The 115,427-nt window shown below is 39.2% G+C and overlaps 7 protein-coding genes across 15 annotated transcripts in view; 4 read left to right on the top strand and 3 right to left on the bottom strand.

The window, feature by feature from the left end:
- Window positions 1-556, bottom strand: part of rcan3 (regulator of calcineurin 3) — a 30,942-nt gene extending 30,386 nt beyond the window's left edge. The window contains exon 1 of the mRNA XM_067479961.1: window positions 404-556. The gene's annotated coding sequence lies outside the window, so the exon portion shown is untranslated. The remainder of the gene's footprint in view (window positions 1-403) is intronic.
- Window positions 557-1,105: 549 nt separating this feature from the next.
- nipal3 (NIPA like domain containing 3) lies at window positions 1,106-7,435 on the bottom strand. Its single transcript, XM_067480418.1, has 11 exons — window positions 7,210-7,435; window positions 6,827-6,895; window positions 6,411-6,582; window positions 6,196-6,255; window positions 5,726-5,871; window positions 4,640-4,736; window positions 4,324-4,459; window positions 4,103-4,191; window positions 3,946-4,009; window positions 3,595-3,689; window positions 1,106-3,089 (listed from the first exon to the last, which is right to left on the bottom strand). The coding sequence occupies exons 1-11, from the start codon at window positions 7,243-7,245 to the stop codon at window positions 2,902-2,904; spliced, it is 1,152 nt and encodes a 383-aa protein (XP_067336519.1). The 5' UTR covers window positions 7,246-7,435; the 3' UTR covers window positions 1,106-2,901.
- Window positions 7,436-22,627: 15,192 nt separating this feature from the next.
- Window positions 22,628-31,894, top strand: grhl3 (grainyhead-like transcription factor 3). The gene is made up of 15 exons (XM_067480556.1): window positions 22,628-22,796; window positions 24,193-24,361; window positions 24,476-24,537; window positions 25,182-25,446; window positions 25,554-25,781; window positions 26,420-26,531; window positions 26,822-26,916; window positions 27,515-27,673; window positions 27,778-27,850; window positions 27,954-28,078; window positions 28,913-28,938; window positions 29,063-29,148; window positions 29,261-29,346; window positions 29,546-29,610; window positions 30,917-31,894. Exons 1-15 carry the CDS (start codon window positions 22,780-22,782, stop codon window positions 31,032-31,034), a joined length of 1,686 nt encoding a protein of 561 aa, XP_067336657.1. The 5' UTR covers window positions 22,628-22,779; the 3' UTR covers window positions 31,035-31,894.
- Window positions 31,895-32,418: 524 nt separating this feature from the next.
- cldn23l (claudin 23-like) lies at window positions 32,419-37,021 on the top strand. Its single transcript, XM_067480896.1, has 3 exons — window positions 32,419-32,745; window positions 34,963-35,007; window positions 35,248-37,021. The coding sequence occupies exon 3, from the start codon at window positions 35,420-35,422 to the stop codon at window positions 36,170-36,172; it is 753 nt and encodes a 250-aa protein (XP_067336997.1). The 5' UTR covers window positions 32,419-32,745; window positions 34,963-35,007; window positions 35,248-35,419; the 3' UTR covers window positions 36,173-37,021.
- Window positions 37,022-39,118: 2,097 nt separating this feature from the next.
- Window positions 39,119-60,978, bottom strand: cnksr1 (connector enhancer of kinase suppressor of Ras 1). Of its 3 annotated transcripts, XM_067480435.1 has the most exons (22): window positions 60,840-60,977; window positions 60,623-60,766; window positions 59,785-59,942; window positions 57,862-58,064; window positions 57,366-57,450; window positions 51,318-51,362; window positions 51,038-51,157; window positions 48,471-48,530; window positions 46,856-46,924; window positions 46,513-46,641; window positions 45,569-45,684; window positions 44,140-44,279; window positions 43,547-43,722; window positions 43,423-43,456; window positions 42,923-43,098; window positions 42,597-42,670; window positions 42,200-42,271; window positions 41,755-41,825; window positions 41,148-41,209; window positions 40,971-41,061; window positions 40,481-40,662; window positions 39,119-40,072 (listed from the first exon to the last, which is right to left on the bottom strand). In XM_067480435.1, exons 3-22 carry the CDS (start codon window positions 59,812-59,814, stop codon window positions 39,635-39,637), a joined length of 2,373 nt encoding a protein of 790 aa, XP_067336536.1. In that variant the 5' UTR covers window positions 59,815-59,942; window positions 60,623-60,766; window positions 60,840-60,977; the 3' UTR covers window positions 39,119-39,634. The 3 variants fall into 3 exon arrangements, with proteins under 3 accessions (XP_067336536.1, XP_067336534.1, XP_067336535.1); XM_067480433.1 differs by lacking the exon at window positions 60,623-60,766 and having other exon boundaries at window positions 60,840-60,978; XM_067480434.1 differs by lacking the exons at window positions 48,471-48,530; window positions 60,623-60,766 and having other exon boundaries at window positions 60,840-60,978.
- Window positions 60,890-106,053, top strand: rps6ka1 (ribosomal protein S6 kinase a, polypeptide 1). 7 transcript variants are annotated; one of them, XM_067480436.1, is made up of 23 exons: window positions 60,890-61,033; window positions 73,653-73,697; window positions 93,262-93,315; window positions 96,817-96,933; window positions 97,061-97,142; window positions 99,058-99,138; window positions 99,305-99,384; window positions 99,513-99,619; window positions 99,746-99,783; window positions 100,297-100,439; window positions 100,533-100,603; window positions 100,739-100,827; window positions 100,960-101,024; window positions 101,103-101,205; window positions 101,403-101,533; window positions 101,898-102,023; window positions 102,210-102,299; window positions 102,421-102,579; window positions 103,047-103,208; window positions 103,350-103,426; window positions 103,522-103,639; window positions 103,739-103,876; window positions 104,097-106,053. In XM_067480436.1, exons 1-23 carry the CDS (start codon window positions 60,890-60,892, stop codon window positions 104,217-104,219), a joined length of 2,343 nt encoding a protein of 780 aa, XP_067336537.1. In that variant the 3' UTR covers window positions 104,220-106,053. The 7 variants fall into 7 exon arrangements, with proteins under 7 accessions (XP_067336537.1, XP_067336538.1, XP_067336539.1 ...); XM_067480437.1 differs by having other exon boundaries at window positions 101,901-102,023; XM_067480441.1 differs by lacking the exon at window positions 60,890-61,033 and adding an exon at window positions 66,344-67,003.
- A 3,972-nt stretch (window positions 106,054-110,025) lies between these two features.
- LOC137101705 (TMF-regulated nuclear protein 1-like) lies at window positions 110,026-114,583 on the top strand. Its single transcript, XM_067480444.1, has one exon. It carries the CDS (start codon window positions 110,498-110,500, stop codon window positions 111,122-111,124), a length of 627 nt encoding a protein of 208 aa, XP_067336545.1. The 5' UTR covers window positions 110,026-110,497; the 3' UTR covers window positions 111,125-114,583.
- Window positions 114,584-115,427: the final 844 nt, after the last annotated feature.

A 115,427-nucleotide genomic window follows, 5' to 3' on the forward strand; every position in this document is an offset into this window, starting at 1 on the left:
AATATTAATAGTTAGGATAAATTCAGCATGGATTGCGTCGCGTGATTATTCATCTAAATGTGTATATTACTATAATTTACTATCTGCAGAATGTGACCATCACATGTCTACAGATGGCCTTGGAGGATGGTGACATCAAAATGTGCATTGCGTGGACGCCTAGGTAACCCCGGGATTTATTACGTAAAGAGCTCGTGCAAAATTGCGGCACCAGCTTTTATAATAACAGCAACAGAACCTCCTGGGAAGACACTGTTTCCAAGAGCAAATACGGTTTTATAAGCGACAAAACGAAGAAAATCTGAGGGAAAGTTACCAAAGAGCTGTAGCAGCGCCCACACGGCTGAAGTTACTGTGTTAATCCTCATTTTTTATGGTTTTAAAAGCAAACATTATGACTCACCTCACCAATGTCAGTAAAAGCGGACAAATAGACTCATCCCAAGCCACTAAAAACGGGATTTTCAATCGATTTTATTTAATCGGACAAATTGAAGCTACTCTGATATTTTTGTACTGCTGTCAGATGCGACTGTTTATTAGGGGATTATTGGACGCTGGGTGTCTCAGCCTACAGCAGCGTCAAAGCCGCAGGTGAGACCAATGAAACGGCTGCACAGGCTCGCAGCGACCAATTGGGCTGCAGCAAAGGGGAGGATGCTCCGTTTCAAGATAGGTGGCGATCCGAAGGTCTTCAAACTGTGGATTTGTTTCATAACCGACGGAAGGAGAGAGGCTAATCAGTCAATTCCAGGGCCCATAAGCTGCTAAAGCTACTGCGTACAGATATTAAAGTAGTAACCCTTTAAATCTACAAATGTTATTTTTTCCCATTACTGGACGATTCTCCACCTGTTGCACATAAGGTGATTCTTCCATCTTTGCTATGGTTTCGTTTTGGACTTTAATTCCTCTATTTAAAACATTTTTTGATTTAGCTATCGCAAAGCCTATTTTTAGCAATTGCTCAACGAGATTTTAAAATCATGCTGGGTAAACTGGTTGCATACAGGAATAAAACCATAACTACTTAATAAAGTCAAATAGCAGTCATCATACTTTCAGATCCCCAAGCTGGTGAGATAGATTAAGTCAACTGGCTGTATTCCACTTTACTTTGCCACATTTATTGTTTAAAAAGTGTTAAATCAAGTTTTCTGTGATATAAGACCAAACAAAAATAACACTCTTTGCTCCAAGTACACCAAAAACTGGATTACAGTACATCAAATCACACAAGATTGTGTAAAATTTACAATGCAAAATATTGACTTTGATATCATCAGTGAACTGTTTTGAAATCTGTTCTTGGTGACTGTGGTCGATGTTGAGCTTATATACACATTATTACTTATATTTCTGTACACCCCTGTATCAGAAAAATAACCATGCACTGAATACTGCACTAAGGCATCTTGCACTGCTGTTGCTCTCTGTTTTATTAACACTGTAGAAATGCAGAGGAGTGGAGATCATTAACAAATCTAAACATACTTGATATATGTAGTTATTCATGTAAAATATTACTTTGCTTTTTGCAGCATCATTTATTTTTATTTTATCTTGTAAGACCTTTAATGAGGTTATATTTAAAGTCCATTGCAACAATAGAAACATGATAAACAGGCAGCATTAACTACACGGTTGGACTTTTTTTAAGGTTTGTAATTAGAAACTCTAAGGCATACATTTAAAAGGAAACTGTGTAAATATAATGTTTACCTGCTCTCTTATTAAGTTATTCAAAAACTGTATTATCACTGATGTTTTCAGAGTTTATTTATTTTTACTTAGACACGCACTGACAGAACCCAGTGGCCTTTTAATAATCCATCCATCCTGCTTATTCTGTTCAGTGTCACGGGCAATGCTGCGGCCTATCCTAGTTGCCATTGGGTTTAGAGGCTCATCTCAGGGCCAACACAGAAAGACACACACAGACGGACAACCACTCACACATACAGGCAATTCAGAGTCACAAATTAACCTAACATGCATGTCTTTGGACTGTGGGTACCCAGAGGAAACACGCAAGCACAGGGAGAATATGCAAAATCCACACAGAGACCATGCAGGCGGCTGGGGATTCAAACTGTGGACCTTCTAGCTCTTATGCAGTAATGACCACTCCACCACTGCTACCTGCATTCAATCTGTCAATTGATTTATCGCTCACCTACCTAGGTTATATAATGCCTTACAGTATTGAACCAGTGCAAAGCTAGTTTTCAAGGCACATTTAAAGCAAACTTAAAAATTATTAAATACATTACAATAAATTAAAACACTTGGACGCATTGTTTGGTCACATTAGGAAAACCATTAAAACAGTGAAATCCCTAGAATAAGAGGCAAAAAATTGTGGAGTGAAAACCACACATAAGTTAGAGGCAGATGTTTTAAGTCATAATGTTCATTGGCAAGTATTCTGCAAATGTCTGAGGCTACATCGTTGGTAACATCCTGGAAGCGAGGAGTAACTTCACAATCCTCAGTGGAAGAACAGATTACTGTTTGTTCCCATTAATGAGAGAATGAGAACCAGGTTGCTTAACAGTCATGGAAGTAAGTTCTTACTGTACATATCAAAGCTAACACAGAGTACAAGACTTAGCTTCAAGGCACAACACTCAACTTATATTTTATATTTATGAAGCCACAGTGTCCAAAGCTTCTCCAGGTTATTTTTTGGTTTAGAAATACCAAAAATAAAAGGATGTGGGGAGTAGCACAAGGGAGAGGTAAGAAAACTTCTAAAACACACCTAGTGGACACCTCTACTGAACTGGAGGAAGAACTTGTGTATACACAGAAAGAACAGAACATACCCATCTTGGCCTTTTACAGTCCTTGACTGTTGTTGTTTACAGTTGAAAATAAGAATAAAATTATTGTTTGGTCCTAATCTTTCTTTAGCTCAGGCAAGCTATGAGTTGCATCAGTGTGTCTAGAGTGGACTGGGGGTTGTTCCAATTTGACGGGTAGAGTCGCAGGAGCCACTCCATCGTTGTTGACCAGAGCCCCATAGGAGAATGACCCATTGAAATCCGGCTGAACCACAAGGCCCTTGTCATGAATTGTTGGGATGCCTAAAGATGAAGCAGACAGGAAATTCAAGGTTCCTAAAATAAGAACTGAAGAAATTTAATATTTTACTGTCCATGTATTTTGTGTTTAAGGGTACACCGGGTAGGTCATGTGAGAAGTAAAGCATTTAATGGTTTTAATTGCATTGAATTTCTTTTTCACTCTTCAGACTTGCTGAATATTTCCTGTAGCAGCTAATCTTTGTGATAAGTATGGATAAGACAGAAGTAATTGCTGCTCCTGTAGCTCAGTTGATAGAGCACATGACACATAGCCAACAGTTGTCTTGGCTACGTGTAAAAGACAGGGCAAGACACTGAACCCCAAGTTCCTTCAATTTGGTTAGGCAAGCACCTTGCATTACAGCTGCTGTCGTCTGTGTGTGTGTTTATGAGAGAGAGAACAGGTGAATGTGAAACAACACTGTTAAGTCCTTTGTTTAAAAGCAGCATATAAGCAGACCATTTACCCTGCGTAGCTTTAAATCTTAACAAATTTTATACAAACCATTAGTCATATCCATTGTGACATATGGCTCAAAGGCCTTGGTTTTCTTCCTGTTTTTGGTGATGAGAAAGACCCCCAGAAAACACAATGCAGACCTGTAAAAAGTGCAAAATAATAAGTGTAAGTCATCAAAAATTCCAAACTAATTATTTTCTCTTTGTTTATTATTGTTTGTAATAATTTAATAGGTTTTTGTTCACAGGAGACATTTTGACTTGTCATAGAGGGGGAATCACAGGTGTTACTGATATCAACGAAATAGAAGCATCATTCGTTTTATTATTTATCTGTTATTTTCTCACTGTGATTAGTCAAAATGTCTTCTGAGAAAACCGACAGATGAATACTCACCCCAACAAAAACATGCAGATATGAAGGGTGTCTTCATTGTTAAACTCAAAATAAAACACAGCTCCTGAAAACCAGAATAGAGACAAACATTCTATAGAGATTCTTTTTCTGGCTTCAAGAGCATTGCTTCTTTTTTTTTTTTCTCCTCCAAACTCACCTGCTACCACAGCGGAGGAGGTGGACAGTATGTAGTTGACACCGGCAATCAGAGAGGAGTCATACAGCTTACAAGCTTGGGAGAGAAATCTAAGAAGACAGTAACAATCACAAATGGGCAGAAAAACAATTGAAACAATTGAAACAATTGAATAATGATTTCTTTTATTTAGCCATAAGAAGGTTAGAAAATGCTTTGTATTTGAACGTCTTTTATTTTACCTGGCTTGGAAAACAACTGAAGCCACCATGCACACAAACATGACACTGAAGATCGGATAGTAGAGCTGCATGATGCCCTCAGCAGTGAGAACTAACATGCCCGACACTGCCTTCACTGAAATCCCTGTCACAGAGCCTGTAAAACAAAGCCAAAAGCAAGTTAAACACAAAACAATCAATCCAATAAAAATGGCTTCACTATGTTGTAGGTACTGTTTTACCATTTAAAACATGGCAATGCATTCCGTTAAATTATAGTAATAGCTAATCTTTATAGAAGGTAGAAAATTGACCAGCTTTATTGACGCAGACTCACCCAGGAGAGCAACCAGCAGCAGAATAATAACAAGGTAGTTAGCACCGCGCTGTTTATAGAAGTATAAAAGCGAGCAGAATGTGATGATCTCCAGGAGCTGTCAATACAGATGATATTAACAATAAAAACTAAATTAATATCATGTAAACAGAACAGAGGGTACTTGAACGTTGAAAAACAGCACAATTAATGTTAACAGGCAGGGACGATGCTGAATTCTAAAGCAGCTCAAGAAAGCTTGAATATTTGTTGTAGTCAGTGCAAGTCTGTGGCTAAACATGAAAAAACAAATAATTAAATAACAGACACAGAGATTTAATACCAACCCTGAAGTAGCAAAAAGGCTTTTAAAATGTGTAGTGTTTGATTCTGGCTGCTGTTGTCATAGGAGTTAAATCAACCTGATGGTCATTTTTATGGCTTTGCAGTTGTTTGGTGTATTGCATGACTTCATTCTCGAGAGAATTTTACTCCTTGCTACAATAAAGATAGAAAGTTTGTGAGCCATGCAGTAACCTTTTAGGGAGTGGAATCAATAAACTACCTAATATGACTCACTTGCACCATTGCAATTATATTCAGTGTCCACCCTTGGAATCTCTTGTGTATCAGTTATAACTCGCAGTAACTGCAAAGTGAATAGACACAGCCACTGGATTCAACTGCTTTCAAAAAACAATGTATAGTAACAGGCTTACATTAACACTGCCTTGGTGACAAGGGATGCTTTTTGTTTTAACCAACATGACCAAAAACAGCCTCATAAATAACAGCTTGACTGATTTAACACCTGTGGCAGAATCACCAAACCTGTACTGCATAGGTGTTGTTGCTCTTAAAGCTGGAAGAATTATCAAATTGTGGGTGGTATAGGTGTCGAAAACTGTGTTTGGTAGGTCCACAGGAGAGAAAGAAGAATGTATCTAATAACTCTAGAACTGCCTTACAGGAAATACAATATATCTACACTGATACATTCACAATAGCCTCCTACACCTGAATTATTTTATAGCCAGTTACTCGGGGTGGGAATTAAACATACTAGATGACAAAAAACATAGATGTTTACACAGCCTTCTTCCTTACCAGATACAGGAGAACAGGCCATCCCACAATGTGCTTCACAATGTTTTCTGCTTTGAGATTTTCATGAGAGTTTGGTCCAAATGCTACAAAGATGTATGTTCCTGCAGTGGTGAGAATACAGCCCAGGAAGGACAGCCCATAGCGCTCTGAAATAACAGCACGCAATAAATTAAAAGCAAAAATTGTTATATTTAATTCAATTCAAGAGAGTAAAAACGTCAACGGCACCATCTACAAACATTGGTGTTTTTAAGCCATTTTACACATATTGCCTACACAAATATCCTTAATGTACATCAACACCGTCTTTAACTGTGTAAATTCAAATAAGAGCTAATGAGGGTAGTATGTAAAGCCTCAAGGCTGACTAAACATTTGCATACCAAGGTTTGAGTTATTCTCATATTAGTGTTAGGGCAATTGGGATCTCCAGTCACATGTGTATGCTTATGTAGGTATGCTTAACTTACTTGCAAATTCCTTTGGCTTAAATTTCTCACGTAGAAAAATAAGACCCAAAATTGAACTCGCTGGAAACAAACAGAAAAGCATAAAATGAGTTTAACGTGTTCCATGTAGAAATGTGTGTGCAGCTGCTTGTTTTTTGTGCTAAAACATACAAAATTATTACGATGATAATTTGGCCAAACGTATATGGGAATACTAGAACCTAAAATATACTCACTCAGGATTGACACAGCGTTTAGAGGTGCTACAATCGCAAGGGGGGCAAAAGCATAAGAGACAAAGTTTGCTCCTTCCCCAAGACAGGCCAGCACAAAACCACACCACCAGGTTTTAGTGTGGTAGAAGGCACGTGGGTCTTTTGCCCCAAGTAATGCCACATGACTGTATTTCTGTGCAAAAGAAACAGACTGCATCATAGAAGGTAAACAAGAAATGTACTTCTACACATGGTTTAAGGCAAATTTTAATAATATGCTTAAACCAACCTAAGAGGGTTGGTTTTGTACACTAGTTTATGTATTGTAAATTGGAAGTAAAAAGGGGTAGGGAAAGGGTGGCAGTAGGAAGAAAAACATAGTGAGAGAAAATAAGTGAATCAATATAATTTTTTTACCAGCCCATATAGATCTGTACCTGAAGACTTAGGGAGATGCTTACGAGTACATTTCCAAAAATGGCAAGTAAAGTCCCAATGAGGTTATCCTAAACAAGAAATACACATTGTTGAATTCAGCTGGGTTAAAGGAAAATTAAGTGTCTAAATAATTTTTTACTTAGCACAAAAGGGATGATTCCACATCATTATCTATTGTAACTCAATAATGACTGCTGTTATTTAAACGTTACGGTTATTTCACTTACAGTAATGGCAACTGTACTCTGCCATGTTATCTTCCAATTTTTACTATGATTTTTTACGATACATGAAATATGCAGAAATAGACTAAAACTAAAGTGTTAATGTCTTTAAAAAAGTAGCTTAACGTTACCGCTAAACTATTGAGTGAATGTCTCACCGTGTAAGAGCCTCCGTCGGCTCTGCTGATGTTCATCCTGTTCACCTTCAAAGGCACTTTATTAATTGTCAGCAGTAGACAGACATTTAAATAAAATATATTACAACTCGCTTTGACATTATGTATTTTTCCCCACTTTTCTGCTCGCTCTGTGCTGTCGAGAACACCGTCTTCAGTACGAGAATCATCTTACTTCCTGATTTCACTAGTTTCAGGAGTGCGTGTTGACGCAAGACGGATGTTACGTTTGTATCATGTGACTGCGAAAAGTCGGTTTCTCGCCGCAACAACGTACATTTATGTTTTCGGCTGGAGATTACAAATGTGATAATTCAGAAAACAGGGGACGCTCACAGTTTTTTTCATTAAAAAAATGAATCACCGAAATTACTTATGCAAGTGTTTGTAGTCTAGTCTGTATGACCATTTGATCTGTATGGACAGTAGGCTGTGCCATTGAGGTACTATTATTTACAGCTGAGACAAACATTCATCAACTTAATTGACACTCAAATATTAGTAAATTCTTTGTTGTGCATGAAAGCAATGCTCTGGTGTCATTAAAGCCTAATTATTTTAAAGTGCTTCATAAATTTATCACAAACGAGTACACAGATCAATATGTCTACAACTGCTTTCTATATTTAACTAAATATAGAAAGCCCATCTTTATCTTAGTATGGTGATCATGACTAATGGCAATGTGATATGATCATTATTAACAATGATGGTACGTTTTCTCCTTTCTGTGTGTCATTGCAGCAGTGACGGAGGAGCATGAGAGTTTAGAATACGTCAGCATCGGTGTTTCTATTACAGGAGCAGCGGAAAAACAAAGGTAGGTCAATGAAGGGCGTGAGCTAGTGTTCCAAGAAACAGCAGAGTTTGTTTTGTTTTCTTTAAATCAAAAGCAAATCAGAAACGTGAGCAACTGCTGAGTCACAGCTTCCACATGAAATTTTTACCAAGGTAAAATGTAAAAGTTTGTTACATGTCAAAGAACTGGGGTAATACAGGTGGCCATTGATTAAGCAGTTTTCCGTGTGTTACATACATACATGTTTAAATTAAACAAAAGTGGCCAATGAATGTAAAAGACAATGTTTTTTATTACTCAACAGTCCTGTGATGCCAAAATGAGGCAAAATTCAAAAAGGTGATCTTTAAGTCTTGACAGAGCCTCTAAAACCACCTTCGCTCTTCATATTTCCTTTGCCAACCAGCAGAGGGAGTGAAACACCACAGCCATTTGATGTTTGCTTGGCATATAATTTCTCAGTTTAGCTATATTTTTTAAAAACTGCACAGTGAATAGCTTAAATTATAAAAAAAATTATGTGAGAAATTAAGATTGCACTTTTGGCAAACTTTTCCCTTTCCATTGGCACATTGCAGGAGCATGTGTTTGCTTGGAGCTGTGGTATACTGTAAATTGCATTTTTATCAAAGGATGCAGCTGAATGTGTTTTTATTTGAAATCGATGCATTCTTTTTCCTCAAAATCCTAAAGCCCTAAACATGTTTATAATATCAGGTGACAGTTGCAATGTTACCCAAAAAAGAGTTTTTCTTTAAACAGATCACAGTTTGGTTTTGCATGTATGTTTGGCACAGCATATAATTCAGGCCCTATAAGTAGTGGTGACTGTGATATTAATATATAGTATACACAATTTTAAAATGGATATTAGAAGCTGGTTTAATTGTGTAGGTTAAAACTAAGAAGATCTCCCTCCAAACTACTACAGTGTATAATTCCTTTAGAATGAGATATAGATATGTATCACACACGCTGCAGCTCACATACTGTGTGAGTGGGGAGTTAGATGGTAAGCAGGTGCTTCTTCCTCAGGTTGTTAACAGGTGTGTGGAGGTATGCAGGTGAAGAACCTTTTCCACTGTCTCATTAAAAGCATTTGATCCAAGGTGAATAGACCTTATAATAACTGCACAATCAAGGTGTCAAGCTTTGAATGTTGCAGATTCTAAAAGAGAGATAACAATTGTTTTCATAAGAAATTCTTTGATAATACTTGGTTATCTTTTGTTTTGCTAAGTTTATTTCTAAATAGTATTTTTACTGAAATGTAGTTTATTCAGCTGTAATACGATAATTATTTGTAATTACCGTAATTTGTTTCTGCACTTCAATTAATTACAGATATTAAATATTTTGATACCCAGACAGGAGAAAAAGAAATTGCTAAGACAAAAATAAATAAATTAAAAGACAAAAATCTGAACTTATCTAAAAAATGTCCAGACGTGGTTTATGTGTTGTGCAAACACAACACATAAAGCATCAACTTTTATTTTAACCTCACTTTTATCTGTAATTTTGCATATTGTAATGTTTATGGTTTATTGTCAACAAAAGTGCTTAGCATTACAATTAGAAACATCCTTTTATACAATTCATAGACAAACATCATCACAGAAGCATCATAAAATTGCATCAATGGGCTTTATGTTATTAAATATGCAAATGCTCCACAGAATCTATCTCAGTAATCATCATGTCCTCTTTGTCCAAACAAAGCAATTCTGATAAAAATTAAAAGTGAACAGATTTTTAGTTTGCAGTTTGCAGGAGTTCGCCATCTTCTCAAAGCTTTGCAGGGTCAGACGTCCTGGCAGGCAAAGGCGTATCCATTCCTCACAACCTTAGGTCATCCTGCATAGTGGACAGACCTGTTCACTGCCACCTGTGTTTTAGTGTTCCCGTGACACAACTTTGAAGCCCTTTGGAAGAATGAATGGATTAACAGGCTCATGTGTAGGTGGAAGAAGTAAATCTAAAAAAAATTTTAAAACCCTACATAGGACTGCAGCAAACACTTATTTTACGTTTGTCATTTTACTAATTAATCAGTCAGGTAATTAATTCAGCTCCACTAATTTTAGTAAACAAATTTGCACCAATCTGGTGGTTAATGGTTACAAAGATGGTCACTTTATGTTTCAAAATAATCAACCATTTTTTTGGTTAATCAATGTTAACAAATGCATGATTCAAATGCATCCTATAATCTCAGGTTAAAAATATTTCGTTTTTCATAGAGGAGTTACAAAACCATGCAGGGAATATTCACACCTAACAAGATGCAACCAATTAATTGTTGCCATTTTGCATAAAATATGTAAAAGGTGTATCAGTTATCAAACTTGGTGTTGGTAAATGTTCTATTGACAGACTAATAAGTGAATCAAATAATTGCTTCGGTTTTAAGAACCCAGTGCATCCAACCATCCCTTTTTAGTTTTTTTTTTTTACCTTAAGTTGCAAAATGGTTTCCAGTGACATTGTTTGGGTTTGTTGAACTTTTACACTTTTTGCTCAAAGTTTTGGCGCATTTTTAAAATTCTTTTCTAACATCTAATATACATCAGAGGCCTTTTTCACTGAAACATGATAGATTTTATAATTACTTTGTTTACTGTCAACAAATACATTTTGTTTCTTAGACTTGTGCCAGTTCCTTGTGGTGCGTGGGCGCCATCCACTATCTGTACAGGAATGCACGAACGTTAGCGACAAGCATGGCAGTGTGTATTTAATAACTGCCAGGCCTGTTTTAAAAACCAAACAGACCAGCATCCATTTGTAATCACAGAAGAATGTGTGTACGTTAGATAGGAGAAGAGAATGAAGCGGACGTGTTCATTACTATACGGTAACATGCAACAGGAAGTCATTATTACATGAGGTGATACTTCATTTTGTCAAAGAATGATAACACGTGAAGTGGTGGTGGAAGAGCAGGCTTTTCCTAAATCCTCTGCGTGTCCAGGCTTGTCGGGAACATTTCTAGCAATGAGTCTGGAGTGACAGTGACAATAATATAAAGAATGCTGGATTTAATTTTTTTGTGCAATTGTGCTAAACCTATGACTGTGGGTGTCTCCTTGTGTTAACTTTCAATTTACTGTTGTGATTTTTGGGCATCCCTCCAGAATACTAGTTTCGGTGACACTGTGCGCCCTTTTAACATCAGCCAAAGAGGATGAAGAAATGTCTGTGTGTGTGTGCGTGTGTGTGTGACAAATGACTCAGAATATGTTCTTAGTTACAATAATAATTTCTCTTTGAAATAAACAACAACAACAATCAAGAAAAAATACATTTCCAAAAATGAGAAAAGATTCACACACGTCCTGTCTTGAAGGACTTACAGGTAAGGATTAGGGTTTGCCATCATGAGTGTCTGGACTCGCATCTGTGTTGGGCTGGATGCAGGGAAACCAATTTAATAAATTTCATTAGAAAATGTCATACTTATTATAAATTGTTTTTATGGGTTTCTGTAATTGTTAATCTCTAAAACAGTTTTTCACGTCAAATTTTGCCTGTAATCTGCTTACAATCATTAAAAGATTAACTGAAAGACAAATCCTCTTTCACGCCAGCCCCTATCAACTTTCAACTTCAGAAACATTAATGAGGTACACGTGCGACAAAACATCTGGCTATTGAGATAAGAATCAAAACTGTTTCCATCTTACCTCCTAGTCATTCTGTGTATGTTCTGCTTAGTCAGGTTTAGATGTGTGTATCATTCCAGGTTATTGTGTGTGAGTGAAGAACTACAGTGCACTAATCTCTGCAATTAGACATTTCTTCTGCGTAAACACAGATGAGAGGCTGCAACGACTGGAAATGATGTTTCTGCTTTGACCACATTAAAGACTTTAGACAGGGAGCATATCAGATGGAGGCTGTTAGAGGTCATATGTATACATAATATAATATAAAAGCCCTATTCTAAAATGAGCACATATTAATATTGAATAAAAATAAATTCAAGTAAAATTTAGAAATATTTTAAATGAATTAAAATTCAGATTGCCACACGAGCTATTTCAGTATATTGAAAATGGATCCTTAGGCATTTCCAGTTTTGGCAGCGCCTGGGAATCATTGTTCTTGTTAGATTTACACTTGGATTTCATTTTTCTTCAACCCTTTGCCATTTAGTGTAATGTTAGTCTATACTAAAGTATAGTTAATAGTTTTCTTCAGGCTTCTGGGCAGTCTGGACAGTATACATAAAGCTGATTAATATTGCCTAATTCAAATGTTTAATAATCACATCATCATTCACTGCACATTACCTCTGACTCTACAAAGCTTTAGAGTCATTTTCAAATTATTCATGACTACTAGTATTACGAATTTCTGCTTCAGTTTTAGATACGTAATTCCTCAAAGGGTCCTAAAACTTTCTCATATGTTGCACAATGTGTTCCTCTGAGGGCTACGCAGTGACACATGATTGAGTAACATTCAAACTGACATTTTAGCTGGCTTTTTTTTGTACCTTTTGCTTATTTAGAATTGTTTCCGTGACCAACCTCTTTTATATGAACAGCCTGAAGCTGCCCAGTATGTCTTTTTTCCTGATTAGTTCCACTGAAGCAGCTGGGAATTGAACTGGTAACTATTCAGTCACACTTGGTCACTTGTGTTTTTTTCAAGACTAGATTTTGTATGTAAGTGTAAAATCACTGTACATACTTTCGGTTTTTAGTTAATACTCAGTAAACCCTGTGAACTGGATACTGGAACACTGGATACCTTGTTCATGTAACATAAAGACATTGTTACGAGAACCCACATACAACACAGTTCATAGTTTGTAGCCTTTCCTCTCTTTCACCCGCAGTTATGACTAATGTAAATTGACACTTTGTGTCAACTCTTGAACAAGACGTGCTCCATTTGTTGCACACCTCAGTGTTGCAGCTCCTTGGTGGGCACTAATTATGTGTGCATGTGTATGTAGAGAAGATGAGGTAATGACTCTTTTCTGGCATTTTTTTTTTTATTTTTTTGGCGCTATCAGGAAACATAAGAAGCATAGAACACAGGGAAAATGCAGAAATAAAATGATAGATTTGTTACAGAACTAGAATGTGGTTGCCCACTATATATATCTTATAAAAGTAAATCTATTTAAAAACCAAAAACAAAAAACTTCCTTTCTGTTTATTCTTGCACTTGCATCTCGTGAAATGTAAACACTTTTCTCATAGGACTTTGAATTGATGTTTTTCTCCTTGACTTAGATTTCTGCTTGCCTTGTACCTCATGTGTAAGTCGCAGGGCTTTAGCAGCTTGTATAATGTGGTATTGGTACTTCTGCTCAAAAAGATCGTTTGCTGTCCATCATTACTCAGCAGCATACCCCAGTGGTGCAGCATGTTTTTAAACCTGTTTTAATTGAAATGTACACACTGATTTTCCAAATTCTGCCTACATGCTTCCTGATTTCCTCCCTGTGCAGCATGGTATGTGTTGCAGCTGTGTGCACAGAACTTTATCCTCTCTTTCCAGGCCAAAACAAACCTGCTGTTATTTGAAAGTGATGTTTGTCTATTTGTGTGCGTGTGTGTGTGTGTGTGTGTGTGTGTGTGTGTGTGTGTGTGTGTATGTTGGTGACAGAGACACAAACAGACAGAGAAAGAGAAACCTGAGGAGAGAGACAAGAGCACAGTGAACAAAAGCCTGTGTTTAATTTTCTTTTTTCTGTTGTCTTTGGTTGTTCCTTCATATTTTCAGCACCCTGCAATCACGACATCTTGTTAGCTTTGGATTCAGGTTAAACTTGTTGCAGTAGACGACAACTCCCTCCCTCCCCCCACATCCTCCTATGTCCCCCATTTTCTGTCTCCTCCACCCTCCTCATCTCCTCCTCCTCCTCCTCCTCCTCCACCTCACATCTTTTTCAGTCTTCCATTTACACTTCTGCCTTGTTTTGCAATTTCTTTTAAAGAAGCTGCATTTGTCGAGAAGGCATGATTGTCTTTCTCCCTGTCTCCTCTGTTCTTCCTGTCCTTTCCTTTATCTGTCCTTCCCTCATCTCCTCCCCCTTTGCAATAGCAGGTGAATTCTCTTTCAGGAGAGACTTAAGTCATACAATAGCAGGTGCATGTTTTCTGGAACTAACTCAAAAGCAATGTGTTCATGTATCCCACTTTTTATTAATTATAATCAAAAAAGTATTTCATGTCAGCTGCTTGCTGACTAAATACAATATATACATATACATTTTAGCATTTCACTGTGATTTTGTTCTGCAATATATTCCACCTTAGGCCTTATTGTTTTTTCTTTTTTATTTGACTTAAGGTATTTGTGGCTCAGTGGAAGAGTACTGAGTTGGCCCCACCCAGCCACCTTGGGAGGGCTCTGGCAGGAAGGGCATCCGGCGTAAAAAACTCATCCCAAATCAACGTGCAGACCACGTTCCGCTGTTGCGACCCCTAAAGGGACAAGCCAAAAGCCTTTTTATTTGACTTAATGTACACGGTAATTGCTTATTCAGTTATTGTCCTGGGTCAGTTGATGAGAAGATCATGTCCCTTGCTTTTGGCTTCTGCTGCATAAAACAGTGTACTTGTGCAATAGAATTTCTCTGAATATTTAGTATTTGGTCAGTCATTTTATTTGTGTCATACATCAAGCGCAATAATGATTTCTTGCTTTTTAAACTTTCTGATCTTTCCCTGATTGTTGCTGCAAATATTTTTAAGTTTCGGGTTTGTGTTACATACAATTCAAAACAGTTCATTTTCAAGCAAATGTTTTGGAACTATCTGCTACATTTAATTATCCAAATATTATAAACATCTCTACTCCTGAGGCCCAAAGACTTGCAGTTAAATAATGAGAACCCAAAAAGATGGAAAGGAGTTTAAGAGACATCCATTCTCAGACACAGCTCACATAAATTTCTCCTTTAGTATTACTCAGACAGTGGTATAGTATCAGTATAACACATACTATCATCTTGTCGAAGCCTTTTTAACCCTAACTTGTCTGGTTCCCACCCAAAGTCCAAAGACATGCAATTATATTCATTGGTGACTTTAAGTGACTTTTATTGATTTTTTTTGTTTTAGTTTTAGTTTTGTTTCTTTTGGTTTTTGTTTTGTTTTTGTACACTAGTTTAGTCCTGAGAGTCCTGAGATAGAGTCCTGAGATAAAATAACACATAAGCTGGTAGCTTATTTTAAGCAAAACAGATTAATTTATTGCTATGGTAACAGACTCTGGCTATGCACCAACCTTAAAAGGTCACAAGGATAGTGCACCAGTACGTCAATCTTCCCTGTTCCCCAGTCGACGGTGGGGCGCACCCTGCTGCAACCCATGAGCAGGGCAGTGTTGTGATTGTTCCAAAAGTCTGAGGAGAAAAGGAGTGCGTGTTTCCTCTAATTCTCCAACGAGCCAAGACATGTAGACTGAAACTGGGCGCGAGACGAAGAAAGGAAAAGGGAGGGATAGAAAGAGAAATAGATTATGGGGAAATATCACAGGTGAGCTTTTTTTCCCTCCATTGACACAAGAACATTACATATAAGTCAGTATAAAGTTTATGCAGAATGTAGTGTTTGATTAGTGGGTTTTCTTTCTTTGAAAAACAATAATAATACATGCTTTAAAAGGTAATGAATTTATCCAGATGTTTAATGTTGTAAATTAAAGCACAAGTTGATTTAAGAAGAGGCAGAGGCACAAAAAATGCACAAACAAATGTGACATAAAAAAAATACGTGATTGATGCAAGGAGAACAGCAGTGAGCATGTTTGATACATCATTATAAACAGAGGGAATGTGTGCACGAGGAAGCATGCCATAGTTTCTGTCAGAGGGTTTTCTCTGTGAACCCAGGGTGAGGTGGTCCAAACATGTTCCCTCTTTATTTGAGAAGGTGAAGCAACAGGTCCTGGAAAGCTCTCCTCCTCCACTATCCCACGGGAATATCACCACTCATCCATACAGGAAGAGGGACAGAGAGGGATGATGGGTGGATGAGGCTAAAAAGGAGGAGGAGGGAAGAAAAAGAAAAGGGTGATGGGAGTGCATTAATGAGAGCAATGTTTGTTGTTAGGGAACGGAAAGATGAGTAGACAAGTGGTTCCTGCTTCGTTTAAGAATGATAAGTGATAACTGCGCACATATGGCTCTTTAAATATCAGTTCCCACAAAAAAAAACTCAGTGCAACCCTCACCTTCTTCAGTTTCCTCATGATTTTGAAACATAAGTGAACATCCATGCATGGCATGTAACAGACTGTATATAAACACACAACTACTGTAGAGGAACACACCAAAACAATCACGCGCCCACAGTTGACTCATACAAACAGTTGAAAGCCAAAGGCACTTTTTGTCTCTTTTAATTGCAGCAGTATCCCTTTCTGTAGTAGATAGCTGGCTATATCATGTCACCTTGTGATGAATCTGAGCTGTACTGTATCTGATGTGAACTCACGCTGTCTGCGTGTATAATTACTGCCAGCAGGAAGTTTTAACCAAAATATCAGGCTCAGCTTTTTTCCATGGCTTTAAAGCCTTCAGGCTACCATGGTGGAGGAACCTGGCAGATACTCATTTTGCTTTAAAATGACTAAAGATAGTATTTGTAATGCTTTGCTTAATCTTTTAGGCCAATTCACTTTTTACTCATAATGCTGCTTGAGCTGTCAGGTGTACAGCTGAGAAATGCACTAATTGTAAGATCTTTCTATTCATGGAGCGGATCCAGTAGTTTAAAATGCATTAGCAAATGCAAAATGTTACACTGTAACTATTCTCCATAGCATACTATTTCTTAACTTAATAGGAAAATTAATGGGTAGAAACTTGAAACACGCCTCAGATAATGCAATTAATGTGCAAACTATGATATATTGTACGGAATAGAAAATTGAAACTTTAATTTTGCAGTACAAACCTTGAGTCTTCACCAAAGGAAGTGGATCTGTTTGTCAATGATAAAGCCACAGCCAGCACATAGTTGTCTTAGTTAAGCTCAAAGACTGGATACAGCTAAACTTCCAAGAGTCTGCACTGATTGATGACCTGTGCTGACAAGACTACAAGAGGCCACTGCACCTGGCTAAGAAATACTTCAGCACATATTCTCTGATATAGCCACAATTTGTTGTCTTTGAAAACTAGTTTCTCTATAGGTTAAACCAGGAAAACATACAGCCGTGAGTACATGGACAAAATCCTGACTGTGGCTCACGGGGTAGAACAGAACAGGAGTAGAAAAATGCTGCATAAGTGCAGACTATTTACCATTTACTGGATCAGTGGTTTGATTCCTAGTTGATTCCCAGTTCCCTACCCTCAAAGACACTGAATCCCTAAGTAGCACCTGAAATATACCAACTGTCCACAACTATTTTCCCAGAAATGAAAAAGGTACAGCAAATAAAAAAATAAAAATTACTGAAACAATTTGGTGGTTTTGAAGTTATGGTGAGCAGAGGTCAGCATGAACACTCCTTCAGAGTGGACCTTCAGACATGCTGCCAGGAAGGTTATGTCCATTTAGATGTTGGGCATATTAACACATTTCTAAAAAGTTGCTGCAGATAAGAGGGTCATCTAGCACCAAACTACTGTATAAAGTCAGGTTATATACCGGTGGCCTAAGGGGTCAGGAACAAAACCTGATATGGAGATGAGCCACACACCTTCTTTATGTCTGGATAGAACAACAATCAGTGGCTGAAACATCATAAATTTGTCGTAAATGTGTATGAGTAGCAATCTCCTGCCTTCTGTTGTCTGTAACTTCAAAACCTAAACACATCTTAAACAAAATTATGGCCAAATCTGTTTTGTACTGTATGTGTGTTTATGTGTCTGAGTTTTTAACAGCTTACCTCTGGAATTAGGTGTGAGCTGCATCTCACATCAACCTGCTGCAGTCTAAAAATAAATACATACACTCACACGGCTCTAAGATTCCTGTTGAGCTATTATCCATTTCCATATATCAGGTGGTGACAGTTTAAATTACTAAATCAATATTGTAACAGAGATAATATGGACCCTTTTCTCTTCATAAACAAGGCATAAAGATGCTTTGTGAAATTGTGCATAGTTATTGAAATTGCTGAAAGTTACGCTCTGTTTTTTGTTCCCTTTAACACTGTTGCCACCAAGCAGAGCTCAAAAAAATTTATTTACAGTATATTGGGCAATGCAACCATTGTATACTTGTCTGTAGCTTCCCCTGCCCCAAACGTGTTGTGTCCTAACCTTCAATAGCCAGCATGAGAGTGTCGAAGTGCTAAAGCTTTAAAGTATCTGCAGAGCTCCGAAACTCTGCAGTTCCCTCCTAACAGCTTCCCCTCTCTAGTTCCAACATTACTCTTTATCTGCTTTTCCATATACTTTCTGACACCTCCTAACCCCTTAATTTTACCCTCATCTCCCCCATTCTTTCACGCAACCCCCCTCATTTCCTCCCTCCTGCCTGACCCCTCTCTTGGGGCAATGTGCAGTTTCAGGGAGTGGCTGCCCCTGGCTGGTGGGTGGAATAGTAGAGAGGAGTGGGACCGATGAGGTGGGGGCTGGAGAATCTTTCCAGACTCTTGGAGCCACACTAGTCCAGGCCAAACAAAGTGCTAATTCGTTCTCCCCATTCACCTCAGTATTACAGGTTCTTAGGAGGTCAGGACTCTAGCAGAGGTCACCAAATGAATTGCACATAGTTGTAAACTAGCTGCATACAAACACACACACAGAGACACACACACTCACACTTTTATGTGAAGTAATAGATAATAATTGGACACCATGCCTTGAAAGCATCGGTACTTGAAACAGTCAAATTGACTTCAAAATTATCAGAAATCTCAACATAATAATAAAAAAATGTGCAAATGTGTAACCTGGAAATGTACTTACAGTATCAGAAATAATAGTACTTATTCTCATTAGTTAAATTATACTTTAGGATAGTTATTGCTGATACATGAATGTGTAAATGGATGATGTGCAAAATCTTCAATCTTTTAAAAAATAACTATATATTTTATATACATTTTACATTTACAGTTGCAGTAAGATTATAAGATGTGAACTGACATAAAATGTTCTAGAAGCTTCTGAAGTAACTTGACTTTCTAATTCCAATTGCATATTGTTCTCTTATAACATCACGATTTAGAATAACTAAGTTGTGTTACACACACATTGTAATGATGGATACCCCAAATAAGTGCTCCTGTGGTTCCTGAAGGCAAAAAAGTTGAAGCGGTGCTGCTGATGAAACGTCTCAGGGCTTTACGGTAACAGGTGCACTTCTCAACTTTCCCAGTTTAAGGAACAGATCAACAAGCCCCGGGCTCCTTATATCTCTGTCAACCCTCAGCACACATTCCTCCATGACAAACCAGGCGTTAGAGCTGATGGAGAGATACAGGACAAGTATAGTGTGTAGGAGTTGATTTGAAGGATAAGCAACAGAACAAAAGTGTTTTCTTCTATTTTCATTAGTTACTTAACCTAACATTCTTGATTCAATGTAGTCTAAGTGAATTTGGAGGATCTTAAGGCTTAGGGTTTAAACCTCGTGTTGAAAAAGCCTGCTCTAGGAGCAGGAGTTTTTGCTCAAATAGTCATAGGAGAAGAAAGGAGAAGAAAAAGTAGGTGAAAGGAAAAGTAAGTGGGAGACAGGAAATATAAAGTGGGAGGAGAGGGGTGATAGGAGAGCCCTCTCTCAGCAGCAGTCGTGCGTGGAACCAGAGCTGATGACTGTTTGTGGGCCACCATGCATGACTGCAGACACAAACAGTCACAGCAGCAAACTAAAGCTCCGTAGTTTCTTTCCATGGTTGAATTTGAAGGCATGAAAAGCAGTTGTTTGAACATCTTGTGACATCCATCCATCTTCCTAGTTGTTCCCTGCTTGTCAGTTTGGGCCAGAGGTCTGTAATCCACTTTTACACAATCAAGCATAAAAGCTGAACAGATTTTGTAAAAAAAAAAAAAAAGAAAAGTTACATGTTACAATTACTGCAGATTGTTTTCTTTTTTTATAATTTTTGGTAAGAGACTCAACATAAACTTGACTTCCCCCTTGGAACTCTCACATTTAAGATTATCCTACAATTATAAAGTTAGACATCTTGCATCATCGTACTCATGTAATGTTTGTTACATTGCAATTTCATAATTTTTTTACTTCTCATTTTTTGTGCATGTGTTTATATTTTTGAAAATCAAGAGTCACTAAACGTGGCCGCCTTGTTTTTATACGATGCAACTTACATATAATTTCATATCTTTCTAAAACTTAAGAAAAGTATTACCTGCCATATAAATCATTTATTAGTAAAAGTTTTATTTTGTGTTTAGTTTTAATGTTGCTTAACTAAATCTTCTATTGTTTATTAGCCATGCATTGACATGAATGTATTGAAAATGTAGCAACTAAACTAACTTTCACAATAATTAATACCAAGTTGCACTGACAGAGAGAGATACTAAATTGAGGATAGTTGAGAAGAACCAGGATTCATCCACTATTGTCTTATTGATCAAGAGTTTATATGGTACAGAATGTCTGAATGAAATATTTAGTAAAGCATATTCTGTAGCTCAGGTGTGTAGGAGGAAGCTTTTTCTTTAATTTCTTTAATTAAATTATTCATCGTTAATTGTAGATTCGTTTTTAGGACACAAAACCTATAAAGGTGTGTCATATAGTGAATACTTCCTTCTTTCTTGTTCTTTCTTGATTCCATGCCAATTTGCTCTTGGGGCTTTTTGTATGTGTGTGTTTGTGTGTGTGTGCGTGTGTGTGTGTGTTACTCTGTTAGGGTTTGTGGGCAAGCTGCACGGCACGCACCCTTGAGTGTTACCACACCAGATTCCCTCAGGTGTCAGCTGCAAGAGGTGCTCTCACACACACATGCGCACACACACACAAACACACACACAGACATCTACATACAATTATACATGCACATTAAACTAAATATAGGCGTGTTTTTCAGTATGGGTAGAAGACAATATCTCTGACAGACAAAAATGTGATGGACCTCTTTGCTCTTGCATTCCTGGTACAAGCTGTGGTTTTAGGAGTAAGTTGTTGGAAGAGTGTGTGGTTTATTGCTGAGCCATTGTGAAAGGGAACATTTCTTCTCGTAACGATTGACATAGTTTGTAGTGAGTACTGAAAACCTGTCTCCAGCAATTTCCTTCAGCCTGAATTAGATCCAGAACTTCAATCAAACTTGTAGATTTTAGCCATTGCCTTACTTATTAATGACAACAGATATATAGTATTCATTGAAAAATATTTTGGCATAAAGTTAAATAATTTAGGTGCCCCAGAACAGACTTAATATCTTCTTTCTTATAGTATTATTTTTTATTTATCTAAAATAAAAAAAAAAACAGTTACTTTACCCTTAGGATTCTTGAGCTGTTTTAATTGTACTTTAAAATACCACTTCTAATTACTAGAGTATATCCAATTCACAGTATTGTACATGTCACATTGAAATGTGAAAAAAATCTTTATACCAAACATATTGTATTTTATATATAATAATATTATATAGTATATTGCTATAGAGTTGCCACAATGTTAAAGTAGTTAAACTTTTCTCAAGGTTAAATGTTACTAACTGTATACGTGAGTGTGTCAATAAGAATAATCATGTAATAAGACTGTTCTTTATAACGTTTTTACTTTAATACTTTTGGTTTATTTTAATAGTAGATAATCTACTATGAAACTATGTATGCACTTTTACTTTATTTTAAATGTATCATAATATTTTACAAACTACTTTTACTTTTACTTATACCAGATAAACTGAGTAGTAATTGGACTGGGCAGTGGTTTGTATTTAAATTATTAAATGTAAAAAAAATCTTACTTAATACATGCATTTTAAAAAGTATAATGAACTGGAATGAGTATTTAATTTATTGAGAAAGTTGAATGTTTACTGCTTGCTGCTTTCTTATTGTCAGAATTTAAAAGTATTGCTTTTACACAGGACACTGTGGCCATTATTTTGCATTTAAATAACAAGATGCAGTTTTTAAATTCCAAAACTTTAATACCTTAGAACATCCACTTTAATTTGCTTCAAATTAAAGCTCAAAAAATCTACATTTTAAAACATTTTAATCTACATTTTCCTTCAGCGCTTCTCTTCTTAACCGTTTTGACCAAATCCAGTAAAGCATCGGTTTTTGCATCTCTGATCTTCGGAAAATGAAGAAACCAAAACCTGAGTATGAGATGCAAATAAAGGGGAGTGAAAAATGATACTGACAAACAATTAACATATTAAAGCCAAGTTCCAGATCTCTCTCCTGTTTTCACAGTCGTTCTAAAGGCTTTCACACCACTGGGTAATCCCTAATCTCACTCTTTTATTCACTATGATAATGAGATGCAAAACTCCCCCTGCCTTGGATTGTCTTGCAAAATGGTGTCTCTCTACACTCATACCCATGTAAGCAAGTTTCTCTCCAGCCAGGAAAGAGTTAATGATCCTACACCTGTCCTATCAGACACCTGTTTCAGAGTTTCTAGCCAATCAGATGGGAGAGGCAAACTCTGCCCTGGCATGAAATAAATCTGGGCCCGTTCAGAGGGAATCACAACACTTGACTCACCTGTGTCTCAGTGCTCTTCTCTACTAGACTGATAGACGTGCTGACACAGAGAGACAAGCACATACAAAAAGCAAAGAGGTGAAGTTAAAGGAACCTACCCCTGCTAATTTGGATTGGAGACATGACCAAGGAGACTGAGTAAGTTTTGTGAGGATTTATTTATTTTTTTTGTCTCTCTGCCTAAAGTGTATGCTTTCGGTCGAGACTTTTGTAGTAAAATAAGTGATCAGATTAGATTGCAGTTTGGGGGACAGCCCCCTTTTCTTTTTGTTTTCTGCAATGAGACCCCTATGTGAAAAATCCAAGTTTTAAGAAAGGGGTGTTTAGGAAGGGAAACTGATATGGAGAGTTTGAATTCTAACACACAGACACACACACACTCAGCTTGAATCTATCAGTGTAATAGGTCTTTTTCTGTGTGTGTTGTCACTCACCTTGAGGCCACAGAGCACAAAGGTGAGGCGAGGGGTTGGACAGAGACAGAGGTCAGTGACAGCATGTATTGCACTGAATTACATAATAGTGAAACCTTAGATCCGCTCTGTGAAACAGCTTTGTTTTACAGAGAGTAATTGATGTTCTGTAGTGTTTAAAGTTGTTGTTGTTTTTTTGTTGCTTCTGCTGAATGTGAGTAGAAGAGACGGGTACATCTCACAGCAGGTGGATAAGTGTTTCGTTTTTGGATTATAGTAAATGTATTAAGGAAATATGCATGTGATGTTACAAAATGTATTTAATTCTATGAAGTCGTTTTTCAGATGGTGTGACGAAATGCAAAATTTAGGACTTTGATGAAGTTTGGTGAGAAATTGTTGAATTTGACTTTAGGTTTGGTTCTGCTATGGTTGTGAACAGCTGTGGTGTTTTTCTCCTGTCAGCACATTTATTTGAGCTGTTTATCCAGAGTAAACTGCCTTTATTTGTTCATTGCCTCCTTCAGGGGGCTTATCCTGGTAGGCAGGGTATATAATCTAAGTCTCTTCAAACAAATCCAATCCTCAGAACCTTTTTATTGTATTTTATAATTGAAATGAAAAACCAGATCTCACCTTAGTGACATGTGCGGCTTCCATTTGCTTGGTTAGAAAATCTTGTCATCTCTCTTAAGGTCTATGCAAATAATAGTTTATGCAGAATTTGGGAATAGTTTGTTTTCTTTTCACAACCCTGAAAACCACAGGAAGCCAGATGTGTGCGTGTGTGTTGGAGGGTGGTCCTTGGTCTTCTGACACCACTGCTCTTGATAGATGTTACTCAGCTTTGTGGTTTTGCAATCGAAACCTTTCCACACTCAAGGACAAGTATGTGCAGTGCTCCAAGGCTCAGACACTGCTGCTAAACTCCAGCTTACTCTTGGCCTGTCATATTATGTGTTAAAGAGGCATAAAAGCTTTTTTATTTTTTTGACCACTAGATAATTCAACCTTTTACTTTTTTTTTTTTTTTTTTTTTTTTTTTGTATATATGTTTATTGATCATACCATCAAAAAACTACAATACTAATCAGTCACTCTCAACTTTCTCCTCACTCCAGGACCCTGGGACTGGTATTTCAGAGCGAAAACTTTAACCGTTACACAAACTACATCATGGACTCCTGGTCCTACTTAGAAAGCCCTGTTCCTGAGCTGAACCACTCCAAACATAGACTTCACCCAGGAGATGACCTGTCAGCCTTAACAAAGTTTTATGAACACTGCAAGGTAGCTATTGTAGAATAGAATTAGTTTTATTTTTTTATTCTACAATAACTTGATGACTAAGGTTTTGCATTTCCTTTTTGACAACTTTTTGATTGATTTTATTTCTTTTTTCAGAACCAGAAAGAGCAGAAGATCACTTCCTGCAACCGCATCGCCAATGTCTGCAAAACAGAAAGGTAAGAGCTCACAGACACGTGATCTAGCTGCTCAAATTGTTACTGTTTAATAACTTTGTCATTTTTTTCATGTGCTTTGCATATTTTTAGAACAATTTAACGTCAAAATTATTCACAAAATTCAGGGAATTGTTTGTGAAATCAGTAATATTCAATTCATTCATTTATATGACTTGTATTAATAATATACAGAGTGAAAGGAAGGGCTAAACACCTAAGATGCTAATTCTCCAGTCAAACATCAATCAGAGGGATTATTATTCATCCATCCATCCTCTATCATCATCGCTCATTGCTTAGGGAGTTTCACAACAGGTGGAGAGGCAGTTGTTTTTCCTCACTCTGTCTTCACTGAGCTCACAGATTCTACTATCTGTTCAGTTAAGTAGAAATGACCAGTGTCAGGGCAAAGTGTTATCCCCTGAAACATTTTTGACAAAGAAGCTTATACAAAGAAGGGGGAAAAAAGCTGAATTAAGTGACCGACAGTTCCACCTAGACTCAAACCCTGTCTCTCAGTGAGAACAGCTCCTGAAATGTTAAATACATCCTACACTTAGTCACTTTGTCAGGTTGTTTCCCATTTTGCTCTTAGTGTCAGTATCATGCTGACTCATGTCTCCTCTTGTTCCCCACCCTTTCAGGACTCAAGCCAATGCCAATGATTCTGTTCCATTGGAGACGCTTGCCAATGTCATGAAGATTCCCAATGACAGCATCCACACGAGCAATCACAATCTCAATTTGGGATCCAAGCAGAACAACTCCCAGCCGACCACCTCAGACACCTTCACCACCCTGACCAGTGTGATGGTTGACTCTTACGACAAGCAGGAGCTCAATAATATCTTTGATACTTTGCTACAGAAGTGGCCAGAAGCTGGTGCTTTCCCAGACCCCAGCACTGAGGTAAGCAGAGTGTCATTGTTTGAATGTCGAGTGCTGTTTCCTTTGCAGATTGTACATCTCTAGACTTCTTGCCTTTTTATTAATATATGATTTCGTGTGCATGTCAGCCTCTTCCCTACAGTGACCCCTTTACTGAGTCCAGCCCCATATGCTCAAACACAAACTCCCCACCAGAAGTATTCAGGAGCGAATTCCAGTTTTTCCTGGGCGCTCCACCAGCTTCTCATTACAAATCCACTGAGCTGCCCATGGTCTACCTGAACAAGGGCCAGTTCTACCCCATCACTCTTCAGGGAGTGGACAGCAGTGCCTGTCTCACTGCCACCAAAGTCAGGGTGAGTCACGGTGACATACCAGAAAGAAAAAATTTATTTCTTTTAATGTATTAATCAGAATTGTTACATTAAAAGATAGACCATTGTTCCAACTGGCATCTTTTCCATCAGACTTTTTTTTTTTAACCGGTGCACGATACATAAATTCTTTGCGTGCCACCAAGCCAACCCTTCCCAAATATCTGTCCCTCCCTTGGAGACAGCTCCTTTGTGACTAATTCCTTGTTGACACCCTGCACATTGGGCAGGTACATTTAAAAATGACATTGTCCTGCCCTGTATAATTCATTCCTGCGGGGTGTTATGAGGCCAGAGTTCAGCAAAGTTAAATTCAGATCTGTTTCTCTAATCTGGCATATTGAGAGGGGGGGGGAAGGAGTGCACAAGGAGGGTAGGGAGGTGTGGTGACAACCCTTTTTTCTTTGTAAAGCTAATCAGAGGATAAGAAAATATACAAGCTCACTGCAAACAACAGGTGACAATGTGAGGAGAAAAGGCGGATTTGGAGTGATGAATGAAACATGGTGTCCTTTTTAAATTAAATCTTGTCTTACTTGGCAATGTAGGCAGGTGTAAAGAATTACATTCAGCAAGAGAATTTGTCCTAATTCTTTTCTGCCATGTTTCTTTCTCTTCAGACCGTAGTAATGGCTGTGTTTGAGAATGACAAGAGCCCAGAAATGCAGCTCCGCTTTTGGAATCACTGGCACGCTCGCCAGCCCACTGTCAAGCAGAGGGTCATTGACATTGGTATGTGCTTCATGCATGTCAATAAACATGCACTATAGTCACTGAATATGCACTTGCATATAGAAACATATGCTAATGAAAGTGAAAGAATCCTAATTCACGACTGGAAACACCTATGTTCTGTTTACATGCTTAGAAATTATTTTGTTAAAATTTTAAAACCTGGAACTATCTAGTTGTGTGTGCTGCTGTGTTGAGATCCTAAATAAAAAGTAACATTTAAAAATGTGAGAAAATTCAGTTGTTTTCTTTCGAAAAAGAAGATAAATTAAAACTGTTTTCCTTTTTAGCGGACTACAAAGAAGTGTTCAATGGCATTAGCAACATTGAGGAGGTGGCCTTCAACGCACTCTCGTTTGTGTGGAACCCCAGAGAAGAAGCTAAGGTAAACACAGAGCAAACAAGCATGCAAAGGTGTTTTTCTATAACACTGCTCTGTGAAACCAGTTCTATAATTTAGAGGAAAAGACAGGAAAGTTAGAGAGCAAGAGAGGAGTGGCGGTGGAGGGAGGGGAGGAATCCCAGATATGTGTTTGGCCCTGAGGCTCCTGTCACTACATCAGGTGAGAACCATGAGCTTCTCTGTGGTCCAAAAAGCTCTGGGGTGGGGCCACTAAACCTGCTGGAACTGAGAAAAAAATGAGAGGGTAGAGACAATTAGAAGAGGATAGAGGGTCTAAGATTTTACTTTTAATAATTAGTAAGAAACAAAAGGCGATAGATCAAGTAAAATAAATATGTCACAAGGTCACACTTTCATAATTGAATAAACAGCATCAACAGCAGGTGTTCACAGTTTTTAAACCAACAATCGTTTTGTGTTTTTGTATCAGAGGCTGGTGCTGTGACTGTCACAATTTGTTTTCATGGGCATACATCTCTTAAAACCTGCCATTATGTCTCTACAATAATGGAGTTGCATAAAGAAAGCATCTGACTAATGCCAACACGATGTACTAACACCTTCTTTTCTCACTATCCAGGTGTACATTGGCATCAACTCCCTGAGCACTGACTTCTCCTCGCAGAAAGGAGTAAAAGGCCTGCCCCTAAACCTACAGATCGACACATATGACTTCAGCTCAGGGGCCAATCAGCTCATACACAGAGCTGCTTGCCAGGTCAAGATTTTCTGTGATAAGGTATGTCACAGGTGTCACTTTGCTCTGTTCGCATTATTGACACACATTTGGCATCCATGAAGTTAAAGTCAATATTCTAACCATGTGAGTTTGTGTGTCCTCAGGGTGCAGAGAGGAAGATGCGTGACGAGGAGAGGAAGAGAAGCAAGAGGAGGGGAAAAAATCTTGATGCCAACAGTGAGTATTGCAAATAAACAATTTTTTTTTTTTAATTTAAAGGTAATTGAACCATCCAAAAGGATTCTTTTTAACATTATGCAACTTCCTGCTTCATTTTCAGCCAACAAGTCTTTAGTGACCAGCTCCATGGGCAGTGACTGTACCTTCTTCCAGACCCTGGATGACCATGTCACCCAGCCAGTTCTCTTTATTCCAGAAACACACCTGTCCAGCTTACAGCGCGTGGTAAGTACCCCGCTCACCATACAGGCCCATATACTCTCCTCTCCCATCTGTGCTGAGTGAATCATGCCCTGGACCATCATATCCCTCTAGGCAACAGGACATACACAAGAGAGTCAGGGGAAAAAAAACTGTGGGAAAGTATGTAGTGGGAAAAGTGTGCTGGGGAAAAAGGAAGGAGGGAATGGTGTCAGTGAAAGCAAAGCGAAACCCCGACTTGAGATTAGAGGAGTTGATTGGAGTCGAAACCAGGCAGAAGTACAAGTGCTGACACTGAGATTAAGCTATGGGGGCTTACACACAGACACACACACACTGTTGGAACAGCACTCAGACACCTGACACACAGTATACAACCACAGACACTTGCAAGAACAAGTAAGTGTGCTGTTCAGACAGGCCAGTTTTCCCACACTAGTCTGGAGGGATGTGTATGTTTGTGTGTGGAGGCAAAGAGATGATGGTCAAAATAAATTATTGCTACTGTTAATTTAGATGCAGCATTACAGTTAGTTACACAAATAAATAAAATGGCACCAATTACAACTTTACTCGTTAACAAAAAGTGTCCTGCAGTCTGACTAAGGTTTGATGAGTCAGTGTGATAAAGCATAGCTTGGTCCTATCTGTGTCTCTTCATCAGTGTCCACGCTTATGTGGTTCTGTTAGAGGTTATGGGAAATGCTTGAAGTTTTGAACTAATGATAAAATTCCTTTTTTGAATGTGTTATGCACAGACAATAGTAGGAAGGGGGGCATTAAGCAATGCTTTAACTAGTGGAGTTGTGTCTAATCAGATCTTTGGCCTCCTCTCTCCCTTTCCCTCTGTTTCTCTAGGCCGCTCCAATGGACGAGACTGAAAGGTAAGCCCAGAGTAAAAAACGAGGCAGTGCTAGCAGCTGTCTGTCATGATTAGTCATATATAAGAAGACACAGAGAGGGGCTGCTTTTGTTTATTGTGAATGTTTCTTTGTTTTGCGTTGCCAGGAGTTCTATGAAGAGGTTGTATCCAGACAGAGAACAGAGCAACTCTCCACCCAGCAAGCAGACCCGCAGAGAAGACTCACGGAGAGGTACATAAACTAAAACTGAAAGTCTAATATTAAAAGTAAAAGGGGATATGAGTGGCAAGGCCTTTGTTGTCTTTGATTTTAAATATGTCTTTCTGTTCTCATTTTCCATTAGTTTTGCTGTACGTGAGGACAGGTGCAGAAGAGGTGTTTGATGCTCTCATGCTCAGCACACCAACACTGTCAGGCCTCCAAGAAGCTGTAAGTGTCACATGATTGTTCCACGCTGAATATATCTGACCTGATTTCTGTAGTTGTGTTGTTGCCTTCCTACAATTGCACTCTTATACGTCACGCTCACATAGCATTATTTTCACTGTATCCAATTGCTCAAGAATATCATCTTTCTTTCGGTGAGAGATCATGCCAACTGTCATCTCATATTCCTTTCCTTCCTCAGATTTCAGAAAAGTACGGAATGCAAAAAGACACCATTGGGAAAATCTACAAAAAATGCAAGAGGGGGTGAGTATCCTATTGTTTGTTGGGTATGTCTGAAGTACTGCTGTTCTACAACACAAAAGTTGATTTAAAGGCGTCCATTTGACACAGACTACCGACATAAACTCAGGGCTTACCTTGTGGTTTTAATCTCATCATCCTTCAAGGAAGCTCACGTTGACAGACCGGGTAGGTAGGTTAGTTGGCTTGTCCTGCTGGAATGTGTTAATTGCAGCTCCTCTAAAAAAAAAAAAGAGAGAGAGACAGATGACTAAAAAAGCCTTCAAAGGTCCTGCCGATGAGTCATGACCGATTGTCGTTCTTATTTATGTTTTCATAACCTCATCTCAATGGAACATCAGGAGGTATCAGTGTTGAAAGAGATATCTGATATCATCTGATAAAGCCTCTCTGACAGAACGTCTGAAATCCAGTCACTATAGCTGAAGGTTTTCCATTAGGTTGCAAACTGTCGAATCACAGTTATACTAGCAAAACCCCGTAGCAAGATCAGATGAGTTTGTAGGAGCCTTTGTTGCGTTGAAGTTGGGTGCTTTGGATTGTATAACCTGCGTCAGAAACAATCTTATTGTGTTTAATTCCCTCAAAAGGCATTAGGAAAATAGATGTCACTCCACTTGTGATGAAAAGGTCACCTCCTCTTTTGATGACTGATGACTCAGAGAGAGCTACCTGCAATCACTCCCATAATAGCAAGGGAGTGTTAACTGGCTTTGAGAGGACACAGCTCATTTGCTAAATTTACAAAAGGTCATAAAGCACATCATGTATCTCACTCAGTCAAAAGCTGTCGTGGCGGTGACAGTCTGGGACACATCACACGAGTAAAACTGATAAGAGGGAATTTCTTGACGTTAATAAGACCTCCCGATAGAGCCTTTGGGTTATTTTTCTGCTGTTCGCTGGAAGCTATGACTGCAGGGGAAGCAGCTAAGCTAACAGGTTAGGTTACATTCTCGGTGCCGTTCCCTCCCTCCTCTTCTGCCCTGGCCTTCAGTCAGCCTTGTCCCTGCAGGCAGAGTGCATGAGCCAGGGTTAGTGTTCAGTAGGAGGAAGCCCTGATTTATTAGATCTACAGATGCAGGAAACATGCCAGCCCTTTTTAAATAGTTTTCAACACCTAAAATTAAAACAAATTTAGCCCTTAACCTGAAGAAGTCCTGTTGTTTATGTCTTGTCTATCTTAGAGCTAATTTGCATTTTGGTTAGAGTTTTGGAATTTCATCCTTTGTTTTCGTTTAAAACACTTTCTGAATACCTCTGATTTCCTCATAACGTAACCTTTCATGTTTGTTCGTCTCTTCTTCAGGATTTTCGTCAACATGGACGATAACATTATTGAACACTACACCAACCATTCAGCCTTCCTCATTGAGATGTCCGAGGTGGCCGCCGGTCAGTTCCAGGTCACACTCATTGAAGTATGAGGACAGGTCAGCTGCCTGCATGATTGAAGGATGGGGAAAAAAAAAAGAAAAAGAATCACAGCTGCCAGTTTAAACGATCACATAAAGCACTGCCCTGTCAGAGACAATATAAGCTGTGGACCGTTGAGACTAATGAGAGAACGGGACTGAACGGACCTCTACAGTTCTCGATTTTTGTTTTTTTAAATTTGAATATATTATTGTAATGTAAAAGCAATTATGATGAACAAGCTGTGTATATATATATATATATATATATAATGTAAATAGATTTTTAAAGACAGTGTTTTATGGACTAGCCATGTGCATGTTGTAAAACATTTTCCACAAACTGCAACGTATTTCAATGTTTTTTTTTTCTTTTTTTTCATCGTACATGAATTGTGCGCAGCATGTTTTTAGCATTTTTACAGGTTGCTATTCTTGCTGCTTTCAGTGTGCTCATCATTTCTTCTAGAAGAGCCAATGGTGCGTTTTCTTATCCACAGCTGGCTAATAATATTTTTCACTTCAAGTATCTCTTTCACAACAAAAATGGCCTGACACACATTTCCAACTGTAAAACCACACAAGCGTTAGTATTGGCCGTCATTTAGCCCAAAGCTGTGGACATTTCTTGACCGTTCAGTGTAACCACAGATTTTTCTAAAACAGTTTAAACCCCCAAAACCTGAGGCCTGCTAAAGGGCTTTCATAGTATGTGTATGAATTTGTGTGTTTGTTTTTTGTTCTTATACTTTATGCATCATTTCAAAGTAAACATATAACCCTGTAATATTTCATTATTATACCTTGGTAATTCTGGATGTTTTCATCATATCTTGACCTCTTTTGTAAGAAAATAAAGAGAATGCATTATATACTTGGTGTTTTTCATTTACTATATTTGAAAACCAGCCATTCATAGCTTCTGATCACCATTTCTTTTGTGTTCGTGGGAATTCCATTTTTGTTTCGGGAAATTTTCCATCTTTTTTGGTTTCACACTTTGTAGTCATTTTTGTCATACAACTGAGATCTTACAAACAAGGAATATGATGACCCTGTTGAGTAATCCATCAATACCAACAGAACCAAGAAAAAGGTGTGTGCACAGTTAGCTGTTGAGGCGAAATGCATATTTAAAATGTAAGACCAGTTAATTGCTCTATAGGCCTATCAGCTCTCTCTGCAGATCAAACTAAAGCACAAAAGCCATATGGTATACATAGGAGCGGTCTTATGTTCTGGATATTTTGTGTGTGTATGTCTGAATGTGTATTGTTAGTGTGCAATCATATTTGAGTTTTCTTGCAGCTCTGTGTTTTCTAAAACCACACACGCATAAGTTGGCATATGCTGAAACATACTCTGCTTTTCCCTATTTGGTGACGCTGACAGAGAAAAGCAGGGGAGCACTCTGTCCCAGATACAACACAGACATCTTTTAGCTGGCCAAACAGAAACACAGACACACACACGCACAGGGAGCTGACAGAAGGAGAGGCAGCAGACAAACACAGGCATGAGAGAAATAACTGTGAAAATTAGGAGCCAGAGACAGGTGGGGAGACACTCAAAGCAATGATAGATGAGAAGGAGAAGAGAACAAGAATAATGAGGAGGTGGCCGCACCATCTGCTTCCAGGGAGACAATCATGCTAGCCATTCAGACGAGAGCAAAGAGGCAGCCAGCGATCTGCAGTGAGATACACACATCCCCTCCTGAGTGGTAAGTGACAGTGATTTCATATGTCTCCATGCGTGTGTGCATGTGTTTGCATTCACTCACAATGTGTCTGTGTGAGGGAAAGTGTCTGGGCTATTAATAACATCCAGTATGTTGATGATTTCTAATTCATGACCAGCCGCTCCAGTGTTGTGCTCTCTGCAGATATTTACGTGTCTGTTCTGCATTGAAAGGATTCAGGCACTGAAAGTCTCTGCATTCATATCATAGCAGCATCACACCATACTAAAAGGACTCTGCTGGTCCCTGTTATTACAGAAGCAGCAATACTTCTTCCAAAAGCTCTGATTTTAATGTAATTTAAAAACAAAACACAAACAAAGACAACTACTATTGCATAGTGAATAACAAGTGCCCTTGTGTCTAAAAAAAAACTACAACAATTAACCAAATAACCTTCACCTTGCTAAGAGGTGAGATTTTATGTAGCTGATCCATTAAAAACACTCCCTATGCAGAGACATGATGTCCTGACAGGTGTGTCAGGTCTGTGATCCACGTGTCTTTCAACTTCTCTTTTTTTTTGACGTGCCAATAAAGTCAAAGCAATGTGGTAGCAGAACAAGATCTACTGCCATATTTCCAAGCCTTTCTGCAATGTTGGCAGAAAATAGTATGTAGAGGTGACAAGTATATGATGACAAGTATGCTTTCATGCAAACACAGTACACTGCATTCTCGTCCATGCTGACTGATAGGAATTCTCATAACATTTAAAAATGTGTTGGTTTTTTTTGTCCCTTTCAAGTCTAGTAAAATGCATCAGCAAACGTTTCTTTCTAGTAGGCTTGTACCTGCTGGATTATCTTTGACATAAAGTTTAAAACCTGATTATTTTCAGGTTAAATAATTTTCTCATTACATTAAACAGTCTTCTCAAACTGCCATTAGTCTTTCAGGGAAACTTTCGGGGGAAATCACATCACATACAAAAACAATACTTTATGCTCTACTGTATTGCTCAGCAGTTTTCTGGGGCCAAATACTATTCAACACAATTCATTTTACATTGATGCAAATCTGAGTTCACAGTGTATCCCTGTTGGATTATTTATTTTACTGTACGTCATGCAATTAAGATTTATTAGGTTTTTGCAAGTTTATAACACAACAAAAGTGACTTTTTGTGGAAGCACAGACTATATTCTATAGAAATTCTATATTCTCTAGAAATGCATATTTGATTAACTTATAAAAATGACTTTCTGTCACAACTTTAGCTCAGTCATTACATCTCAGCAGCTTTCAAACCTTGTCTCCAGAGGGTAAATGATGATAAAGTATGAATGCAATGCTATTTGAGGCAGCCAGAACTCGCATTATATGCATTTGTGGGATAGGACATATTCTTTAAGAACAACATCAACAATGTCTTTTTTTAAATTGAGGCAGTTAATAGGGGTTATGCTTTCGGATAAGACCAAAAACTCAAAAACTAAAGTATATTTGATTCATATGTTATTAAGAAAAAGAGAAAGTTTGAGGAAAAGTATAGATTTTACACTTTACACTAACACCTGTACCTACAAACAAAATAGGCATCATAAGAACTCCTGTATTGTTCACATTAAAGCAGAGAATCCTATCATCTCTGCTGTGGTGTTTGTCTGAAAGAGATGTGATTGAGGCTGCATGAGTCACGTCTGTCTCTTAGTTGTCCTGTCCCTGTCCCAGAGGGCATTTTTCCTATCCTGCTCTGAGCTGAGACTAGCCGGACTCACTCTACATTCAGACGCTGGCTTGACATAATTACAAACTGAACCGAATCCTTTCCAAGGTCGTAGCTGTCCATCAGTCAGTCGCCCCACTTTGAGAAAACAGCATTACACACATGCACAGCTGAGCTCAAATGTGCTCAATCTGAGCACATTTGTGTACACAGGCCAGTGAGGTCTTGTATAGACAGGGGTCTAGCTATGTCTTGTGATAAATGAAGCCACACATGCCCTGTCACACTGAGACTTTCCAGGTTATGGTAACCTAGCAACAGTGACAGGCATCGACCGTTCAGTCTTTCCCTGTCCAGCGCTAGAGCAGCAAAGCCTCCTGCTTTCTCCAGCAGCTTGAGCACTTGTCTCTGCTCCACTTGAACAACCTCTGTTGTTTCCCGTGTTTCCATCTCTGCCTCCCTTTATCTCCATCGCTTCAACCTTACATACACTTCCTCACTCTCGGGCTGAATCTTTGTCTTTCACCCAGAATGGAGAGCCTGCAGCTGAAAAAGAAGAGACTTTGGATGGAAAGGTAATGATGAACTCGTTCAGTTTACATTTTCTTATTGATTTACTGATTGAAAACAGCTAATGAAAACCTTTTTGTAAAGGAAATATTTTAATGTTTAAGTTCTATGTTCCCTTACAGACCCACTTAATAGTAATGTCTGGTCTGAGGTGACATTTCTGAAGCATAATCTTCAATGTGAAAAACAAGCAAAGAACATTTTATCTTTTCATCATCACAACTGCGCTGTCTTCTTTCTTCCAGAATGTATCCACTGTGTTCTGACATATGATAATAACAAGCAGCAGCCCCATCTGGAGGAGAAACGGCCACTGCCATTTATCTTTTGGAAAATTATCACAGTTGAAAAGCACAGCAAACACAGGTACTTTTTAGTTTTTTACAGAAATCATAGACAATCAGGGTCAGCCCACTTATGATGCACACTCCAGCTTCCATGGTGATGGGGATTGTCTTTGCCCCTTTGGGATTGGTCCTTGTCTTCACTGCTGCCATCACCCCTCAGTGGAGAGAGGGCCAAGCCCGTCTGAGCATGACAGGGTCCCTTTTTCGGTCCAGTGTCAAAACTCAAGGGATGGGCAGCAAGTCTGGGTCGGTGGAGTCTCTGCTCCTACTGCGCACCGATGGACTTTGGGAGAGCTGCCTGCAGGTGGAGCAGTCAGAGCTGAAGCAGTGTTGGCCAGTGGCAGGTCCGTATCAGAGAGATCCTCGGGTTCGCTTAGCACAGGGGTTGATCCTGACCTCCTTGTTCCTTTGTGGAACTGGTATTGTTCTGGCATGTATTGGCGTGCGATGCTGGACTGATCTACCTCTAAGAGGTGTAGCAGCAACGGGTGGACTTCTGGTTGTGATGGCTGGGCTGCTGAGCCTAACTGCATTAGGGGTGTACACCCACAACCTTGGAAGACTGGGTATGACAGATTCAAGTCAAGCGATCATTAACCCCAGGTTCCCTCCCCTCAGCCTGCGTGCAGCCGGCTCGCTCTACTTTGGGTGGCTGGGTTCATGCTTACAGGTGCTGGGAGGAAGTGCTCTACTGTTCAGCTTCAAACGACCGAGATGCCCAACCTGCCCATCCTGCCCAGAGCTAGCTGTCTGCCCTGCATGCAGTTCATGCCCAGAGGTTACCAACAGGCCAGACACAGATGTATATGAGGTCAGCTGTTAGATTAGGAAACTTAAAGACAACATGGGAAAAATTTAAAAAATTTAATAAATTCTTAAAGTCACTTTTAACACATCAGCTATTGAAATCATAGACTGTGACCAAAAGGACATTGCCACGATCTGATTAATAGACCCTCATGTCAGGATGAACGTGATGAAATAGACAGAAACACAATTGTAAAAATACGATGTGATAAATTAAGTACAGAGATCATCATCACTGACAAGAGCTCACGTTCCTGCTGCCTTTAACTCCAACATGTACTGAAACATACCTGAAGTATCTTTGTGCTGCCTTTTACATTGTAGCCATGCATTTGTACTGTTAGAAAAAAAAGCATTTCTGTGTCCGAACAAAACTGTGAAATGTAAAAATATTTGTGTTGAATATTAAGAACACATTTGCAGTTATTTATGTTACGTTTGGGCTTTAAATAGGAGTGGGTGAAGCTATTTTTTTGTCAAATTTAAAAAACTGGGTTTTTCGGATTCTTTGTGTTTAATGTATTTAGATTTATTTACAAGTTATAGAAAGACCTATTTCAGATTATTGTAAATTCATCCCAAACAACCTGCCAATGTCGTAGCCTTCCTGTCAGGGTGAACCTTTGTACGATACCTTTACTTAGAAGCCTTCATCTAATGAATGTGATTTTGCTCACTTGCTAACATTCACAGGGAAAAAGATAGTAGGAGGATGTGCAACAGGGTGTTGTTTATTCTTTGTAAATTATTCATTGGTGTTAACTTGTTATAATGTGTTTATACTTTGTGTTACATTCTGCGTTGAATAAAAACTTTCAACACCATTGCAGTGTGTGGTGCATTGTAGAGCTAATGTTAAGATAAAAGCAAATTAGGGTATCCCCAGCTGTGCAGTGCCGGTCCAAGCCCGGTAGAAATTGGGGAGGGTTGCGTCAGGAGGGGCATGTGGACAACGATCTGCTGTGGCGACCCTGAACTCACGGGATAAGCCAAAATGACAAAAAAAAAATCCAAAAGGGTAAATTTAACTAAAGCAAAAGCTTGCAAACAGAGATCACTGAAAATTATTATAGACAACTGACCCAATACAGATTTAAAGACATTACTAATTACATTGTTTATGGCTTTACTGCACTCAAACATACTGAGGCTTGGATTTTCTTCAACTATTGGACTTTAATTCAAATTTAATGTCTCTGCACATCATTGAGAAGCAGACACATCATCACAGCCAATGTACACCAGACAAGGTCATTGCACCTAAACCTACTGAGTTAGCAGAAAGAGCCCTGTTATGTGAACAGATTCTTACCTGAAGAGACAATGAACAATTTTGGGCCTTTAGTCAGATGTGGATTTAGCCAGACAACAGTGACCTGATCCTGGATCATTTATCAGATGATAGCAGTTAACCCAGATGATAACATCCAGTTTTTCAAAGTGACCACATAACCTGATCGACAATATATCAAGCAATACTCATTTGGGCCCAGGTCTTTAATGAAAATCAACTAACAACATCAACTTTAGCGAAACATATTCACTCACAAAATGGAGTTTACCAGTTAACACTGCACCGAGGTTAGGATATGAATGTGTTTTCATTTTTCATTTGGGATAACTTCACCATTAAATACAGCTTGAAGAGCAATAACACAAAGAGGAGTGTGCAAAGAACTTCCTGGCAGGCTGACAGTCAAGCATTAAAGACAGACATGGACATGCTCATGTAGATTTTTCCATTTCACATCTGCTTTCTGTCATAAACTAATGATTGCACACTTTTCAGTAATCATGGTGCTGCCCTTTAAATTGCACCAATGAAGATCACGGTGAACAGCCTTCACTTTTCTTGCTGCAGAAATGGCAAAACGCTCAAACAACTGCCCCTTTTGATTCTCATACAGATAGGATGACGTGAAAAGGTAAAACAGAAGATGATAAGAAAAAAGATGTGTGAGTTGATAAGCCCCACCCAACACACACACCCAGACACACACACATCTCACAGCAAATCAGGAGCATCCCACAGAGGCTAAGACTGAGAAGTAAGGACTGGGTGAAGTTCATCACTCTGTAGAAAAATATATGATTTGAGAATAATGTTTCTTGATAAAAATGATTTGTAAAGAAGTTGGAGTTATTTTCATTTACATTACAAAATATTATTCAACATTCAGCAAATCCAGAGAAATCTATGGATGCAAAGGACATGATCCAGAAACATGGATCGTATATGCCATATAATCATAGGAGCAAAGTCCTTTGTACAAAAGAGGAGAGGGACCATTTGACTTGATACCAGTTTAAAAACAGCTGTGATGGTGTGGGGGTGCATTAATGAACATCACATGAATGACTTGCACATCAGTGAAGGAATCATTAATGCTCAACAATATCTACAAAATTTAGAGTTGCATATGCTGCCATCTAGATACTACTAGATTTCAGGGAAGGTCCTGCTTATTTTAGCAACACAATGCCAATCCACGTTCTGCACGTATTACAACAGCATGACTCTGCAGAATGCTAAACTATTCTGCCTGCAGTTCAGACCTGTAACTTATTTAAAACATTTGGCACATTACGATAGTAAATAAATATCAGGAAGAAGGCCTCTAACTGAGAAGATGAAATTCTATATCAAGCAAAAATGGAAAAGAAAAAGCTTTGAGAATAAAGTATTTGGTTTCCTCAGTTTCCAAATGCTTGTACAATTGCAGTAAACAGGCCCCTCACCCAAGGTTTTACGATGTGAGTTTAAATTGAAATTGAAAACATACTTTTCAAAAGACAATCACACTTCTCAGTTTCAACATTTGATATGTTGTCATTGTATTATTTACAATCAAAAATGTGTTTCTGGAAATTGGATTTGTACATAACTGCATGTGATATGAAGTGTTCTCTGACAAAAAAGACAAAAACACTGACCAACAAGGAAACACAACTGTTTCTGAAGTGAATTTTGTGTGCAAAATATTTCATATGCATTCCTTTATTAAGGCAATGTCAACAAACAAATATAAATACAGTATTTATAGTAATACTGTATTTACATATCATATTACAAGAAGTTTGATTTATATTACAGATTCCCATTGTATTCTAAGAAAAGCTCATGATATTTTCTATCATGAGAACAAGACAGCCTTAGAATCCCATAAATAAAAAAAAACTTATTCAGATTGACACTTGGCAAATTGTTCATTGTTCATTTCTCTTTTGTAAACTCATTATATTTTTTAGAGCAAATATAAGTCTAAATTAGTTTCCTGTAGAAAAAGACAAGTCTTCCCTCATCCATTTCACTGACACAATTGATTAACATGATTTTGAGGCAATTCAAACTTCAACTAAAGTTTCACGTGTACATCAGCTGATGCTAAAATGAAATGCCCCCCCCCCCCCCCCCCCCCCCAACTGACTAAAGTAAACAAAGCAACTTTGCGGTGCTGTGACTGCTCCCGGTGTGGTCTTAAATGTAGAAGTAGTTCTCAGCAGCGTCTCCAGCCCCTGCCATCTCACTCAGCTGCTTGTTTATTGAATCCTGCAGCGATCCCAGAGAGAATTCTAACACTGGACTGTCTAAGCCTAGAGAACCCTGTGGGATCTCCAGCAGAACATCAGATGGCTCTGCGTCTACTAACTGTTCACCATCGCTCAGGCTCAGTCTGTAAGCGCCTTCAGTCTCTGTGGCAGCTGTTTCCTTAGCAACAGTTTCTAAGGCAACCTCCTCAGCAGGCGTGTCCTTCGCTACTACATTATTGCCTCCATCGGAGGTTTTCAGTGCCCTCAGTTTTTCAATTTCTTGACATAGTTCCTCGTTTTGCTCCTTCCACTGACGATACTTTGAGGCTGTCAGATTGGAGTCCTCCAGGATCTTGTTGATCTGATGCAATTCTGCTTCTTTTGCCTGTAAGGCAAAAAGAGGCTACAGTGACCACAAACGCAAACATAAATCTGCCTGATTTCAAATGAGGGAAAACATTATCCTTGCTGTGTATGTCAGTATTTCATCTAGTTAAAATCTTAATTCATGGAAACAAATAGAAATTGTGCCACATACTGTACGTGTGGCTGCTTCACAGACTAGCTACTTCTGCTACATCTTCTTTAGTCAGGAGAAATGACCCTGAACTAAACAATTTTAAGTCTCAAGAATTACTTAAATGATTGTCATCAACACTTATTTTTAACCTGCCAGTCCGTATTATTGATGATTTCTGTAATAACTACTTTGTGGGTGAAATGTATCAGCATCTTATTACATGATGTTGTGTTTGGACAGTAACTGGTAACCTCAGTCTGCTTATCTGCTCACCTTAAGAGTGCTCTGCAGTGCCCGAAGTGTGTGCGCCTTTTCATTGATGATAGGATTCTTGTTGCGTCGAATGAACGATTTCCTAAAGTGGTCATGTGTAAGTGGTTGCTCGTGGCCAATAAGCGAAACTCCTCCCTCCTTGATGTTGTTTATCATCATGCTCATCTCATCCACTGGGGCACCTTTTAACAAGGGCAGAGACACAGGGCAGGAAGTAAGAGAAAGTAAAGATTGAGAAGTGAAAGTGACAGGAGAAAATGATTGGATGACATATAATATTGAGGCAGTGCAGTTTTCAACAATCCACATATGAAGCTGTTACTAAACTGCCTGTCTGTGACAAAAGTCCAGAGAGTAAAAGCCAAGAAATCAACACGATGTGGTGAAGAAGATATTAACAAACACAAATTATTAAAACATCCCTCGGAGAGAAATTATTCGATGAGAGAGAAAATTGGAAATCAGCTACTACAGGACATAAAGTTAATACCCGCTACTTTGCTGCCACCTGTTGGAAGACTCGATAATGGCACCTTGGTCCACTTTCCCTTGGAGATGGGCAGCGTATTGGACTGCACTTTCTGAAGCAAATAAACAAACACATAATGACCTGAAGGAATTTTGTGCGGTGGTGTTTATCCTCATTTCACCCACTAACAGTGCTGACCTTGTTTGTTCTGCGTGGTGAAGGTGATCTCTCGTCCTCTGAGTCGGTCTCACTATAACAATCTGTTCAAAAATTAACACAGACGTAAAATGAATGATACTAGCCATTACACTGTATGTCAGCATGAACAAAACTTAATGCAACATTCACATTCATCTTTTTAAATTCATTTAGTCTTTTAATAGGCTGGCACGACATTGAAATCATTTATTAAAATTCAGGTAACCATAGCAACAGCAATTAGGCCTATAGACCTTAGCAGCTGAACTATCAAAACCATGGATTAACCATGGTTGGTCCAAATGTTGGACATTTGTTGGATCTCAGCCTCTTGAGATCTATGTATAAATATGGTTTTAATTCTTACATAGCTCATACTGTATAATGTTTTTATCCATGCAAAGCACATTTTGATCGTTTTATATAAAATCCACTGCAGCAGGTTACAGAGTGTTAAACAACAAACACTGCATCACTCTTCAAATGATGTAGTACTTACTTAAACTTAAGTGTACATAGAGATACCGGTGCAACCAATGTTCGGATAAAAGGAATTTTGAAGACTAAAGTTGCATATGTTTTAGTGTTCAGGAGAACAATTGTCTACCTTCTTCTCTATCAGTGCCTTTCTGCAACTTCTTGTGCTTCTGTAGGGCTGCAATCAGACAGTTAATCCATCTGGAGACCAAAAAAAAAAAACAAGCTTTATTAACACAGACCATAACGTTTATGCAGTTTCTGGTTCTGTAATGTTGAGACTTAGGCGACCATATAGATAAATATCAACATATGTGATCAATACTAACAACACAGCCTAAAAACTGGTTGCTGAAAAGCCACCTGTAGGGGGCAGTTTAGACCAACAGAATAATTTAACAACTCACTGATGGCGCACCAAACTCTGTATACTTTTATTACAGTGGTTATTGTAGTCATTTATGTAAGAAATGTAGCAGTTGTGTCTAAACTTGCATAATTGACCTGCCTCTGTCTGTCATTGTTTTGTAAAGAAAAAGAAAAAAAGATTGAACTGAAGCATTTATCTAGCTTACTTGCTCATGTCAGTCAGATTTTCAGCAGCAAAGATGAAGTTCTGAAATCGTTGGTGGAACATTTTAAAAACGCTGGTGGAGATAGAGCAGAGAACATAAAGTCAAACCACATCACAGAGAAATTAAAAGACATGAATCATGCCGACATACACAAACAAACACGAGGGGAAGCGTGGTTTTGTATCACCTTTGTCAGTTATGATAGGATTCTATGAGCTACAATATTCACTTTATTTCATTTTGAAAATAGTGAGGAATGTATTGTTTCCTGTATCACATAATTGCTGCATAAAGCCAAAACAGATCTTCCACTGTGCAAAGGGGACAATAGCACCCCTGTTTTGCTCACACATTCCAAGATCAAATGTTAAATTAAGCATGTTCATTTCATCCTTACTATTTTCTCTTGTGCTCCCCAGCGCTCTCTAGGCTGTAGCTGGCTATATTTACCAGACCCTCTGCCTTCTCATCCTGCAGAAAAACATATGCAAAATTTACATTTAAACATTCCAGGCAGCAAAGTTAACATTTAAATGTTTGGTTTACATTCCTTAACAAGCTCTTGTATCAAGAAATGCTCACAGTACTATATGAAAGCATGTATTAAACTGGATCTATAGTCCAGTAACACAACAGTGCTCAAGTCATTTTTGAGGCTGTTGTTTGAAAGATACAGCTTCAGTTATTTGACTTTTTAGACATAAAATATTGCCATGTGCCCACCTGCTGGCTGGTGTACCAGTAAAGTGAAGGTCCTTTGAGGATGAACCAAAAGCGCTGCCACTTCTGGGTGACGAAGACACCACTGTCCTTTCTTTTCTTCCACAGCCATCCATCACAGTCGGGACTACCCAACTCACGGCAGGACACTCGACGGCGACTCATAGCTGTTGACGTACCTACACGGAAGGTAAATTCAGCGGTAATGTCGACTACTGAGTACCGCTTTAACAAGATACAAATATTGGACAATCTTTTTGTAAGGGCATTTATAGAACCCCTTTTTAACAAATGATCATAAGAAGCCTATAAACTTTGCTTATCTTTAACCCTTACAGTATTTAGAGTTGGTCATTTATGGACATTTTTGGTCAATTTTATTTTCCTGCCTGTCTAAATATTTTCAAAGCATACACATATAAAAAAATGCACTTTTTTTCCTTATCTGTTTCTTTTCTTCATAGCACATATTTTATTTTGGTAGGTACACTAATTTTTATTACCTTTCGTGGAGCTCTTCTTAGTGTCTTTATTCCCCTGAAAAACATTTCATTTGTTTTTTTCAAATCTTGTGAAGTGATTTGGTTCAAACATTTCAACAACCAATATTACTCCTTTTCCTCTCACCGTGTGTCCCACCATTTCAGGGCAGGAACTGATGCTAGCTGTTTCCTGGTTGGTTCCCTGAGGTGAAGGACTTCTGAATGACACTAATCGCAGTGGGGAAGGACTTCTAGATGATGGCAGACTGTCTCTTTTAAGTCTTGGGGAGAGCCTTGAACTGTCCAAAACCTCAAAATCTCCTGAGAATTGAGACATTGAAACAATGAAATAACCTAGTTTTTTGTAAGTGTCCAGAGCATTACAAAATATTTCCTTTTCTGTAGTTAACACCACTGTGCCCTAGCAATGAATCCCACTGGCATTCAAGCTAATAATTACTCTGAGTAGTTTTCCATTAAGAGAGAATTTTGTCATTTGTGTTCATCTCATCCATGTGAGGTCACAGGTCGAAATCCTTGTAACGTCATAGCAAAAATTCTCCTACACGGTGCGATATGCTTGTCTTTACACACTCTGCATCAACTGTGCCTCCATTAGGTTGCACCATAATATCGTGTTTTAACAAACAGAACCAGATTCCTTCAAAATACAACTTGAGAGCAACTTAAGGATTTCTGAGGAAATTAAATTTCCTTCATTTCCTTGATGTTGCTCACCCGAGGCTGACTGTGTTGACAATCCCCCCTGTTGTTTTTGATATGAAGTGAGAGTCAGACTCCCCTCTACTTCAGAGGATAACTCTGATTCTTCCTGTCCCATAGGCTGCTGATGGATCTCTGGCCCATGAACGGCTTTCCTGCAAGGCAAAACAAAGAAACAACTCACAACAACACTGAGAACAACTGAGATGATTCTGAGAGGGACTGACATCAGATAGTTGAAACCAGTTAGAAAAGGAGACAAAACATTAAATGTTCATATGAAGAGAAACATGTGGTTAAAAAGGGATGAAATATAACTCTGTATGCCTTTAATGTAAAGTTTCTTCTTGTTATTTTCCTTAGTGCGTGGTGTATTGGGACGTGACAGGACTAGTTACAACCTTAATGCACCATCTCCACCCACTCTCTCCATTTGTCTGTCATTTGTCGTCTTTCTCCTCATCTCTTCTTTTTCTCTATTTTCAAGTCATCTGTGGGATGTGAGTGTGCATAAAGGAATTTATGGAATTTGCTTTGTGACCTCATTGCAAACCCACCAGGTCTTGGCAGATTAACAAGGTCAAAAGGTTTGCGGGAGGTTCAGCTCTGCTACAATAAGTAAATCTCTGGTCTTTTTTTTTAGGTGAACAAATCTTAAGATGAAACCTTTTCTGTCTACACACTGAAAGACATAGTTTCCAAGTTGATTTGTAGTAAGGGAAACATTGCAAGTTCCCACGGGTTAGCTTGTCTCTTTATTGCTCATATGAGAAAACAAAACACTTTATTTTTCGATTCAAGATATAACGTATCTGAGATGAGATTGGCTCGTAATTGTCGAAAGTTTTTTAGTGTTCATATTCTGGTGATGTAAGATATTTGACAATTAAGGGTTTAAACACACTTAGTGCTTCTTTACAAAAACAGTTGTCTGTATCCCTTTTTTCTTCCTCAATAAGACATTTCAGTTTGTTTGCATTCATGTTTTTGTAGTTTTCTAGCTACTTTCCTCTTGAATTACTGCCACCTATTGCTCAGGGGAATAGGACAAAACATTGGCCATACTGCCCCGTCTGGAACAGACTCAAGGGATCCACTCATTAAAATATTGCTCTACTGCTTAAATATTGCTCACTATACATTTATTTTTCTCATAGCTATCATTTCAAAGTATGGTTCAGGACTAGCTTTAATAATGAATCTATATTTTCCTGGATGACCTACATCTAATAGCTATGCAACTGATTAGAAGTTGTCAAATGGAAAATGTATTAGCTATTATAATTCTCTATGGTGGTTTGTCATTTTGAATTTTAAACAATAAAAAAAAAATTAATGCAAAAATTTTATTAAGATACAATATAATGCACGCTATATATACGTGGAATTATTAAAAGTAACACATAGTGTAATTATGAAAGAAAAAGGTCATTTATGCGCTCACCTAAAAGACAGAGACCTGACAGAAGCTGCTACCCTCTCAAATATGGAGTGCCTCAGATATTCCTCCTCGTTCTTATGTTCTTCCTCCTCTGACTTGTTTTCTTTCTCTTCAACCTCCTTTTGAAAAGAAATCAGCGGAAGAAGCATGTGAGTGTGCGCACAAAACAAAACAGGCGGATGTTGTGTGGACTGTAAAGGTGAGCACTCCACAGGTGTTCACTCTGTGGCCAAGGAGATGTGATAATAACATAAACACACACACATACGCAGTCTGTAAAACTCTTGCCAATAGCAGGGCACCTTGAGAGCAGTATTGATACAGATTGAACTGTCTGACTTACATCTCCTTGTGTGTGTGTTCTCCCACTTTATGCATCCAGCTAGATGATAATATTTACAAATCTGAAATGTGAAATGCAGTGTGGTTTGTGTGTGTGTGTGTGTGTGATCTCACATGCAGAGTGTAGTTCAAAGACAAAACAGTCGGCATAGTGACTAGTGAGAGCATATGAGTGTTTATGGAAACAGATCCCAAGTGATGTTAATTGTAAATTAAAGAGGGGATTCTCATAAAAGGCAATGTTTGGTTGCCCTGACATGTAAACAATACATCTTCTGAAGGCAGATTTTATGTATACCCCTGGATATAATTATATTATATATGTTTTCAAGTCAAGTTTTCGATGCCAAAGTTGTGGAGCAATATATGAGCATCAGGCAACAAAAGCCACTCCTGACAATGTTGCAGTCTCTGTGTGGCCTCATCACAAGTAATTCTGCATACAGGTACACAGAATTTCACTTGGCTGGTGCAGATACTGTCCAAAACACAATTGTCAATTAAAAGTTGGATACAGCATGTTTACCATTTACAGCGATTGCTATAAAGTTACTACACTAAAGGGAGTGCTGAGGTGATTGGCGAAGGCTTGAATGACCCCTGACCTGTGTGGTGGAGGGCTGCTGGACTGAGTCTTTGTGTCGGACTGACCCAGGGATCTTCTTTAGGACCAGAGTCACGCCACTGGGATTCTCCCGCAGCTTCTTCACGAGATTTGCTCTACTCCAGCCCACCTGATGCAGCATTACAGATCATTATTCCAGCACGCAGGTATTTGTTTTACACACTTGGGATGGAAAAACTGACTTAATAGGACATAATTGTACAGAACTTTGTGCGACTTTGGACATGACATTATTCGCTATTCGTACTCCCTTTAAGTCTGACAGGATCACGTATATATGCATGTAAGTACACTAAATCTATATACAGTACTGTTTTACTCACCACTACTTGGTCATTGACTTGGATTACTTCATCACCAGCCAAAATCTTCACATCGACACTTTTGGAAGGCTGCAACGGTATGCAAACAACATAAATCTTAAAAACTGAATATTTAAACAGTGATGAGTAATATACTGCTTTTCTTTAATGAATTAAATTATGCTGTATGGGTAACTTTGCCTTTGATTATAGTAGACAGCAGAGACAAGTGTAAGTACAGAGATGGCAGAGAGAGAGAGAGAGAGTGACACAATTCTAATTTTAATTCATTTATTACAAACAGCTGTGTACAAAGCAGGACTCCTCTTGAAAATATTTAGGTTAAATAGCATATGTTGTAAAATTCATACTAAAGTCCACCCACACTGGCCTGGTATATACAGTAAGTAAATATTAAATGGGACTCCTCTATCACAGCATGAAAAGATTTAACAGCAGTTTGACTTATATTATCTCACGGAATTGTCATTTCAACAACTCCCATTTTGTTATTCTGGGATGATCAACTTAAAATAAATACTTTGTCTGCTCATGCTGATTTTATGATTATAAAGATGCTATCTGTGTATGAAGCAGTACAAAGGTCATGAACAGAGGCATGTACTGTCTGTGGGCATTGGTCACATCTCTTATTAGGAGTCAGTCATTGTGATATAACTGCAGTAGCAGAGGAGCCTAGGGCACTTTGTTGACATCATAGAAAAATAACATTTCCATCTTTCGGTCCCTGAGGACAGATATAGACTCATACTCATTTTACAATCCCTCCTTATTCTGGCTGATAAACAATCCTCCGTCCTTCCATTTCTTCCTTATTTATTTCAGCCCCCAGACCTCACTGATCTTTGGCTTTCTAAGAAAATCATACATGTGTGCTCCATCTATGGGATACTGTAGTTGTTTTAGTCAAGCTTTTATCTACATCAAACTTTGAGTGAATTTAAACCAAAGTTAAATAGATGAAAATACTGTACTGAGGAAATTCAACACTTAAACAAAGAATTTACAGTGAAAGGGCTAAAATTACTGTTAAAAATAAACTGTCACACCAAAATATTTATAAGGGGATTTCTTCATCATGCCACAAATTCATACTACTTCAACTGTGCAGCACAGAATTAACAGTAGTCAAAAGCATTTGTGTGTACCTATCATCCTGCTACTGAAAACAAAAATGCAAGAGAGTTCATGAGTTTTCTTTCCACAACTGATTAAAAAAACCAAAAAACTTCCACACAAAAGACTCAGACAGACAAGTGCACAAATGAAGTGTAGACAAGTGTAAAGCTGTTATCTTCAACGTGCACACACAGCTAGTTACCTATTACACAATAACATATCAGCACTCTGCCACTTGTGACAAGACAGAACCGGTTAAGGAATGAAACAGTGTTAAGGTAAACTTACACTGTAAGAGTAAGACTCTTTTAGATGGAAGCTGCAGCTATTTTCATGGAAAAATTGAGGTTGAGGTGTTTGGTCTGGGGTTCAAGAGGAAGAGAGGTCTGAGTGAAGCTTCTCTTCAGAGGACTGCTTAAGAGCAGTGGGGTGGGAGGGATGGTTAACACTTTATGGTTCAATAGTAAAAGAAAGAAAGTAAATGAGAGATTCTGACCTCAGCAGCAGTGCCAGTCACATAGTGATTACTTGAGCTGGTGGATCTGATCTCAATCCCCTGAGAGACAGAAAAACAGAAAGATGTTATACACATTTTCTTCTGATGAATCTGCATTGTATGCTAGGAACTGTGCCACACATGTGCACATCTTGTGAGTCCAAATGCTTCACCAGAATGCTCACAGTAGGCTGATCAATCTTCTCATAACTGTTGGATGTCTGTCTCAGGATGTATTAGGCCTGTAACTACCCGTCAGCCTGCACTGACTGCATATAATCAGTACATGTCACATGATGACATGAATAAATTTGACCTAAAAAGAGCCAAACTTGAGAAAAAAATCCCTTCCACCACTTAACAGTCCAAATACAACATACTACAGTATATAGAGTTAATAATCCATCAATGTGTTTAGTTGGGGGCGGCAGTCGTCCATGGACCACAGGGTCAGTGGCTCGATCCCCGGTCCTGGCTATATGTTAAAGTGTCTCTGGACACTAAACCACTAACAGCCCATTCCCATCTCCAGCTGAGCAGTGCAAGTCCAAAAAAACGGTGCCAAATCAACATACAGACAATGATCCGTTGTGGCGACCCTGAACTAAGGAAAAGCCAAAAGGATAAAAAAAGAAATAAATACATTTTTAAAAATCCATCAATGTGTTTGCTGAAAATATCCAAATTTTCTTGGATTAAATGGAAGCCTGAGCTGTGACAAATTACTGTTTATGACATCATTTCAAAATAAAATGAGCCGAAAAATGTCAGGAAGTTAACACATCAAAGATGGTTTTGCATAACACACAATGTCAGTGGTCAATGTAAATGAGATTCTTTGCCTCTGGAGTGACAGTGTATTCAAATACCGATATGATATAAATATATGTTCTGACTAAAGACTGCATAAAAATGTCCTTATAGTTACATATGCAATAATGCATTTGATTTTAATGCATTAACAACCATTTGTTTAATGTTAATTGTTCAGTCCACATAAATGATCATTTGAGGGTTTAAATCAAGTGTTGCCATGGTAGTGATATTTTTGTGTGTGTTTGTCACAGCAAAAATCCCAAAAATAAATTCACAACCACACAGTGTAACAAGCTCATCCATCACTTATTGAAAACTACAAAGAGCTTTTGTACTACGATGAAAAAAAAAAAAAAGACTTCCTGTGCTTTAAGCTAAAGCATTTACCACCAATGATATACAAGGACATACACTGAGTCACTATTCAGTTCATCATGTCCTAATACTCAAAGTAAAACCTTTTTGGTGTTACAATCCAGATCTCAGTAATCACATAGCTTAAATTCTTTTGCAACTATTCTCTTTTTCGCCATGTTCTCCCTTGTGACTAAAATGACTTTAAATATGAGGAAAATAAAGGAGGAAAAAGGTTGATTTTACTCTTAGCTCATCTATTGAGCAAGTGCATACGGTATGTTCGGTACATACAGTGCATGTGAATATAATATAATTCTTCTTACTTCCCTTTCTGTATAAAGTTCCCATTTCTCTCAGTCTTCTGGAAAGTAGACCTATTTATTGGTACTCTAATTAATTTCTCTCTCTCAACTGGAAATAATCAGGTTTCTTTCTTTCTGTTTAACTAATTTGTAAAGAGTAATACTTTCTAATGTTGAAACTGAGATGAATTACCTCCAGCAGTCTACTGTTAAACCCACCGCTACACACTTGTTGCCACTCAGAAACACACACTCTTAATTATGCATCCATGGACAAAAACCCAAACAAAATGTATCCTTGTCGACAGGATCAGAGGCAATGAAGTGGGAAAGGTATTCACATTTGTAGACAAAACACTGAAGATGACCAAATATACAAAGGGGAAGGAAAGTGGAAATGCAGGACGTTAAAAGGTGCATAAGTAAGGTATAAGTGCTTTCTTCAAAGTACCAGCTGAAAAGCAAGTCATTAAGAGAGGAGGAGCGACAGAAAGAGAAAGTTGTTTATGAACAAATAAGATGTGAGAGAAGAACTGAGAGAACCTTAATTTACAATAGATGAAAGATGTGATGAGTGGAAGCAAATGATGATGGAAACCTCCAGGCAATGATGAAGGCAGAAAATGAATGCTGAAAATGACAGAGAGAGCAAGGGGAAAATAACACGCAGAATGAGAGCAGATTGCCCATGAACTAGGGAAGTGATAGACTAGTTAGAGTAATTTAAAATAATGATGGTACTAATGACGGAAAGATGATGAACACATGTTCCTAAAAATCTAATTTGGAGGTGGCCGAGAAAGTAAAGATGAGGCAGAACTGCTGAGCAAGAGCGTAATGGGTTAAGCAGAGTTGATGGAGTGAACAGTCACAGAATTATTATGTTACTCAAAACTACTCAATTTGAAAAAATATGTGTCAAAGTGAAACAGCCCACATACACCAAATTAACTGTTACTGTTATTGTATCCAAATTGAATAAATATATGTAATATTTTCTAGATGAAATCACTCGGTCCAACTTTTCATTCGTTGTGCTGTCCATTTATTAATAAAATGTCCGAGTTATAAGAAGCAAGAAGACATGTTTACCAGCTCATCACCCGGTGACACAGGGACTAGGTCGACGCTCTCAAGCTGAGCTGTGTGGCTAAGGACAGCATCAGAGCTGGAGTTCAGGATCTCATCACACACTGCCACCAACTGACGACACTAGTGATTGGGACACACCACAATTTACTACAAGGTAAATTTAACTGTAAATATAATTGGGACACTATCAAGAAGTATTTCAAACCTTGACACAAACACAAAGGCAACCAAAACTTACTGATAGATAGAAAAAAAATACACAAACATTTAGCAGACTTACTATAGAGATGATGTCCTTTTCCTTTTCATAGACAGTGCTGTCCCGCTGGAAGAGCAAAACAACATTACATGAGTTCCATCAGTCTAGTTCCACAAATCCACATACCAAAATGACACCACAGCAGCCCACAGCATGTAATGTTGATATTGATTTATGGAAATGGGACAATCTGACACAAAACTCATGTCCTGTTTCCTTCTCACAGCACAAAGGCCTTAGAACCCCGCACGTGAGAGATGCATCATACTAGACCTTGAGTGGGCTTTGGTAAAACATTATTTTGTAGAAATAAATACTTAAAATACTACAAATAGTATAGAAAAACCGGTCAAGTAAGATTGTGACACCTCCAATGTTGTGTAATATCCACGTTATCACTAGCACCGACTTTACAATACTGCATACGTACATACATACAAACATAAAGCCGAGTTCAATAGACAGTGTTACAGTTAGTAGACTCTAGTTTCAGGGAGGAGGGCGTTGAATGCTCCTACAGGGATAACTATGAGGCAACTGAGCTGGACTGGGAGCTGGAGAGATGAGTGGGAGGCTTTTAATGAGGGCAGATGAGTGAAAAGGGTAGAAGTTTACACAGCACTGAACACTGACTGAATAAAATGATGCCACATACCATCACTGCCTATAAGCTAATTTACAGAGCCTGATGATGTGGTGAATTATATGACGGATTGGAGGGAAAGCTAATCCCTGTAAAATGTAACAAGGGATCAACAGTGAGCGCGGTTGGATTTCTGGGGTAATTAAAGGCTGTGACACAAGGCTGCAAAGAAGGGGTAGGACTGGGAAAGGGTTCTGTTGTTATTGCTGGTCAGTTTCACGTGTCTCCTTGTGTTTTTGTTTCTATTTCACTCTGGTGTTTGTTTGAATCTGTATACCTTAGAGACAAAGCATGCTAAAGATGACCAGATCTATATCTTGAACTTGTCAAGGCACATTGCTGTATGCTGATATGATTAAAGAAGATTTAAGAATCAAGATTCATGCAATTCTATCCTTCCCAGAGGGAAATTAAGTGAGTGGAAAAGCCAAACATCTGAGAGCCATCTGCATATCCAAAACATATTATTAGTACAAACAGTCTTTGGTAAATGGATCTGAAAATAGTCACAGGGTTAATTTTAGCCCATAAAAAAAATCCTACCTGATAGTATTATTTCAAGCTGAGGCAGCTCTGTGAGGCTACAAAGGAACAGTGAAGCTCGGCACTAAATGTTGATGTCAGCATGTTTAGATTTGCAGGTAATGATTAGAAATAAAAGTAAGCTCTGACCATGGAAATGTTTTATTAAATTTACTACAAATCACTTTGACTACCCACTGAACAAACATTGAATAAAACACATTGTTCCAATAGAAGTGAGGGCATAACAAAGTCGGTCACCCAACTAGCAGTAGATAATTTCATGAAAATCCACTTGTTGAGATATTTTAGTAGTGACCAAGGTGGGGCTGCAACGAACTAGTGGCAGATCCGGATGATGTTGGCCACAATTTGGGGTTGCACTGGCCTCACCTGATCACCTCTGCAACACGTGAGAACTTTGTTATCCCTAATGTTTTTAAATATTTTCTTCTGTTTCAATTTTATTAGTGAGACTGCAAATCCAGATCAGCCTGCAGTGGTTGATACGGATTCACTTTAGGAGGTGGGTAACTGTACACACCAGGGTTCCAACCTGGGATATACATTCTCTTATAACTAGGCCAGATCCATGTTCTTAGTTACAGATCTGCTAGTAGCTGAGGTAGCCTATATAATAGCTGCCACCTTCCACGTTACCTACCACACACTATCACTTCTGCTTTCACATTTCTAGAAGCAAACATCTCTTTCTTTACAACATCTCACCATTGCCTGTTAAACATAAGGTAAAAAACCCGCAGCTATGATTTCTGTTGTAGTTGCCCATGTCACAGGAGGTTTCCCCAAAACACCACAACATGATCAACATTTCCCTTTAACTTTGTCAGAACAGGAAATGACTTCACATTGTGTGGGTGAGATGGCAACAGGTAGCCTACACTTCCGCAATGAAACTGACGTGACGTCAGGAGGGTGTGGTGGGAAACAAGCACAAACTAAAGCTCAGTGCTGAATTACATGAATGGTTTATCTAATTAACACCAAAGGTGCCCAAACAAGTGTGCTATATATCACTCAATCCCAATGTACTTTTAAATTCACATTCGATTACTTGTTTTTTTGCATATACCCACAGAGATTCTGTATGAAGCATATACGACTGAAGTGCAGTATATGATGCCTTCGCAAAGGTGACAGTGTTTCATTTCTGGGGCAGAAACACTACAGATATTGTAAAGATCAACGTGCTTTCAATTCTCCATCTCCTAAGCAGAACTAGGGTTCTACGGCCACACAACTGAAACATTTAAAGAAATATATTAACCTTTTAATAGCAGAAGTTCATTCTATAGACCAGCACTCAGGGCTGCCATTTTAGTCCACTTCACTGCAACTACAGTTGTTACAGGTTTGCCAGAATGTAGACATTAATGAATGGTACCATCCCATTAGGATAATTACAGTACGTTTCAGGTTTTCTGAATAAATTTCAGTTTGTCACCCTTTTTGTTAAATGCAGCAGTTTGCAGCATTGTGATGAATGCACAAATTTCATTGCAATCTTATGCAGTGCAAGATAACATGCATCTGTTTTAATCGATAAAAAGAAACTTGCTGTTGTGGAGCATGTTGTGTGGCTGTTCCTTCTATAGTTGTCTAGGAAACAAAGATACGTGATTATGTGGGTGTAACATTCTGTAAAAGGCAGACAAAAAGAATGCATGCAGTCATGCATGGGCGCACATTAACAAAAAGCTAAAAGTATTGCACAGATTTGCTATTAGGCAAATTAATGTGCATACAATAGATGTGAAAACACAGACCATGCAATTTAATTTTGTTTTTCTTTTTGTTGTTTACATACAACTGGAAATAACATAAAGCTTTTTGTGGTCAAGACCCATCAAGTCTGTGATGATGTCTGACAGTTTATTTACATGCTTGGACTTACCCAGCAGAGTTGTCACCAGGTCACCGAGTTATAAAAAAACTGGTAGACATGCTGCAACTATTTACGATCCCTGTTGCATCTGCTCCTCATCCCACCTTCTAAAAACTTTCTTCTTATTTCCTTCCTGAATAAATCCTCTTCTTTTGATTATACCCCACTTCTGAACCTTAGATTTCTTTTGTGTGCCCCCTTTTCAGCCCCATGAATTATGTAAAGCTGTAGTCGGTCACTTCTGACAGCTCACGTCATGCCAATCCGTCTGGTCTATGTTCAGAGTCTCATAATTTCCTCTGTTCTGTACTTTTATGTAATAAAAGTCAGCCCAGAATGAGTAAACATGTTGATCATTGCTAATTAAACAACAGAGAAGTCCATTGTATCATGTTGTCTATTATTATAGCTTTACAGCCAAATGAAATCGTTAACTAAAATGTTGAAGCTGTCCTACATTCGGAAGCATGACTTTGTCAAACGCAAAATCTCTTAGTCACATTTTCACCTGTAGAATTTTATGTCACAACCAAATGAACCAAAAAACTAAAACAAATGAACTCACATACCTTAATTTTATGCCTCTCATTTTATGCTCAAATCCAACTTCATTGCTCACACAGCGCTCTTTTTTTTCTCTCTACTGGACTTTGCTTGTTGAAAGCAGACTGAGTGTGCGAGCTAGATGTGTGATAAACTTAGCCCTGACAACTCCAGTGTGGGATCCAAACAACACCAGCTGACTACAGACCTTGATTGCCCTCGAGGTGCAAAAAGGAAAGACACAGACACTTTACAGGAAATGAGGTTCCTTTCTTTAGTGTGAAGGATGTGGTGCAGCTTCTGTGGAAGCAGTTCTCCAGAAAAAGATTTCATGATGAAGCTCAATTAGCCGGGAGCTAAGTTAAACCAGCCATGGAGTCTCTAGTCTGCAAACACTGTCTGAATGTTATATTTTTGAATCAACGCGTTTGTCTACTAGGCTGCGTGCCTGCAGGTTGATAATGCTATGAGGACAGTTAGTGCAGATGGATGAATCCTCAACACACGTGCCAGAGGATTTTTCATTTTCTCTGGTCTCTTATACAGGTGTGACAGCCTGTCAGCAGTCTGACCTTTTAGTTTATCTCCCAAGGGATTTTAAATGTACCTACACAGCACCTGCAAACACAGGTAATATGGCGGTTTTACACATTTCAAATTACACTATTTCCAGTATTATTTTGTAAATGAATGTAATTTAAAACATTAAATCCAGAAACAATGAAATTCTGAATAATCCTATTGTTTTCACTTCAATTACTTAAGTCATTTTGTCAAGTTAATCCAACATTCACACGACCCTGGGTTCTAGTGGACAAAACTACCTCTTTATGGACAATAATTTTCACATTTAAGACACCTGTGAGCATAGACACGAGTGGGCACACAGTTCCAAAACAGGAATTGAGCAAACAATAGCCAGTCATTAACAGGTGGTGATCAACCTCTGAGAGGCACCACTGACAAAAGCAGGGGAGGTTTTAACTTAGTAATCACTCAGTCAGTGCTTTGCCTCTGTGCCGTTAAGGAGCGGACAATGAATGGAAACAACAGTCAACAGGCGCAAATCTGATTGAGTTCACAGTGGGGAAAACATCCTATCAGTGTCAACAACATAAATCCCTATCTGTAATTCATACTTCCCCTTTCTTCCTCTCTGGGCCTTAAAGTCCATAAGAACAATGTTACACCAACAATGAGGCCATGACTCTCATTTCTCACATAGATCTAACAGGCTTGTTCTAACCCCTGTGAATGTGTGAAACTGCAAAATCTAGTTCAAACTATGCCCAGTCTCAAAACAGCTCCAGTATTATAATCCACCCTGCCGGAATAAACAAACAAAAAATCCAGAATGGATGGTTTTCGACTTTTACTGGCTGTTTCGTGTAAGCGTAGGCTCGAGCCATTTTAAGCAGACAGACAAAGGCCAAAAGCAGCAACATCACCTTGGGGAGAATTATCCAAAGAGTGGAGAGAAGTGTACCTGTCGTGCCGGGCAGGCCTCCAGAGCCGGTTACAGAAGTGCTATATATAAACTAAATACTGAACCTCCTCTTTCACCCTCAGCTACTCTGCAACTTACTGTCTCTTTGCTTCTCTCTAATTATGTCCTATTTTCTACCTTCTTTTTGTCTTCTTCTCTTTTAACTTCAGTCAGACTCTTACACTACAGTGTTGTTTCAGAGGTAATAGACCTTCTCTCTCTGCCTGTTGCTCTCTGCTGTGCATTCTGCAATGGGCACTCCCCCAGGAGTCAAAAGTCATTTAGCAGTGGCAGAGCAATCCCTCTTTCAGTCTCCTCCTTCTTTCACTGCCTACCCATTGGCTTCATGTTCTGCCCTTCCTCCCCTCCCTCCTCTAGGCACCACTACATATCCAGGCCTGTTTTTCAGCTACCTTTTCACCCATTTACGTTTGACAAATGATAAAAATTCTTCCTCCCATTCCATTCAGACATTTTCATCGTGTCATAGTATCACAAAGAGGTAAACACAAATGAAATCCAGCTTTCTTGTTTGGCAATAATTTCAACCTACGCTTCTTCAAGGTACAGCTGCCTTGAAATATGACAGGAATGTAAAGATAATTAATGCACTACCAAAACTAAGCAGAGGAACAGGGAGTTTGTTTTTGCTTCCGTTTTTTTATTTATTTTTTTATTTGAGGGCCTGAATTAAAGTAAAATAGCCAGTTGCACTGCAGGTTGTAGTTCCTCTTCAGAAATTTAGTGTGGGTGACAACACCACTAGAAACAAGGTTTCTCGTGAGTGGTTCCATTTAATAAAGAGAGAGACAGAGAACTCATGATTTTATAAGGTGTGCGCAGGAAAAGGCCGCCACTTGATAAAAATTAAAACAACAGAGGGGCGGACCTGGCCCTTCAGTATACATGTAATTAACAGTTACACACAGGTTGTATGCACTTAATTAATAGCGTAATGAATGGACCAACCTTGTGCACAATGTCCCCCAAATCTTTGCAGTAGTTGAATATGTTCTTAGAAGAGGTGCATCCACTGAGCTGGAATAACTGATACCTGGACAGATGAGGGTACAATTTCAAGTTTGCACAAGGAGCCAAAGGATTTCTACAAGCAAGTACATTCACATAAGGGCACATTTTTAAATTAACAAAGATACATAAAAGGGATGTTAAAATAGCATATGAAAGTCCACCCAGCAGGAAGGACACTGGTGTGGGGCTGGTATTTGCTTTTTCGACGGAGGGTGTCACGTAAATAGGAAAGTTGTGGACCAAAATATCCCCAAATAATGGCTCCACCTCAAAACAAGTTTTAGACATGACCATTGTTTTTACATAAAAACCACAGCAACAAAAAATACATCCACAACTATTTTTATAAGACGCACCAGGGCACATTTCTGAGTAAAAAATAACTTTTCAAGTACTGTATATGTAACGGTTAGATAACTCCCTCTTTACAAACCTGTTGAGCAGAGAGAAGAGTTCTTTGGCAGAGGTGATGAGCTCCACTACAGCCTGCAGAACAACAGCAGGTAGCTTGCTGTTGCTCCCTCCATCATAGCTGTTTAGGCACCAGCGACTCTGGATGCTCTTTTGAAGCGTGTGGGCAACAGCACGCAGCTTCTCTGTCAGACCTCGCAGGTTCTCTCCCCCTGTACCGTACGTCTGAAAGGTCCAAACACAAAAGAAACACACACACGCATCCACAGACACACACCATTAGCAAATGACTAATCCATCGCTGAAATTCTCAGGGTCAGACATTAAAGTTTGACATTTATTGTTGTGACTGATGGGTGAGTAACAGCATAATAGTGAAAGCAAAAGCTATAGTTGCTATTACACTATTAATATACAGAATATTCTCACATAATAGAGTTTATGTCAAATCATTTCAAGTTGAAGAGAAATCATACAAAAGCAGGGGATGAAATCAAACAAAGAGAATTTTACACAGAGCTTTTATTGTCTCTTTCACACAGCATGCCTGTCATCACAGTTTTCTGCCCAGCGGTTTGAGGAGTGACTCTCCAATGCCATTGAAGTTATTGTCGTGACTCACCCATCAGTGGTCAAAAGGTTTGGACCGGTCAGGCTTTGTTTTCAAACACCGACCGGCCAGAACAAGCCTCCGTCAACAAGTGGCCATGTATTTTTCATGGCCTTTTCAACGCTGCATTTGTTAATTATGTAACTGTTTGGTTTGTTCCATGTGAGTGTCTGATGGTTGTTTTTATGAATGAGCACAGTGTTAGTACTTCATGGAGCATCAAGACTGAGAGCGAGGAGAGGAAGAGGAAGGCAGACACATGCTTACACACACACACACACACACACACACACACACAAACACACACGCACACTTATACAGTGGAAATTCTAAATCGTGCACCAACACATCGGTTTTATTTATAAGCCTATAACAAATAACACATATTTCTTTTAAGTTTTTGCTGCAGGAAGACCGGATTCATATTCACAAACATCTTTTCAGACACTGGGCAAAAAATGTTGCAATGATTATTTCAATCACAGTTCATTCAACAATTCGACAACAAGCAGTTTAAGAAGCAGCCTGAGCTTTAGTCTGATGTTCACAGGCTGTTACACCACCAGTGCTGGAACCTTGCCTGGTAATGTCCTGCTCAATTAGCCCTCCAATTAAACAAAGGCCACTGTGGGAACACACAAACACCCCCCACACACCAACGTGACTATTTAAGTCTCCTAAAACTCCCTCTCAATATTGGACAGGGAGGAAAATTAATTAGGCACAGAAATAAATAAATAAAACAGGACAGAGCATCAAAGAGGAGACGTGAGTGTTTTTTTAAGTTGACTTCAAACTTTCTCAGAAATGTGCATGAAAACTATTAAGCAAATGCTTTTGTATTCAAAATCTCCTTGGGTTGCAGCTCACGCATGACTAGTCGCTTGATGTTGGCTAGAAAAATTATACATAACAATTATACTATGATATGCTTGACTAGGGGGGATTTGACATAAAAGTTGAAGCAAAAGTGAAGCAATGAACTCAAAATTGGTGAAAGTCGCTCAAGGCTACGAGTGTGTTGATGAAGCAGGACTTGTAAGACAGTAAGATCACTTGCTTTGTATATCGGTTTGATTTATCCTACAGCTACAATGCAAACAAGAGCAGAACATGGTCTAAAACAATGTGATGGTGGAAAAAACAACACTTCACTGTGCTCCCAAAATCAGACGATACACAAGACCACAGTAAGACAAGAAAATGACAGTTCAGTAAATATCCAGAATACAACTCTCCTAACACAACCACCACAACACACACACACCCACACACAATCACACAACAAACAGCAATGTATGCACAGAAAACACGTGATTCATATTCATCCCTCACCAGTGAGCAGAGCTTCTCCACAGCCTCCATTATGAGCTCCTGGTGTCCAATCTTTTGGACTCCCAGCTTTTCCAGGTCCTGAAAGGTCAAGTGTAGCAGATCAAGACCCGTCAAATGCCACTCCAAGACTGAATATTGATGCAGTGGGGCATCCAGACCTGGCCAAGGGACACAAACAAACACTTTAAGCACATGGATGGCACAAGTATATAGAAAACCCACACATTCATGAAGGAGACATGCATGTACAGGCAGACCTATGCATAGTGATCATGAGGCAGTAAAGCTGCTTGTATGCTGAATTAAATATGAAACACTGGAAAAGACCTTTAATCTCTTTCATGTTGGGTGATGGTTGGTTTGAAAAACATGAGTTATTTATATAATGATCTTACAAAATAGCTAATAACTTACATAATGAAGATATTATACGTTTATCATATATCTTGACTGTACCTGTGTAGAACAATGCCTTAGTAACTAAAATGCCTTAATGCAACATCTTAAATTTGTTATTGCATGTATTGGCAGTGGTGGATGCTATTAAGGTATCTATACTACAATACTAATACAGTCCTTATATAGTGCAAATCCTGCATTTTACTCAGGTAAGAGTATTAATACTAATGGGCATGTGTCACGCTTAAAAGTACTTAGAGTTGCCCCTTTCTTACTGGATCATGATCAGTTATGACATGTCCATAATACTTTGCATTAACAGTAGTAAACTGTCAGCATGGGGCCCTCTGGGCGAACAGAAGACATATTTTTGGGTCAGGCCGGTGAAGGCAACATGCCCCCCCCCCCCCACACTCAGAGTTGTTTTTGATGGTCCCACCTCACTTGTTGACACTGATCAGAGCACGGCTGTAGTAGCTTCTCTCTCAGCACAGGTCACTTCCTCATTCCACCTCCACCTTTCACTCCAAAGAGGATTTGTGTGGCGCTTCTATTTCTGACTTTACCGTGTGAGCCAAAGTACCTGTGAGGCGATCAAGTGGTTGAGAAAAAAAAGCGGGGGAGGGGGGGAAGAAAAAGCGAGCCATGTTCCTCACCTTGGAGCCACTCGCTGACTTTCTCCTCGCTCCACGACATTATAGGCTCCATGCTCGGAGTCCTGCTGCAGTCGCTCGTTCACTTCCCAGTCGTCCTAGCTGACTTGTACCTTTCCGGGCTGCTGGAAGAAGTAAAAGTCGATCCTGATTCGGAGTTGGACGATGACGAATGGCACTCCTTCTCCCAGGTACAGGTAAGAGTGCCCCTGCTGTCAGCCAATAACAAGGCACTGTCAACCTCGGCTGGAAGATAGGACCCCTCCTATATTCCCTCTCTCAGACGCCTCCTTACCTGGAGGAGTAGTCCTTGTGTGAGAGGTGCTGCAACTTTAAGGCTCCATAACTTCCCTCATAGTTTTACTTTCGTGCGTAATCACGTCATTCGGGGCGCAGGGCCTCTGGTGACTACACAGCAACATGCAAAGGGAAGGTTTACAAAGAGTGCACACAATGACAACACCTGCACAGTGTAATGTGATACAACGCAATGATCCCGTTTTTATCCAACTTTTCAAAAAGGAGGTACTGAGGATGGATTTTATTGCATTATAGTGCAACTGGTAGGTACACATTTGTAAGAAAGTAAAACACAGTCTGACATTTAAAATGTCATTTTCACAAAAAAAACACATCATTGCTGTTGCAACTTCCAAGTTTCTTCACGTAAAGTTCGTGAATGGCAATATTTAAAGGAAGAAATAGCTTTCTCTGCCTGCACAGATCAGCACATTTAATCCTCTTTTGCAATTTAACTGGTTGGGCTGCTCTCCTAGGAATTTTCAGGATATGTCTTGTATTTTATCCTTTGAACTGTGTTGACATCTGGACTTTATCAATATTTTAGTAATGCCTGATATTGTATGAAATATTTTTGCTGCCTGAATTATTTACAATATCAATAATTATATCAGAGGCATACTGGAGGAATTTAATCGTGAATAATTTATCAGTCTACACAAACAGATGTAGTTTTCCTCTAAAGAAAAATACACAGAGATACTAATAAAATAGAATATTTTATTCTGTGGGTGATGCCTACGGTCTTTTGGGGTATTAAAGTCCTAAAACAGCTTTACTCCATAATTCATTGTAATTTATTCTCCATAAGCTCCTAATAAAATAACAAAAGAGAAGTTAAAAGTAAAACGAAACTTACATAAAATCCAACACTATGTGTTCTTAAATGTACCAATGAGTCATAACAACACTGTGAAACTAATATGTGCAGTCGATCTAAATGTTACTTAAAAACGTCTTTGATCAGCGTGTGCTCCATTCAGACTTATGAGATCAGGTCTAGGTATTTAGAGAGTGAATGGTGGAATGTATGCTGCGAGCTGCGGGAAAGCATTGTTAATGTCTGATATTATACAGTTCCCAGCAAATCTAGCATTAAATGTTCCCTCAGAAGTAAAGGCTAAGGCCCGATGAAAAGGCTATGAAAAAGCTGCCCTCTGATATTTGGCACCCCCTGCTGTTATGCTCTTTGAACCAAGAGAAAGAGACAGAGGAAGGAGAAAAGTCAGATTTTGTATGTCAGCAGGCAAAATGGCCCCCGTGTGTGTAATATGTTGTATATATCTTCACGTCAATTCACTGTCCAGCTACTTACAAAGAATGTTTTATGTAGTTTATCTTTGTAGATAAATGCTCGTATGAGATAGTATCCGACTTTATAGCTCTTTAAATTCTATGCGGTTTAACATTTAGTCGGGAATAAGAGTATATGAATTTAAAAAATGAAAAAATTAACCACATAACTGCCGCTCTTACTGTAGTAATACTACTAAGCCCTACTACTAAGGTAAGGGTAGAGGAACTGAGTTTTATAGATGACTGATTCATTATTGGTCTTCTGTTGATGTTCCTTCCTGAAGGTGTGAGAGGTTCAATAGTAAACAGTCTACTATCCTGACAAACAAAGACTGATCTTACAGAATTGCCCTTTCTCGTGTGAATCCTCCAGTTCATATTTGTCCTTCTGTGCAGTATTTTGTTTTTGCTACAGGTTTAGATATACAAATGTATGCTGCCCCTGTTGTTTTCTTGTTTTCCAGCCTGAAAGCAACATAATACCAATCTGCACGGGGACATTTCCTCAATCACGCCTAACTGTTTTAGTATTCCACAATGGCTTTATCCATCTCTCTCTGAAAATCAATGCCTTGATGCGTAACTGTGGCTCTTAGGGTTTTTTTCTGTAAAGATCTTGTGCCCAGCCTGCATTTTACCCCTCCCAAATACCAGAGATACAAATTCAAGCCTCAACATGCTGTTTTTGCACACAACACACCCATGCCTACAGTCATACATTTCTGTTTAGTCTTAGGAACCTGTAAAGCAAAAGACAATGTTTGTGACAAATACAGTAACAAGACTTTACATAATAACCAACCATGAAACATTATCTTCTACAATGTGCACTACAGCTTGCCCCCCCCTCTTTATGTTTATTATTAATGATCAATATTAGCCTGCAGCCAACCTCTACTGTCAGCCATTTCGGTGACAAATGATTATTTGACTCATGCTTCAAATACAGTAATTCTAATTGTTCATCGTGTGTGACTGGCACAGAGTGAATTTTGAGTCATTATAATGCCATCTTCTCCTGTTATGGTTAGTAAGTAGCAGCTGGATAGCTGCCCTTGTTCCACTATTGAGCAGCTAATTAATTTGTTCTATGCTGGAACCCCACTGATGGTGTTGATCCTTGTATTGCAGACATGCTCATTGAGTGAAGCTAAATAGGAATTATTCTCAAAGGTCTGAAAATGCTCTTGCTGAAACCCGACACACTCCGAGTATTAAATTTAGAATCGAAATAAAGTGGACTAATAAGAATGATGCAGAACAAACTATGCTGTTAATAGAAAATGATGTCCATTTGTATCATGTAAAATTTTAATGATAGAATGCTCTTGTCTTTACATGAAATCGAGTCCTAGTACCTGTGTTGCATCAATAATTTAATCCATTGGATTAACTAAACATTTCCCTTGATGCATAAACTCTTATTTTAATCTACTTTAGATGCATTTTATGTTTACTCATCCTCATAATGGGAGAGTAAAACAAATAAATAGTCAAACACTCATATTTTAGACTTCTACTACCCACACACACACACATAGTGAGATACAGTGTGTTGTCTTGTCTTGACATCTTGAAATTTGGTGTGTACCTCAAAGGCACGTGGGTCGGCAGTTGTCAGACATTCATTAACACACAATTATCCAATAGTGCTGTAATTCTGCTAGTAATTTTTTGTATATTTATTTTGAAAAGCTAAAGAATCGTTGGAATAACATTAGCAATGTAAATAAAACGAACACAGAGAAAGCAAATACTGAAAAAAAATATTATTTCTTAAGTTTTTAAATTTATTTCATATGTAAAGAAAACCATTTAAAAAAAAACAGAATCAGAGAAACACAACAGTAATACATGCGATGATGAATTTTGGCACATTGAACTGGCTGCCACTTCACAATTGGAGTATGCATGTATTAGCATTTTAATTGGATTGTTTACCACTTTGTGTGTTTAGAGGGGATGGAACTGTTTAGATTAATTGTTTTCCTTAATCAACACCACTCTCCCTCTTCTTCTGAAAATGATGGTTAAACAACAATGTCATCTTTGCATTTGTTTATTTTAATTTGCAGGCTGTCACATGGAAGCAAAATCTGCCTTTCATTTTGTCACAGCTCAGCTAATGTTTCAGTTCAACAGCTTCCCACCAAACACATTTCATTCCTGCATCAACACACCAACAAGTCAGGGCAGAGTGGACTGCACATCATGAGTCTGATTTCCCATGATGCTTCACTGCTAGCCAGTGGTGGGGGTATCCCTGGAGTCTCTACCACTGGATGGGAGAAACCTCTGAGTCATCCCTATCACATGATGTCACTGGAGCATCACGAATAGAAGAGTTAGAAGAGAACCTATGCACTCACAAGAGGGATGTGTAGAATATCCCTCAGAAAACATGTAAATAGAAAACTGTGAGCCTCATGAAAGTTTGTCTGCTTTTACACAAGACTATCTCCTTCAGCCACCGGTGACCTGCTTAATTCAAAGTATTGAGCTTTGGAATGCAACACTGTTAAAAGGAACTTCTTCTATTCTCAGGGCGGTGGACATGACTTTTCAAGCTTCTAGATCATCTTCTTTTTATTTCCTCCTATAAATTCTTTATTATGCGCTTAACCTTCCCCGCAGGATAAAGCAGAAAGTCTGGAAATCACTGTATCAAACAAAAGAAGCCACCAACAGTGCTACTAGTGTTGTTTTTGGCTAGAAGAGCAGTTGTCCCAATAGATAAAAGAACAAATCAGAAGAGAAGAGAACACAAATAGTCTTCAGCATGGCTGCACTTAATAAGAGACACCAATAGAACATTGTAGGGTGCTTGTCCATTGATGGGTTAATGTAAGCTTTGAGATGGGAGTGACTTTAAATGTGTTGTGTTCCTATAAATTCAGAGTGTTACATGCTGACACACAATCTGCAGGAAAGAAAAAGTTTATCTGTGAATATGTTGAAACTGCAGTAAACCTTCAGACATGAAAGAATGTGGCAGTTTTCCAGGAGAGAATGGCCAAGTTCAAAACCCACAAATGTGTCCAGAACCTAATATGCAATTACAAAATATCTGTGTGTTTATCTGCCACAAAGCTCAGACTTGCCAAGACAGGTGGGTATGATAAGATTTATCAATGCAGTACTTTTTCTTTCCTTTTAATGCCATGGCTTCCTTATCTAAATTTGAATGTTTAAAAAAAATATCTGATCCATCCACAGCCAGGCGGTCTGATGCTCTCCTGTTGCCAATAGTAACCAAAGCGGCACCAAGACCACTCGGCACTGAATGAAGCAGAGAAGTGTTGAGTGTGGAAGGGTGTATTATATCACTGAAGATTACAAGGACCATTACAAAAGCTGCTATCAATGAAAAGAGTGCTGCATCAATGTAATGTCCAAGCACAAACAGCACTAGTCACGACCCACATTCTAGTCTCCTCTATTCGAGATTTCAAATTGCATTTATTGTGTAATCTATTATGTAATATTTGGGTTGTTTTTAGCTGACGTCTAAATGCATCGTGCACTAAATATATGCTCATATATTTTCAACATATGAAACTCACTACAGTATCGGCATGCAGCTTCAAATAATCATAAAACACTCTGCGCACTGACATTACTCAGCAAGTTACAAGCCACAAGGCTGTTTTGCGTGGCTGCCATTTATGGCTGACGGAGTTTCTGTTGCACGCAGGAAAAGTGCGCGCCTCCGATGCACCTGCCTTAACACGAGCAGAGAGGCTGCTCATTAACAGTGAACACTTTGAATTACGTATTTGCAATTGACCTCTTGCACCACAAGATGGCGCGACCACACCCGGGCGGAACGCGTAGAAAAGGGGGCTGGATAAAATCCTGCAGGAGTCCGCCAATAGCAGCTCGAGTTGGAGCCTGCTCGTACTACAGAGACAAACGGAGGTCTCCGCGCGCATCACACACTTGGGAACCAGGCGGACGGAGAGAAGTCTAACCCCCCTTTTCAGCCCGGGAGAAATCACAGCCACGCTGGGAAGAAGGCGTTGAGGTTTGAGACGGCGTCGACAGCAAAGACGGCACAGACTCAGCTTAATTCCTTCAGGTGGCATTAGACTCCTGCACCGCCCCACTAGAGGAGCTTGGATCACACAGTTGGGCACCGCTCTCTTCTCCTCTCCTGCTTGTCACACCGAAATTCAGAGTAGCCAACTGGCCTGTCTGGGAGGACGCGGGTGTTTGCTGGCGTTTATGGGGTTTTCAGCCGGATTATCACTTTTACCGAACACGCACAAGTGGCCAACCTGCACCGAAGTCAAATCAAGGGATTACAGTTGTATGTAAAGCTCTTGGTTGTGTTTGCAGCGTCTCCTTCTCTGCGGGAGCACAGTGCTGATAAATCTGCCATACTGGACCTGGGGACCCTTGGAGCTTCTCGGTGAACTGCACTTGACAGGAGCGACACAAGAAAAAAAAATACAGGGAGACCAATTTCGTGCTTGAGCAGCTGAGAGGAAAAAGCCAATCGTGCAAACATGCCCCTTGCACAGATCGCGGAGCCATGGCCCACTATGGAACTAGTGCAGCTTGAAACAGAGGTAAAGAGAGTTGGGATGAATCGACGACATTTGCTTGCGTTGGGCCAGTTGAGATTTCTAGGTTTTAAGTGACATTGGAGTTAATTTCATCCAGCACATCTTCACCCGGTTGTAAGGTGCTCAGTCTCCTCTTTGTGTTGCAGGAAAAGTGATTTAACAGTAAAGTTAAGCTAAATTGAAAATTCATGATTGAGTGTTGGAAACAAATAGCTTGTGGTGAATAGATTTTTATAAATAATTAATTATGTTTGTCCTGTGTCTTAAGAGATTCGGCCTCACTTAAAACATGATGACTGCTCTGTCCATGTTTGTGTATCCACTGAAAATACAATATACAGGCATTTTAAACAGTGTGATGGGTATTTTTAAGTAATGGGATAATTTTAATAATTTCCACCAGAGATCTCAATTGGCTACAAAAGCAACTTAAACAGCTCAGTTAAAGCAAAGAGTTCTCTTTGCTCCTTAACTGAAGCCCGTGAGCATAATCTTAGAGCCGGAGAGCGGCCCTGTGTGGTCTTTAAAGGAAATCTACAGGCTGGCCGACACCTTTTGTCACTTATAAAGTGCTTTCCAGTGCCTTCTGTGTGCAAAGCCTTCACACACATGGCTTTACACATTAAAGGCAGGGAGAAGGGGCCCTCTCCTATACTGGGGAACATTAAACTTAAAGCTTAATGGGCTAAATTACCAGAGCAGTACGTTAAAACATTTTAAGTTTGTTCACTCACTGTTTTTATCCTTTTGTAATGTGGGCCACAGAAAGAATTCATGTTTTCCAGTGTTTTTTCTCCTTTTCGATACTGGTTTAAAATATAAAAATGCTTACATCAGCACATTTACCACCTCTGTGTGAATGTGTTTGTGTGTGTACACTACAGTACTTTAGGTACTGTAGTTTAGAAACTGTGTCATTCTGACATTGTTTATTCAGCAGACTCCACTATTTACAGTATTCTGCACCATGTGAGTTGTCTGAGTAGCATCTCACGGCTAAACAGATGGTGGTGCATAGCCTGTGAATAGCGCTATGTTTAATACTGTAAAAATACCCTGCCTCTGCTCTTTGCATTGGTTCCAACTCTTTTTAAGACTAATATGCATGATTGTTGCTGAAAACAAAGTATACATGAGCAAATATTAGATGAGTGACTTTGTTTTTGCCCTCACGTGCCGTATGAGACACAACCCCTGATATCCACTATCTGTTTTAAATCTGATTGCACCAGTCACTGCCAGTAGGAGTGGGATTGGTGCCATTTATCTCTGTCACCAAACCTACAGGACAGCTGCACACTTTGGTTCCCAATGACAGAGAGAGAGAGAGAGAGTCAGAGACAGCTCAGGGTTCAGACTGATTGAGCAGAAAGACCATGTGAGATTGGAGGCAATGCCTGTTAATATATTTGGGAAAGTCAAATGGGAGACATGGTAATGGACGTTCTTCAGCTATATCGGACAATCTGAGACTGACGGACTCTTATCAGAGTTGAAAAGACTGAAGAAAAATCCCCCTGTGTCAAACAAACATTGCTCTTGTCCACATGAGTTTAAACCAATGCAGAAGATGATGGTTGGGATACGTCAGCTGATGGGATGTCTGTTTCCCCATGACTCGCTATGTGAGTGCTTGTGCTTGGCAGCAGAGAAGGTGTCATGAATGGAAATTAGACAATTGTGACTGAAACACTGTGACAAAGTAAGCAAGAAAGAATTGTGCAAAGAGAGCAATTCAAAAATATTTGTATGACTAAGCCCTTTTATTCATCACTAGACCATGTCTGTTATGAATTAACTGATCCTCAGTGAATACGCTCTGATAAAGCCACTTAAACAAATCATGTCCTACCTATCCCAGCTGAGTCACTACCACCTGCATTGGCCACTGTCATTATCAGGTTGTAGCAGCTCCTCCCAAAAGATCTGAATCATGCTTCTGTCAGGATTTAGTTATGGCAGGTTTCCAAGTGGTTCCACATTCCTTTAAACCATTTGATCTTTGTATTTTCTTTGGCAAACTCAATTTTGCACACAGGGGATTGTAAAATTATAAGATATTAAACTTATAAAACTAAGTTGCTGCTATATCATTATACTGTAAGTGCAAAGGTTCTCAAATGCAACATAGCGGCCTACTTACGAAATTTGTCAGGTTCAGAATTCTAAAAATTAATTCAGTATTTCTGCATTAGTAGAAGAAAGAACTTCTTTGTTGGGCAAGTCTTTAAAGTTTGGCACAAAATATGTAATGGCCACACGGAGACACGCCAAAGTTTATTAAGTAGCCTAATTTCACTGTATCCATATTTGAAAACTAACTGTTATTACCGCAGCTTTGAATTAAATATTTTAGTAACTGTGGTGTTGTTTGATGAGACTCTTGGTTATGTCTGATGGTTCTTAACTCTCCACAATAGCCATTTATGCACTGTAAGATATTTTTCAGATTACTCCTCTTTAGATGCATTGGTTTCATGCCAGCCTCTTTTTTTTGTGTGTGTGTCAGCTAATTCTGAACCAGACATTTCTACTTTTTTAACCTGAAGTACTACCTCAGACAACAATCTTTGTAAGAGCACAAAAAAGTGCTTGGAAGTAAGGTAATCATGTTTTCACATGCGTTTTGTTAGGTTGTATTAAAATGTAGTCGCCAGTATTAATAGACTTGTATTTCGGTTGATATCTCTACCCAGATTTGTCTGAGTCTGTTGAGATTCAAATCATTCCACAGTGACACTTGGAGACAGCAACATATGGACATCAGGAGTCAGAATTTATAGAGCAGGACTGTTCAGTCCTAGATGTTGAAGGAAATGAGTTTGTCTGTTATATAATATGCCTCATAGAGGAGAAAGTAGTGGTAATGTGGAATGTGTGCCATGTTTGTTAGATAGGCGTGGAAGCAATGTATACTCAAGCACTTGTGAGTGTGCAAGCTCAGATCCCATTCAGGTGTGTGTGTGTGTTTGTGTATGTGTGATTGTGTGTGTGTGTGTGTGTGTGTGTGTGTGTGTGTGTGTGTGTGTGTGTGATTTAGCTGCAGCTAATCTGGGTGTAACCTGTGGAACACCTGAGCAGGCCTGTGGGAGTGGAGGAGGGCTTGGTGGGCATGTGATAACACAACTTGTTACTTGATAGGCGCCCTGAAAAAGTGAGCACTTTTGGTTTTAGAGTTTGAAGTAAATTATCCAGTGAAGCTTAGATTTTATACTCCATCCAAAGTTACAGCTGTAGGCAATGGTGGTGTTGTTAAATCCTGTTTCTTTCTCACTTTTACAGTTGCTGAAATCTTTTACCACATCCAAAAAAAAGAAAAACAGAACAAACAAAACGAAACAACCTATTGTCCATATACTGGCTTTACCAGAAGACAATGATAGAGATGTGACCTACTGATAATATTCACTGGCAGGCAAGATTTCAAGAAAAGAGTGGCTATTGTATTTCTTAGTTGCCTGGTTACACAGTTGCTGCTCTAATCACACTGTTAAGAATGATTTTTCTATCAAATGCACACATTGCTTTGAGGTTGTTTACTTCCTCTAATCATATAAGAGCCCTGTGAGAAATTTAAAGTTCTGTTGTATGACTCTGGCTTGCTTAATAGGTGAGCCTCTACGTGCTCCTGGCCTGTAAATATGTTTGACTGTGCACCTTATTTATTTTTTCAATACTTCCCATATATATGTGTGTGTGTGTGTGTGTGTCTGTGTGTGTGTGTGTGTGTGTGTGTGTGTGTTCGTTCTCACTGAGGAAGCCCAGGGGAGGAAAAGCACCATTAACTGGGCCACATGGATCAGCCATGCAGAGCTAATGAGGTTGAAATGTGTTAAACAGCAATGCAGGGAAGGGGTTGCTGACTGTGTGCACACGCATACACACACCCCCAGACAGTTGCGCTTGCTAACTTGGGATTTTTTGATTGTTGCTTCTAACCATACAAACAAAACCAACCATAAACACTTCAGTGGGGGAAGATAAATCAGAGGAAAGAATTTTTGTTGTGAAAATAAGTTTAAATTGTTCACCAAATTCCATCATAGTAACACACGCTTCACTTTGTCTTGCTTTCCCTTGAATTATCAGTCTTAAAACTACATCTGTGCCTGACTTCAAACAGCACTTGGCTTCTTAAATGCTTTTCTTTCTCCCATGTCACCTAACATTACCGCTCCCACAGCTTTTATGACTGGCATAGTTTGGCTAAATTAAATAGCCTCCCCTAACTCATGATTAAAGTCCAACCAGTTGAATTGAGGGTGTAGGTATAAATGCCTAGGTTTGTGGTGCCCATCCACTTTATTGCTGTTACTGGAGTGAAACTCAAAGCAGAAAATAAGGAACTACATGGAGTTGCCAAACATATTCAATTTTGCTGCACAAAACAGAATTATTCTGTGACAGAAGGAACATGGGCTGTGGATCTAATTTACTGTTCGGGTTTTTTTTTTTTTCCCTCCAGCATACAAGAGCCTTGCAAAGCTGCTCTGTTTTTGATGCCTGTGCCTCCTTTCTACATCTCCACACAATTTAACCAGTTTTGTTTAGTGCCTTGATTGTTAAGCCAACTGCTTGTTATTGTGCTGGCTGCCTGTCTTATTTTGTGCAATCTAAAGGAAGAGGAAGGGGGTAGAGGGCATGGAGGAAGTGGAAAAATCTCAGGGTCATAGAAACACAAATCAAAAAGCGGAAAAAGGAGGGAGTTGTTATTTAGGGTGCTCTCACGGTTCGCCAGAATACTTGACTCTGGACACAGGGCACTTTAACATGTCAAAGTTAATTTAGTAGCCACAGACATTAGGATTCAGTCTGTGAAAGCAAGTGTTTGAAATCTCTGTGGCTTGTGGTAATCTTTGACAAGTCTGAGAAAATTACTCAAATAACTAAAACTTTTTAACAAAGTCTGTGTAACAAACTGAAGGAGCTGTATTGTTATTACTTAACTCCCATGGATATTTATGTCTTCTTTAAATCAATTTCTTTCAACTTCATGCTAATCACTATCTTGCACATTGCTCACATTTGTGGCATACATTGGAAGACATGGAATAAAACATTCTCCCTGTAACTTTAAAAATTTGTAGATTTCTTGAAGCTAAAAACTAGATTGTAAGATATCAGGTCTGTGAACAGTAATTGATTTTGTGCAGACAGTCAGGCACTAATCTCAATGTAAGCATTAACAACATGATGTCTTGTGAGGAACAAGGGAATTTAACTGTATGGGGCTGTTATTTTGCTAAAATGTGATGATACAATAGTTTATTAAAAAATGATACAATGTTACAAACCATAACATCATAATACTCAGTGTCTGTGTGTCTGTGTGTCTGTGTGTGTGTACATGGATAAGCCAGGGGTGGAGGAAAGATGTAGTACTGAAATCTATGATTTTGAGTTCTTAGCATTTAGCAGTTTGAATTGTTTAATAAAAAGTTACGAATTGTATTTGAATTGTTTTGTTTGTACCTGCCTCAGGGACTGCAGATGAAAATTTGCTAATTAGCTAAATCTGTTACAATACATCTCTTCTCACTGTATAAAATGCATGTATTTGTAAATGGTTTCAGATATTTAAATTATTATAACAATAGTTGTGATATCACAGAGTCATACTTGTCCTTGCATGCAAAAGCAAAAAGTGCCTTCTGGTTTCAGACTAATACAATACAATAGCGTGCCTAATGTTATACAGTAAGTGTAACTTGACAAAATAAATAACAATTTATTAATGATGTAAGAAAAACCGAGATCAATAATGGGAGTTGTGATGAATGTACTAATTTATTTTATTTATTTATTTATTTATGGCCCTCGCTTTCACATCTCGCTGACATTGAAGTTTTGCTTCTGTGTCTGTCGGGCCTCTGTAGACTTAGCTTGGACAATTACAAGTGATCCCAATGTGAATTGACATTATAATGGCAGCTGTTTTTTTAAAAGCCACATCCCAGATATCACAGAAGAGATCCTCTACTCTCTGCCTCTCATTCTCTTTCTTGTTCTACCTATTCCTCCAGTAGCTTGACATGCAAATTGAATCAACTGATCCTACTGAAATCCTGCTGTACTGTATGTTCAAAGTTAGTCACCAACTTCTACAGCATGAACAACCAGTTTATTTTCCCAATGGCCTTTGGAAGCCATTGTTTTAGGAATAATTATTAGTCTTTTCTGCGAGAATTACCTACTGGGTTGAAGGGTTGAAGGATGTGCCTTTGTGTGTCAGCCCCACATTATTAGGGTTTTCCAGTGGAGGAGCAAAGTGCTGTTTCCACCCACATAGTCTTGCAGATACTCACTCACTCACTCTCTCTCTCTCTCTCTCTCTCTCTCTCTCTCTCTCTCTCTCTCTCTCTCTCTCTCTCTCTCTCTCTCTCTCTCTCTCTCTCTCTCTCTCTCTCTCTCTCTCTCTCTCTCTCTCTCTCTCTCTCTCTCTCTCTCTCTCTCTCTCTCTCTCTCTCTCTCTCTCTCTCTCTCTCTCTCTCTCTCTCTCTCTCTCTCTCTCTCTCTCTCTCTCTCTCTCTCTCTCTCTCTCTCTCTCTCTCTCTCTCTCTCTCTCTCTATGTATGTGCCTTTACACAGACACACATATGATACGTGCTCTGTCACAGATGCTGACGGTTTCTCACCTCTGCTCTCTCGACAGAATGGGCAAAGCACCGCTGAGGATGGAGTCACGCCTGCCGTCAAGGTATGTGGCTTCTCTGAAACACAGACACACACAAATGTGACTCAATATTCATGCAGCTTAACATCCAGTAAATTAGACTGAGGACTTGGACCCAGCTCCTGGATGGATTTCTTGGCTTTTGTTTATTCTTGTCATGAAGGCAAGCAGGAGAAGGCCAAATTCCATGAAAGGCCAAATTCTTGTGTGAATTTTCAATTGGAGTCATTTTCATCCTTATTAGAGAAGGAAGAGAAAAGTCGTGAGGCTGTTTCATGTGTTTGAGCTCACAAATACAGTACGTAACTCTGTTTTGATTTATTCGTTTGGCTATCGCATTGACAGCCCACTGAGGGCAGTAGCTGACGGGAGTTTAATGTGTTGAATACTGCAGAGCAAGGCTGAGTGAGCGACAGTGCTGTCACTCAGTGTTGAGATGTGGCTGGGTGGTCTGTTTTATAGGGTAGTCATGTTACATATGGTGTATGTCTTCATCTGTCCTGCTTACCTGTTAACACGTCATACAGAAACAAATACACACACGCTTGCAGGTACTGTACAGAAACACTGAGAGTCAACATCATTGGGTCAGCCCCTTTCTGCCTCCTGGCTGGCCTCTGCGCTTTATTGTCCACCACTGAAACCTCATCCTGTTCCTTTCTGTAGACCAATACTCTCTAACCATGTAGGAAAAGGAAATGTTCCCTAATGAGTAACCTTATTTTTACGTTTTTCTTTGTCCTCAATCTCATGGGAGAGTCATCTTTTCTTTCAGTTCAGGCGAGTGTGCTGTGTGTGTGAGAGAGAGAGAGAGAGAGGTGGGGGGGGGGAAAGAAAACACAAACCTTTTTTTGTTTTGTTTTGTTTTGTTTTTTGTTAATATTGTAGGAGAGTGGATTTTCACATTTGAAAACTGATGTTTACAAATGTAGTTTAAGAAAATTATTAGGAGTTCAATACAGCAAATATATGCACAATAACATATAAAATATTTTAATACAAAATATTTCTTCTATTCAATTAGCTTTTTTCACCAAAACATTGGACTTCTCTTGATGAGCCAAATCGGGTCTTTTTTAAATTCTCGCATTGTTAAGGAACATTAAACCAGATGGAAACATATCTAGCCGATATTACATCACGATAGTCACATCACGGCACAATGGTATAATATGTTCAGTATGACCTCTTATACCAGTCCTGCCTGTTGGACTGGTGAATCCCTAATCGTATTATCACAGTATGTGTCTGGTAAAAGTCGATAATATTTAATTATGGCTCAGACCTGGCTGGGTTTGTGATCATGCTCATTACATGTTATGGTAATTGATTAGAGTCTTTCAGCAATCTGATCATTTATGTAATCTTGTCAAACAGCAGGTCTGCTGGGGACTCGACAGAAGTGGTAATTTGTGTTTCTCCGACTAGACAACTGCATGTGAGATTAAATAATAGGTATACTGAGAGTAATATATAACACTGCTGAGGTCCTGGTTGTTTGTTGATCTGGATGGGGCTATGCAGCATCCATAGACTGTTCTGGCACCATGTAAGCAGGGTCGTTGTAACCAGGCGCTACAGCAGTCGATACAAAGCTGCTGTTTAAATGCTGGGAATTTGATAATGGCTGTTGTTATCTACTCTAGCCGTGGGAGTTACCTGGCTCCGGCAGACCTAATGGGAGCAGTAAAGGGTGAGAGTGCAGGAGGGGATAAAGGTAATGATTGAGACCAAGAAGGGGGGAGGGGTGGGGAGGTGGGGGGAAGTCAGTATCTGATGCTAAAGGTAAAACCTGAAATAGGCTTTTGAACACCAAAGTGTTCTCAACAATGTCCCTTGCCCTTGGAGTAAAGAACCACAGCTCTAATGAGCCATTTACTGTGTTCTGACATTTCCTTCTCTCTACATATGGTGTAAAATTCCTTGAACACACTAGAGCATAATACCCATATAGCAGGGCTGCAGTCCCTCCCATGCTTTATCTGAGCTGTACTAAAGGTGACTGCAGTGAGAGGCAAGGCACCCTGACAGGCTCTATCCCACAATTTTAACCCAGTGGCCTGTTCTAGCATTTTCTGTTGTCTGTTTCAGGACAGTGACAGGGAACACATAAAAATAGACTTGAATAAGTCAGAAATAAGTCATTTGTTGCTGAATAGGGCAAAAAGAAATTCTCTTACCAAGTTATGTTGCCAAGCTTGGGGTCTAGATATACAGACACACACACACACACACACACACACACACACACACACACACACACACACACACACACACACACACACACACACACACACACACACAGGTGGTTGCAGAATCTTTCCTTGGGATAATGACCTAAATAAAAGTTTTCAGAAGTCCTAAAAACGATTCAATTCCTTGTCTTGTTTAGCTAAATGTCCAAAGTGCCATATATGACATTTTTAGTGTTATAAAACAAACACAAGCAGCCAATGCTCTCAACTGAGAAGCTGGAAATAGTTTGGTGCTTCTACCTGGTGAATTACTAGTATAATCAATAATCAGTTAATTTAAAGGCTTTTGACAATGTTTTATTTAATCTTATAATCAGTTCTGTAACTCAATTGGTAAAGGCAGTTGTGTCTCTGGGCAAGAGACTGAACCTAACAGCCCATTCCCCTCTCTTTTTGTGCAGTGCTGGTCCAAACCAGGACAAAAGGAAAAAAAAAAGTGCATAATAACATTACCTAAAAACAACAACAAAAAAAGTACAGTGGCTGTAATAAATGGCCTGTGCCGATGCGTATTGATGGGATGATCCCACAGCAGAACACCGTCACCTGAGAGGATACTCAACTGATCTGTCTTGTCGCATGGGGGATGATATTACCCAGCAATTTAGTCCCTGGTGCAAAGCCGGTCTCACAGTGCTGTGCTCTCACATAAGTGTGGAAATTGGCCTATTTCTAGCTACAAATCCCATTAACCTCTTTGTCCTTGAGGAAATTGAAGAAGAAGATTTGCTTAACTGTCTAAAACAAGCTAAAGCAATGAGGGCCTCAGTTTGCAAGTAAGAGGATGATTTAGAAACAAACATTGCACAACATTGTATGTGATTATAAGCCAGCTGTTCACCATGTGGTGTTAAAATGAAGGGAAAATTAAGTAACCTAGCAGCAGTGAGGGTGACCTTACCATAGTTCTCCAGGCTCCTCTCCAGGCCGGCCACAAATGTTTGAGTTGTAAAAACAATGTGCATGATTATTTTGTAGGCATTGGTATATTTACAAAGAAATCAATTTTTTTATATTTCACCTAACCATGGATTTACTTGGAGCTCGATTAACATGGCCCTATTATTAAAGCGGTTAAGCTGTGTGTGGTTTTATCAGAATGTTACAGATTATAGATTTTTACTTTTTTTTTTTTTTTTTTTACATCTTTAAGTGTAATTTTAAATTGTGACCTCAAGACGTTGTAATACTCCCGTACTGTGAGGAGAATTGGTCGTCATGGTTTCAGATCAAAGCAGCTAACCCTGCAAAAGAGGTATAAATATATAATTTATTATTTTCTATGTTCCTGTAAATGGAGGCCACATTCTGAGAATCCAGGATTTGTACTTGTCCGTATTAGAGAAGAGCCCAAGGAAGCTTCTATAGCCATTGTGGTGTTATTCATTATAAACTTTATAATGGGCCAAGGTGAGAGAAAATTGAAGAAAACAATGATTGTATGCACACACAAATGCATACAAACACGCACACGAAACCAAGGCACTCTGGAGAAATCGTCCCTATATCGTATGTATCAAGGTGTTGTGTCATAGTGTTTGGTGGCCTTTTTAGCTCAGCACATGAGGACTGACAAATAAGTTCTTTATGAATGAATTGACGATCTCAAATTGGATTATGCTGGAGAAGTTATTTAAGAATATAAAAAAAAAAGTTATATTTTAATGTTTTCTGCTGCAAGACATTTTAAAGGATAAGACATTGAAATACTGTAGATTGAAAGCTTCAGAACAGCTACTAAAAGGACTCTGTAAGCACATAATTGTCATTTTGTATTACATCTGGTTATTGTTTCAGTTTAGTTATTTAGTCAAGAAAAATGTGAAAAATTAAAATAACCCAAACTGACATCTTTTAAAATGTCTTTCCTCACCAACCAATCTGTCAAGGGAAGCTGGATGAACAGATGTTTAATATATTTTCGAACAGATGTTTAACAATTTTCACTTTTTAGAAATGATAAATTTAGTTGAGAGATTGTGTTTTCAAATTTTAAAAAAGTAAAGGATTCATACATGTATTCAGTTTATTCCAAAAAATGCTCATATATGCAATGTTTTCTGAAGTCTGACAAAGAGGAAAAAAAACAGTCAGTGATATTGTACTAGTCCCCAATGCAGATATGGGCTTTTTACTGAAGCTAAAGGTGCTGAGCAAGTGGTATTTTTGCTTCAGCAATGGAGTGACAAGAGGGCACAGCGGAGCTGACACAGGAGCACGGGAATTGTCAAGAGTGATTGGAGAGCGAATGGAGGGAGGTGCAAACACTAGGCTATAGGAGGACTAGAGTACAGAGAAAAGCGTAGTAAGCAGAGGAGATATTAGATTTCCCTGCATAATTGTCTCCTCCCTCTAGTCAGTCAGTTGTGGACACAAGACGCAGTCACACAAGTCAAACAGTAGCTTTGTGACTGAAAAAAGGCTGCAGGAAGCAAAAGAGGGGGAAGCGGCAGAATAACTTAGCAGCTCAGATACATCCTCTGGGAACTGGTGTGTGTGTGTGTGTGTGTGTGTGTGTGTGTGTGTGTGTGTGTGTGTGTGTGTGTGGCAAATGTACACACACATACTTACTATGTAGCTCTCTGTGAATTCTAGTCCACTGTACCTCAGGCTAATCTGTCTTAATCCTCAGCTTGCCAGCCACATACTTGCATACACAGTGGATTTTTGCCTTTCTGTTTATGTGTGGGTTAATCAGAAGGCTCACTGGAGCCTTGGTGTTGTGTGTTTCCAGAACTGATTAAATATTTACCTGTGGCAAGAGTGTGTAGGCAGGGATTGTAGCTTACATGATGGACTTTTTGACCTCTGGACTACCGTACAGTGCTGCAGGACTGTCGATTCAGGAAATGGGAAAGTCAAGGCTGTGTGGTCTCACAGCGTGTGTTTGAGCCTCTCTATGTGAACATGCATGTTGTAGGCATGGCAACTATTCTGTCGTCCTTTCACAAACCTGACCTCGCACTTGATTGATGTTGCATTGCCCATTGCCCACACACACACACACACACACACACACACACACACACACACACACACACACACACACACACACACACACACACACACACACACACACACACGTATATTCCATATAGGTAGACCCACTAAGCCATCCTCTCAGGTTTCTGTGAAGTCTGCAGGTAATCCTAAATCCCAAAGCCAAGATTATATGCTGAAAAAATACTGGATGACTTAATACCTTGTGAGATTGGTGATTTATCCTTTAGGAGAGTGTAAAGATTGCCTCTTCCTTCATAGTTATGATTGCTAAGTGACTCTAATTAAAACAGTAGATTGTTGAGGAAGTCGTAGACAGTGGTAACAAACAAAGCATAAAACATCTTGGAAAGATGGGGAAAATAAAGGAAGACATGGAAGAGAATGCCATATTGGTTATGTTTTCTGTGATAGAAACAAAAATATGAAAATTGTGCTGTGTACCTCTGGGTGAAGCTTCATATTTAAAGGGAAGATATGAGAGTGGTATCAATATCAGCATGAAAGTAAATAAGCATTTTTGCTTACTGCTTGTTTGCTCGCCTTTTTCTTTGTGTATCTGTCTGTTGTAGAGTGTGTTCTGCTTAGTAGGCATACTGCAAGTGTTGCTCCATTGAGAGATTTCAATTTGGTAAATTGTCTGAAAACTCCTCAGAGGGTCTGAGGGCAGAAGAACAGAGGAGAAAGAAAAAAGAATTCATTTTGTTTCCACTTTTCAGTCGCTTGTCTCTTCCCCTTTTTGTCTCTTTTTACTTTAGCTGTCTTTGCCACATTACCCCAGGGGCTGTTTGCATTTCACCTTGTGATAAAATGCATTCTATCATTTTATACCATTTCACAGTTTGCCCCTTTTGGGTTTTTCTGACTGAGATTTATTTGAAGAAACAGGGAATGTGAATAGGATATTGTGTAATTTTTGCCCCAGGCTCTTTCAGAAGCTTGTATTTACACCAGTAAGAAGTAATTTTATTTTGCATCAAATCTTACAAGTCTAGTCAAGTCTTTTGGCTCAACAAACAAACTTAGTGCATTAGTTTGTGTCAAGCTTTTTGAGTTATGATGATATCTGGTGAAATTAAGTTAACAAACTACATTAGGTTGTGGAAATTAGCGTTTCTGCTAGAAATAAATGCAATTTTATTTACCACCCACTTAACTACTCATAAATATTAAGTTGCTTTTTCCAATATTTAAAAGAAATTTCAAGTCAAACGTAAATGATAAACCATAAATATGTACATAAATTTATCACAGTTACAAGATTAACATATCCTATATACAACCACAGTGCCAAACGTGAAATCCAACTATTATACAGGCCACACAAAATTAAGCTGCTGTAATTGCCAACATTATTATTTCAACACTTCTAATAAAAGTAAGTTTTTAAATAATTAAACAAAAGTCTATTTAAACCAGAAAAGTTGGATTTTTATCTTGGAAACACGCAGTGGGGCAGTCACAGATCCACTGAACTACTTTTTAGAGTGCCACATAGCTGAAGATTGCGACATGGAACTTGTTCATCACTTCTCATAAGTTTAATAAATAACCTGACAATACTTTTCAGCCATCTGCTGCTCCAGTCTGCCAAGTTCCACAAAATGTCTGAATTATTTGCACATACTATGATAATCATGTCATCTAACATATAATTCTGGAGCTAGTTCCTTGAAAATGTATAAATGTGGGGATTAAGTTTTATTGTGCTATGTCTTTTCTGTTTACTTTTCTGCCTCTACTTTCTTCAAAATCCTAAATCATCCATGACAACTTTATTTGTCCATTATCTAACCAGGTATAAAAGGGCGTATGGTGCCTTAAGGTGTAAATGTCTGTAAATGGATGACAGGATATTGTTTTTGCTCCTTGCATGCACAGTGGGATTTTCCCAGCTTAATAGTCTTTACACATATACAAAAAAATATTACTGAAGAAATTATGATCAAGAGGGTTTTTTTTTTTTTTTTTTAAGATTTCTTAGAAAATCTGACCACCATCTTGCAACAGAGCATGAAATCCTGTCAGAGGAATAAGACATTATACTGGCATCTGCTTGGCCGTGATCCCTAGTGAGCAGAGGCCTGTATTAACAAGGTTAAGACACGCTTCAGAGCTCCACAGAGCTGAATGCTTCACATACCACTGCAGGGTTACAGGGAGGGGTTAATAACAGTGAGGAGGGGCAGTTAAAGGTGAAGTGAATAGAGCAGTCTGTGACTCATTATATCCCCCTTGGCATCCGGATGTAGCCCAACATGCACTTATATATGTATAACTGTCCGGTCTGTGCACATGCTGCTAGTGTGTTTTGAATCTTTGGCAAACAGTGTCTCTGGGCATTTGTTGGTGGCATTTGTCTCTGGGCATTTGTTGGTGGCCTTCCAGCTTAAACTCAGATAAACCTGTGTACATTTATTCAAATAAGCCACATTCTCTGTTTATTTTTCTTGTTGCTAAAATAAAGTTGCATATTATAACTGTCTGGATTTGTTTATTTGTCCCTGCTGTAGCTCTCCCAAACAATCTGAACATTGAGGTAAACACACACACACACACACACACACACACACACACACACACACACACACACACACACACACACACACACACACACACACAGAGATACAAGCAGTAAGTATAGTAAGGGTGTAAGCTTGAGGGATTGTGTTATAGCAATATTTTACTGACAGCTTTGGCATTATATCATTTAGTAGTTTTAAAGCATCGTCTAAGATCACACTTTGTGACAGAACACCTATGAGGCAGACTTCAGGCACACACACACAAAAAAAGGGCTCAGCTGTAGCACAGGCAGTGTTTGCCTGTCTCCCTCTGATGCAAAAGTATTTATTTATTTATTTATTTATTTATTTAGGTTCTGTTGCGCTGCTCATCTTTTCTTACTCCTTCAGGCTATACACTCTGTCGACATGACTCAACAACTCTCTAAAATGACTGAGCAGGATATTGTGTGAAGCTCATTGCTCCCTGCATCAATATGCAGTTTCCTTTGTGCCCTTTTCTGGTTAATACAGTGATGAGCAAAGCAGTGCATAAAAGAGGGCCAGTCTGGCTGGAATGCTAGGAATGGTCTGGATGTGAAATATATTTCCTTATCAAGAAATAAACAAATGTAACCTTTCATGTATCCAAATTCACCATTGTGTATTTAGATTTATTTATTTATTTTAGGAACATGGTAAATGGTCTACATTTATATAGCGCTTTTCTACTTTTTGGCACTCCAAGCGCTTTACACTGCTTCTTATTCACCCATTTGCACTCACAATCACATACTGATCTGGCCAAAACTCACCGGGGGCAACTAAGCTGAGGTTCTGTGTCTTGCTCAAAGACACTTCAACATGCGACTGGAGGAGCCGGGAATCGAGCCAGCAACTGTGGGATTGGTGGACGCCCGCTTTACCAGTTGCCCCATAGCAGTTGCAGTTGTTATTATTAAAGAATGTATTCATCTTACTGAAATAACCTGTAGTCTAGGTTAAATATTATGTGATTATGTTTCTATTAAATTCATTCATTTTAATTTAAATTATTTGGTTCCGTAGCACACTGAATAATTATTAGATCAAAGGAGGCTCAAGAATAAAAATGCATTTGGTTGTAAATATACTATGTACTAAAACCCTGCTCACATGGTGCCCCTGCTGCTCCTTTACATAACTACAGCTCCTTGCTAACAGTTAACCAAAATCGGGTTTCAACGTACCCCAACTCCAGCCATCCTTTCATCAATGTGCCAATGATGTGGAAAAAGAAAATAAATATTTTTGTACGTAGCCCAGTCAAAATAACTATGAACCTCAAAGTGGGATCCCATCAGTCAGACAGATGGAGGTCCCCTCACTTCACCCTGTGCTTCTTTGTTGGTCACTTCCTAAAGCCTTTGAAATCAGCCATGTTGTCACAACAGGTGCTGTAAACCCTGACAGTGTGCAATGTTTACCTGTCTGCCTCTGATGCAAAAATATTTGATTTATTTTTTATTTGTTTCTGTTGCGCTGCTCATCTTTTCTTATTCCTTCATGCTCTATACTCTGTCTACATGACTCAACAACTCTCTAAAATGGCGGAGCAGGATACTGTGTTGGTCTCAGAGGTGGTGGAGCTTATTGCTCCCCCCCAGGTCCCCTGCATCAATATGCAGTTTCCTTTTTGTCTCCCCCCCCATGTAAGTTATTACCCTTCATTTTGTGGGTACAGTACTGGATTTCTGGGGTCATGAGGCTGGATTAAGAAAATAAAGTGCCCTGGAGGGAAGATTTGAGTTGGCAAAGTAAGAAGTCAATTTGATTTTTGTTTAACATTAGGAGGTTTGCTTGTTTTTTTTGTCTTTTGTTAATAAAACAAGTTATGTTGGTGTTTTTAAACCACGTTAAGAATGGAGATTGCACTGAGATTGGAAACCTCACCACATGAAATACTGTGCTTTTGTGCTCCTCTTGTAGGCCAGAAAATGAACACCGTCCCTGAGGACTTGTGCTTATTGTCATCTGGCTTTGGCAGGGCCCCCAAACAGATCAAAGCAGCCAGTGTTTAATTACCCAGTCATTATTCACAGCTATATTATAAGGATTATTTTAAATGTTGCCGTTGTTTGTATTGTACTCCATACTGTTTTGAAACCTAAAATGTCCACATAAAGTACAGGAGGAATAAAAACAGCCTCCCATACTGTTATATATATTTATCACGTTTAGATCATCTTATAGATCCATTTCTATATATGTAGAAAGCTATTGACAAAATTAGCACTAGTTACAAGTTGCTCACCTGGCCCACCGGGAGCAAGTTTGCTGTTCGGTGTCTTGCCCAAGGACAATTTGACACATATCCAGTAGGGACTGGGAATTGAACCACTGACCCTGTGGTCCATACAGACCCTGCGGTCTGTGGACGACTGCCTCACTGACTGAGCTCCGTTTATTATTTGTTAATATTTGTTATGTTTCTCCTCATTTAATCAGATTTGGTATATGCATTCTTTCTGTAATTGATGATCTAATGTTGAGTAAAAAGATGCAAGATAGTTTAAAATAAAGCAACTACCAAAAAGGAAGCGAAGTGATGATCTGATGGAATTCTTAATTACAGTGCTGTATTACTTTCTGCTTGAGAGGGGAGCAAATGAAATCAGTCTGTTGTTTATACTATATATGAGTATATATTTATAGAGTATACTTCTCCAACTCACTCTAGCACTGACTTGTTGTGATATATTATTTAAAAGATTGTTTATAGGGGTTGATACCAACATGTCATGTTTGTGTTCAGCTCATGATACGTACTTAAAGATGTCTGATCTAACACATTCTGCTTTAAAATTTGACCACTGATGTTTTGCAAATGCCTACTTACTTTGCTCAAGTGAACCACATCCTGAAAGTTGATCTCAAAGTTGATAAAATCGATTCTTCTTGTTAATGAAATCAGCTCAAGGCTTTGAGAGGTGTCCCCTTTCTGTTACTTTTAGATATGAACTGTTTGGCTTTTCATTCATTATTCATTGTTAATGCACCTGCTAAGTGTTTTATTTAATATAAAAGAATTTACTGAAAGAGCAGCAACAGCGCTGATATGCATAACAAACTACTGAGCTGCAGTGCGTTAGAGCACCGAGCAGCGGATATACTGTGGCCTTTTTAAATCATTGCATCTGCACCACAAAATTTCAACCAATCAAAATGTTCCTAAGGCTTTTTCCTCTTTGCCACTACCGAGTTGTGTTGTTCAGAGGGACAGTTTATTCGAGGTACACTGCCTGTGCTGCAACAGAAGACATTAAACTGCGGGAGAGCTTCTTAAGTGAATGGCGATGATGTGGTCTGAATTATGAATTAGTGGCTACATAGTTGTCCTCTCAGTTAGCACACTGCATTTGTTGCTGCATGTTTATTGAAAAGGGGTGAGTGCCCTTTTATAGACATTTCATGCCTCATTTGCTTAAACAATGCATGCAATACATTTTAAAAACATTTCAACTGTATTTACAGTTCACCCTTCTCAGATATCTAGATTATGCTTCTGAAATTGCACTACAGGCAGGTATGTTTAACATATTTATGCAACGAGACGATAAAGGATGGCAGTACTTGAGTTGGCAATGTCTTTTTTTCTTTCCCATTTGTGCAATCTGTTCTGATGTTACTTCCTGTCTTTCTCCATCTTCTTACATTACACGTATAATAGCATTGACAAAGTCATTTTCAACCGCAACGAAGTCTGACTCATTTGATTGTACTGTGAGAAACCTGACAAGAAAGAACCAGACCTTGCAGTTATTATTTTTGAATGGACAATAGAAATAATTCCTACAACTACACTACAAGTGTAAACACAGTCTCTGGATTCTGTCAAAGTGATGCATTGAGTTCCAGCTACACTTTAGATGACGACAGTAAGGGAATCCTAATGAGACACACACACACACACACACACACACACACACACACACACACACACACACACACACACACACACACACACACACACACACACCTCCTAAATGTGAAAAGGCACTGAGGCCTGAAGATGCCCTCTTTCACTGCCCACATCGTTTTACTCTGCACATTCCAGTAGACGATCCTCTTCTTCTCTTCATCACCCAACCATCTTCCATCATTACTCCTCAGCACTTCTCTCTGAAGTCTCGTTCATCATTTTGTCTTCCAGTCCAGATAAAGCCCAGCTATTTAACGATTTGTTAATCAGGTGTCCTTGACAGTCCTCCCCCCCTTTTTTTTTAAATCCACCTTGCTTATGTTCGTACAAAGTTTTTGAGGCACACTTCACTTCCCTTGTGTGAAGTTAGTCATTCAAAGGCGAGGACAGCCTCAAATAAACTCTCCATGAACAGCTTTTGTTAAATTCTCAGTGCTAATTTTTCAGCAAGGTCATGCAAAGTCTTGCAGAAAGGATGTTTGACATTGTGGCACCTGATTGAATAGCGTTTGTCAAATCAGTAACTTTTAGTTGCAGCAATGTTTAGTGCGTCTGTTATGTATAAACAGCTCTCTGACTTCCTACTCCTACATGGTGAGTTCGTCAGTTAACAAGACTGGGGAATGGAAAATGAGCTTAATTTCCACAAGTTAGACAGACTTTGCACGCACACACACACTGAATACAAGTTAAAAAATGTATTAACCTGGACTCTTACACATGCAGGCACACGCAAACAAAAACACATGCAAACCATCATTCACGCCATGTCAGGTGTGTGAGTCATGGAGTTGTATTTATGCGGAAAGTTAATTGAGCCTCTCCAGAAGGTTTTAGTGCAAATTAAAATGGCTCCTTATTCTTTGCAGTAGCTAACAGACCTTGTTATGATTGCCTGTGTAGGCCCGGGAGGGGGTGTGTGCATTTTGTTATGTGTATGTGTGCATAGTGTTTTGACATAGTTAATCAGTGTTTGATGGCCATGTATAGTGTGTCTGTGTATGTGTTTGTTAGGGGGTTGGCAACATCTGCTTTAAGTGAGTCTGTCTGTCAAGCGACTGTCATCTTATCAGGGTTTCTCATCAGCAGAAACTGATGTTAATCGTAGCAGCATTTCAGATGGTTTGGTAGTTACGCACTTACGCACACGCACACACACACACACACACACACACACACACACACACACACACACACACACACACACACACACACACACACACACACACACACACACACACAGGCTCGGAAATAGTTTACAGCCCAATTACCCAGCCTGCCTTTATGCTATAAGAAGGCTCTAAATCTTTGGGTTCTATTGTTCCCAGTATAACTGTTAATGCTTGCTTTCCCTCCTCTAACCCATCAGCTATATCCATTGCTCTGTTTACTTGGGATACTGTCAGGACTAAATCCCTACATCAAGCGTGATCATCTAAAGATTCATTTTGGCACAAATGTTTTGTCTAAGTCACATTTTTGCAGATTTGCCTAAAATTTGTATTTTTATTGATGAGAGCTTATGCCAATTTCTCTTAAATGCTGTATGATCTTTTTTTTTAATTATTATTCACATTACAGTAGCATTAATAAAAGCACAGCAACTGCAGATTGACTACAGTCTGTTGGACTACCTTGTTTATTGATGACCTACTTGAGTTAAAATCAATTTCTAGTTATTCAAGGACTGACAAACTATTTTTGACAAAGTATATTGTTTCCTTGTCAATAACCTGTCATTGATGATCAGTTTGGATGACAATGTTACCATTCACTTTGCTGCTTCTTTAAAACACGTTTGGGTGTCCCTGGGGTTTATCACCTCTCTGCTTGTGTTTTTTTTTCTTCTTCTTTTTAGGCCAATCTTGCCACATTCTTAAATCTCAGACATTAAATTAGTGAGTAAAATGTATAATTACCCATAGGACAAATAATTCCCTGGTCATTGATGCCATTAAGCCATATAATTGTAAAAATTAACAGTATAAGTGCACGGCCAGACTGATGTTAAGTAAAAAATCTTAACAAACCTTAAGAAGGGTTTCTGTGAATAACTGACCATGTCTAAGTATTAGTGGTATCAGTTTTAACATCCCAGAACAGATTGAAAACCTACGAATCTTGAACCAGATGCCCCTCAGACTCATGATCCATCCATCAATTCTTTTCATCCCCTCCTCCATCCATTCTTGGCTGCTATGGGCCTAGTTGTCATGGTTACTTTGTCATAGGCATCGCTAAGCCCAGATTGTGACTTGGTTTATGATAACATGTACATCGAAGCACTGACACACACAATCAAATACTTCCCCTTAATCCTCAGTGGCCTACTCACTGGGGTTTTCATTCATACTTCCGGCTAGGTTCAAATCAAATGGTGAAAAACATATACTGAGCTTCTGTCTTACACACAGATGGTAGCGTAAGACATAGAGAGTAGCATAGTACCGTCTTGATTAGTCATGATTGGATGATTAATGGACCTGACCCAGTGTTTGTGTGCAGTGTTATAGATAAGTGTGTGTGTATTATGAAAGGTATCTCATATTGGAGTCACAAGCTACACTGCTAACCTTTAAAGGCCATCATAATATATTACCGCCAAGAAATTCTTTCCCAGTAGCATGGATGGTGCAGAAAGGAGGATTCTAGCATCAAATTGCATATTGAAGTAGAGGAAGGCACAGAAGTGCTCTATTTGAAAAGCTGGGGGCTGGCAAATCTTACCTGGAAGCAACATCTAAATGTTTCGTGTGTGTGTGTGTGTGTGTGTGTTTGTGTGTGTGTGTGTAGACTTTCTCATCCTCTCGTACCACCTCTTGTGTTAAAAAGAGGATGCTGGAAGATGGAGAAAGAGAAAACACAGTTGCCATAGTTTCACACTTCTCCCGCTCAGGGTCGATTAAGGAAAATGTTCCAACCAATCCAATGGTTCTCTTTAATGTAAAGGTTGGTGGTATTTATTCTCACCGCTTTGCCCTTCCTTATATTCGCTCTTGATTTGTTAAAACTTCTGCTACAGTCATTTTGACTTTTTCATATTATGGTCTACCACTTCATGATAAACTCTTGGAATGGTGTGTTCTTTTTTGTTTTTGTATTCCATGTTTAAACTTATCTGTTTCTCTTCCTCAGCAGTTTTACATGGTGCACCCAGAAGCAATTAACCTTTGACCTTTGTTGCCATGGCGCCAATGTCCCATGCAGCACAGGAAATGCATAGTTCCAGCAACAACATGTTTCATAGTCCATTTTTTTTCCCAAATGAATTGATTAACCCAGATCCACATCTGTTTATCTCCCCTGGATAAAGCCATCAACAAAATGCTGGTAAATGTTGGCTATGGTTGACACATCTGTCATATTTCCAGCCATTTTGACTAGTAAGGGCTCTTTGTGAACTCTTTGGCCAGATTTTGCCCTATTTGTCATATTTTATTCAATGTGCACTTTTAAGATAGTTAAAGCTGTAACATTCAATTTATATTAATAAGATATCAAACTAAGCCAATAAATTTAGCAAAACATGTGACATGTATTGGGCCAAAATAGCATGTATCACGGTAAAGTGTAACTTCACCCAGAACAGTCAGTTAGCATCAAGGAATGAAGGTACATGGATGCCAGTAGCACCCTTTGTCAGTAGTTGTTATTGAGCCGTGGATTTAGGATATGAACAAGACTCATACTTCACAAAGAGCAAGGCAGGAGATTGTCAGTAGAGTGTAGGACAAGTAGAAGTAGAAAGATGTATACACTGATGGGTTTTTTTGTTTGTTTGGTTTATGTTTTGTGCATGCGTGTACAAGCTGTTAGGCTGATATTTAAGGAAAGAGGAGAACCACAAGAGGGAAGGGAGGAAGCAGGAAGTATTGACTGAGACATGATGAAGTTGCTATTTTTGCTTCTCTGACTGGCGTGAAGAGTTTAAACTGTGGGAGTGGCTTCGTGATGACAGAGAAATTAGAGATGGCTGATGTAAAGCTTGAGTGACGTTCTTATTGTATTTATAGGTTGTAATCCGAATCTGTGTATTTGCACATGCTGGTGGTGTTCTGTATTATTTACGTGGTGATGTAGAGAACTACACATTTCAGCCAGCTGAGCTTCAGCTCTGATGACTTCATTGTGTACATAACCAGCACCCACTTCTTCTTTTCCGGCTCTGTTATTTTTCTTTTCTCAAACTTTTTAGTCTCTGTCCATTTCTTCTGTTGTCTTTCTTCTCTCTGTCATTTCCATACCTCCTTACCTCCTGATTATTACTACTCAAGGCTATTATGGTTTCATGTCAACTGGTCCGGCACTGACCTGCCTATCATCGTACCGCTATCCTTGCTGCTGCTATTAATATTACTGATGTCAACAAAGGATTTCCTGTAGCATGTGTGCTAATCCTGTGCTACCTCTGATTCAGATCCTGTCGCATCCACCTATCACTTGTCTACAGCATTTTGATCTAAAACCAGCACCTGCCTTGCCCCTGCTCACGAGACATTTTCTATTGACATCCAATACACTCACAAAGACAGAGATAAACACATAAATGGTGAGGGATTAAGTCTTTTCAGTATGTGCTGTCCTGCTTGTTCTTTTTTCTTTGTGTTCTAAAAACCTAAACCTAAAGTTTTTTTTTCTTTTCTCCATTTGTCTGCACTTTTATGACGGTCTTTAAATCTGTTCTCCTCCTGCCTGCCCCAGGCTAAGTTTGTATTAAAGCGCCATGATGGGATTGCTGCGGATTGCATTTGGACGAGTTCAGTGTCCATCTGCAGCAGTGCAGATGGCAGTGCAGAAGGAAGGCTGAAACCTTTCTTCCCTCTTTCCTTCCTTTCCTTTCTCCCTTGTCTTTTGTACCTGTCAGCCCACAACTGAAAGTTGTCAGGGCTGACAGTTGTTTTGTGGCAAAAAGAGGAATGAACTGAACGGCACAAGATAAGGAGCAATGCAAAAGTGGATAGATGGAGACTGTTCGGTAACGTAGAAAGAGGGTGAGTCAAAGGAACAGTCTGTTCATAACAAGATTGTGAAAGAAACCCCCTTTGTCAGAGTAGTTGAGACAAAGATTGAGACAGAGAGAGATATTCCTGCCTCTAACCTGATAGATTTGGGTGCATGCCTGCAGACATGTCTGGACACTCGCACAAGCACACACAAACCTCTTTTGGTAAACTAGAAATTCCTATGTCAGTGCAAATGTGTAGTCAAACTGTTCAGCTTTAGGCATCTGTTCCTCAGCTAGTTGTGTGTACCTTTACTTTCTTTCACACTAAGATTATTGGACATTAATATTAGATGTGTGTATATAAGCTGTTAGCCAGAGTTTGATTTGTCCTTCTCACACTATCTATTAAATGAAATCTTATATTTATTACTGTATTTTTTATTATGGTATCCGTCTAGACTGCAGTTGAAAATAAAATGGTAATTACTGTATTTCATTTCCACAATGTAGACAAACAACATGTGGTCTTTTTCTTATGAATGATCCATAGCAGATTTTTTGGAAGAATGATTACAAATGTTTAATTAATCTTCTTTTTGGTTTTTTTGTGGTATCTGAAGTGATGACAATTATTCTCATATTGGCATCTTTAACATACTCCGTATGATATTTTGAAGTGTCTCTTTTTATCTTCAGATCTAATCATATAGTATCAAAATTGTAGTCACAGTCAAAGTGGTGTATGCAGTATATTATACCCCTCTGCACACAGTCTAGTGTAGGACGTTGGTTAGTTGAATGGACAGATGGATGTTTAGACTATCCTGTCTGCATGCACACTAGTCATTTATGCGTTCTCACTCTAGACTTTTTTTCCCTCCTCTCTTCCAACAGTCAGAGCTGTCATACATTTGAAATCACACAGGTGCTGCTGCTCCATTTTCCAGGAAAGAGGAGAGGCTACAGCGAGAGACACAGAGACAAATACTGTCTTGTGTTTTCTTTTTTTTTTTTTGTTCTTCAGAACACTCACATTCTCAATGGACTTGTTCTTTCATGTATACGGACCGTTTTGTCTGCTCTTTTTCTCTCCCTTTGGTTTTTATCCACTTCACCACCTCCAGTGCTCTTGTACATATTTCTTTTCTGAACTTCATTGTTTGAAACAGACTTTTTAATTCAAGACACTTTGAAGAGATGTGACCGTTGTGGGGCTCAAACTAGAAGGAACTTGCCGCTGTGCTGTGAAGGTGTTTGAGTAGCAGGCCACCTCTTCCATCTCCCACATGCCCCCTTTCTGTCCCTCTTTGTGTCTTCTCCAGTCTAATTGATATGAGAACCAACACTGGGATTTGGAGGAGGCATAAGCTAACAGTGTGAACATGCCCTTACTTGGCTTAAAGCTCCTATCTGCAGCACTTATCTTTGGAGTTGTGGCCACTGGCCTGGCTGTAGACCTGCACTGGCCCCTTGTGTTTACCAGGCAGCATTACACTATGTCAAAGAAGCCTGTCAGAAAGACCCACGTGACTTAAGGTTACAACAGATGTGTATACTTAGTTTGCTTTAGCTTTTATTTTATAATGAATGCTGTTTTAAGAAATAAGTCATAAAAAACTTATTGTAAAGAGGTAGTGCAGGTTAGATTCCACTGGATATTGAAAAAATCCAAACAGGATTGTTATTTTTTTTATTTTTTTTATTAAGTTACATGACAAGCGAGCATCAGCAGATAACTGATTTCCTCCTTTTCTCTTGAAACAAGTCCAGTTACAAAACAGAAACCTGTATGTGTCTCATTTGACTTCCCATCAAGTTGTTAAGCCTTTTGGCAAACTCATCTACAGCTGCTCTGTGATCCTGTATCACTCTCCTTTTCCTTCCTCTGTCACTCACCACTGCCCATCTCTCTTTTCCCAATGACAAAATGCTTCCTATAAGTGCCACTTCCTGATGTTCACCAACCATGTCTTTTACAACTTTGTCCCAAGCTACTCTGTGATCATATTAGCAGCAAATTTCACTTTACTTCCTATTTTGAGACGTGTGTGTGTGTGTGTGTGTGTGTGTGTTTGTGTTTGTGGAGATCCTATCATTGTCTTTGTGGTATTGCATATAGAGTGTTAGCTAACTCTGACACATAGGCCATGTGTTTGTAAGACAGTCAGTGTGACAGAGGTTCTGCCACCAGTTGTATCTGTGACATGGAAATATCTGGACTCAGACATGTGGAGGCTCATATTTCGCACCAAAACTCGCATACGAGAGGCAAGTGTGCACTTTTTTTATGTATGTTTGTCATTGCTCAATTTGTGTGATGTGGGTTTGTGTGTGGATGGTCTCAGGGTGTTATGGGGCGATACTTTGGAAAGAGGGTGGATGTGATGTGATGCTGAGCTGCAATCATCTCAGCCGTGTAGCAAAGGAAATGCAGAAGGATGTGTTTATCTTCACCCTCCTCTAAACCTAAATCATATTTATTTAGTTTTATTGCACTAAAGCCATAAAACTGTGAAACAATAAGGACTCGTTTCAGTTTAACACAGTCTAGTAAAGGGATTTTTTATTTGTATTTTTTTTTTAATTATTTACTATTTACTATTAAGCTATCAAACAATTAGTGTTTGAACTTGCTCATTCGCTGCTGCTTGCATGTTGGAGTTAACGAGTAGGAAGGAAGCTTGGTCTGTTTGAGAAAAGAGGAAGTGAGAGCTATGAGGGAAGAGAGGTTTCCTGTCTCTAGTGTAACAACCATCACCATCTTGTCCTTTTCTGCCCTTCCCCATCTGTGAATGCATGTTTGTGCTTGTGAAGTGTACCTGTGTTTGGGTCCACGACATCTTTGTTTCTATAAGAGGGGAGGAAGTCTTGGTATTGAAATGTACTTGATGTAAAACCAAGTATGTTCTCTCTAACCTCCTAGAACGAGTCTCATATCACCTGGATAGAGAGGGACTTTGCCCATATTAGAGCCCAGGTAAGCTCAATTGTTTGTACTGTGCAGCTGTTTCATATCAGTCCAAGCTGCAGCTCCTCACTAAACACACTCCTGCTTACCTTTGCTTGCATCTCTATATTTTAACCCCTTGAGACTAACAGTTTGGATCTCTTTCTTTCTGCCCACTAGAAAAGTAATTCTGCAATTGCAAAAATGCTAAAATCCACTTTTCTCAAGCACGGGCTGCAATGCAGAATAATCAGATCTAGTTATAAGAAGGTCTGCAGTCAGAGCCGTTTGGTTAAGAGAGAAGTTGACTCATGCTCTCTGTTTATATGGTGCAAAGAGATATTTACAGTAAAAAGAAGTGAGGGATGGAGTAACGGAAAAGAATGAGAGGGCATTTTAGACATGCATAATCACTGTGAGAGACAGGATGATCCAGACATGCCTGTGCACAGGCAGGCAAATCTTCAGTCATCCGCAGGGAGCAAGACGTCTGAATCATATGGACCATGTTGAGAGGGGACACTTTCCTGCCTCCTCTCTTCCTGTAGCCTCTGCTCGGTTGAATTGTGGGCAAAGAGTAATTTCCCACAAAGATTTTGGGGTCATGTCAGCAACTAATGACACAATCTCTCTCTGTCTCTCTCTCTCTGTGTCTCTCTCTCTCTTTCTCTCTGTCTCACTCACTCTCTCTCTCTGTCTCTCTCTGTCTTTGTGTCTCTCTCTGTGTCTCTCTCTCTCTCTGTGTGTGTGTCTCTCTCTCTGTGTCTCTCTCTGTCTCTTTCTCTGTGTCTCTCTCTGTCTTTGTGTCTGCCTTTGTCTCTCTCTATGTCTCTCTCTCTGTCTTTGTGTCTCTCTCTATCTCTGTGTCTCTCTCCATCTCTGTCTCTCTCTGTCTCTCTCTGTCTCTCTCTCGCTCTGTCTCTCTCTGTCTTTGTGTCTGTCTTTCTCTCTCTGTGTGTCTCTCTCTCTGTCTTTGTGTCTCTCTCTCTCTCTGTGTCTATCTCTGTGTCTCTGTGTGTGTGTGTGTCTCTCTGTCTCTCTCTGTCTTTGTGTCTGTCTCTGTCTCTCTCTGTCTTTGTGTATCTCTCTCTCTCTCTTTCTCTCTGTGTCTCTCTCTTTCCTACTGTCTCTGTCTCTCTCTGTCTCTCTCACTGTGTCTCTGTCTCTCTGTCTATCCCCTGTCTCTGTCTATCTCTCTCTCTCTCTCACTTTCTCACTCACTCTGTGTGCAAGTGGGTCTGTGGGTGTGTGTGTGTGTGTCTGAGTGACATGTTAGGTGCAGGACTGCGAGAGTAAGAAAAAGCTCTTCCTTCCTGCTCGCTTTGGTTCCAGTTCACTTCAGATGCAGTCACTCACAGAGGACACACCAGACTAATAAGACCAACACAGTGAGGGAGAGAGAGACCGAGATGGAGGACAGAAGAGATAATTGAAGACAAGATGAAGAGTTAATGAAATATGTAGCAGAAGGGCCTGCAGAGAGAATAGGAATAGGGGTGAGAGGTTTGACCATATTTACCTGCAGTCCACAGAACTAATCCAGGCATGAGTGCACAAATTTATCTAAAGTGTCCTTGAGGTGAGATGAGGTGAAGTTTAGAGATGATTTATTTGAGGTAGCAGTCTTTGCCTTGTTATGGACATGGGTAGGGAGATGGAGAAGGACAAAAGAAATTTCAATGTGAGACGCTTGCTGACCCTCTACCTGTTCAAAAAGAGCAAATCCTTGGCTGGCAGCCCTGCTCACTGTAACAGCTGCACATCAACCCCCATGACAGGCAACAGCGCTGACACTACACCTACCCCAAGGAACCAGTGGACGGTAAAGTGACGCCTCCTCCTGTTGGCATTCTGATAAACTTGAAATAGTCTCCAGAGAGCATTAGGCTGTTAGTACGAATTCTCATTTTTAATCAAAGAAGCATAGGAATAGGATTTATTAACACTGAAAAGTGCAGATGAGGCTTTACTGTCATACTTGGGTTTTGTTTAAAAACAATGTGCAGCTGAAAGCCTGCATGCTCAACCAACTCTGGTTTCCTGTTGTCAAGTAAAGTCCCAGGCTTTAGTGGTCTGTGGTGTTGGCTGTTGATAGTGTGTTGTTGAAACTGTATCATTTAATCCGTTTAGTCATTTGTTTCATAGACTAAATGCTACATTTAAGGCTTTAACTATTGATTATAGTCATTATCATATTCAATGGATGGCTATAATTTCATAATCTTATTGATTAGTTTGTCACTACAGGGTCAGAAACTCATCACAGCTTCCCAGTGCTGAAAGTAAATAGTTTAAATAGTTTTCTTGACTCAATATTATTAAACTTTAAATGGTAAAAGTAAGACAATGTTTGATGTTTTGTTTAATACATGACTTATGAGTAATTGTCACAAACCATTTAAATAAACTTGATTCCTTAGTTAATTAATAAAAAAGAAAATATCATTAATTAAAAAAAAAAACACCAAACAAGATTAAAAAAATGTTCACTTTTGTGGTATCTTTACTTGTTAAATGCAATTTATGACTCTCAGATTAGACATCAGTACACGATTAACTGAATAATCAGTATTATACTGTGTATACAGTATGATTACTGTATAATAACAGCAGTATTGTGTGTTTAATAAACTACTGTTACTAATTTAGCTGAGCATATCTATTACTTCTCCTGCAAGATAATGTTGTAAATTGTAAATTCAAGAGAAACTGTGAAACAGGCATGATGTTGTACTTTCTAGTTCCACATTTTGTGAAATTAAATCCAATAAGTAGCTGTGGACCTTCTGAGTGGAAATGGAAAATAAAGTCTTTGCCCTCCAACCACATTGTTAAATTTAAAATGCTTTCTGCAGGGTAGCTGTAGTGTTGTCTGTCATAGTATGCCCACAGCATGAAACTCTGGGGACTATTAACGCAGGGAACTGAAAAAGCTGGTCTCCAGAAAGAGACTTGTTGATGTTGGTGATGTTTGATGCTGATGTCTTGATGCTTTTCTGTAGGGTGTTGATAAGTTGTGGCTGAGGTTGACATAAGGTCAACTGTGTGTCGCTGGAGTTCTCAGAAGCACCAACAGTGCCCCGCCCTGAAGAAGAACCCACAATGTTCTTTTAAATGTCTTTGAACAAAAAGTCAAGCTTGATGTCAAAGAGCTTGTGTCCACATACAGAACTTTAAACTACTAGAGGCAGTTTGCATTGTTGCTATTAACAAGCTTTTTGTTTTGTTTTGTCACAGTTGCATACATTTTACTGAATGTTGTCATCAGTGTCATGTGTGAAGTCAGCATCATTTCCAGAAACCTAAAAAAAAAAAAAAAAAAAACACAGGGTGATTTTTTTTTTTTCATACTGTGCTTCCTCTTCTGAAGTTTATTATGTTGATTTAGTGCTGTTAACAGCAGGAGACTCTCCTCCAAATACATTAACCTTTCGACCTCTGGCTACAACAATAAGTATCCTCAGTGCAATGGTTCATTGATTTATTATAGTTTTTTATATTATACTTTCCTCTCTGTTTTGCACTTTGCAGGAAGATGGAGACATCAAGGAGATCAACATTACCCATGTGGTTAAAGAGGGCTCGGAGAAGGCTGATGCCTCTCAGTTTGAACTGCTCAAAGTCCTGGGACAGGGATCCTTCGGCAAGGTAACACCCATGCTCACAATTGTCCATACTGCTGCTGCTCCCTTCATCAGACCTTGATTATTTTCTCTTTCTTTTTCATTCTTACTCCCAGATTTAATGTTATTGCAATTTGCTATGCATACTGCAGGTGTTTCTGGTGCGAAAGGTGACCCTTCCAGATGCCAACCAACTCTATGCCATGAAGGTCCTGAGGAAGGCCACCCTCAAAGGTGCAGTACCCTGTTATTTGATTGAGGGTTAGGCTTAAAAGTATTGTAGCCACAACCCCCCCACTGTCAAGCTGCTAAACGTGACTGAACCCATCACCAGGTGCAGGAAAGTTGCTCAACCACTGATCGTCTTGTTGACCCTGTTGTGAAAAAAAAGAGAATGTATGTAAAATATTGAAAACATACATTTGATCGCAAACTCCACAGTCAACCGATCATTATTATTATTTAATGCCAGCAATGCTTTTTAAAAAGTTCAAATGTTTTAGTTTGAAAGCAATTGAAATTAATTCCAAAAAATAAAAATCCTATTTAAAATCATTAGACCACAATCCATCTTAAATGGCCTTGTGTCCAGAGAAGATGATGGATATGCAGTTTCTGTCCATTTTTCTTTCTTAGAGTTTTAACTTGTGGAGTGATGAACATCACCATTTCTTACTTCTAAAAGACTCTCTCTTTGATCTCTAAGATGCTCTTTTTAAATCCAGTTATGATACTAACCTGTTGCCACTTGACTTAAGTTGTTGTAAGATGTTCCAGCACGTGTTTTTTACATATTGCACAACTTTTCTGGTCTTTTTGTTGCCCTGTCCCAACTTTTTTGAAGGTGTTGCATCAAATTCAAAATTAGCATAATGTTTTCACAACACTATTAGATTTTTCGGTTTCAGCGTTTGATTTGTTGTCCATGTGCTGTTTTTAATCAATGTAGGTTTTTAATGATACAGAAAATATAACCCTCTGTTTTAATTAGCATTTTAAACAAGATTTCGTAATGGAAACACAAATAGCTGGCAGCATATGAAATGGCAAATGTTGCCTCATTATCACATTATTTTTATAACAGGATGTGTGCATTCAGTGGCGAAGGAAAACATATATGAAGCCTCTAATATGACTTCTCCAAAAATGTATTTTTCATTCCATTTAAGTTGTACTTATACCTGTGTAAATTTTATATTTTGGGTTTTGGGACAGTTCTTCAGACAAAAATGTAAACAAAAAAAACACAAATTTAATATTCAAGCACTTGTGATGATTGTTTTCAACATTTTGTTATGACATTTTAATCTGGGCTGCTGACATTTAAAAAAGATTGAACAGATTTATACATCATGCAAATAATCATTAGTTGGAACCTTGTATTCGAACTTCTCATGTAGTTTGATTGTATAAAGGCTTTCTCTTTTACTTTGGCAGTACTGGCATTATTTGTTTTTAGGTGGCACTCCCTCCGTTTCACATCAGAGGGTGCATGCCTTTCCTGTAATTCACACGCAGTAATTTACAGCATTAAGTTAGCATAAGACCACCACCGCATGCAATGGGTTTTTCACTTTTGCACACAGGTGGTGTGGTCTTATTCTTCCTGATCTGTATTTGTTCACACGGTCCTACAACATGTTGTGGTTAATTTTAGCTGTGCATATTTGTAAATTGCCTTAAAATATTGTTATTGTTAGTTTGTGCATTTACCATTCACAAGTGTAAAAATGTACTGCTGGATTCACTTTACATACCGTTTAGTTAGACTACAGTATGCTTATTTTTTTAGCCACTCGGGAGCAGCACAGACAACTCCTCAGCATGCTGCATGCACTTTATTTTCTATTTTTAAATCCGAGCAAAATGCTGCATTTTGTTTTTCAAAACCTCTCAGTTCTCAGTTCTTCAAACTTTGAATTACTCCTACAGTCTTTCTATGCAAACTCTGCTTGACCCTGAATATCATGTAAGAATCAGTAAAGTATGTGTTTAACTTTACTTCTCAAGCTAACAACTATGAAAAATCATTATCGGAGGTTTGTTGCTCATTGTAATTTTATTTATTTATTTGTTGTTGTTTTTTAAGTTGAACCACTGAGGTTTTTTTACATGCACATTAAAATCTATGCCCTTATTTATTCTTCAGTGAGAGACCGTGTGAGGACTAAGATGGAGAGAGATATTCTGGCAGACGTCAACCACCCATTTGTTGTCAAACTGCACTATGGTGAGTCCACCAAATGCATCATTTCTCTCTACTTTCATAGGAAAAGTCCAAATGATTTTACTGGATCTGCTTTTTCCATCACAGTTTCATTGCTTTCAGCTCCAGACAGCCTTACTTACAGTTTAATCTGATTGCAATTACATATTTATTTGTTTTTAATTTCTAGCATTTCAAACTGAAGGGAAGCTGTACTTGATCCTGGACTTCCTTAGAGGAGGAGATCTTTTCACTAGACTCTCTAAAGAGGTGAGAGTGATTATTAGATTGTGGTGTTTTACTGGCCTAAGGTCAGGTTTCACTCAACCATAAATGCTGTGAGTTATCTCACCTGCTGATAAATTATTGATCTCCCTATGTGTGTCTGCTTATCCCAGGTGATGTTCACAGAAGAAGATGTGAAGTTTTATTTAGCAGAGCTGGCATTAGGACTTGACCACCTTCATAGTCTAGGAATAATCTACAGAGACCTCAAACCTGAAAAGTAAGAGCAACACATACTGAGTGAGAAAAACCTAAACAAATGCAAACAAACTCATATCTTTAAATTTGCGTCAGTATGTGATGTCAAGATAAGTGTATTATAACATCTAACATTCTGTTCTTGTAGTATTCTCCTGGATGAGGAGGGACATATTAAACTCACAGGTGAGTCTCCTGCTCTCATATTTACACACAACGTTGTGTGTGTGTGTGTGTCTCTCTCACTCACTCACACACTTTCCTGTCCTCCACCTCAATGACCTTCATTACTCATAGGGCAGCGATGGCCTTATCACCAACTCCAGATATCTGTATATGGACCTGTATATGTTTTTCTAGTTAATTATTACTCTTTATCTTACTGTCATGCATAATCACTGCCATTTATTTACCCTGGATCTTGGTGCCATTGAACCAAAGGTGACCTGCAGTGGCGACATAACACACACAATAAGTCACACCTATAAAGCTTCTAAAGGACAAATGCCAACAAAGATAAAGTGCTGTTTGATGAAACAGGATTTCATGCTGAAAATGGCTTTGCTGATCATGCATTAAAAATAAATTGTTCTTCTATGAACTTCTGTATATCGACACCTAAATATAGTGTACTCTACTGCACTATGGGTTGATACTCTAGGAAGTTGTAAAGTAATGTATGTTTTTGCCTTTTTTCAGATTTTGGTTTGTGTAAAGAAGCCATTGATAATGAGAAGAAAGCTTATTCCTTTTGTGGTACTGTGGAATACATGGCACCAGAGGTTGTGAACAGACAGGGACACACCCACAGCGCAGACTGGTGGTCATTTGGAGTACTAATGGTAAGAGTTGTATTACCTAGCCCTAAATAGTAAATATTCTATTGCACTTGTAGATTGTACTGGTAGATTATAGATGTTTGTTCTGTCCTCCAGTTTGAGATGTTGACAGGAGCTCTACCATTCCAAGGAAAGGACCGCAAAGAAACAATGAGCCTGATTCTGAAGTGAGTATCCCCTGGATGTACACACATTCTACAGTAGCACAGAAGTTGTTGTCAAATATAGAATCTGTTGAAAAATGCCTCACGCACTATCTGGTGAAATTAATTAAGCTGTGTGCCATCTGTCTCTGCCTGCAGAGCACGTCTGGGGATGCCTCAGTTCTTGAGTGCAGAGGCCCAGTCTTTGCTCAGGGCTCTGTTCAAGAGGAACCCTGCCAACAGACTGGGTTAGTATCAACTCATAACATGACTTTCCCAAGTGGAAGTTTACACAATGTGATCATACATTGACACAGATTTCTAGAGAAGGGCAAAGCCAAAAACTGTGTTTCTGCTAAATGGTGCTGTTTTGCTAAAAGGATCTGGTGCTGACGGTGCAGAAGAGATCAAACGACATGGATTCTTCTCCACCATAGATTGGAATGTGAGACTCATACATTTTATAAAATATATGCACAATGAATACTGTCTGATGTAAATAAAAGTATTTTTATTTTTTCAGAAACTCTTCAGAAGAGAAGTAAAGCCTCCATTTAAACCTGCAGTGGCGCGGCCAGACGACACTTTCTACTTCGACTCCGAGTTCACCTCCCGCACCCCTAAAGGTCAGAGGTCAAAGCTAAAACTATATCATATTTTCCCTCTTTTAGCTGAAAAACAAATCAATACTTTGCGCTGTTTGTTGAAAACAAGTCAAGATGCAAGAAATTTTTTTACTATTATTATAATTGACTATAAAAGCTGTGACTTGTTGCAGTTGCTTTTTTTTAAAAACTTGACGTTTTTTTGTATTATCTTGCAGATTCCCCTGGCGTGCCCCCAAGTGCTGGAGCTCACCAGCTCTTCAGGGGATTTAGCTTTGTTGCAACAACTCTTTTGGAGGAAGAAGGCTCAGTGGAACCATTGCAACCCCCACCACATCCAGTGGTCCAGGTCAGACTGACTAGCTGCTACACTGTGTTTTCCTTAGAATTAGATTGAACCGCCAGGAGCTCCAGTTAAAAACTTACATTTAAGTCTAATCTGTTTGATTTCCTTAAGTTAACTGAGCTGGATTCATCATCAGAAGCACAAAGCAATTAAATACCTATATAAAAGACAAAAGATGTACAAACCGTCGCTCATAAATGTCACAGTTAAACATTTTAGACTGCAGCTGCTTTGGTCCTCAGTGTGTGTAACACAGACTAGACAGGCAGCACAGTAGAAGAGGTTTAATGCCCCCCTAAAAACCTCGTCAGCTGTCAGTGCGTCACGCATCCGCTCACTTCCAAACTCTTCAACCCTTCTTCTGCAGCAGTTACACGGGAAGAACCTGTTGTTCAGTGACGGCTACATGTTGAAGGAAGACATCGGCATGGGATCCTTCTCTGTCTGTAAACGATGTATCCACAAAGCCACTAACGCAGAGTACGCTGTCAAGGTCTGAACACACACACACGAACTGCACACACCAATCTGTGGCATATTATTTCAGTCAGTTTGTCATAAAAACCTGGCTAAATTAATGAACGAGTCAAAGATTTTTAGAAAATTGAAAGAACACAATTTATCTGACTGAACTGTCAAAATATTAGCTTTGTGTGACTGTTGTTTCTGTGTATGACAGGTGATTGACAAGACCAGTACAGACCCCTCTGAAGAGATTGAGATTCTGCTTAGATATGGACAGCACCCTAACATCATAACACTGAAGGATGTGAGTTAAAAAAAAAACCAACACACACACTTGTTTCACACGCCACACTAGAATTTGCCTCAGGTGTTGATTGTCAAAATCATGATGTGATAATGTGCAGCTGTGCATGTTTCTGCCTCAGGTGTACGACAATGGGAAGCAGGTGTTCCTGGTGACTGAACTGATGCGTGGAGGAGAGCTGCTGGATCGAATCCTAAAACAGAAGTCCTTCTCGGAGAGAGAGGCCAGCGCTGTACTTCACACCATCACCAGGACTGTAGAGTACCTGCACTCACAGGGGGTGAGAACCACGAGCACCAGGCACTCGTGTGTTTTTGTTGTGTTTAGCATGATTTGTATTGACTTTGATAATCACTGCACATCCGGTCTGCGAACTTGAATGTGCAACATAAAAACCTCAGTTCTTTCCTGAACAATTCCAGTGGTAATCAAGTCATTCATGGGCAAAAAGATTTTCCAGTTGTCACACAGCTGGACTACAATTAAACAGTCTGTTTAAATAATGTCTTAGTTTGTTTTTGACTTGAGGTTGCACATAATAGTAAATACACAATTTCTACTTTTTTTGCTCTTTGGTTTTCAGAATAGAGCTTATTGCAGGAGGATCTGTTTTGCCGTAAACTGTGGTGTCACTGTGTTCTCACAGCGGCAGTTTGTTTTTGGTGCATGGTGACATTAAACCTGTGTGAAAATCCCTTTTACCTTACCCACTCCTCTTCTTGGTTCTCCCTCTGCTGTGTTCTTTAGGTGGTGCATAGAGACCTGAAGCCCAGCAACATCCTCTATGTTGATGAGTCAGGGAATCCAGAATCAATCAGGATCTGTGACTTTGGCTTCGCTAAGCAATTGCGTGCCAACAATGGGCTGCTGATGACCCCATGCTACACTGCTAACTTTGTAGCTCCGGAGGTGAGCAGGTCACATTTAGTTGGTCTCGTAATTATAAGTGTCAAGGCTGATTCTGTAATAAACTGAAAACTTTGACGGATGTTAACTTACAACATGACTGTGTTAAATAAAATGTGTAATTTATATCTGACTACTTTGTAGGTGTTGAAGCGTCAGGGCTATGATGAAGGATGTGACATCTGGAGTCTGGGAGTCTTGCTGTACACTATGCTTGCTGGGTGAATAGCAACACTCTAAAATGTCTTGAAACACATTTTTCGTTCTCGCTGCGTTCCCTGCTCATTCTGTCATCTGTCCGCTTCTCTCCCATTAGTTTTACTCCGTTTGCTAATGGACCTGAGGACACTCCCAATGAGATCCTGAACAGGATAGGCAATGGTCACTTCAGCCTGACTGGAGGCAACTGGGACACTGTGTCGGACGCAGCTAAGGTAGAGCTTCAAAGTCTAGGACTTTTGCTCCCTTTTTTTTTTTTTTTTTTTTTTTTTTTTTTTCAGAAATGACGCCAATCTTCTCCAATCTCCCTTTAGGATCTTGTGTCAAAGATGCTTCATGTGGACCCCCATCAGAGACTGACTGCTAAGCAGGTCCTCAAACACCCCTGGATTGTCCACAGAGAAAAACTGCCCAAAAGTCAGCTCCCACACCAGGATCCCAAACTGGTCATGGTAATAAATTAGTTCATTCTCTCAACATTCACATTGTTTTCTTCAAGTCAGGAGTCCACATCAGATGTCCTAAAGAGAGTTAATGAATTTTGTTATAGACTCATATCTATCAATCTATATATTTCATTTGTACACAAAAATTTGTTGTAAACTAAGAAAACTCCATTGTACCCATTTCTGCTCCTCTTCTCATACTCTCCATCCTTCTGTTTACATTCAGGGTGCAATGGCTGCTACCTACTCTGCCCTGAAGAGCTCCCAGCCCACTCCAGAGCTCAAACCCATTGAGAGCTCCTTCCTGGCCAAGAGGCGTGTCAAGAAGCTTCCCTCTACCTCCCTGTAGAGACTTACAACAACAAATCAGCCTCCTGGAGACTGACCAAAACTGCACCTTCTTGCTCCAAACCACTCAGTCAGCTTTGCTCGGGGACTCAGCGTCTACCAACCACTACCAGCCAAGGAACACTGACTTGTGGTCCTGCCCCCATCTTGTGACATCAGTTGTCCTGCTCTTGCTGTCATCCCCATAGTGCGGGCTCATCAGCTACTGTTAGCCAGCTTCCTTGGGCTAGCAAAAGATTGTGAAGATGGATGGGGTGTTGAGGGCAAAAAACATAGTGTGCAGGTTTTGGCAGATGTATATGTGCCGTGAGTGTGTGAGTGTGTTTGTGCATGACCTGCCACAGAGTTGATGCAGCCATGTTTTTTCGATTGTGACAATGAACGTTTTCTATCCTCATCATTGCTGTAATTGGTTGTCATTCAGCTTGCTGCACGCCTGTCTGCCTGCCCGTTTGTCTGCCTGTTTTGTTGTGCGTCTTCCTTTTGTAAAGTTGATGAGCTTTATCTTTCTGCTTGTGCTGCCACATCAGTCTGTGCTGACAGCACAAAACCAGAGTACTGTCCAGCTGCTGTTAAACGTGCTTCAAAGAGCATTATTAATATGAATATGAAACATTTCTGCCATATATATCCCTTTGGCTTTGGTACAGCCAGAACACAGGGATTATGGGAAATGTTAAATGCTGATGCTTGGGGTAATGTCAATCTATGCCTGTGTTTTGTTTTACAGAACGTGTGCGTGTGTGGATGTCCTTTGCATGACTTGCAATCTGTGTGAGTGTGTGTGTGTGTGTGTGCATGTGTTTGTGCGTGCATTTGTGTGTGTGTGTGTGTGTGTGTGTGTGTGTGTGTGTGTGTGTGTGTGTGTGTGTGTACTATCTTGCAGGATGCTGCGGGGTCATGTGCATGGTCCAGTGACGTAATGATGTCATGTGGCTTTCATTGTTTCTCTCCTCTCTCTTTTCTATGCTTCATCCATCTGCTGGCAGCCATTTGAGATGTCTATTATTTTATTACTACAAAAAATAGTAAAATAGGTGGCTTTCTGTGAAAGAAACTTGCCCAAGGAACAATGTGGCATGTTAAAATTCTGTTGTTGTTGGTTTTTTTTTTTTTTTCCCCACTGTGATTCTTGAATAATGCATATTAGATGCTGTTTTCTGTGTTAGCTACTTTTGACGTTGATTCGTTTTCGCTTTTTGTCCAAAGATTTAGTGATTTAAAATGGTGGAAGACATGCTGAGCCCATTACAGTCCATGAACCTTATGCTATACAGGTCTCTTCTTCTGTTTTCAAAATGTAGTGAGGACGGTTTGACTGTTGTCGTTATGCAACTGAGCACTCAAAGGCAGCATGTGTGTCGAGTCACTGGTCTATAATATCACACACTTACTCTAGACTTACTCTATCGTCAGCAGACTTGTGTTCAACTTTTCCATTCATGATCTTTGAATTTTCTCTGATTAGCTCACGTTTTCATTTTATTAACACAGACATTCTAAAGAATAATTTTCTGTCCCATTGTAAGTAGCTTCACAGGGTAGGTCCTGCTTATAGCTTGGTGCCTCGGCCTGCAGGTGAGGTTGAATGTCTTACATGGAAAACACAAAAACAAACCAGCCAGAAGATACTGAACCTGTGTAGAAGAGACGACCTGAGTGGCTAAATCATCTATAAACCAGCTGTCTTACCTCAAAGGGATCAAAGTTAGGTTATAATTCTTGTTTAGTGGCAAAACTCTCCCTTCTTTGACTAAATTTATGGTGGTAATTGTATGATAAAGATGAAGATTTTTATATCTTACAAATATTAAAAATTCCGTTGCTACAACAAACCAATTGCATCAGCCTCTTGTTTCAGTTGTGATTTAAAGAGTTATATTAAGTTAACTAAAGGACCGGCTGTAAGTTGGTAAGGCAGAGGTCCACGGACCACAAGGTCAGTGGTTCGATCCCCTGTCCTGGGTATATGTCGAAGTGTCTTTAGGTGAGACACTGAACCTCTAACAGCCCATTCCCCTTCCCAGCTGTCCAGTGCCGGTCAAATCCCGATAGAAATTGGGGAGTGTTGCGTCAGGAAGGGCATCCGGGCATACATGTGCCAAATCAACATGCGGACAATGATCCGAACTCATAGGATAAGCTGAAAGGACAAAAAAAAATTTAAGTTAATTAGCTTATTTAAAAATAAAAATGGTAAACTCATTGCTTTAGTACTGACCTAATTTTATTTTAGAGAGTCCTTTAACACAGTGAGTTTTATCCACAGAGGAAGATCGATTGGTGGACCCTGACCTGTACCTAATTCTCTGACCGGTTTCCCCCGGTGGCCACTGGAGGGAGATAAAGGGCAAGTTTGGTTTCCTGTAAAAGTGAAATGAATCCTGGCCCATCTAACTAATGCCATAGTCTCTCTCACTTCCTATTCAATTATTGTTACAAGATCCCTTTAAGTATGGAAACCTAAGGAGTTCTGAGAGAGAGAAGAAAATTCCTCTTAAAGTAACAGCTTATCCAGCCATTGTAATTTTCATCTTCCCATATGATTATGAAATTTTATATAAAAACTAAAGTCATGTAAATATAAAATGTTTATTTTTATTCATGAACACTACATAGAGCTACCATGCCTGTATGTAAATGATTTCCTGCTTCAGTCATCATATTCAGTCTTCTCTCCTTTTCCTCCAAACTCGCATGGAAACTCAGATGCCACATATTGCCACAGATTCTCCTTTACAGTATCACTACATTTGTCTACATGCTGCTGCCTGTCTTTGTATGAACTTATGTACCTGTGCCGCAATAACTGCTGCTCCTTCGTTGGACTGCTAGTTTCTGTCACTCATCAGCATCCACTGACATGATTTATGCTGGAAAGATTCTCTGCACGCACCATCATGTCAAGGACACACACAGTTTGTTTTTTATACAAAGACACACAATTTAGTTTTGTTAATATATTTTCATTGAGATCCCTCTCTGTACTTTGGTGTCATTTCACTGCACTGAATGACTTCCTGCTCTCTTATACAAATTGACTGCCTCAGTCTGCAGCAGCAGATGCTGCTGATATTGATTACAGAACAGCTTCATCACCATCATTTAGCTTCCATCTTGCAAGAGTAGAAATCTGTGCCATCAGAGCAGTTGTTATCCTTGTCCTGTCTCCTCAGTTTTTTGGCATTTGTCAGCTGAAGCAACTCTGCTCAAATGGAAGCCAAATATTCCTAATTAGTTTTTTTTTTTTTCTTTTACAGTGAGTGTGGGTGGGTGCATGGGTGGGGAGTATGTGTGCAAGTGTATCAAGTGTTGACGTGGATGCAGAGCTTACCTATAACAGGGATGCTGTCCAGGGCTTAATCATTAAGTAGAAGCTTCCTTCTATTTAAAGAGATTATCTTGTTGGTGCTTTTTGAGTTATAGCTGTGCTTCTCTTAAACTGCATATGGAAGCACAAAACCTGACATTTAATCTCCTTTGTGCTTTCTCTTTACCACACATCTCCAAAGGTTATTTATATTTTTTATGATTACAAAACGGTCACCAATAATCCATTCAAGCATTGCAGAAATCCAACACACTTAGCAATGTATACATTGGGGAAAGGATACTCTGCAACAAAACATGCTAAATTGAAAGTGTGCATTGCCCAGGAGCAACTGTATAGGTCATTATTTATTGTTAGCACAGACTGACATGCATGTGATCTGTGGCTTATTTCGCTGTGTTAACCTCTGCAAGGCCAGACTTTTACCCAAACCTGATTAAGTAACATTTTCAGTACAACTGCTGCCAAGTTGTGACCCTGCTTCCATAGAATTCTGCAGCTACACCGATGCTAAAAACAAAACCTCTTGGGGAAACTCAAAATACTCAGAAGCATCTACGTATATAGGCTGACAAACAATCTCACTCTTCCACGTGTGCACACTTCAAATGCAGTACATGCCATAACCGCACACAGATTAAAATAATCTGGAACAGAGGGTGCAGTATTAGAAATAGGAAATGGGGAGATGAGTGAGAAATTGAAGCATTGGTAGATTCATGTTAGAGGGAACTGTGTTATGGAAGGATTAGGCACTTAAGTACATAAATTAATTCTGCATACTTAGGGTAGACATAGAAGTATTTGTGTCTTTTGCCTGTAGGAATCGTGTCCCAGTACATGTGTTTGACTTTGTCATAACAAAGCAGTTGCTTTGGTTCCCTGTGTTTGCAGATTTCGCGTCCTTCTGTTCAGCATGTTTGCCGGGGACGACGGCCACCGGTGAGTGCAGCAATGCAAGCAGCATGTGGGATTAGTTTGGACGGAGTGATCTTTAACTGGATGTTACACAACCAATAGACTCGTCCAAAAAGGGCATCATGAAAAAAAAAAGCTCCACTGAAGCATCTTGTCTTGATCCCTGAAATCTTACGCAAATACTTGTTTACATTGCACAACTACTGTGCAACATGTGAAAATAAGTTACATTATGCCCAGTGTCTGAAATCCTGACATCCTGCTAATTTAATGCTTTACTAAGGTTTTCATTTTTTAAGAAATTAACATTTTTTAAATTGTGGTTTGTTGTTGAATTTCTTTCTGCTTCAAAGCAGCACAGTTGTCTTTGTGTCCTTTTCATAATTCTATTGCTTTTATAAAGGCCTTTTTTTTTCTCCAGGCTTTTTGTAGAGCAGGATAAAGACCTGAAGAGCGTCTTAGGGTTTCCTGTCATTTATTCCTTGGATAGACATGTACTGTAAATGACTGCATCTTGTTTTCCTTCTTTTTGCTTATTCATCTTTGTAACTTCTTCCTCTCGGGAGACCAGTAAAGCTAAAAGCATACAGAGAAAGAGCAGCCAGTGCTCCTACTAATGCAGTGCCCATCCTGAGATAAAAGCTAAATGAATTCTCATATGCAAGCACATAAACACTGACGCACACCTCTGACCTGCTAAAAGCCTTGTTGCTTTGACACACTTTCAGTGTTCCACATACACCCACTGTAACCCTTTTTAATTTGTGTTTGTGTGTGTGTGTGTGTGTGTTACTTTATACTGATCATATGACTTCTACAATGCAGCTGCAGAACATGTCAATATTTGTCTAGACAGAAAGGGTAAGCCTAGCTGTTAATGGAGTGGATAACAGAAATCAGGAGAAGGACGAGAAACAATAGCTCAAGATATAATATATAATTTTGGTGAAAATAGATTTTGCTGGTTATTACAGCTTCAACAACTGTGATTCAAGTTCAGTTTGAAATGTTGCTGTACTGCACAAATGAGATGATTGAACATTTGAAAACAAGCGTGTTGTTTTTGCGCTCAACAGTATTCCCCATGAGAATTCTTTGAAATATACCATTTAAATATACCACTGAGCCCAAAGTGATTGGCAGCTACAACAATAATACAAATGTATTTTAATGAACCAATACATTTAAATAATGGAGTCTGTTCCCTTATTATTGTGTCATTTTGTTTGCTTGTTTGTTTTGCCACCCTTTGCTTGCCATCTGCTGTGTAAAATATCAACGTACTTGTTGACCCTGATGTAGCAGTCTTCAATTTTTTAAACGGTTATACAAAATTTGTAGCTTGCAGAAAGGCTGTGAGCTGTGAAATGGGTCAAGAGGGAAAAAGCGGGCAAATGAAAACTATGGTGATAGTGTGGAGCAGAAAGGTGTTAATGGCAGAAAGAATTTCAAACATCACCCCTCCCTCGTGCTTTTGCAATCTGATGTCGACCAGTGTTGCTAGGGCAACCATCCGAGCAAGAGAAAGGGAGAAAGAGAGAAACAGAGACCAGCTGGCAAGACGGATGGCAGCAGAGATGCTGGGAGAACAGAAAGTGAGCCAAGCCATGTAAGCAAAGAGGAGAGAGACCTGATACTTCTGCAGCTCTTGCTTCACACTGCCTCACTTGACTGAGCAGAGCTGATCAAAGCAAAGTTCCAGATGATGATGATGACGACGGCGAAGCAAAACAGTCAAGCAGAGGACACGACAGCTTGCCAGCATCAGCAGCACAGAGGGCGGCTGCCCAATCATCAGTTGACATGCTCATGAGTTCAGCAGCCAATGAGCTGCCAGCAGGCTCCTCCCCGGCACATCCACTCAGATGCAGAGACGGCACAAGCCTGGATCAGATTTCTTATTAATGAATGGAGTAGTTCACAAGCTGCATCAACGCACATCTCTGCACTCTCTGCTCAACCACTATCTGCCTTGACCCAAGAAGAAAAGAGAAAAAGATCAACATTAAAACTACAAGAAGGGTTAAGTCATGGCTATGGATGGACGACAAAGAAATACAGAATCCCATGATGAGGACATGGCAGCAGCTATTACAATTGCAGACCCACATCCTGAGCTCCTTCCACCAGATTCACCTTCTCCATCATCCTGTTCTCTTCTACCGCCTCCACTAAACATGCCACCTTCTACATCTGCCATTGCTCAACTGGCACTGGAATCCCCAGCTACCAGGCGCTCAATTTCCATGGGAGACTTTCGCCGAGTAACTGGGGCTCTGCTAGCCGGTTCCGAGCCCCCGTCCACCTCGGCCACGGCCCCCTCCTCCAAGCTTGTCACCCCCAGCTCCAGCATGGAGTTTGAGGCAGCTCGCCAACGCCTCCTAGAGGTAGAGGAGCGTCAGCGAGTCATAAGAGAGATGGAGCGGCGGCTGGAGGAGCTCAGGGAAGTCTTTGTGCGCTCAGAGCAGCAAGTGGTGATTCATGGGGAGCTGGTGTCACGAATATCTACTGCAGCTCAGCAGGGGGAGTTGTATGTGGCAGAGAACAGCCAACAACTGAAGAAGGGCCTAAAGTTCAAGAAACATCGGCCCACCATTGTCTTTTCCTCCATGCTTGGACTCCGCACGTGCCTCCCCTGGCCTGTAAAGCTCAAATAGGCAACTGGAGGCTTTCATTTTTTCCATCGCTTTAGAAATGAGCTTTACGTCAACAGGAGGGAAAACGTCCATTCTTTCACTATCACTCATTGACATGGCTGCTGTCCACACCTTTCTGCTCTTGTATCCTGAGGCTGGTCCTCCAGGTTTTTAGAGTGCCTACACTAATCACAACCGCTAGTAAGGAGCTTCCTCATCAGTGCATTGCTGAGGACATTCTAGCAAAACTATTAGGCCAGTGAAATGTGCACACAATGGCATTATTTCATGAATAGTTTTCATAGATATTTTGCTGCTTGGTGCTTGGTGTAGCGTTGAATTGCATGGGACAGAGTGTTATCTGTGGTGCATAGATGAGTCATTTTTCAGGTGATGCGAGATATCAGGAGCTTTGCTGTTCAACTTTTTTCTTTTGCAGCAATGAATGAAAAGCCATTGAAAACCATGTCATGGTATTTTCTGTCAGAGACGGAAGATGGTGAAGAGGCGGGAAGTGGGGGGGGGGAGATGAGAGAAACAAGAAAATCATTGAACTATCTGCCTCTCCAGCCTCTTAGAAGCGAAGGGCAGCGAATGAGAACAAGAGCTGCTACAGTACAACAGTGACTGCTGCACTGTTACATAAAAGCAAAGCTGGTGTAAGGAGGCAGGACACGCGAAGTCTGAGAAGGAGAGTGTGGAACTTAGATAGCAGAAACAACTACAGAAAATGTGCCTTGGCTTCTCCATGACCACTCATTCAAGAGCACAGCCCCTGGTTTTTGGCAGCATTAAACACACAGGAGAGGAGTTCACGCTCGGACAGTTTCACCTGTGGCCTCTTTTTAGCCTGTCACCTAGCAACCACTCATCCCTCAATCCTAAATCCACTTCCATAAACCTGTCTAATGGAGCAATGTAACTAAAATACAACTAGAATTCTCTGAAGGATTTAGGAACTAACATTTCTTCTGCATTAGACTTTCCTACAGCATGTAGTTAAAAATGTACTAATATGAGCTTGTTGGTACATTTATTTGATGATTAGTGGTTGCACTTAAATTAAGCCTGCATGTGTAACTATGATAGACTCTCACTTTTTGCTGAATGCTTTATGTGCTGTGTGTACCAACTGCAGTTTTGCACCTTAGAATGTATCTAACATAGTAGAAAGTTTACACACTCGCAGCTTCACTGCTTCGTAAGACAAGTTTGACAATATGTTTTTATATTCGATTTTTATGTCAAAGCCAAAGTAATTTGTTTTGTTAATTTGCTAGCTCTGTCAACATTTTATGACGCTCATGCACAGAGGGCCTGTATGGATGACCTAATTTCTTTATATAGATCGCTCTCAGTCTTTGGCCTCATTCTTCTATTCCTCGCTCTCCTTTGTCTTCTCTTTGGATTAAGGACTGACTACATATCTATTTTGGCATTCCAAGGTTAAGACAGAAAGCAGGCATTCAATCTCAGCATTTGCTGGAAAAAGCATCCATAGCAATTTGAGTGCATGTATCCATCTGCGTGCTTCTTTCCAAGAGAATGAAAAGGGATTTGTGTGAGTGCAGAATCCCTGATGCTGCTTTGTTTGTTCTCCTATCATAAATGATGTTTCTCAAGAACAAAGGAGCAAAGCTGTTTACAACAGAGGCACATGCTTTGGCTGTGTGTCAGTGTGGCTTTCCATAAAGTCGTCATGTGCACTTGGATATTTCAATTTTTATTGCTCCCTGGGTGCAAACACACAGATGGAAGTGTGACTGGGATGTGTTACTGCATCATTAGAAATGACTTTGTCAAGTCAACAGTGGCAAAAGAACACAATGATTTGTTGCTTTGTGTCCGGGCTGACTGCATCAGGGATCCACCAGGCAAACCTGACCCATGTGAAATCACATTTAAAACTACATGCATGTGTTTAATATTGCAGGCAGACAATAAGGCCACAGGTTAGGTAATTTGCTAATTTTGAGTATAAGGGCTTGAAAGATTAGTTTTCCTATATTAAAAGGGGCAATCGACCAATTTCCACCAAAAGGTGACCTGTCACTGAGAGTGCCACTCATCCTACGAAGACAGTCGCAAAAAGTCCCCTAATAAAAAAAAGTGACACTAACACAAAAACAAACTGATTAGGATGAGTTTAAACCACGTGGGTAATTAGGATGCAGGCATGGAGGTGCTGTCCACGCAACATGCACGTGGATAGCATCTTTAATGCCTGCATAAAGGGGTGGGGCCAAATTGCTGGAGTACCCCTTTAAGCAAGGCAGATGTTAAAATCAGTGATGTTCACATATTTTGATGCCATCATCATCATCATCATCATCATCACTGAACGTTGATTAACTCTTCTTAAGCTACTGCTTTGCGAACATCTATACCAAACATTATTCAGCTAAGACAGTTTCTAGAGGAATGCCACTGCATAATAAAATAATCTTGTAGGCCTTAAACATGTATTTATGGTCCTTTGTATATAGGTAGACTTATAAATGAATATACAGCTGGCCTATATATTGCTTTTAATATGCCTTATGCAGTATTCGTGCAATGGCAATTACATTAACGATGATGATAATTCCATTAAAGAATGTGATGTAAACTGGTGAGCTTATAACCATCATAGACCTCAGCCAGAAACTGGTCTGAAGAAGAAAAGACACACTGTTATAGGACTGCACTTTTGGTTTTTTGGAAAAGGACCACATTTCCCAAAGATTTCTGGGCCCACTTGCAGAGTGAATGTAATATTGTTACAAAAGTGTTTGTGGTTTTTTTTCCCTGAAAACTGAATGTAATATATAATCACATCTATCTTGTTTGGACCTGTGATTGGCAATAATTTCTCGTATTTACTTCCTGTCTATAGAATTATACTAAAGGTCTTTAACCCTCTCACAGCCCTTTACTAACACAAATGCTGGCCAACCACAGGTCCAAATCTACCTTTCTGTATTTATTTATTCTGAATGTTATATTTTGTGATTATGTGCTGTGTGGTATCACAGCAAGGTGATATATTTGGTGTTCTGTATGAATGTTGCGTTACACTTTACTGAGAATTTCTTTCCTAGCAATAACAGCAAGTTTGGGAGACAGTTTGCTTTCAATTCTTAAAAATGAATGAAACATAGTAACTACATAGTCTTAATGCCAATGTTTTTGACAGATGTATGGTTATGAAACCCCAAAAAATATTTTTCCAAGTTGAATTCAGTTGAATTGAAAGTTGGTTGTCCCCAAAGCTTTCTGGTGTTCTAGCACTGCTTCTGAAAAGGCTTTTACATTTTGCTGCAAAGTGGAAGAATGATTGTTGTTTTATGCTTAAATTTGCTACCACTTCTGTCATTTTCTTGACACTAGTATTTACTTTATCATAAATCCACAAGACTAGTAAATATTAAGAGACCCATTACATTTTAGGCATCATCAGGTTTTGTAAATAGTTTGAATGATTAAAGTACTGTAAATGGACTTTATTGCTTGAGAGATTTAATTTTTTTTATTGTCTCAGGCTGGAGAGGAAATCCTAAACAAACAGCAGCTTTCTTTTGCCGTTCTGTTGGAAACTGCTAACATGAAGTTTTCTTTCTCAGGTTCTAAAGTGTTTCTTTCTTTGCAGTTTTGTCGGAGGTCTAGCTATCAGGGTCACCTTGCAGAAGCCTGCAGCAGCACAGTAGTTCCGTGCCAAATCAGCTAGAAATGGCCTGGATGTAACCACATGCTGCAGGTGCAAAGGATACACACTGACAACGCTACATCGGGCACATGCAGTATGTCGTGTTCAATTATAAAGTCGTTTGCTAACCCCTTCTTATTTGATTATTTAGGCAAATGGAGGTTAGATAACCCTGTACTCAGATGGTAAGGCCCACATCCAAGTGCTCATTGTTCCAAGCTAGGATTTGTGAAGATACATTAAGCTGATGTTTTTGCTGGTGCTCACTTAATGAAGGGCATTATCTATGTAGATGGGTTTTAGATGAGCAAATCTTAATACCTAGGGTATTAAGAAATGAGAACATCCTCTTATATTTTATGTTTGAAGATTACACTCCCTGATGCAAACCAACACTGATAATGGACCCACTTTACACCCATGAAAGACCAGAATAGGCTTTAAGTTACTTAGCATTTCATGGCTTACTAATATATACCACCATGTATATATGTCATTAAATTATATTTATGTGTATTGAGAATATTTAATGTTTTAAAAGTAACATTTTACATAGTGCTTCTAGTATACATCACTCCAGGGAGGCAGGCCTAAGTGGGAGAAGATGGGCCAGTCAGCTTGCAGAGAATAGGTTGTGGC

Source organism: Channa argus, chromosome 16 (genome assembly GCF_033026475.1).
Source record: "Channa argus isolate prfri chromosome 16, Channa argus male v1.0, whole genome shotgun sequence".
Lineage (NCBI taxonomy): Eukaryota > Metazoa > Chordata > Actinopteri > Anabantiformes > Channidae > Channa > Channa argus.

Coding starts and splice junctions, on each gene's coding strand:
- nipal3 (XM_067480418.1), bottom strand. CDS start 7,245: ATGAACATCAGCAGAGCCGACGGAGGCTCTTACACG. Junction 6,256..6,410: donor AAACGCTGTGTCAATCCTGA/GTGAGTATATTT, acceptor GTTTGTTTCCAG/CGAGTTCAATTTTGGGTCTT. Junction 4,192..4,323: donor TCAGTTGTTTTCCAAGCCAG/GTAAAATAAAAG, acceptor CTGTCTTCTTAG/ATTTCTCTCCCAAGCTTGTA.
- grhl3 (XM_067480556.1), top strand. Junction 28,939..29,062: donor CCAATGGACGAGACTGAAAG/GTAAGCCCAGAG, acceptor TTGCGTTGCCAG/GAGTTCTATGAAGAGGTTGT. Junction 29,611..30,916: donor TACAAAAAATGCAAGAGGGG/GTGAGTATCCTA, acceptor TCTCTTCTTCAG/GATTTTCGTCAACATGGACG.
- cldn23l (XM_067480896.1), top strand. CDS start 35,420: ATGATGCACACTCCAGCTTCCATGGTGATGGGGATTGTCTTTGCCCCT.
- rps6ka1 (XM_067480436.1), top strand. CDS start 60,890: ATGCTCGGAGTCCTGCTGCAGTCGCTCGTTCACTTCCCAGTCGTCCTA. Junction 99,784..100,296: donor GGGACATATTAAACTCACAG/GTGAGTCTCCTG, acceptor GCCTTTTTTCAG/ATTTTGGTTTGTGTAAAGAA. Junction 103,427..103,521: donor CTGTACACTATGCTTGCTGG/GTGAATAGCAAC, acceptor CTCTCCCATTAG/TTTTACTCCGTTTGCTAATG.
- cnksr1 (XM_067480433.1), bottom strand. CDS start 60,891: ATGGAGCCTATAATGTCGTGGAGCGAGGAGAAAGTCAGCGAGTGGCTC. Junction 51,158..51,317: donor AAAAGGACATCATCTCTATA/GTAAGTCTGCTA, acceptor CCCAATCACTAG/TGTCGTCAGTTGGTGGCAGT. Junction 42,272..42,596: donor GGGGAGCACAAGAGAAAATA/GTAAGGATGAAA, acceptor TATCTCCACCAG/CGTTTTTAAAATGTTCCACC.
- LOC137101705 (XM_067480444.1), top strand. CDS start 110,498: ATGGCTATGGATGGACGACAAAGAAATACAGAATCCCATGATGAGGAC.